General features: G+C 43.8%; 1 protein-coding gene across 3 annotated transcripts; it reads right to left on the reverse strand.

The window, feature by feature from the left end:
- Nucleotides 1–447: 447 nt before the first annotated feature.
- On the reverse strand, nt 448–59,871 carry FAM107B (family with sequence similarity 107 member B). 3 transcript variants are annotated; one of them, XM_061467274.1, is made up of 4 exons: nt 59,755–59,871; nt 7,358–7,541; nt 2,919–3,072; nt 448–1,037 (listed from the first exon to the last, which is right to left on the reverse strand). In XM_061467274.1, exons 2-4 carry the CDS (start codon nt 7,483–7,485, stop codon nt 921–923), a joined length of 399 nt encoding a protein of 132 aa, XP_061323258.1. In that variant the 5' UTR covers nt 7,486–7,541; nt 59,755–59,871; the 3' UTR covers nt 448–920. The 3 variants fall into 3 exon arrangements, with proteins under 3 accessions (XP_061323258.1, XP_061323259.1, XP_061323261.1); XM_061467275.1 differs by lacking the exon at nt 59,755–59,871 and adding an exon at nt 57,794–57,935; XM_061467277.1 differs by lacking the exon at nt 59,755–59,871 and adding an exon at nt 23,443–23,465.
- Nucleotides 59,872–132,381: the final 72,510 nt, after the last annotated feature.

Raw genomic sequence — 132,381 nt, forward strand, 5'->3', positions numbered from 1 at the left:
TATATGGCAAATCAGTGTCCTGATTTCAGTTCCAGCAAATGAGTTTAAACACTACCAAGTAACATGTTAACACTGTCCTCAGATCAGCATGTCCCTGGAGGAGAAAGGTCACAACAGCGAAGTAGGTAGCATTTCAAAACACAGAAAGTAGAAGACGGGTTATTTTGCATTGAGAGGTAAATCCACAGGTAGCACTGTACAGGCCTGTACACAGCAGTGTAAGCTTGGAGACAGATAAATCAGCTTCTGGGTTTTCCCTGGTGAGAGGGTTTCTGCTCTTTCATAGCCCAAATTCTACAAGATGAACAGGGAGAAATGGGCTTTAAGGCTGCTTAACTTTTCACTGCTGGTGAATTTTAAGCATTCTTATCCTGCCCAACACCTGCCTGTCCTAGTGGGGATGGGCAGCAGCGATCAACATACCTCATATCCCCCAGATCTGATAGAAATTCCAACTAAATGCATATTCTTCTAGGATATACACAGGCTGTAGGTCTAGATGGAGCATATCTACCTGCACAGCAAAGCTTCATAAGATATCACAGGAGGATTTTTGTTCTGCTTTAAAGCAAAATATAATCTGTGTATCTCCACTAAACTAGGATCACAAAAGATAAAGCAGTGCAACACTGAAGAAGTTTCTCTAGTATCCCTGGTTGAAATCTCTGAGTAAGCACATCAGACTGGTCCATGACACTTGAACTGACAAACAGGCTCCTTGTCCATTGATCTCAGGACTGCATTTGGCAAGTCGATCTGTTTACAGTGCTGTCTTTTTAATCCACACGTCCCAGGAATTAAATATCTCATCTTCAGGTATCAGCTGGATGCTGTTGTTTTCCCTCTTGAGGGGCAAAGCTGAGACAACTTGCAAAAGCCTCTCTCTGCAGGAAAGCTGGAAGTCTTAGCAGGTGCCGGCTCTAGGAGTCTGGTGCTTCTGTTGCTTCCTGGACCGTCCTCCTCAAGTTGCCCTTGACTTTGACAAATTCAGGTGCGTTTTCCTGCTCTTCCTGTATCTTCTGTTGCTCCAGTTCCAGCTTAAAAGAGAAGCACATGTGAAAAACAAAAGTATATAAAATAGATCATGGAAATACAAGACAAAAAATCTAAAGGTTTCAAGAACTGGCCACGCAAAACTCTTTAAACTGCTTCCCTTCCTCCTCTCATGGAAAAGATAAAGTTGCATTTCTTTAGGAGTATCTGCTCTCATAAACCATAGAATTTTTTAAATCCTTGGCTCTAGCTCATTCCAGATGTCAACAAACTCTGCAAGCCGAGTCCAAAACCAAGAGGAACCATTTTTGAAGAAATTCCTGGATATCTTCATTAAAGAAACAACAATAATTCCCATCTCTGGCTTTTACAACAGGACAAGCACTAATGTGCCTTGTTGGAGAACACATGCCAACAGCTACTACTGAGCACACTTGCAGGATTTATTTCTGAGTGTGTAGGTATGGATTTCTGTATCGAACTTTTGCTGTATCTGTTTTGTCTATCACACAAAGCAATAATAAAACACAAAAATCCTCCTTGGCCCTTAGTTGTTCATTTTTGAGAGCCCATTCACTGACATTTTTAACCCAGCTGGAGCTTCTATGCAGACACTCAAAATTACCATGTGAGTAATTACTCTTGGGGCAATATTACTGTACTATTCTGTGCAGTACCCATACAGAACAGGGCTTACACATCACACAGAACATAGATTGCTTAGCAATCCTCAGTGAAGGCAGATAAGCTGGCAGAAAGGAAGAAACAACCCTTTAGAAAACTAACAAAAGCTCCTCAAAGAGGCTTTTCCTTTTTAACAGACCAAGGTCTCCTTGATTAATGGGGACCACATACAGCTCACCTAAATAATCTTTCCTTTGTCTCTGGCTCACTGGGAAGGGGCATGCCTTGATGCAATAAATCATGACAACATTCCTCCATGAGCTGCGTTGTCAATTAATGCCCTTTCTATCTCGTTTAAAGAGTCACAACACTGATTGCAATGGGCAGGCTTTTCCTCTTCTAGAAGAGTTTTCTACTCTACCTATGTTCTTGGATGGTTCAGTTTCAAATCAAATCTTCCTACAAGCTGAACGATTTGAAGCTGGGCCCTTAAGAGCAGAAAGGAAAAGTGACAGGATGGCACACTTAAAAACAACAATTAATTGATTTCCATTGACAAGAACAGAAGAAACTGTTTTAAAGCATTAATTTATTTAAAACCAAACACAATGCACCAGCACAGTGACTTCTCTAATGAGGTGCTTGTTTTACTGTAGAGGTATTTCCCTGTAGGTACAGGAAGTGCTTTAAGAGGCACAGACACACTTGCCTGCCCAGGTGTCTAGAAGTAAGCTTCACCACAATGAACTCCTACTCCACATCATCTCCTTAGCCAGGGTCTGAGTATCTTCCCCTTCATTTGAAAAGGGCAATGGGCTCACACATTTTAAGGCTACAAAAGATCTTTGAAAGTCATCTAGTTTCTTATGTAACCCGGGAGAAAGAATCAATTGATTTAACTCTTTAAGCATCCACCAGTTTTGATACACTATGGTCTAACAGCCATTCTTAGTGGATCATCTCTTAATAGTTAGTCTAAGAAAGTTGACTAGTTCATCACAGTTCAGTGGTCAAATAAGGTCAGTGCTCCACACACATTCCTGTTGCAGGATTCATTTGACCTAATCAGACACCATATGCAGTTCCTATACAGTAAGTAACAACAAACAGGTAATCACAGAGTGTGATTTGACTCATCCTAAGAAGATATCTGATATCTATTGGTATCTATCAATAAGACATTCTGATCAGAGGTAATGCTACAAAAATTGGCTGCTGCTTCTTTCCTGTCTACAAAGGAAAGCCTCAAAGTGAGTAGCTCAGATGTAGACAAATACAAGTAGTGTTACTGCCCATCTTACCTGCTCCAGTTTCTGCTGCCGTTTCAGTAGCTCTATTTCCAGGTCTGATTTCTTCTTTTGTGCTTCCTCTTCTTTTTGTTGTTTAATAACTTGATCTCGTTTCCTTTTCTCCATCACCTTCTGTAGCTCTGGTTTGTTTTGAGGTGCAAGACCCCTGCAAATTAAATGGGGGGAATGGTGGTGGTAGGGAAACAGGGGAGAAAGAGATCAAGTTTAATTAGCAGACATTCACATAGGATTGTATAGGTAGGTTTTATAAAGTCCAGTAGTTGCCTATTTAGATATACTGGAATATTAATAATTGAAAGGAAAAAACCACAGACATTTGCCTGGTTTCTACAACCCCTTAAACTAGAATTTAAGCCATATTATTCCTGAGGGTATTTCCCTTTAATATGCATGCTAGTGTTTCTCCTGTATAATTCACTATTTTGACTTTCATCTTTAGTCTTTCCTCTATTCCCTTAATTTTAGAAGACTATTAAAAATCCCATCACAAATCAAGACCAGCAGAGCTAGAAACCAATTTTGGACAAAAAGAGTTCTCCTGCTGGCTGATAACTTGGAGAGACTGTGTTTACAGTCCTATGTAGGGTATTATGCCCAGAGAAGTTTGCATGGACAGCACAAAAAAGTGGTGTCCCTCTGGATTTTGTCTCACTGTCCTGGAAATCCTGAAAGTGTGAGAGCTTTACCCATGTCTGTTTGCGAAGGCATTTCCAGTGAGAGCTGCCAGGCTACACTCAAAAGAGGCTAAAGACAACACAAATCCAGAAGAAAAAAGTTGCAGTCACCTTGGAGACCAGACAAAGGCTGAGGATTCTCCCTCTTACAAGACTGTAGGTGCTACATCAAGTGAATGTTTCAAGTTCGCTCAGCAGAAACTGCTTCCTGAGCCAACTACTCTAAAATGAGAAAGCTTACTCTCTGGGAAGATGCATGACTTTACTTATTCAGGTACACACAACGATACACACTCACTCCTACTTCTACTTATTTTTGTGACTTCAGCCAGTTCTTTTCTCTCTGTTATGCTATCATGTCTTCAAAATTTGTTATGAGAAGATTCAAAGCTCTCCCTGTTATTCAAGTATCAGTGTCACTTAGAGCAGAAAGATCCCAAATGTGCCTTCCTTATTGTTGTCTTTCCTGTGAAGACTATTACAGAAAAACATCCGTTTTTTTAAGTTTAACGTCAACCATTTCTTATTTCAACTTTAAGAGATTCTCAATAAGCTTTCAGAAAGCTACTTTTACCCTTCCCTATGTGCTGTGTATCTGTGGTTGCCTGATTCTTCCATAATATGAATATTTGACAGCACGTCCAATAATACATAAAAATGCTATTTTACAGTGACATCTATGAATGACTCCATATATTATTCAACACATGTAGCCCTGTGCATACCCTGACAGCAAAATCAAATATTTAGCAACACCAAATGCTGTTCCCTTTTTCTCATAATAGATCTTGTGGCCTGAAAACAACAGAAGCTCCGAGATCGCGTTCACATTTAATGTTTCATGCTATTTTAATTACATTTTAACACATAAAACTTAGGCAGAGAAAAGCTGGAGTGATTTATATATTACTACTACTACTACTACTACTGGATCATTGAGAGCTGAGTCAGCGGAAGCTCCCATGTTGGCAATTAGCAATTCAAGGCAGCCACAAACCAGAGGCAAGCTGCTAAGTAACATTACTTGTTCCTGCTTTTATTCAGTAAGGTTGCAGCATAAGAAACCAGAGGCACAAGGCTGATTTAGATGTGTTGTAGCTATAATAAAGGAGACCCACAGAAGTAAATACAACCTCTCAGTCTAATCAAGTGGGGTTGGTAGTCAGATCTGTAATGTCAACCATATGTAAAAAGGAAACACAAGAAATAGGTGGCCACTGGATTAACTGGGAGTCTTGCAATACCACCTAGTTATTGCTCTGGTTAAATAAGTAGTCCTAAAGCTTTGCTATACAGTAAACAAAATGTGCTAGACCACAAGTTAGAGCTGACAGGGTTAAAACCCTGGAAGGGACAGGGCCAATATTCTTCAGAGCAGAGGCTGACTCCTACTAAGTAAAACCAGCTTAAGCTAAGTGACTAGTGCCTTGAGGCACCATTGCCTGGATCTTTGCCCCAAAAAACTACCATTTGTGCAAGTAAATAACTACAGCAGCAGGCAGGGAGAATGATCAGACCAGCACTGGCTAATATCTTCTGAGATATCTCTCTACAACTACCTGAAAGGAGGATGGAGTGAGGAGGTGGCCGGTCTCTTCTAGGTAACAAGTGACAGGACAAGAGGAAGTGGCCTCGAGCTGCCAGGGGAGGTTTAGACTGGATATGAGGAAAAATGTCTTGACTGCAAGGGCAGTCAGGCATTAGGACAGGCTGCCCAGGGCAGCCTTGGAGTCAGCTTCCCTGAAAGTGTTCACAAACCATGCAGATGAGGCCCTCAGTGCCATGGGTTAGCGGTGGCCTTGGCAGTGCTGGGGTAAAGGTTGGACTTGGTGATCTTAAAGGCCTTTTCCAACCTGATTGATTCTATGTTTCTAAGATCCAGAAATGGCTGTTTAGAGCAGATTGGTCAAAAAGTGAAGCTGCTGGTGCCTACAGAGTCTTCACAATAAAATAAGGTGCTTGTTAAGCAGACTTCTATAAAAGCACGAAATCCTCCATAAACATGACAGTTTGCAGTAACAAAGCAGACCATAAGCTTAAGGCCTACATTACTAGAAAGCCTCATATCAGAGTTAGTACAGTGGCATGAAGCACAAAGACTAACCCCCTCTTCTCAAAACCACCAGTTTTTCTGCTGGTGGAAACCCTCAATATATATCATTTCTGCACCAGTAATTAAGAATCTAAAATTAACAGCTGCAGCTAATCAAAATCTCACAATAAAAGAAGATGGGTATTGAGAGCTGCACAACTCCACTGTGTAATAGGATACTCTCCCACAAGAAAAGAACTCCATAACTATTCAAAAGTGCTTCATGCTTTCATAAACTTAGAAGGAAAAAAAAATAGCCTTAATTTGTTGCAGCCTCCACATCCTTTAGAAATAGATCATAAGTTGGGAAACTTCGATTATCTTTTTTTTCTATGACTATAAACTTCTTGGTGCTAGGAACTGACTTTGATGTTTAATCTCATTAATGAAAAATAGGACAAACACCTATTTAGGCCAGTTTCTTCCAATTCAGTTGGTATTCTGCAGAACTTTTCTACTTCATCACTAAAGAAATGCTGTATTGTGTACGCAATCCTTTTAGAGTTAAGTATCTAAGCTTACTTTTTGTGAGGATTTTGCTATTACGAGTAAAAAGACCTATTTCTCCCCTCAAAATCCTCCCCTGCCAGAAAGGAGTTTTGTAATGTGCCTCTTCCTGCCAAACAGACAAATCCAGTTGCGCTGGCATAGCCAAAGAAATAGTAATAGCTTCCTCCTCTCCCTTCTCAAGGTCCTGGGTCTCAAAAAGCCTGAATGCCTGCCACCAGCAACTTGATTAGCAAATGCACTCTGAAATACTGTTCTCCCCTTCTGTTTTGTGGATCCCCACACCCTTGTCTTTGGAAAGCCCATTTTGGGTGGCTTCTACACACCAAATCTCTGGTTTATATCATAGTGAGTTTCTGTTTAAATGGAGGAGCAGCAACAAGCTTGGTGGCTTTTCCTCCACTGTGTGGTCTGGTGGCTGTTTTCTTATTATGTTTTCTAAATGAGTCACGCATTGTTGAAGAGATTTAATAACAGAACTTCAGCTATCTCTGGGACAAGTGCTTGTGTCTCTGAAGTTGATGAAATCAAGTTCCAGTTATTTGCATCTTTAAAAGCAATATCTATAGCAACAGCTGTGCATCCCATCCCAGAATGGAAGCAGCAGCATTTGCATATCATACAAAGAAACACTTGTGTAGCACTGGAGCAGGCACCAGATTGTCATACTGCACTGTAAGAAAGATCAAGTAGGAGAGAATAGTTTCATGTGAAACAAAATATTGGATTTCTTTGATTTAAAAATGGCCCCATGAACTCATTGTGCTGGGAATGGTGAAACCCACAGATTTGATCATCCTGCTGGTAATGGCAAAACGCTGTCAAATACTTTGTCAAAGTTAAAATTCAAGACAAATTACAGTGCCCAGGTAGCCAATATGAAATGAGATAGGGGAGAACTGAACTGCTTCCCCTTGAAACTGACCCCTTGCGAGTATTCACAAAACCAGAATGAGAGGTCTTGTACAAGCTTTTGCAGAGCAACTGAGATTGAAGCAGAAATAAATGCCATGGTTAAGAACCACACTCTTTTCATCTACAAGATCCAAATCAATAAGAACTGCTGGGTTTTGGGTAGAATGTCATTTTGATGAAACTAAACCTCAAGCTATGTGTTTGGGGTGGGAGGGTAGCACAAAAGGTTTTTAGATTCTTACCTTTTCTGATTCATAAGCAGCTCTCTATGGAGATCCTGATGATTCCGAGATGACTTCACAGGATTAATTAATTTCTGAGGTCTAATTAATTCAGGATTGTCATCATCTATGTAGTCTGGTTCAGCCATAATCTTTCTTGGAATGGGATATGGATCTTTGGGTTCAGTGTCCTTGTTCACAGTATCTGTAAAACAGGGGCAAAGCTCCAGTAAATCTACACTAAATGGCCTTTTAATAATATATTAAAACATAAAAGCAGCATATTACACTGGTAACAGTTATGCTTTCCCTAGATTAATTTTGTCTGTAGTAAGTAAAGGCTCTCAGAGCAAACATCCACAGCATATAGACAGCAATTTCACACCAATATCATCTCCAACAGCCTCCATCCCTTGACTTGCAGATGCAGATTCCCTCTGGTTTATGAAGGACCAGACAAATAGTTCAGGTTAAGTGTGTGAGAAACCCTATTGATTTTAATAGGCTTACTCAGATGAAGGATTTTTTACATCAGTAATACTGAGACCCTAAAGGCATTTTAAATACTGACTGTATCAAATACTATGAGTATGTACTGAAACCATACAAAGTCTCATTTTCTGCCACCAGTCCCATGTCAGCTAGGGGGTAAACACCTGTGGATAAGTCTTCAACTGTAGTGTGCTGAGCAAAAGCTTCCATGTGAAAATTACCACATCTACAATTGCTGGGATAGGGGACAGAGTTTGGAGTGGAAAGATAGAGGAGAAAAAGTTGGGTGAGGTTGTTTCAAAGGCCAAATTTCACTGAAAACCCATTGATCTGAAGGCAGTGAAGTCTTGATGATTTATACCAACTGGAAATGTGGCATTTTCCTAACCTGTTATAGCAAAAGTATCTATATACCAAATCACAACACTTTTAATCAACAGCTGACAAGTATAGTTGTCAAATACTTTCCATATGACTATTCATACTCCCTTCCAGGACAAAGGCTCAGTTACAAAAAGCTCAGCATCCAAAACAAAGACATTCAGAGCAATTCTGCCTCTGTTTGCTGTTGTGAAAACCTGCACAACTGCCGAAATCTGCAATTATCAGTTCAATGAAACACTGGCCCCTCAAACAGACCCCAAAAAACCCAATCTCACAGCATGTGATTCATCCCATGAGATGAATCAATGGGACATGAAAGAAAAGACAAGAGACCTCCATTAGCCTGACTGGCAGAACAGCTGAATGCTGCACACTATATGGTACAGAGAATCATTGGAATTTGCCATGTATTTTCCAGTAAAAGCTGAGTATGTGCTTTAATTTATACTCTGCTGTTTGAGCCTTTCCCTCCCTCTCTCACTTCATGGGCTGTGAACCCTATATTCAGTCTCAGTTTAATCCCTGACCTATTGTTTTTTTCATGAGGAATCTCATGCTGTTGCTCAGGTCTGATTTAAAATCCACTCGGTAGAGTGGAAAGATTTCCACTAACACTTCAGTACATGAATACTGAACCACTATCACCCTGCTTGGGCTGTGTGTGCACTTACAGATGAAGCAGCAAAACTACAAGACCAAGTTTTCAGTGGATGCAGGGAAGCCACTCAATTTAAATGTGTCTCATGGACCTGACATAGCCCTTTCAGCTTCCTTGTTTGAATGGATAATGTGAACTGTGTTTTGCTGCAGCTACATCTCCCACACCAGGATTCTATGGAGCAAATGTGATGAGAAACAGCTTACACCCATGTGAGCTGCTTGCAGGGTGGGCTCTGCATTAGGTTTTCAAGGCAAGTTTTGCTGTAGCGTTTTTGCACTCTGTGGGGATGCCAGTTCTCCCAGAGACCTCTCAAACTAATATAAGAATTGCCCACAGTTTAAAACTATGTAAGCATATTGCTGTACATGGCATAAACCTCTTACTGACATGGCTCATGCCATAAAAATACTTCTCCCATCACCCCTTCAGAGTCCTTCTTGATTCAGTCAAACAACCAGCTACCACCACATGTACCAAATACAAAGGATCATCGAAAAACTGACGTCAGAAGAAGTTGCTGAAGCCTTTCAAGGCTGCACAGACTCTGTGGGCAGCCCTTTTTCACTGTCTTCATGGTGAAGTTGACCTTTATACCTATATGAAGCCCTTGTTTTAACATAGGTACATTGCCTTTTACCTTCCTGCCGCAAAGCACAGTGAAGAGTCTGGCTCTGTCTTCTTGGTAAGAAGCTAAAAACAAAACCCCAACCCACAGCATACACCACATAGCACAATGTCATTAATAAAAAGCATGTGGAAGTCTATTCTCTTTCCCACAGACAATGAATATGCTACAGTTCTTTTCTCCTTTGAATAAGGCCACAATTCATACTTCCTCAGCGTTCACATCAGGCTTATCACAGCTAAACCAACTCCAATGTTACATATCCAGCCTCCACCCAAAATAAACCTGCTCTGTAAATATTTGGTTTTCTGTACTCTCTGAGTTCTGTTGCATTGATGGGGCTGTGAGTCTTTTAAAAGGCATTTACCAGACAGCTCTCCATTAAAGTAAATCTGAAAATAACCTGCTGCTGCTTCAAGATGAGTCTTGTTTGCTCTAGGCAGAGCTGAAAGCTGCAGAATTACCCTACCACTGTCAGAAACAATGTAGGGTGCTTTTAACACAAGCCCTTGAAAAATGATTTGATTCAATCACTTCTCAGAAAGTTTGATGTAAGATTTTGAAGCCTGTAGATTCCCTTTTGGCAAGCCCTGAAAAAGAAGTCTATTTATTCTGCTTTCTTCTGCCCCCATCTCCGCTTTTAAAAACTTGTATTCAACACAGAGGTCAGGAATGGTTTCCTCATGTAACATGAACTCTACTAGCAGCAAACTTGAATGAATAAAACTCCCTTGGGAACTCACAATGCCTTCCATGTGTGATTAAGCTGCAGATGATTGCAGCTAGGATTTCCAAACAGAGCCAGCCAAACAGGGCACTTAGTTCCCACTCACTCACTCCTCTCACACCCTTTGCAAACCTCAGCCTGGCTGGAGGCCACAGACCCAGTCCTGCAGAGTCACTGTGTAAGGTTATGAGCAAACAACACGATTAAACGGTGTGAGTTCTACCCACACCTTTTCAAAGCAAATGTTTACAGAAGCACAGGTGTGTTTCACATAAGAAGGAAACTGAGGCACATAGGATGCACCAAGCCAGCAGTAGACAGGAATGGAGCTGTCAGAAAAGCATCAGTTTCATTGTGAGAGTCAGGCTCACACCTATAAACCAGACAAGCCTGATGACAGAACCCTGTAAAAGTCCTTAAATGAAGTTTAATCAACATTCAAGCGATAACAATTAAAGAAATACATATTCCAGTAGTCCCTAGTGCTCATCATCACAGAGTCACAACCCATAGAGCTGCTTTCACATCATCAGAAAGTGCAATAGCGGGACATGAATGATCCAAATAATCACTTAGCAGGAATATGCTGCCTTAAAAGCATTTGAGAGGCTCCTTTTAACCATCTGCTGGTATATGATCAACTGAGAATGCACAATCCAGCTCTGTGTTTCCCCATTACCTTGCTTTAAAACAAAGAGATTTGGATTCAGGGATGTTTGAGATCAGCTTGGCTCAAGTTTAATACACCCACTAATCTGGCAGGTGTTTCCCCAGTACATTTCCTGAATTAGCTGCTGCTGCACAAGCAGCACAAAAGCATTTCTCTACCCTATCTTGTCCTGCCCAAGTAGCTCTCACATACTTTGTCACTTCTTATGGATACATGGTTTTCCATCAAGAAACAATAAATTGCGGGTCCTGCATGTATGAGGCGTTTTAATTCCTCAAACAGCACTGAAAAGCAATTTCACTACCCCGTTAGACAAAGAAAATGATCTATATATAAAAATAACTTCAAGTATCCTCCTAGTTTAATGCTTTCAGATACAAAGATGCTCTTAGAGCAATCAAGAAGTACCATACTGGTACCTCAAGTCTTGGAGATCCAACACCAATGCTTGCAATTCTCCCATTTATTTTTCTTGGAGTGTAGGTAAATTCAGGAAGAATGAAGAGATCCTGCAAGCTGATCATATAGAATAGACACAACTGAACTGCAGTGTGCCAGAAGCACAGGTTACATGTGGGGGAATGTGTCCAACAGCCACGTTTGCTTACAGCTTTATTCATTTATAGTCTATTTATAGATGTTTTTTTCAGCCAAAGTCCCTCAATGGTAATAACGCTGGAAACTTGTACAAAGAGAGCTACAACCAGCCACAAGTGTTTTTAACAGATCTAAAGTAGATCTTAACAACACCAGGTTAAGGATTTAGCAGCTGCCAGAGCTTTTGCTACAACAGGGCTCCATGGCTTCCACAAGAAAGGGAAGTTCATGCCAAAAATCCCCTCGTGTTCATATGACATGCAGGGAATTGCACTTATTTTCTCTCTGGTACTCTTCATACCAGAAATCACCTTCTGCATATGGAATCTGAATATAAAAATTCCTATGGGACACCATATATTTAGATTATTATACATATATATGGCATTTTCACCATTCACATGATTCCCACAATTCTTTCCAGCTGTGAAAGCAGAGGTAGAGTTGAGGTCCCTTAAAAGGCACATAAATAAATGCCTAAAAATACCAATGAACAGCAAAATAATAGCCTAGTCCAGGACCCAGAAGTTACATTAAGGCCAAATTAATTTCCTTTTTGCCCTAATAAATTCTTGAACTGATACTTTGCACAGAAGCATTAGCTCAAATACTGAACAACTCCTGAAGATTTTACTCTCACAAATGCTTCAACATCTGTTCTGAGCTGTGCTGCGAAGCATCAAACACTGGTTTTTAAGACTTACATTTTTAGCTCTTTAAACTACTGCATACACTTGTGGTGTGTTACAAGTAACCCAAAGGCATTACTTGAGAAAAAATACGGCTTTACTCTCCCCCTTCTCATTTCAAGAGGTATTGGAATAAAAACTCTTCAGTTTGTCTCTGCTCAGAAGTTACACAACCAGAACCACCTCACATCAGCACGGGTGGAAAGGAAAGAGCCACTTCAATGCAGAGTGTGCTTCCAGGCACCATCTTCCCACTGTTTGCACATGAAAGCTCACCACTGCTATCATTTCTATCCATATGCTCTCAGTGCAGCAAGAGACTCTTGACTAGAGAGATTTACTTGATTAATCCTTGATTATAGATATCATTAATAACTTCCGACATCTCACCTTTAATTCAAAGTGAAAGTTCCTGAAAACTGAATACAAAATAGTTTTCCCAGCCAAGATGCTCAAGCAATGTTCAAGGAGTCTGGCTCTTACTCACACAGCCTTTTGTGGCTGAAAGGGATGACAGGCTTTGAATCATGGCAAAACCCATCCAGACTGCCTGTGGAGGAAGAGGGGAGGACCACGGAGGTCCTGGTGGCTGCAGTTCCTCCCAGCCCCTCATACTTTGTTCAGCAAGGCTGCCACTTCCCAGCCACAAGTTTTGCTTCTAGATCAGAAGAGTGTCTGCACCTTAGAGAAACCTCCTCTAGTGGAAGGTGTCCCTGTCTGTGGCAGGGGGCTGGAACTGGAAGAGCTTTAAGGTTCCTTCCAATCTAAACCATCCCCTGAGTCTATGATTCACCATTCTCAAAATTGTGTACCTACTGTGCCACAGGGATCACTCACTGAATATCACCCTGTTACCAGACTACTTACATTTCCATTCTTCAAACAAAACGGAGACCATCAGAGTTTTAAAGCCTTTAACAGGCTTTTGTTTATGGCTCCAGCCTTGCTCTTCTCATCTTAGGCAGGTTATTTCATCCCACAGCTCACGTACATACAAGAGAAAGAGCATCTCCGAAACCAGCTCAAGCTTCTGCAAGGCAAATCTCGTTGCTTCTTGTCATCTTCAGATCCCAGCAGACAAAATGAAGTAACAAGACTGAAAAACTTCTGTCTGTCCTATGAGAGAACAGCTAAACTTATAGCACCTTCCTTATACTGTGCATCATCAGTTGCATGGCTACCCAATGACTGACAGACCACCTAGACTGCTCTCAGGAACAAGGGTGCTGCACACTTGATCAGGGTAGCCCAAAGCAATCTTAGTGATGTCAAGGATATGGAAAGAAGCAGAGAGCTTGCTGGCTACTGAAGAGGTTCCTGTTGTCACTTCAGAGGATATTAAAATGAAATAAACCACTCAAACTCTCAAGGAAATCCATCCAGTTAATGCTCATTTTCTTCCCTTAAGTACTGCTGAGAGTGTTAATGTCAACAAAGCACAGATAAAATCCACTAGATGAGACACCAGAAGACATAGGATCATTTTAAAGATGTTTGCATTAGCACCAACACCTAAAGGGAGACTGTGTGCAAGATCGGGGGCAATGCTTCACACTGTTACAGTTCTCTCATATGCAAAGGGCTGCTTATGGCTCTCATTCAACTTAAACACCACCAGGCAGTCTCTGTTCCTGTGCTTTGAAGTTCAGTCAAGTCTTGAGTGTCAAGGGGAGAGCCTAGCTCCCCACAGAAGCTGAGGGCTGAAGAGCAATGCCAGTGAGGACAGAAAGGCTGGTTCCTCTTGGTCTCTAGTGTTGGAAAAGAGATACAGAAAGATGCAAACAGTTTTAAGAATAGCCTCACCTTCCACTAAAATTACCATGCCAAGAGAACAGGAATTTCTGTTAATTCAACAGAAATTTCCCTCTCTGCCACTGGCTTTGAAACCAGCTGAAAGCACCAGCACTGAACAGTTGTATTTCTTTCTTCTCTTGCACAGTTAAAATGCTGAAGAGGTATCAATGCAGCTGTGTAATCAGAGGTAGAAGATGAGAGAAAAAGTGTCTCTCTCCTGATGCAGCAGGAGGTCTCCATGCAAGGTGGGCTGTGAAGAGCACTGGGAGGATAGAAGGAGATGAAGAACTTCATTTACCATGAGTTAAGACACAGGAAAAACTCAGATATAGATTCTCCCTGCAACAAACTACTTACCAACTAATGTTTAATACAGGCAATGGAAAAGACTGAAAGACACAGGATGAAGACCACCACACTGTGAACAGCGCCCATCTACCCTAAACCCCCTCTGTTCTCAACCCACTGTAACCCCATGGTTCCAATCCAACACTAATAGCAGATAAAGCAGACTATGCATCTTACATCATTTCTCTTCCCCAGAAGTCCTGCATGTTTATTAAGGAATTCATTTTCTCCACACTTATTTTACTCAGGTCCTTGTGATTGCTGAAATCCCTCGACAGGGTTGAGGATGCAGAAAGACATTCTGATGGCAAGGAGTGTTTTGGACAGTTCTCATCAAAAAGGCCCATAGTAACTATATTGCTTTCTTCCTGCAAAACAACATCATGTCATGCACAAACCCCCTCCCCTCAACCTCATCTGATATCATTCATTGGAAAGGAATAAATCATGACTAGCAAAGGCAACTGAATCTCTATCTGGCTTTCACCAATACACTGCACAGGTTAATTACTACACCGCAGTAAACACGGCTTTTGGGAGGAGATCACTGAAATTATGCCTCTTAGGAAATGCACTCCACAGCACAGTTTGCAACTAGATTAATCCCAAAAGATAACTAGCAATTTATTTAGACATGGGTCAGCAGTGATCCATAGGAGATTCTGAAATGACACAGTTTTTAAGGACATTTTAAGATCAGAAAGCAAATCTGATCAGTTTGTACTCCCTGAAGCTACAGTGCAATATCAGTGTTCTAGACCAGTCTGTTTGGAGCACAAAATTAAACATGAGGGCAGATGTGGCTGAATCAAATTTAACTACAAATTTAATTACATTAAAACATGGGATTTCATATGAACACTGAGCCTAGATTCAAAAACCAGAAGTCCAAAGAGTCAGAGGACAGTTTCTTCAGGGCTTCACTGTCGTGAATGTTAAGAACTATCAAACAGTGTCACCCAGTGGTAAAGGACTTCCTGCAGACAGGAACAGAGCAGAGAAAGTCGTAGGGAGAAGAGGGAAGGAAGACTGACCATGCTTACATACAAAACTGCTAAATATAAACAGCAAACAGACTAAATCCCATGCTGTTTTTGCAGAAAACCTTACTTCCAAGTCATCCTGTTTCTGAAAACATCAGCATCAGAGGACAATGACTCTTCAAATAGAAAAGGTTTAGCACTAAAGGTATTTCTGAGGGAAAGGGGGCACCAGAACAGCCTCTTATTGACTGGGGGAGCAGAAATATAACAAGGGAAAGTGTAGAGTCCTGCATCTGGGCAGGAACAACCCCAGGTTCCAGTATAGGTTGGGGAACGACCTGTTAGAGAGCAGTGTAGGGGAGAGGGACCTGGGGGTCCTAGTGGATGACAGGATGACCATGAGCCAACACTGTGCCCTTGTGGCTAAGAAGGCCAATGGCATCCTGGGGTGTATTAGAAGGGCGGTGGTTAGTAGGTCGAGAGAGGTCCTCCTTCCCCTCTACTCTGCCCTGGTGAGACCGCATCTGGAGTATTGTGTCCAGTTCTGGGCCCCTCAGTTCAAGGACAGGGAGCTGCTGGAGAGAGTCCAGCGCAGAGCAACGAAGATGATTAAGGGAGTGGAGCATCTCCCTTATGAGGAAAGACTGAGGGAGCTGGGTCTCTATAGTTTGGAGGAGACTGAGGGGTGACCTTATAAGTGTCTATAAATATATAAAGGGGGAGTGTCACGAGGATGGAGCCAGGCTCTACTCAGTGGCAAACAATGATAGGACAAGGGGTAATGGGTACAAACTGGAACACAAGAGGTTCCACTTAAACTTGAGAAGAAACTTCTTCTCAGTGAGGGTGACGGAACACTGGAACAGGCTGCCCAGGGAGGTTGTGGAGTCTCCTTCCCTGGAGACATTCAAAACCCGCCTGGACGCATTCCTGTGTAACATTATCTAGGTGTTCCTGCTCCGGCAGGGGGATTGGACTAGATGATCTTTCGAGGTCCCTTCCAATCTCTAACATACTGTGATACTGTGATACTGTGAAACAGTCAAAACATCTGACTTGAGATGCTTAAAAAGAGACTGGTGAATCCTGAATTCTCTTAGAACCTAGAGCACAAGACTTCAGCAAGATTGTTGCAGGGAAGAGAAACACATTGATGTGGCTGTTTCCACACTTGTTCTGTATTTCTTTCGCAAGATCTAGTGAGCAAGACAAGAGAATAACATTGAGGCCAAGCAAATTCCAGGAACAAGAGTGTAGTCATACTTCTGAAATGGAAATCTTCTGGATGCTACAATGATGATGATGGAGGGTCTTGGTGAATATTCAACTGGATTGAAGTCTATGCCAGATATTTTATATATATATACATATAGGACAGAACCTTTTTGGGTAACATGGTCTAGGGTGAGGTGTCCCTGCCCATAGCAGGCAGGTTGAACTATTTGAACTTAAGGTCCTTTCCAACCCAAACCATTCTATGATTCTATGTAAGTCAAAAAGGGTAAAGTTATCTTTGATATACATCAAAAATGTGGAGCAAGAGAAGAGGCAGGTTATGGCACGCATATAAACATGACTGGCACAACAAACAGGGTCTTTATTTATCAATACGGTAGGAAGTTAAAAAGTAAATGGAAGAGCAACATCTGTGAACTGAAGAACATGTCCTACATTGAGGAAGTTGTAACAGCCCTGCTCACTTGATTTTTAAAATGCAGAGATTAAGACCACCCTGATTCTCCCATTAGCAGTGGGCCTGACATTGGTTTGAGAAATTCCAGTGACTCAATATTGGGACTAGAAACCACATTCTTAGAACAAGGCACTCACTTTTAAGCAAAGAGAATAAAATGCTAGACTTAGTGAAAGGTTTGTGTTCAGCTGCATGAAGAGACTGAACTACAGAACATAATCATCCCCTCTAGCTTTACAAATTCATAAATCTACGAGTGCAATTAACAGGTGTTAGTAAGGGGGTCAGAAGATTAAAGTCTCTCCATTAATCAGGTAGCTGTGCATTCAGTAGCTACAGCAGCAAAAAATGAGACCAAGCAAAATAAATGTTCCACATGTTGCCTAAGTTACACCAGCACTGTGAATTCCAGAATCTTGCCAATAGGAGCATAGTAAGGCTGGTGAAGCTCCAGATTTTGCTCCATGCCACATGCTGTTCCTTAGGGCACACCAGCATCCTGCCTGGAGCTAGGGCACAGCACGATCTGCTGAGCTGTCAGGCCTCAGCTCCCTTCCGGGTGTTTCTGAATGACAACTTAAAAGGAATTCTACCACCAATAAAAGAAGCCCATTTTCAACAAATGTAAAAATACCAATGTAACGAGAACCACACAGCGCTCTGCAGCCTGCCAGCTCCCCAAATACGTTCATAGCTAGTTATGCAAAAGTTAAGTATTTCTTCAGATGGGGCAGATATGTATCAGTGACCTGCCAACTCAACAACTTGAGTTCCCTTCTTTTTCTAGCAACAAAACAGACCACAAAATTGCTTCTTCCTTCCCTCTGTGCTAGCAAATGGCTCAGAGCAAGCATCCAGCCTCTGCTTTGATTTCTTAACACACACAGTATCTTTTCTTAGATACAGAGAAAAGGAAACAAAGGTTTTCTTAAACCTATTGCTACTTCAAGCTAACACACTCCCAGCTTACTCACAGGAAAGAAATAAAACCTTCACCTCAGGGAGTTAGTGTTGGCACAGGCAACTACATCCACATTCCAGCCTGCACTCTGTCCACAGACATCCCTCCTTGCCCAGACCTGTCTTACCACTCTGAGCTGGCAGAGATGTATTTAGGTATGTGGTTCCTCACTGCAACTCAAGTCAAAAAGTTTGCCACTACAAAGGCAGGGAAGAAAGACCTGAAGGAAAAGGCAAAAAATGAGACCAGTAAAACTGATGACCTGATCTTCCAAAAGTGAGGTAGAACAAGAAATTAAAAAGAAGGCTGTGTCCCACCTTACTCATGACCTTAACCAAAGGCATGATGCCCTGAAGGATTTAAAAGGAATGAGGGGGTGCAAGAGTGTATGTCAGCCAGAACAAGCTACAGGAGTCAGTGCATACACCATAGGGGTTTAGCACAGTCAAACCTGTTACACATGAAGCTATTAAACTGCAACAGTGATCAACAGAAGCCTGACAAAGAACACAACGTGCCACAGGCCATTTAATGGAACAGCATCTTCTAACAGTTTGACGGAAAAAAACAAGAGTTCTGAAAACCAAGAATTCATAGAAAACAAAACCTGAGAGAAATTGCACTGGGTCACAACTGTCAAAGCTGGTGACTTTTTACATGCTCTTCAGAAGCAGCTACAATCAGCAGCTTCTACTGAAAGCTCATAAATCAGGTAGCTCTGACTGGGCACGGCTGAATACCAGTCAGTACCTTGCACATAAAAGGATAACAGAGCAGTCTGAGATGGAAGGGCGTTACTTTCTCCAGACACATGCCTCCATGTGAACACTTTGCTGATGTGTTGCTCACACAACTGAGCTGCTTTTGGCCTTTTAGATCCTCTAGAATGAAGAACACCTTAAATGAAAGCAGTCACACAACTGTAGCATGTACACAAGGATGAACTGTGGTTATGTATGGTGACACAGGACAGTTTCTAGGTTGTTTTCTGTCATCTTCTTTTCTTGGTTTTCTTAGAAAGGCATAAAGAGGTTCAGGAAGGGAGAAACAGGCCACCATTCCCTAGTCCCTGCAGAAAGGAACTGCTCAACAAATTCCAAGTAGTGAACAAAGACAAATAAGACACTAGAGGGATGACCCCAGTGTCTCCGCAAAGGGATTGTTTGTTGAGCTTGTGAGCTGGTGGCAGGAAAGGAATTTCCTTCAATTGTTACCTTTCTGCTTGATAGACCACCTGGAGGGAAGTCTCAGACGGTCCTTGCTCAGCAGCACTCATAAAGGGAGCCAGCCATACCACTGGAATTAATAGGACTCTTCAGCTCTGCTCCTCACATCCTTCTCCAGGGCATTTGAGAGGACAATTCACTCACTTTATGTGATACAGAAGTGGAATTGAGCTGGATTTAAACTTGAACTGGAAGAAAACTTAAGTACTCAAGTTGAACAAGCAAACAACCAGAATAGTACTAGTCCTAAGAGGCACTACAGGGTTCTCCATTGTGGTAAAATGTGTTAAAACAAGCCACCTGCATCCCAAAAAGTCACACACTAGTTCACAACAGTCTCATAAAGGAAAATGAAATGTGCATATTCATGTTTTCTGATACTCATAAACAAAGAAAAACCTTACAGAAGCCAAAACCCAAAGGGCTGCAGAACAAGACTCATGCAGTGTCAAGAAAGGGGCTGAAAGTCTTTGTCATAAGATGCCTGCAGATGAGGAACAAAAGCAGTATTAAGTCATGGTTTGGCTCTTGCTAGTCAAGGTTCACAAAAGCAACTGTACAGAGCTCCCAGAGAAGTGAATGCCATTTGTCACTTGCATATAGACAAACACATCTCTGAATAAGGGTGCTGTCAGCCTGAAAAGGGTTTGAAAAAAGCCATCTCACAAGCCTTGGAGCCCTCTCAGTACCACCATTTCACAGGTGGCACTTTACTTTACAGCTTACTTTAAAACAGGCAGCTGAAAAGCTGTCCCTTAGCTCCAGTTTTAACAGCAGCGGCTTCATTAATATGATGAATACCTATTGATAGGCAACCACCCATTGCCAGCTGCACCTCTTTACAAAGAAGCCAGCCCTTCTCCTTCCTCTGCTGAACAGAGAACTCAGGGGGCTCTGAGCACCTGCTGGGGCTGCAGCCAAAGAGGGGAACCTTCTGGCCAGCAAGCTTCATATGCTGGCAAGAAAATACATGGTAAGGACTCCTTAAAACTGTCACTATGCGGTGTCCCCATAGGACTCCATCTTACTGCTTCAGATGTTTGTAGAAGGGAGGAAGAGATGGCAAGAGGTGTTTCTGTGGTCCTGTTCCTGCTCTCCTCCAATAGCTAAATGGGCTAGTTAAAAATAAACAGAGAAAAATTGTAATTAAAATTCCAACATGCCTCTATGACCCCCATGTTTTTTAAAAAGCAAAACCTCTGGTTTGCAATAGGACACTCCAACAAATGGTCACAGGTGAATACTTGGCACTGCAGTGAGCACATTGCGCTGTATTACATCCCAGCAAGCACACTGATATCACACACTGATAGTGTGTCCTATCACTAAAGTAATCACTAGCTTTTCCCACGACTGCGCAACCTACAGAGACCTTATGGATTCATTAGGAAAGGAACTGTCTTTGTGATAAAGGGTGAAAGAGGAACTGGTATTTGTATAGGTATGCATTCTTGATTCCTTAGCTGTGCTTCCCTACAGGAAAGGTGCTCTGCAAATGTCAGCACCATTTCTGAAGAACAAAAGGAGATAGAAGCCCCTATACTGTAAATTCTTGACTGTTACTGATCCCATAAACCTGAGTTAAACAAACCGACTCTCCACAATACCACCAGATGCTTAACCCAAGTTGCTCAAGTTCCTACGTACATCACAGGTTGTTCCTCAGCTTCCAACACACTCACTTTCTCAACCTGCTTGCTTTACAAGTGGTGGAGGATTCCACACTGCCAAAGCAGAAAATTAACAGCTGCTTATAAATTAGACAATCATGTTTTGTCATGTTTTAATTTATGTTTTAAAACTGAAAAAAAATCACTGAGCAAGGAGAATATATCAAAATACAAAGTGGGACCTGCTCATCCTAATGGGCTTGGATACACCGGAAGCTCACTTCCTCAGCAAGAAAGCTGCCCCACAGTTACAGCAAGGAGCCCAGTCACGACAGAAGAGAAAGGCTCTATTCCAAACTGCACCAAAAATCACATTTCTGATGCTAAGCAAGTCACCAAGGCTTAAATTAATCTGGAACAGGCTGTGGTTGTCAGCACGAGACAACATGTCGGATACTAAACGCTGAGAGAGCAAGACATGCTTTTTTGGATGAGCACATCAGTAGGAAACATCATAAATTACACCACTACGATGCTTTGTTCTATTATAGGCAGCGCTTTGTCCAAAGTATTGGAGCCATTTGACGTTAAGTCTGTTTTTAGGACTGAACAAAATGCTTGGTTTAGGATCAAGAGGCAAAAATCCAAAGAGGTAATTTGCTGAATGAAGTTTAGAAAATGAAGTTGATGATGTTTAAAATAAGCTCAAAAGTTATGGATTAACAGACACACAGAAGATTTATAAACTATGTTAGAGGCTGTTAACTTGGTGCTGCAAAAGTAACACGAGGGATTTACGACTCTTGTGCCTGAAGGACTGACAGCATTTTCATCCCAAAGCCTATTTTAAGTATTTCTTCCTTCCCAAGTTATTACCAATGTCCCCAGTGTTTTCCTTTTTGTTATTTGTCTGTGGATTTATCATCTCTGCTACAACAAAGACACATTAAACACATGTTTTTGTAAGCCACACTTGTAAATACTGTCCTCAGAAACAACTCCACGATGAAGATCCACATTGAAAAGATGCAATATGAGCTGAGAGCCTGAGGGCTTTCCTATTCCATTGGGGAGTACAGAACATTCACTCCAGCATGTTAGTAGTAAGACAGAGACCCATTTATCAAAATCTGTTCTCTTTCAAACAGCATGTACTCCTCAACAGCCTCAGTGCTCAGCAGGGTGCATCTTCAGCCATTCATCAGTGGGAGTTTATTATACACATTAGTGTTTAAGATAACAGTAAATGCTTGCTACAGTTAAGTCCAATTTCATCAAGAGAAGGTAAGTAGTCCCCCTGTAATGGGAATGTTAACAAGCCAGCCATAGCTCTTTTCATATCAAGATACAAGACGTTATAAACAGAGGATTCTTACCCACTACACTGAACTCGGGACCTTGCCTGCACAGAGGATGTTGTCCCACTTACTTTAACATTGATCCCCAAAAAGCAATCAGAAATGCTGCACAAGCACCAAAAAGGCAGCATTTTTACTGCCAGACAGCAACAGGATCCATTTCCAGTTTAGAAATGCATTTGGTTATGAAAGCAAACAGGCTATCAAAAGTAATCCAGGAGCCTTCCCCTGCACACATTTGTCATTAATGCTTCTTGTTCTCTCACCTACACCTTTGCAGCACTGGTACCAGGAGCCACAACATCACAGGTACCAATGGCACCAAACTACGACTGGGGAATGTTTGAATATGGTGAACACAGTTTGAACATGGTGTTAACTCAGCCAGATGTGAGTCTTAAGGCTCTTTCCAGCTGACAACAGCCATCTCCACCCAGTCCCAAATCAGCCCCATTTAAGAAAATCTATAGCCATGATCAGCCTGTGCTGCACTCATATGAGCAAACAGGCAATTCAAGGAAGCAGAACCCCCAGAAGAGACACACACAGTTGACTGGGATCATGCAGCTTCTGCCAGTGCAAGGTGTTAGTGAAAATCAGCACAAAGAGTAGTATCAGGCAAAGTTATTCCAGACTGGGAACAGCTGAACCAGTATGAACACCATTGGCTAATGCAGAGGGAGCATCCCTCTACTTCAGCCCTGCAGACAAAGCAGTATAACTTGTAGGCAAAGGTTGGAATCCCAGCAACATTTAAGATCAGACAAGCACAGATGGAAAAGAGGAATCTATTAAGGGCAGTTAGAAAAACAACCCCAGCTCCTTCATCCTTCATAATACATGCAGGCAATGAGGAAAGAGTTGCCAAAGGCTGAAATGACAATATCACAATCATTACTGTTCACGTTTCATTAGAGCTCATGTTATACATTTATTTTACAAACAGCAATTAGAACCAAAATAAGAGCAGCCTCAGTGCCCACACACACTCGAGAGTCATTATGCTCCACAGGCTTACAGTCTACGCAGAGGGCTGAACCACTATTCCCATTTTACAACCTGTATCTTTCTGGAAGCCAACAACAACCTTGTCCCGAATCAGTCTCCAAAACAGGAGAAATTTTGGACACTTTACCTTTGTCTGCCCTTGATCAATGTTTTATCCTTCCAGAGAGACATGATCCACAGATCGTCTTTCACATAAGGCAACATCCTGCTCATGTTTTAGGTAACTGTTTGGTTTAGATTTTCCAGATAAAGCTGCCAGTTGCCACCTCCTTCCCCAAACCTTGCCAGCACTACTAACCTGTTTGCTGCAAAGTCAGGCTGCATGAGATGCAGTATTATGTGTCTCTGAGCAGGGTGACAGTCACCTCCACAAGAGTTCACTACCGTGGCATCACTTTATGCGCAGCGACTCCAAGCTTCAGGTTAAGCACCCTCTTTCAAGAATCATTTCCCCTCTGACAAACACACCTAATTAAACACACACCTCAGGGTTGGGTGGAACAAACAATAAGTCTTTGTGGTTGTACAGCTCTGCAGAGCTTGATTCAGGAAGTATATGTCTGCAAATCAATGTTGATCCGCATCCTACTGTGCTCAGTGTTTTCCTACAGCTTCTGTTCAACATAAGCATCTACTGCCATTGAAAACCCAGCACTTCCAGGAAAACAGTGTTTAGTTAAATTCACACAATGGTTAAAAAAAGGACAGTAAGGCCATTAAAAGTTTGAAGTCAATGGATGAACTTGGCAGGTCAGCAGCACTGGCCTTACTGGAGTGCATGCCAGCAAATGTGCCTTGTCCACCATGAGAAACACCAGTCTCACTACCAGGGAGATTAACACATTTGTTAAAGTAAAAATGGAAGAGTTTGTAGAGGCTACAGCACAGGTTCTTATCTTGGAAAAGAGATTTATGCACCATTTCAGAGTTCTTTCATCTTATCCAGGGGGCATTTCCATTGCGAGACGGTGCTGACACCCCTTCTAGAGAAAGCCTCTGAACATGTTTTTTAAATATGCGTTCTCAAAGAACTCACATGGGGCAGCTGCATTGCTTCAGCAACTGACTTGAGAGGCAGGAGGAGACAGTATGTTAAGGAGTAAGGCAGACACACAGGAGGCCAAGGCAACAAGAATTTTATCCAGATCCTCGTCTCATTCTCCCTTTCTTTGCATCAGATAAATCACTGCAGTTCAGCCACAAACACCTTCTATTAATCTTACCCAAGAGCTCAGCTAAAACTTGAAGACATCAACCACTTGTCTCTGTCTCATGACCATTTTTTACATCCCACACAAGCCCACTCTCAATACCATTATGATCATTATTTAATTATAAACAATGGCTTGATTAAAACATACATATTTATAGAAGCATTCATGTCACCTACCTTTTCGTCTTTAACTGCTGTAGCTAAAATGGGAAGCAAGCTCCTTAGAGCATTAGCATGGTCATCCAGAGGGCAAATCAAAGCAGCTATGCTGAACATTGATGTCAAATATCATCACTCTCACACAGCTTCCATAGACACTCACCTTCCTCCATTGAGTTTATGAGAAGTCAAAGGAGCCCAGACTCCCAAACTGCCATTTAATAGCAATGGGAAAAATCCCTTCAAAAGCAAAATAATCAGAAATTCCAGCTCAAATGTCATCAACTATAGTAATACTGAACAAATCAAACCTGCCACTGTTTTCTGCAGTGCCTCCAGCATGCCAGCTTCACATACAGGATAACGGTGGAAAAAACTCAGGTTAATCACTTCCTGTATTATTCACCACATTGTGTGCAATACCTTGTGGATTAATTATCTAGATAACAAAATGACTGTGAGTGCTATTAACATTGTCGGTTTGAAGTAGTCATCTAAAGAACCAGAGCGCTGTGCTCCTGCAATCTACAGCATAAGGGAAGCTGAACTGGAGAACCCCCACCCCGATCTGCTACATACAGGGGAAAAAAGCCCCTTCCTACCCGTGTAGGAAGGTGACTAAACCACCGTGCAAGCGTGGAAAGCCCCAGTGATTGGGAAAGTACATAAGAGGAAGGGGTTTCCATACCTGGAAGGCAAACTATTCAAAAGAATGCAGAGAAGGGTCACCAAGTCCAATGTATTTGAGTCTTCTTCACCTGAGATCCAGTGAGGAGCCAGAGCTTCCTATCAATCATTACGTGAACTTACTATGTAGCAAAAACTATTTCTTAGTCCCCTATGTAGTCCCCTATCCCAAGGCATGGCACAACACCATCAATGGCTGAACTAACTGTGGAGCACAGTGGATTCCCAGAACTGACTGCTTAGAGGTGCACACAACCCCCCTTCTCCCAGAGCACTCTAACTTGGCCAGAGCTGTTCATCTCCTTTCATGGAAGTGGGAAGCTAAACACTAGGTCAGGTCATGGGAGGAACAAAACCACAATCACTGAGTGGGACAATCCATTGCCTCTACCAGTGACATCTAGAAGATGTGTACTCAGGCTAAGCTGGTCCTTTTGGCTGGTCTAAGCTAATCATGACTTTTTCTGTAGAGAAAAAAGGAAAACAGCACCTGCAGGAAACAACCTGCTCAACCAGGTCCAGAGGAGGACCATGAAAATGGTCAGAGGCTGGAGCACCTCTGCTATGAAGACAGGCTGTGAGAGCTGGGGTTGTTCAGCATGGAAAAGAGAAAGCTCCAAGGACACCTTATTGCAGCCTTTCAGTACCTAAAGGGTAGGAAAGATCAAGAAAGACTTTCTACCAGTCTCTGTAGTGACTGGTCAAGGAGCAGCAGTTTGAAACTAAAAAAAAGGCAGGTTTTGATTGGACATAAGGAAGAAGTTCTTCCCTGTGAAGGTGATGAGGTGATGGCATAGAGTGCCCAGAGAAGCTGTGGCTGCCCCATCCCTGGCAGTGTTCAAGGCCAGGCTGGAAGGGGCTTGGAGCAACCTGCTCTAGTGGAAGGTGTCCCTGCCCATGGCAGGGGTTGGAACTGGATTTAAAGGTCCCCTCCAATTCAAACCTTCTGTGATTGTACAGCTGATCACATTTATACTAGGACAAGATAAAGATGGTTTTGAGGGTGCTTGTCCTGATCCAAAAAAGGCAGACCAGAGTTGACATAAAGCACTGGGGGTGACAGGGTACTCCTGGACCCAGGATAGTCACACAAGCAAAGAAGCCCTTGAGCAGAATTCTGCCCTCCCTAACCACAGATGGTGGTGACATCCCACCACCAGCTTGGCTGCATAGCTGAAAACATCTCATTTTTGTACACTGTGGTAAGCAAGAGGAACGGATTTCTGTTTGAAGGCAACATAAAGTGAAAATATCAGTGGAAATATTTCTGTTACTTTCAGGCCACCAAACACAAGTAGCACTTGCTAGTTTACTGCTCTGCTTTCCAATTTGAGAAATGCCTTGAATGGAAGTGTTTTCTTGAACACATACCAAATGTCACTGAACGTAAATATGCCTAAACTCCACCTCCAAGAGAGCTTTGTTTTTAAATTAACTTTGAGCATGTTCTAACCTAAAAAGGGAAGAGGGAAGAAAAGAAACAAAAAGACAAAAAGTGGAAGAAGGTCTCTTGAGGCATTTTTCTTTCTGTGAACACAGAAGGAAATAGGTGTTGGTACAAGCAGAGAGGAAGAGAGATTTACATCTCCCTGTTTTGAAATAAAATGCTACCAGCAAAAATACTAGATTATGGATGCAGAGAGAGGAAGTTGCAAAGCTGCCGAATGGCTCAAGAGCTGTGAGACTTCACTCAGTGTTGTAGCTGTGGAAAATAAAAGTTTTGGGTACTATAGAATGGTTTGGGTTGGAAGGGACCTTAAAGCTCATCTAGCTCCAACCCCTGCCAAGGGCAGGGACACCTTCCACTTAGAGCAGGTTGCTCCAAGCCCCTGGGTCCAACCTGGCCTTGAACACTGCCATGGATGGGGCAGCCACAGCTTCTCTGGGCACCCTGTGCCAGTGCCTCAGCACCCTCACAGGGAACACCTTCTTCCTAATGTCTAATCTAAGTCTCCCCTCTGTCAGTTTAAAGCCATTCCCCCTTGTCCTGTCCCTACAGGCCCTTGTCCAAAGCCCCTCCCTGAGTTTCTTGTAGTCACTGGAAGCTACTCTAAGGTCTCCCCTTAAGAAGCTGCCTTTTCTCCAGGTTGAACCAGTCCAGCTCTCTCAGCCTGGCTCCAGAGCAGAGCTGCTCCAGCCCTCGCAGCATCTTTCATGGCCTCCTCTGGACTCACTTCAGGAGCTCCATGTCTTTCTTCTGTTGGGGGTCCCAGAGCTGGGGTAGAGAGTAGGATTTAGTAACTCAAAAGTTAAATAGATTAAATGTTGCATCTGTTGTTATAATTAAATTAACAAAGTACTGATAGAATCATGCATGTTTTCCCCTTGTGTACCATACCCTGGGCAAAGATGTGCTGTAGCTGTATGTATTTCCTGTGTTATAAATTAAAACACAAGCCAGATTCACCCTTCCTGCAATGCTATTAAATCAAGGAAAAATTACTCCAGGGATAGATCTGGCCCAGAGATGTTTTTCAACAAAGACGAGTTTCAGACTAAATCCTACCAAAAAAGGTCTGTGTGGAAACACTTAAAACATCTTCACTGGTGTTCCCAGGAGTACTTGTTTAAAAATATATTGGAACAGATAGTTCTCAGTATTAAATGTGTGGAAAATCAGTGGTTTAGAATACTCTGTTTCTAGGTGATTAACCTGATATTATTACCTTCTGGATATGGGGGTTAGGAGAGAGTTTTATTGTTGTTACTGTCTCTTTTTGGTGCTTTCAGGGGGGTTTGGGGGTGTGGGGAGGCACTGGGGGGGGGATTTGTTTTGGGTATTTTAAATACCAAATTAGCTGCAGTCTTAAATAAAGGGCACTTTATGTGCACCATCACTTGTGTACCAAGAACTGAGGAGCTCAGAAATTACAGGTGTACTTGGAGGATCAGACCCATGCATTCAAGAGATTTCAAATCCTCACATTGAGGTTACACAATCAGGTGAAACATTACTATAAATAGCACCAGGTTAGACTCTCAGCTGGCATGAGCTGGAACCAGCCTAGTGAAATCAATTCATCTTCCATCTTCCACAGCTCATCTGAATCACTCAGGGAACGTGCAAAACATTAATATTCCAGCTCTCCACAGAGTCACACATGCAGAAGTGCTGGCAAAGGTAATGGCCTTGATTAACCTTCATATGCAGTAGCATGATGCTGGAGACCTGCACTTCTAACACTCCTCCCACAAAAGACTACATCAACTAACATGATGAAAACAGCCATAAACCACACACAAGCTGTTGATCTCCAGCAAGTTGTACAGCTAGTTTAATCACTGTAATCACATTTTTCCAGAATCATGGAGAATTGGGCTGGAAGGAACTTCAAGAAACCATTCGTCCCTTCCCTGCCTCAGGGCAAAGTGTAGCACAGCTACACACACCTGATACCTCCTTCCTTAGAAGTCTTTGAGCCAAAATCCTTCGCTCTTGGTCTTAGTCCAAAACAAGATGTAATTTAAACAGTTGTTCATCTTGTTTTAAGCTCCAGGTGTTGGCCTTCAATGCTAATAAACAGACTGGCTAGGCCTGTGTGAATACAGTGCTGAGCCTCTGCTAATGCAGGGACAGCAGAAGATATAAACAGGTAGGATTAATGAGTTTTATAGAGCAAGAGTCAAACACAGCAGAAATAAGAAATCTGTTTGGCAAATCTCCATCGCAGGGGATATTTTTAGCACATCTGGAGGAGACCAGAGAGGTCATGGGAAAAAGTCTGCAGTGCTCTCACCAGGGCCATACTCTCTGTGACAGGCACTGAGGCACAGCAGGCATATGGACCATACTGCTGCTGTACAGAAAAGGCCACTCTGCTCCCAAAGAGCTCTGTTCTCTCCAGCATTGCTCTGACCAAGCCTGTTTTCCATCCCCCAGCTTGTGACAAAGTCCCCTCACTACAGCACAGGAGCACGTACTTCTGCCTTCTGTTTTCCCACCACAGAACGTCCCATGGAGCAAACAGCTCCAAACCTCCCGAGGCACAAATCCAGAGCTGGGAAGCTGGCAGGGAAAGCCATTAATAGTACTTGGACGGTTCTCACCAGCACAGAGCAATTCAGGACTAACAGCACTTACTGATAGTGCTTCTGCAGTAAGGTGAAGAGAGACGGGTCTGGCCATCAAATCCTAGTCTTAAAAGAGCTTTAAATGATAAAGTAGGGCATCAATTCTTGTCACAAGGTGCTGCAGCTTATTTAAGCCAAGTAAAGTGCTAATAAGAACATGTTTTTCCTTCCACATCTTCCAGCCATGGCATCACTAGGATCTGTTTGGAAATGTTTCCACTGCTGCTGGCACAACCTTGTGCTTATAAAGAGATGAAAACTGGGATCCTCATTTAGATTCCAGGCCAGAATATAGATATACAGATTTCTTGTATTTCCGTGCTCAAACCACCCCACCCCACCCCCCCCACCCCCCATATTTCTTTGCATGCAATTATTCGGAAAAATCACACTCTTCATCTCCTGGGACTCAGTTTATTCCAATAATTGAGAGGGCTTTTTTCTGTTCTGATGTTCTGGTTTTGAGGGCAAGGTTATTTTTTGTGTTTATGATCCTTCTTCAATTATGCAAAACCCACGGCAAAAGTGTAATAAAATATGCAACAATTCTGTTGCTTATTTCTGCAGTCTGACATTTTCATTTCATGTCATAATGAGTCTAATCAATCCAATCCGCATTACACACACATCCCATTCCTAACCAGCAGCAATTACAAATAGGGATCTGATTTCTTTCTTCCAGAATTGTATGAAAATTAATGTCACTTGTCACAAAAAGAGTTCAGGCAACAAAGAGCAACACACAGAACTTAAGTATTTTAATTTGACACCATTCTTCATGCAGTTCTCAAATCAAAAGCAACACTGTTAAATTCTATTATTAGCCCTTCTGCTTGGATCATCACTCTGAATAAAGGCACTAATGAGATGGAGACCTGAAAAGCGTTGTCTTAGAAGCCATGAAACTCAAATTGAACAATTTGTACCTCGGGATTAAAAATCCTCAGTAAATCACATGTTCACCAACAAAAGGCTGAAGTACTGAACAAGGAGCACCTGCAGCAGCTCTGTTCCTGTCTGCACAAGTGACAGGCTATCTCTTGGGTGACAAACGTGTGAGTCTTCTCATGACCTGTATCAGAGATGCTGTACCCATTGTGGTTGGGATGCTGTACTGGCAGCTTTCCACTGGGGCTCAGATCCTCACAGCTGCCCACAGACAGCATTTCCCTGCTCTTCTCCAACACATTTGCCTTTATGTCCCAGGATGCCACAAGCACAGTTGTCTCACTTAAGCGGGAGGTGTCTTTCACCAGTTCATGCCCTCCCAAAGACCCAACTGGTCTCACTTTGGCAGCTGCAATAAAAACAACTGCTCCACTTCAAGGAGCAGCCAGTTGCTGCAACAGCCTCTGCCCCAGCTGATGCAAGTGGGAAACACCAATGTTTCTTCATATAAGTTACAGAAGTCTTGCCTTGAATTTCACTTGGAAGCTGCCTATTGGGCTTGTCCATGTGGTGCATCGGCCACTTGTTCCTTAGAAAGTTCAAACAGGGAAAAAAAAGGCTGGAGAAGCTGGAGGAACATTGAGCAATTCTGCAGCTATGGCTTCTGTATCTGTCTCCAGAAGTGGCTGTATCACACCCAGAGTACATAGTTTACCACCTCAGAAGTCAGTGGGCTGCTCCAGTTTCAATTCCCAGTGCAGCCCATCACGCAGTCGCATGCCAAGTGTGAAATGCAGACTGTGACTACAGCAGAGATGGGCACAGAGCAAAACATCAGTGATTCAGCCTCAGCAATCGGATGTCACATCCATTTCATAAAAACATCTACCTGTTCTGCAAACTGTGTTAACGGAGGAAAAAAAAAGCTGAGTCTTGCAGATGTGCAAAGCTCACACAACAACAAAACCAGGTCACTGATCAGATAGACTCTCGGGGTGTAGTCACTGTGAAAGGTGGCATGAGTTTTTTCCTCACAAGGTAGCGAGACAGATGGACAGGAATGCCTACTGTAGAACTGTCTCATGAAAAGTGAGTGACACAATGAGGGATACAGAACATTTGTATACAGACCTGTTTAATCTGAATCCCACATAGCGTACACAGGACTGGGGGCACAAGAACTGCACAACTGTTACTTTCAAGTACCTGAATCTTGGACAGAATGCCCATGGCCAGGCATCCTAGGACAGACTTAGGGAAGTCTAACAGCTCTCCAGCTGCTACTAAAACCTGTATTCAACAAGAGGCTAAAAAATTATCGAGTGATCTCTTATAGAATTATAGAATCACAGACTGGTTTGGGTTGGAAAGGACCTTAAGATCATCCAGTTCCAACTCCTGTCATGAGCAGGGACACCTCACACTAGACCATGTCACCCAAGGCTCTGTCCAACCTGGCCTTGAGCACTGCCAGAGATGGAGCATCTTTGAGCAACCTGTTCCAGTGCCTCACCACCTTCACAGTAAAGAACTGCTTCCTTGTATCTAACCTGACCTTTCCCTGTTTTAGTTTGAACCCATTCCCCTTTGTCCTATCACTACAACTTACTAGGTCCCAACTCACCATTGAACAAAGTTACAAGATAGGCAGGATCTAAAGAGTCTCCTGTATTCCAGTGATCCCTTGAGGCCCAGTCCCTCCAAAAGCAACGGCAGTGACAAAGGTTCAGTTTTTGGTGACCTTTGCAGTCACCAAAACCCTCAAATTCCCTTTAGCACATGAAAGTTTTTCATACCTAAGTCCTTTATATAATCCGAGTACCAGCAAGGGCAGATAACTGGATTTATTTTCATACAGCAAACTAAATAGAAACCTGATAGTTAAGATCAAAATAAACAATTGCAGACTTTGAATAGTGATGGTTATTCCCTCCTCCTGTATGTAACTTCCAAATGCTGAGTAAATCAAAGCCTAGAGACAAATGCACACTGTGGGCCAGATCTTTCAGCAGGTATAAGTCAGCATGGTCTGAACAACTCTTCATACATAATTATACTGCCAAATACTTCATGAAAAGAACTGGGTGGATGTCAGCATATGCTTTGTGTAAAGCAGACAAGAGGACCTTTGTCAGACAAGAATTAAATTAACTCACTATAGGAACTGTATCATGAAAGAAAACCACACTCAAAACACATGTGCAGGCCTGAAAACAGGGGTAAAAAGCATGCAGAATGTCAGCCGAGGTCTGCTCCTTACAAGGAAAGAGATTCAACAGCAAGAGATACTGTTACTGCATCCAGAGAACTGGTTTTGTAGGAACCAGCAGGCTTGGCTTGAATACGTAGTTTGAAAGGTGGACTATTCCTCACATTTTCTTTGGTGTCTTTTAGCTGAAACACTCTGCTGACACAGCAGTGCCAAACAGCAACATATTCCACAGGGGACCACAGTGCCTTTAGGCTGAATGAGTGCCTGGTAAAAGCTGCTCCTGGTTTGCATGCACATTGCAGTGGAGAGCACAGATCCAGAGGCGCCTGGAAGCAAGCACATCATTTTTGAGGACAGGGCTCAGTGGGTTCACATCAGCAGGGTGCTTGTACGTGAGCCATGGTCAGTGCTGGCTATTCTGTAAAGGCAGACAAAGGAGGAAGCAAGCAGAAAGAGACAGAAACCCGTGCAGCAAGGAGAGCAGCAAATGACTCACATGCTGCATTTCTGCCTGTGAGACTAGCCTGTGCTAGTCACAGCTGGATATTACAGATAACAACTCCAGCAGTCTGGATTGCATAGATATCAGTTTGCAGCCTACACATCTGCCAGATTTCTTGCTAGATACTGAAAACCAGTGTACATCTATCTAATCACTCAGCAGCAACAATTCCCCTTCCTTCAGTCTTTTCTTACACAGCTTCATCTTGCCCATGAGACCTAAAATTATTAACAACATCTGATTTTTTGCTGGAACGGTGGAACAAGAGAACTGATAAATTAAGGCTCAAAAAAAGAAGAGATAAAGCAAAAAAATTGAAGTTTACCAACTGAAAATCATTTCCAAAGTAATGATTCAGCTTAGTGTGTGATCTTATGCACAAAGACACAGGTTTTCCACATATTAAACTAATGCTACCTAGAACAAAAGACAGAATCATCGAATAATTTGGGTTGGAAGGGACCTTCAAAGGTCATCTAATCCAACCCCCCTGCAATGAGCAGGGACATCTTCAATTCAGGTGCTCAGCTTTCCTTCAAAAAGCCCATCACACAGGTAGGTAGCTAATAAATAGAGACAACTGCAGTCCAGTACAATATGTCAATTTCAACCTAACACAAAATCTTGCTGGTACTGATGCTGAGGCCACATATTTTCAAGGAAAGCTCCCAGACCTTTCCTGGTGTGAATATTTAATGTTTTGAGGGAATTCTGTGTTTAGAAGTTACTCCATCAGAAGCACGCACTGTTATCTCACGCACTTTGTGTTAAATTATGGATAACCAACTTGGAAGATTGATCACAAAATCTCCAACCCCTCAAGCAAAACAAGCACTCCTCAGTCGGACACGCTATGGACAAAGGGGATTATCAGCCTGGCCTGCAAGTGCAAACAGCCTGTTGAAAAAGGCAGGTTCACATTTGCATGTGGAAAAAAATTAGAATTAAAATTACTAAATATAATATTGCACCTTTCTACCCCCCATGTCATTTACAGTAATACACAAACACCCATCTCTGCCTGTTCCAGTAGATAACAGCAGGCAGCAGAGCCAAAGTCAAGTTCTTGTTCAAATCACTTGGGATTTGAGCACTCCCTCCCAGGTTCCCCCAGAGTAGAGCAGGAATAGGAAGTACCTGCATGTGGCCCTTGGACCCACCTTCTTAAAAGCCTCAAAATACCCACAAGATAGCCAGAATTCCCATACAAATTCAAACTGGGGAGTGGGAAGGGGAAGACTCAAGTATCAGGATGTTCCAAATTGGCATTAAGAATTGTAATCCAGCGCTAATTACATTGGGGGAATGAGGGGGGGGGGGGGGCAGGCAAATAAAAATCAGTCAAAGAGGATCTGTTTGCTATGGCATGTAGATGGCAAGAGAGAGAAGGATTTATTCTGCCACACTGAAATCTTCATATTCACAGTCATTGTCACAGTGTTGAATAAAGTGTTGCTGCTGCTTCCTTGTATCATTCTCTGCTATGGCACTCTCTGCCATCCCAATTCCCACTCCCTCTTACACCTTTACAAAATGTCAGTGCAGTGACTTTCGAGGAATTTGGGCCAAGCTCAAGAATCCCCATCTGCTCCCGTTGGAGAGGAATGAGATCAGACTGTAAATGAGTGGCAGACTCCTAGCAAGGAGACATGCAAACACAATTTGGACAAGTATGAAAGTCAGTCCCAGCTTCCTTCATTCCAATTAAAAACTTCAGGCTTGCCTCTATCTCTCTGTAATGAAGCATTCATATATTCAGCTCATCATCCTTTTAGTATGAACTCATGCATGTGCAGGCAAGCACTCTCCAGACATTTCATTAATCTACATTTAACTTAAAAATGGTTAGATTTGGAGACGTGCATGCACAAGATGAGGCTTTCAAGGCTTAAAGAGTAATTAGGTCTTCAGAAAAGTGGCTTTGGTAGCACATCTTCTCACAGTTACTCAAATAAACTCAAACTAAACAGATGTTTAAATCAGCACAAGATTTCTCATTAGACACCAGTGGGTTTTTTTCCTGTTTTAAGAGCTTTTCTGAATTGCTTCGCACTGTGTATGTAGAAGCATGTACTCATGCAGGTAATCAGCTCGCAAGGTGGTTCCCCTGGACACACACACAACCTGGGTTCCAAAGTGTAATTTATAATAATATGTCATTATAGTTGGTAGCACTACAGAAATAAATATACAGAAGACATGTTTCATATCAAACCATCAGTCTTTCACGTGAAGTGCAGGAACAAACAGCAGGAATAGAACAAATAACTGAGGAGCAGGGCAGCATGCCTGCTCAGGTCATGTGCTGGAGCAAACCTGGGTCAGTGATTCCCTGAGTGCTTGGAAGGAAGCATCTAGAATAGAGAAAGGCTGTAGCAATAAAAAAGAAAGAGAAAATACATTCAGCTTCTGGGCAGCTCACATTCACTTCTTCGTTTATGCTCTGAAGTGGATAAATGTGGAGTCACTTTATGGAGATGTTTCCCTCTATGGTAGTCCAGGGGCTAAAATGAGGAGCAGAAGCCTGGGTCTACCCACTGGACACTTCCCAAGTTACCTTTATGGCATTTGTAAAGCTGAGATCAAACTTTCTTATTTTTTAAGATGGAGAACATTAAGAAAATGCATATTAAAAACCCCAAACCAAACAGGAATCAAGCTACTTGCTCAAAGCCATACGAGAAATAAGGTAGAGCTGGAAACTCAAGGTGGATTCTGGCAGTGTTCAAAGCTAGATTGGATGGGGCTTGGAGCAACCTGGTCTAATGGAAGGTGTCCCTGGCCAGTGGCAGGAGGTTGGAACGGGATGAGCTTTAAGGTCCCTTCCAACCCAACCTGTTCTGTGATCATGAAGTCCCAGTTGAGCCCTGTAAGATGCCCTCCTGAATTTGACCCTCTACTACACTTCTAGTAGCAATTACTAGTACCATAATTGCAAATCATGCCTACTTCAACTCCAGCAGAAGACTCTTGAATTCCCTAAAAAGCCTACCTTAACTCTGGTGGGGAATATTAGACTTCCTTGTAATCCTAAGCGTCTCTCTTGCTTCCATCTGTTTTCCTTTAAGTCCACTTTAAAGGAGAATAAATAGTCCATTTCTTGTTTATTATAAACATACAGATACATATGTACATACATATACACACATGTAACCTTTGTTAATAATCAGATGTTGATGAATCACCTCTATATAATTATTTTACAGTGATTCTTGTACAAAGCAATCCCCAAATGTGCAAACTATTAAGAAATATGTGACAAAACCAAAGTCTGATTGGCAGACTGAAGTTGTAGCTTGAATAAGACATAAGTCTGTTTAGCATTAATGCCAGAAGATCCCTTCTCACTCTCAAAATCTGACATGCTGCTTGCTTTATTAGGTTTAAATCAACTATTCATTCCATTTACATTAAAAATAGGAAATCAGAAATTTAAACAGTGCATTTATAACAGAAGTCATGCAAAGACAGCACTTTTTTAATAGACTTGCAGTTTGGAAGTTTACTGCATACTGCTAAATAGTGCAGTCCAGAAGGCCAGGACTAGAAGGCTGTTGATATAACCACTAAGATTTCATTTACTAAGAGTTGATTAGCTCAAGGCTTCCTTTTCCACTAACTGAATACCACAAACTGCCTCCAACTACCACAAGATCTGAGTGTATGAGCGAGAAATTATTATCTTATGCACCATCTAGAAGTACAATTTCACAGATACAGGAAATTAAACTTTTTAAAACTGGGAGAAGAAAACAGGCAGGAGTGTGCTTCACCCTAGGCAAAAAGCCACTGCAGCACAGATTAACTTAGAATTCATGAGAATTTAGTCAAGAAAGTAAAAATGAAAGTCTGACTCTTAAAAAGCAAGGTCAGATTTCCATTAATTTCCTCTTCCATTTTTGTGAAGTACATGGTCCAGGTTCACAGAAAAGTCTATTACAGGTCATAAATATGGCACCAGTAGCAATCCAAGAGTTTTCCTTCCAAGCTAAGGACAATTACCAACAAAACAGAAGACACCACTCCAGCACCAAGCTAAATAGAAAGCAAGCCAGAGGTTCTCATCAGCAATCCCATGTAATAGAATTGACAATAGAAAGAACGAGAGCCTGGGGCTGGCACAGCTCCCAGGGCACTGGGGCTACTCCCTCTTACAGAAGGACATGACAGTTGCTCATACCCCCTACTCAACACAGGAGCCTTGATAACACTTGTGTTTACTACTGTAGGTCCACACCAGTAACTTCACAGTCCTTACCTTTAACCTTCCCTGTGTTCCAGCAGTGTTAAGGGCATGCCTCTTACTCCACTCAACTCCACCTAAGCCCACACAGAGGCTTTCTTCCCTTCCAATATTTTTAGTTAACATAACATTAGAAGATGAAAATTTTCCCTTTCTTAATCTTCACAACACCTTCTTCCACTAAATGCTTTGTAATACACAGCAGCACAGCTACTGGAAGCCAGGGATTTATAATGGAAATGGTGATGTAACTTTAAACACAGCACCAAGCTGCATGAACACCCTGTCATGCTTCTAGAGAGAAAATGCATTTCAAGCCTAACAGTTCTGTCCCCATCATAAAACACACAAACTATTGCTGCATGCTCTCAAATAAACCTCATTAAGTGAGGCTAGGCACAGCAGCAATGAACTGCAGTCTGTCTCCCCTGTGTTCAGTGCATGGGCTCATTGCTACCACCAGCTGTGACCATCCCCATGCTAACAAGGAAGGGGAAGAGAAAAAGCTGCACTAAATTAGAGTCTGGTTTTGCAATCAAAAAAGGAATAAGGGAACAAAGTCAGTCTCAATAATAGTCAGTGCTAGAGGGTTACTCTCACTCCCTGGCCATTGTATACTTCGTTATTCTTTGCCTAGCATCAACACCTACCCGTTTTTCCAAACCAGTGACTCTCATTATCATCCTCATTCCTTTGCTGTTATCAAATTAGTCTTCTTCTGGGAAAGGCTCATCAGCTGCAAGTAACACTGGCCACTTACCATCATAGTTGGAAACTCCGCAGTTAAGACAGTAGTAGATCACCACTATTCTCTGCACACAAGAGACAAGATGTGGAAAAGATGTATAATGATGCTATTTTATTAAATCAGTAAAAGAACACTGAAGTGAACAAAATTTAGCCTTAGTGAACATCTGAAAGTTAACAGCCCTAGGTTAATAGCCCAGATGAGGACTGCCATTACAAACATACCCAGGAATTAAACACAGGGTAAGTTTTACTTATTTCTACTATTAAAACTATTCTTACACCTAAAGTGCTCTGGATTAAGATTTATATAAGTGAGAGCCAGGAGACCTCATCTAATCAGGAATACGCTGTAGTAGCCTCTGATTCAATTTACTTTGTGTTCACAGGCTATGTACAAAATACTATAAAACACAGTAATAAAAAGATAAAAGGAAGGAGCTGATGCAGCAAAAGACCTAAGCAGTAGCAAGGGGAAATTAAAACACAAGAAGGGTGTTTTAAAGACAAACTCTGCATGGGCAGTTGTGAAACTGAAACTCCCAAAGTCCCCATCACATTGCTGTGTGTGCTGCAGATGAAACAAACCAATGGGGAATAACAGGGCCATGTTGTCTCTTTGGAAACAACAACTTCACCATCATGGAAAGTTAATAAAGGGAATAAAAGCAACAGGCAAGACTAAGCAAGCAGAGAATGAAAAGCAACAGTATTGATTCAAGTAGTTCATTTTTTATTCATGGATATTCTTGTCAATGGCTATCATAGAGGCATTTTATCCTTAAAAGGTGCCATCACAGGGCAAATGTTTTCTAAAATAAAGATTTATTCTTAAGTACAGAGGAAAAAAAAAAAACCTTTCCCAAGGCATTAAATGGCTTCAGTCCCCAATCCAAAGCCTGCACAGAAGGAAACAGCAGGAATACGCACAAATCCTTTACAAAGGTGTCATCACAGCAGACAGCCACATGCAGGATTCAAGAACCAAAATGTAAAATAAAAGAACGTTTAACCTCAGGGAAAGCCCTTTGACATTGAAACAATCTAATGGAAGGTGGGTGTTGCAGACGCTGAAGTATTCTGCTGATTGAAATTGCAAAGCAAATTAAAGTATGCTTTCATTTGGAAACACTGGTTAATTTATCTGTCAGTGATCCCTGACTGAAGGCATGTGTATTACTAATCACCTTTTATAGAGCTTCCAAAGGAAAAAAGGAGGAATAAAAATACACTCTGTGTCCTCAAAGGGCAATTGAGAGCTTTCTCAAAAGCCATTCTGGGCGCTTCCCTGACCAGCAGATGGTATATGCATGATTCTTCACACCTGGTCTAGACCAGCCACCCCAGTTCACTGCGGTGAGTGTAAGCCATCTTTTAGGCACAAACTCTAAAAACTGTCTTTCTTGATGACAATAATGGAAGACAGAGCCAGTTCAGTTGGATGGGATGAACATAGGCTGTATAGAAACCATCAGGTGCTTATAATGCTGACATGACACTGAAACAGCGCAGCAGAACTCTGACGGTTAAAAGATGGTGTTTTCTGCATAAACGGGTGATTCTCCCTCCCCTCATGCTCCATTTGCTCTTTTATCCAGTCACTATGGAGTTTAGACAAGGACCATTCAACAGCAGGGTGGCCAGCTGACCTTCACTGGTATTCTGACAGCAGACTCCATGTCTTTGAGGCTCTAGTGCACCACCAGACCTCTTCTCCCATGCCTTAAAGTAACAGTTTATGGGGTTTTATTATTTATGCAGTCCAAGTTTTCCAATACAGTTTTCTGAGTATAGCTCTAATACAGTAAACACATCTCTGCTGTTACCTAAAATGCCAGACAAATAGCAGGGCTTCACTGCATTTACCTTGAGAACCATGCCTTTAAAACACTTACTATTGTTATCTTCAATTTTCAGCTTGCCCCCTGTGATCAACTGTATGAAATACAAACAGATGTTGATCAGAAGTTTCTGCTTCTTAATTAAACTTTTATTTGCCTTTACAATGGCACTTCTCCATACATGTGACACACAGGAAGCAGAATAACTTAAACTATGAACAGAAATACTACGATGCTGTTTTCTCTTATTCCCAGAAAAACATGCATATGGTGCATAGCTGTTAGGGATTTTTTCCTAAGAAAAATCAATATTGAATAATCAACATGACTGAAATCCAAAAGCCCTCAGTTAGATACACAAATCCTAGTCTCAGAGCCTTAACAGAGAGGGTGCCCAATTGCTTCCTACTTCTCTCCCTTCCTTTTCCTGCTTCAGGTTTAAATACTTGCAATACCTGTTTATCCCCTCAGTCCACTCCACATACTTTAACTGGAACCCCCTAATTCAGGTCACAGCTTAAATTCCATTTTTTAAACTACACATTTTAAGCCATAAGTATGCAAACCGAATCCTCTTTTCATTCCTTTTGCATAAGTTGCTCTTCTCCTTCCCCAGTCTCCAGGATAGAGAATGTTGTTTGTTAGTATTTTGCTTCATAGTCTCATTAGCAGTCTCTTCTTCCCACTCCCAGTCATTTTGTATTTAGATGGAAATGTCTTTGGATGTAACAATTACAGCAATCACATCCAGTTGGAACTGAAAACACTATTTAATCTGCTGTGATTTTATTGATATCAAATATTCAGATTAATAGTAAAGGTGGTGGTGGGGAAACTGTTACAGCTTTGGAAGGATGTAACATACTTGATACCCACTTATTTGCTGGGAGAACATGCAAAGAAGTACGTGTTCTCTTCCATGGACTCAGGACTGTGAGGGGGTCATAGAGTCTGAAGGAGACTGGGCAGAAGTAGGTCCCTTTACTGTCCGTGCTCCTTGTGCGCATCTGTGCGTGTGGTGTAGGATGCTGGCTGGAGATGACACAGGGAAGCACAGACGTTTTACACTTACTTTAGCAATGGCTGCACTTGGGTAAATGAGTATCAGATGACTGACAGTCTTCTGTGCTGAAAGGAGGCAGTAAGCAGACTGTTAACAAAGCCTAAAGGGTACTGGAAGGAGGCACTAGGATAGGATTGGCAATCTTCCTTCAGAAACCAGAGCCTCACTGGTGCAGCTGACCTAGTCTCCAGCCCAGCACTGTAGGCCTAGCCAAAATATGCCTAAATAATGGCTCCAGATCAGCTGTATCTACAAGCATCCTGCTGGCGAGAACAAGTCGTCTCCTCCCCTGTACTGCTCCTTCACCAGACAGATGCTAAACATGATTCCAAACCACTGTTTTAACCTGCATAAGGCCCTTCACACACCACACTGTATCTTGCCAGAACTTCATGTTAGATTGCATTTATTAACTCTGGTGGCAGTGAGAAATCCAAGGTTTTAAATGACTCACATAACCCTCACTTTTGAAATCTAATTGAAACTAGTTTTAAGACTTCCTTCTTATGACTAATTCCCTTCATCCAGGCACCTATTTATTTAAAAAAGAAATCATAGCAAGCTTTAATTTTCGAGGTTGCTTTTACCCAAGGCAGCCCTTCCTCAACAGACCACTTTTCTTCAAGACCTGCACATTTAAGAATCCTCTTGCACAGCCAGGGGCAACTTTACATACTGAAAGCTTGCAGCCTGTGGGTTTCAACCAGCAAAGTATACACAAGCTCAAATATTCCCATGCCTCCATTTCTCACTTCAACTGAAAAGGATTCAACAAGATCCAGCAGAGGGGAGGGCACTGCTGTTGATTTGTATTCTAGAAATGAACAGATGCTAAAGATGAAAGTTATTTAAGCAGAAGTCTTGATTGTTCAGTATTTGTAGCATTGTCTACATTTTATTCTCTGCAGGATTGCTGTAACATGAGCCTTTTGTTTGCCGAAGAGGCAGGTAACTTGCACATCACACACCCTTACTTAAATTGTTACACATGGAAAATGACTCGGTTCTAATGCTCTATTCAAACACACTCTCAGCTCTTTTTCCTATCAGGGTGGCATTAAGAGAGGTGAGTGGAGGCAAAGCAAATTCATAAACCCATCAAACTGCTGTTATTTACTTAGATAAAATCACCTGAAGCAGGCTGGGCACAGAGAGGAACAGATATTTTGCTTATGGATCAAACTTATGACATGAATTCTCACCTAAATCACTTTCTCAGCTTTGGAATAACTATTTGTTGAATTGAAATAACTAGATACTGAAATCACTGAATGAAATAAAAATCAACAAAATCTCTCTGAATTTGACAGATAACTGACAAATTTTGCTTGTTTCTCAAAAAAACTGGTTCCAACCTCTTATCCAGTAAATTTCAGCAGGTCACAAAGGGAGGAAGCCTTAAGGTGCTTAGATCAGGGGATAAGGGAGCTTAAGTCAGACTGAATATTTCATTATAGCTAAACTACACATTTATTTTAAACTTAGTTGTAAATAAGATTTTTCCACATTATTTTTGTGTATTTCTAATCCAGTTTAAATTAATGTTTCAATCTACACAATATATATATTCAACAAAATACTTAAAGATGATGTTAAAACTCACAAACCAAGGCACTCCATCCTGTAGCCAGTCTTTGCCAATCCTGAATTTGCAGTTATCATTTAAGTCTTACAACCCCAATAGAGAATCTAAAGCACACTCATCCTGAGCTCCTCCTGGATAAGACTCGCTCCTGTATCAACACTGGCAGGATGCTTATACAAAAGACAGTAACATGGTGGCTGCTTCCATACCTCCTTGAGCTACCAGTTAAACAGCAGAGTGGTGGTAAAGCAGTGCTGCTTTATCACACACCAGGCACCCAGAGCAGGATCAGGTTCATGTCAGACTTACATCCTGCAGAAAGCCTTCAGGCTCTGCTCATCTGCATTATTCTTCCCTGGAGAAGCAGGAAATGATCCTTCAAGAGCCACATCACACAAGAGCTAAAGTCTTCCTTTTCTTCCTCCTACAGCACAGCTACCTACTTTTGGGTGATGGCTGCTGCAGATACAGCATGCCTCCTTCCTGCCTACCTTCTATCCTTGCTTTTACTGGCAACAACAGAAACCACCTGGCTCACTATATCAGATAGCAGAAGCTCTACTCATCACCCTGCAGCAGTTCCCACCGCTTTCCCCCCTCTCCTCTCTTTTCCCACCTCTCTACATCAGCCCTGCTCCAGGGGGCTGGCTTAGCAGTCAGTAAATGCACAGGGGATGCAGGGGGACACAGCTCCAGCATAGGGGGTTTCAGTGTCTAGAGCACAGAGAGGTGGAACCTCAGTGTAATCTTGGCGTGTGTTGACTAGAAAATACAGAGCAAACACTGGATTGTGTGCATCTGTGTACACATAAGAATAACAAGGGGCAAAGATGGTCAAAAAGATAAGGGCTGTAGAAGCTTCCCATGCAAATGCAGGAGTGCCGGGGTACATGGCAAAGGCAAAGATGGGCATTGTACAGTGAGAGCCAGGACAGCAGCACTGCAGCAGAGAAACCTGAGCTGGTTTAATTGGGTCCTTCTCCTTATAAAATAGTTATAAAAAAGAAATGCGAGATTACAGGACCAGCTGAAACTGCTGTGCTAATAAAACACAGGAAACCATTGATCTCGATAAGTCATTTACTAAATGCTTGCAGAGAACTGAGTCTGTAGGGTTAAAATACCTTACTATTTCTCATTAAATTTCTTTACAAGGAACTGTACCTTTTTAAAGTTAAGGACAGCAATGGGAGAGAACCCATTCCCAAATGATTCTGCAGTGATCATGGTTTTGCTGTAATTCTGAAGGCAAAGACACCACAGCTTCTCCTGCATAAATTCAAGGCTGGCCATTTTAGAAAACACAACCTGCCCAAATAACTTAAGACGGTACCACATCATCTCAAAAAACAGGGGTAATATAAGGAGTCCAGTGAAAAACACTCAGAAGCATATACAATTTATCTTCTTTTTTTCACATGAATGACCATGCAACTGAGGTCCCTTTAATCTTAAGCATCACCAACAGATTAACCCATAGCACAGAAAGCCAAAAAGCAGAACAAGAATACAAAAGGAGAGACGGAATTTACTTAACAAGGTCTACAAGAGCTCCTGGCACATTTCTGCCTCAAGAAAAAATAGGAATATTGAAAAGACACTTACCATGAGATTCTGTCAACTTGGGTGGATGCTCACACACCACTCAGCATTGCACATGGTTGCAAAAATTCACTGTCTCTTGAGCTCGCACGCAAACACCCCAAGTTATGAGTTTATGCAAGCTTCTGCCAGAACCAGACGTTCTCCTTTATTTCCACAGCTGCTGAAAAGCATTATCGCATCCATACTCTATCACGTCCAAATTTTCCTGGCTTTTGAGATGATCCACGCTTCCTATTTAAAGCTCGAGCTGGAATGGATGTTTAACTCATTTCAGAAGGAGTCTGGTTATACAGATCCCTTTATGAAAAATTTAAATTGTTTGGCTAAGAAGCAGTGTCTTTTTTACCCCAAGATGCTTCTTCCGCAGCAGTTAAGTCAATAACATGAAACAAAACCAGGGCAAGGAACCAAAGTGTTTTGTAACTAACAGAGAAGAGGGGTTTGGTTTGTTTTCATACAGTTCAAACACAAGAAATTTCATGACTTAAGTAAAAGGAGTGCAAAAGGGTTTGGAGAAGGAAGGTTTCCATTAAGCAGATCCGAACTGGTTCTGCAGTAATTTGAGCTCCATATGAGCTCACTTTTTGCTGTGCCGCAGTTAGGAAAGAAGCAAAAACTTCACATAACACAGGAGGGAGCTGATGACAGATGAGAGGGCAAGAGGCAATGCAGGGGCCATCTCTGAAATAATGACTAGCACTACATTACAGCCTGACATGAGAGAGCCTTTTTAAAGCTGCAAACGTAAACAACACTTAAAAGGGAAGTTAATATGAGTGGTGAACCAGGAAATGAAAAAAATGGGCTGGAAGAAAATGATGGATTTCCCTGTGCTCCAAGGAGCCACCCTGGGAAGTCCTGGCTCTCAACTTCATGGTCAGAGAATCCCATTCCATGGTCACCAGGGCTCTCCGTCTGTAGGGACTGGGATTTCAGGATGATGTTTTCTTTCTCCCACCTTTTGCTGGCTATCATGAGAGGCTGCTATCAGCTGTGGCAAACTTCCCTCTGTAAGAAGCTGTAAGGCCACTCAGGATGGTCATTGTGCTGTGAGCCTCAACTGCTTCAGGGCTCTGACAGAGACACCCTGGCTTGGGGAGATGTCCTCCACCTGCTTTTAAGTCAGCTCTGATTCACAGCAACATAAACATTGTGATGCTGAAGAGCAGCAGCAAAATGCTTTCTTGCAACAACAGTGCCAACACCACCACTGACAGCATCTGCATTTACAGGAAACAGGCAACCAAGGAGCGGCCAGCTCATTAGTGGGTTCATCCCTGCTGCCTGAAGCTCACCCTTGCTGCCAGCACCCACATTGCACGAGGGCAACGTGGTTCCTCAGTAGGTGATGCAAGTAAACCTTTGGAGAGGGGCCCCATCATCAGTCCACAGGAGGACGATGGAGGGGAAAAGAATCACACAAACCTGCAGATGAAAGGCGTCCCAGCTCACATCCGGTGCCAGGGCTGCACTTGGAGTTCAGCGCTAATGCTGCTCCTAGGCTCTGCCCTTGCGGGGTACCAGGGGGCACCGCTGGGCTCTGGAGGGACATAGTGATATGTGGTTTGCCTGATGGGGATCTGACAAGACCCCGCTTCATCTCAGGCAGCACAGCAAATCTCCCTTCTGACAGCTTAATGTTTCACAGAATCAGCTCAGTGTTAAACCTCATTGGCTGAGCCTGAGGATTAGAGATAAAAACTGGGAGATTCGGGAACAAAAATAAAAGCAAGGTGGTTAGAATGGTTGTTTCCTTCCTTATTAGTCATCACCATAACTGTGCCTAAAGGACAACCACTTGCAGGCAGCACTGCTACTGATTCAGCCCCTTCTGGAGAGGCAGGCAGGCCACTACTGGTCTCCAGCATAAAAAGTGGAGAACTAAGTAAAACCTTGCATAGGTTTAGGGTGAGGAAGTTCATTCCTCCAGCCACCATCAGCTGCCCAGTACCTTCTCAGACAGTTTAAATCTGACTTACTAGGTTGAGCATCATTTGCAGAAAGACCTCTCATCAACAGGAACTGGGTTAATGGTATGGGAGGAAGCAAGGCACAGGCTTTGCTGAACAGGAATTTTCCGGTCCAAGGAGGTGGCATCCTGCAGTAAATTGAGGCAACCCTGGACAGACCTTATAAGCAAAGTCAACAGGAGTCTTGCTGCAGGATCCATACTTTTTGTATATAGAAAGGTGATTTTAAATGGTTTGATGAAGGCGACTCTTTAGGACACGCAAATATAAGGAACCACAACCTGCATCACCAAGATTTCTTTGCACATAGAGACTTGCCAGCCAATTCATCTTTAGCTTCACTGCAGGATGACAACGTAAATGGAAACAGAAGTATTTCTGATAACAGCAAATAATGGCTTAGGAGAGTTGCTCTGATTTTTATTTATTACATGGGCAAGAGGCCAGACAGAGCATTTAGTTAATTAAAGTTTTATTGATAGTAGTAAGTGGTAAATTTCTGATATCCTTTATTTTTCCCCTCCTCTGTAGAATGTGGTCCTCAGCCTTCCTGACAGGAAAGACCCTTGCCTAGGCTGATAAGGGGAAATGCTGCATTAAAAAAGGCAAGTTCTGAATAAAAACCCCAAAGGGCAGGAAGGAGGAAAAGAAATAATGAGATCCTGATACTCTGCAAGTTGGCCAAATATGTCAACCATTGTTATATTTGTTTTTCATAAGTTACTCACCAGGCATGTTCATGCACTGGGATGCATACCAGATACAACATGTGGTTATTGGCCAACAGAGATAATACAGTTATAACACAAGCTCAGGTCTGCGGCAGCTTTCGTTAATAGGTATTTCCTATGGAAGCGAAGATTGGTCCTACATGATGTGACAGGCCACTGATACAAAGAAATTGCTTTATAATATGGTCTTTGACTGTGGAAAAGAAACAATGCCCCCCCCACCCCCCCTCCCCCAAAATCAGCCAACATATATTCACTGTGGGCTTATGAGTTTCATACCAGTGTGTCCAAGTGTCCACTTCACATAAAGCCACGTTTGATCTTTCTGTGATACAACCCACCCAGAAGTATGCTGAATTCAGTGGTTAGTCTTCCAGCTCCAAGGCCTGAAGCCCATTTACAAATACATAACAATTAGAAAGAACACGAGTTTCTACCCTCATTTTCAAGACTTTGCAATGCACATCTTGCTGAATTATGGGAATAACTCAGTCAGTTACAAAGCAATAAATTAACATTACGCCTTTAGATTTGTAACCAAATGAGGGGACTGAAACACAGAGGGTTTTTTTCCCCTGTCTTCAGCTTTACAGAGTTCTGACGTTGCTCATTGATCAGAAGTTAGCGAGAATAAAAATGTATTTACTGTGCTCCATCTCAGCTACACACCAAATGACAGTTAACAAGAGCTAAAGGAAATCCGCATGGTTTGCTTAGAATCATAGAATCATAGAATCGTTAGGGTTGGAAAGGACCTTAAGATCATCTAGTTCCAACCCCCTGCCATGGGCAGGGACACCTTACGCTAAATCATATCACCCAAGGCCTCGTCCAACCTGGTCTTGAACACTGCCACAGATGGAGCATTCACAACCTCCCTGGGCAACCTAGCTTGCACAACAGGCTTGCTAAAAAGATAGCTATCATGTTCTAAAGCATTCAAATGTCAAGTAGGAAGAATCTAGGATGCTGTTCTCATGCCCACATCTTACTTAAATCAGTATGGCACTAGCAAAACCAGACTGCAAGAGCCACCACAGGGAGTTTCCTTGGTGCAAAGCTAAGCCGCAAAAACATATCAAGAAAGACTGTTTCACAATCAAGAAACAAATACCGGATGAGGTCAGGTATTTAAGTTAAATGACCTTAGATTTCCTATATGGTAATTTAAATGTGCACTCGTAGCCCTCCTCATAAGTTTTGTCTGGTTTTTAAAGGGTTTGAAGCATTCAAGATGTGAGGCTCCCCTAAATTTCATGTGAACTGGTGGCTGAGTAATGAAAGACTCCAGCCAGGAGTCCAGGCTTATCCCAGTGCTGCTACACCACAGTTACAAGGAGCAGCTCTTGGAAGCACACTGAGAAAATAAAACCCAAAACAAACAAACAAAACCCCCAAATAAACTAAGAATTTGGATCAACAGGAAATGAATTGTCAGGAAAACAAAACCAAGGTTTATGGAAGGCAAAATGGGAGGATCCCCTCGCTGGCTACATGTGGGCTGGATAACAACAGGGGTTTAGCTAGGCAGCATGGAAGAGCTCAAGCTTGTGATGCTGGTGTGAAAGGTTCATGCACGCTTTTCTCGTGCACATCAGCAAGAACATTTGCAGTTTCCGTTTGTAGCAGAAATACATACGGTACAAACAGATACGCCAGATTATTTTGTTGCTGTTGTTATCTCACATCTCATTTACTTTCCAGTCTAGTATTATAGCATGACCCATTTTCTTCCCCGATACAGAGATAAGGGCAAAATTTAAACACCATGATGATGAAAACATCAACTCCAATGTACTTTCCTGCCTGCATTCTTTCTGAAAGTAGATGTCCTGTAGAATACCTCTGGCTTCTGTGGCATATACAAGTAAAAACAAAAACAAACAAACCAAAACAAACAAAAAAGCCCCTAAAGCCAACACTATTCCAGTTTTAAGTACGAAGACCTCTTCTATTAAGAAAAATACACCATCACTGTGATAAACATGATTAAAACTTTTGATTCTTGCACGAATCACTTTCAGACATTTTACAGACTTCCTGTAATAACTGACAGCCACAATCTGAAGCATCTTTCACTTCAGAAAAAGCAAAAAGAAACAATCTTTAATGAATTGTCTTATATGGGATAATGCTGCAATGAGAATAAACCCAGTTTAATCCCAGGCCATTTACTCAGATGAGGAAAAGCTGTCTCACTGAAAGTCTTTCCAGTTACTGCGTTCTTTGCTTTTACTTCTCTTGCTTATTTTGCTCATGCTTAGAGGGGAATCAGGCACAGACCCAGCTGCAGTTCATCATCGTCATCATTTGGCTGTGGAAGATACATACACGCTTGTACTGAGTCACAGAGCTTTGCTCTGTGCTATGAAAAGCAACACATGGAGTCCAGAATGCTGCTGGGAGGACAGAAGGTCTGGTGCCACCAGGAGTTAAAGCTGCAAGACAGCTTGCTTTTCTTTAGTGCACATATGTGTACACCTTAGCCAGATTTCAGCTGAGAGCCTTTACCTTCTGAAGTCAGGATTTCAGCTTCAAAACAGCTGGTTCTGGATAAGACGCTCTTAGCAAACACTACTCAGATGAAGGGGAGAGGAATTACACTATTGTACATTTGAGCTTTGCACAAGAGACACAGAAAATACACACATCAGAAAAGAAACAATTCACAGTAAAGACTAAATTAAGGGAGTTGAGAGAAAGACAACAGAAAAATCTGACCCCCTTACATTGAATAGTATGTGAATACTTCCACTCCAATGCCAATCCAACCCTGTAAACTCCAAGCCCTAGATTCAATTATAAATCCCAGGCAAAGATAAAGAAAGCCCTTTAAAAAGGCTCATCTACTCCCCTTCCATTAAGGACTCTGAAGTAATAACACTTAGATCTAGTCTAGGCTTTCCATGTCCCAAACTTTAACAATTGAAGCTTTTAAACTTCCATTCACCTGCTCTTCATTCAATAATTGGTTTACAGAAAGACATTTAAAATGTCTTAAAAAAATCACCACAACTCGTTGTAGGACCTTTTGATTCTCCAGAATGTACTATCTCATATTTACTTCAGGTTTTCCATCGGTCACATTCAAATGAATCACAAGCACCAGAGCAAACAAGGCATTTAAGGAATCCAATTTAAACATCTAGTACAGAAAACTAAGAGAAGTTTGCTTTGCTTTCTAACTTAGTATGTTTAAAGCTAAAAAATTATAAATAAAAGTCTGATACTGCCTCAGCTTGTACAGAAACACCATATAGATATATATGACCTCGCTATCTCTTAATTTTCATGGATGACAGGAAGGCATTGACTGAAAACTGCAATTAACTGAATTCTTTCCAAATGCATCTCTAGAAAAATGCAGGGGATGCGTGGGAATCCCAAAGCCTGTTACAGACCACACTGTTACCCCAGAATGCGCAAGTACTGAAGTGCTATGGTAACCCCTGAATACTATCACCCCTCTAGCAAGTGAGTGTTGTGCTTCAAGATACATCATCCTTTACATTAACAAAATAAAGGTCATGGCTCTTGTGATCCGGAGAGCTCACCAGATACAAAACAAGAAATTTTTATTCTAAACCTAGCCCAAATTGTAATGAAGATTAACATTTGACCAGGTGAGGGTGGTGAGGCACTAGAACAGGTTGTCCAGAGAGGTGGTAAATGCTCCATCCCTGGCAGTGTTCAAGGTCAGGCTGGACAGAGCCTTGGGTGAGGCATCCCTGCCCATGGAACCGGATGATCTTAAGGTCTTTTCTAAACCAAGCCATCCTGTGATTCTATGACAGAGGGAAAACAGCAATTTAATGAAGCCACAGTTAATGACATCCCATAAGCCAGTGCCAATCACTTGTCTTTGAGTCAGCTGCATTTCTACATTTAGTACGACTGCTCTGAGTGACTCACAGCAATAATCTATCTGGGAAATAAGTAAAGGAAATCTCCAGCATGATTGTTTTGCAGCTTTTGAGATGAAGCCTAATTTGCTGTGTGCTCCTCAGCTGAACTTTGATTATTGGAAAATCTAATTTGAATTCTAATTTGTCTTTAGGAATTTTCTCAGTAGCAACAAAGTTAATGGTAGTGCAAGACACACAAAATTGGCAAGCAAGGTAATGATCATGGTCTAACCAGATCCTGTTTTCAGTAAGAAGCAGCATTTTAGGCTACCTACTTGCCTAAAGTAGAAGATTTCTATAAAGGGAAGATGATTTCTATACTGGGGTCATGAATTTATGCTTGAAATATAAAGTTTATATTATCTCTTCATTAGGTTTCCATTTGCGACGTCCTCAGATCAAATTGTAACCACGCACTAATCAGTTGTAGCTGTAGGCAAGTCAATTCAGCCTTTGTTTCTCAATCTGTAAAAGGACAATAATAAATATTTATCTACTCGAAATAGACATTGGAAGGATTTGTTTACCCTGACAGTTTGTTTTTCAAATACACAATATAAAATTTGAAGCAGGAATTACCTAGTTTAAACACATTCACTGGAAAGATTGTAGGTCCTTGTAAATGGCTTGTTGAGCTTTCATATCCTTTCATTCCTGAGGGATACTGTTTCCTACAGTACCATAGAATCATAGAATGGTTAGGGTTGGAAAGGACCTTACGATCATCCACTTCCAACCCTCCTGCCATGGTCCTGCTGGTCACACTCCTTTTGATGCAGCCCAGGATACGGTTGGCTTTCTGGGCTACAAGCGCACACTGAAGCTGGCTCATGTTCATTTTCTCATTGATGAGCACCCCCAAGTCCTTCTCCGCAGGGCTGCTCTGAATCTCTTCTCTGCCCAACCTGTAGCTGTGCCTGGGATTGCTCCTGCCCAGCTGTAGGACCTTGCACTTTGCATGGTTAAACTTCATGAGGTTGGCATCAGCCCACCTCACAAGCGTGTCAAGGTCCCTCTGGATGCCATTCCTTCCCTCCAGCAATCGAACCACACAGCTTGGTGTCATCGGCAAACTTGCTGAGGGCGCACTCAATCCCACTGTCCATGTCAGCGACAAAGATGTTGAACAAGACCGGTCCCAACACCGATCCCTGAGGGACACCACTTGTTACTGGTCTCCAGCTGGACACTGAGCCATTGACCACAACTCTTTGTGAGCGGCCATCCAGACGGTTCTTTATCCACCGAGTGGTCCATCCATCAAATTGATGTCTCTCCAAGGATGTCATGTGGGACAGTGTCGAACGCTTTACACAAGTCCGGGTAGATGACATCAACAGTTCTACCCCTGTCCATCAGTTCTGTAGCCCCATCATAGAAGGCTACCAAATTGGTCAGGCAGGATTTCCCCTTAGTGAAGCCATGCTGGCTGTCACCAAGCACCTTGTTGTTTTTCATGTGCCTTAGCATGCCTTCCAGGAGAATCTGCTCCAAGATTTTGCCAGGCACAGAGGTGAGACTGACTGGTCTGTAACTCCCCAGGTCATCCATTTTCTCCTTCTTGAAAATGGGGGTTATATTTCCCTTTTTCCAGTCATTGGGAACTTCACCTGACTGCCATAATTTCTCAAATATGATGGCCAGCGGCTTCGCAACTTCATTCACCCGCTCCTTCAGGACCCGCGGATGGATCTCATCAGGACCCGAGGACTTGTGCACGTTCAGATATTTAAGATGGTCTCGAACCAGATCCTCTCCTAGAGTGGGCCCAAGGTCTTCATTCTCACAGTCCCTGCGTCTGCCTTCCAAGACTTGGGATGGTGTGGTCAGAGCCTTTGCCAGTGAAGACTGAGGCAAAGAAGTCATTCAGAACCTCAGCCTTCTCCAAATCCTGTGTAGCCAGTTCTCCCGAGAGCTTCCTGAGGGGGCCTACGTTCTCCCTAGTCTGTTTTTATTTGCTATGTACTTGTAGAATCCCTTCCTGTTATCCTTAATACCCCTAGCCAAGTTTAATTCTAACTGGGCCTTAGCTTTCCTAACCTGGTCCCTAGCTTCCCGGACAACATCCCTGTACTCTTCACAGGCCACCTGTCCTTGCTTCCACTTATTATAAGCCTCTTTTTTCATTTGAATTTTCCTCAGGAGCTCCTTATCCATCCAAGGAGGTCTCCTGGCCCTCCTGCTGAGCTTCCTTCTAGTTGGGATGCAACAATCCTGAGCTTGTAGCAGGTGATCCTTGAATATCAACCAACAGTTTTGGGCCCTCTGCCCTCTAGGGCTATATCCCATGGAACCTTACTAAGCAGGTTCCTGAAGAGGCTAAAGTCTGCTCTTTTGAAGTCCAGGGCAGTGAGCTTGTGCACACTCTTCTCACTGTCCTGAGAATCTCAAATTCGACCATCTCGTGATCGCTGCATTCAAGGCTGCCCTGGAGCGTCACATTTCCAACGAGCCCTTCCCTGTTGGTGAGCACGAGGTCAAGCATGGCACCTCTCCTTGTCGGCTCCTCTATTACTTGCAGAAGGAAGTTGTCTTCCACACAGTCGAGGAGCCTCCTGGATTGCTTGTGCCAGGCTGTACCATCCTTCCAACAGATGTCAGGGTGGTTGAAGTCACCAATGAGAACAAGGACCTGTAAGCATGAGGCTTTTCCTATCTGTCTATGGAGTGCTTCATCTGCAGGTTCTCCTTGATCAGGTGGTCTGTAACAGATCCCCACAGTAATGTCTCCCATAGCTATATTCCCTTTAACCCTGACCCACAAACTCTGTTGACTGCTCACCTGTCCCCAGACAGAGTTCCATACTCTCCAGCCTATCCCTAACATAAAGGGCAACTCCCCCTCCCTGCCTGCCAGGCCTGCCTTTTCTAAAAAGCTCAGCCTTTTCCTGACAAATGCTGCCGGTAGTCATCCCATGCTAGCAACACCATGACAGCTTCAAGGAAAGGAAGAACTACTTTGCCATAGGAAATCATGGCAGTGGATTAGGAAAAGACCAGATACCTAAATTACAAGTTGAGCAGAAAAGTTAGCTACTTGGGTACCCATATGGCCCACTGCTACAGGATCAAAGAAGCGCAGCAGTGTTTAAATACTCTCACTTCTTTTGAAGTTCTTAACCTGCTTATGCTGCCCTTTAGCGATATTTATACTTTCCAGCTAGTTAAGACCTATTTGTTCCTCTTTAAAAACACTAAAAAGTCATCTCCTTAACCTTGTTACCTGTTTCAAAGTAAATAATAGGATTAACAGATCCAAGACAACATGTTCCAGTAGCGAAATGTAATCCATTCGCCAGCTTCAGTTCGCCAGCTTCAGTCAAAAACATTACAGGAAGGAGAAGCACTTTACATAGTGAATCTCATTTTCAAAGCGAAAAGGACTTAGTTAGACCCATACTTCTTGTTAGAAAGTTTCTGCAACTGATGTCACTTTTATTGTGACATTTTACAGCAGACAACTCTGCGGGGACAGTTCGAAATGAAGAGTCAGAGAACAGCCTGGTCAGTGATGCTGGTGCAGCTTTTAAAGGAACTGGGCGAAGAACTTCAAAAGAGGGGAGAGTATTTAAACATATTTGCACACATTTGAAGGTCTGCTCAGCAACTCATCCTGCCAGGAAGAAGAAAATTTCCTTTGGCTCAAACTAAACTCCTTGCTCTTCAGAGGTACTAAACTATAAAGCTTTTGCTCTATGCGCATATTAACATGCAAAGCAACTCAAGATCATCCATACTGATGCCATCCTTAAGTGCTCTGCTCATCTAGAAGTGCACTTCACCCATCTGACAGCATGAACTCCAGCTCCCCTGAAATCTTTTCAGCTTGTTTAGAAGCATCCACCACAGGCATTGGCCTAAATTAAGAGTGCTGTTATGCACACATGAACGGTTTCGACCCACTTCTTGTCACATCGTCTTGACTACTCAGAGCTGTGAACTCTGTTTTATTACTAGCACCAGAACAAAAGCCTGTGTATATATATGAGGTCTTACAAATGCCCATTCACTGTACAGGCAAGCAGTGAAAAGAATTGTTCTATTATTTCCCATCATCATCCTTCTCTCACCAGCCCACCAGAAGACCCACTGAATGCCATTGCTATTGAGATACCTTTGACAGGCAGTATTTGGCTCCCATTCAGAGCAGGCACCACTGGGTGAGTTTCCTTAGCACCAGGGGGCACAAGCATGGAGAACTGAATGTCCTTCCAAGACAGACAAGAGAACTCTTAATATTCAAGTAAGCAAAAGCAGCTTAACGTAGGTTTTCCTCTAGACAATAACGAGCAGTTTCATGACTCAGTTTTGCCTCCCTTAAATATATTATACTGCAAAGCAGGAGGACTGCATCAACCACAGTCAAACATGAGGGCAGTTTCTCCTCCAAAGCATTTGTACGTTTTGGCTCTCCAGCTTACTGGAGTGGTCAATAATTTGTGGGTACCAGGGAAAAAATAAGACCCATCTCACCACAACAAGCAGCAAGGTTGCTGTCCAGGACATTAAAGCATCCCTTACAGAGAGAGCACGTTTCATGATTCATCACTGTAAAAATAGTTCTCTACAGGACTCTAATGCAGCTCATAAAGAGGGTCAGCAATTGTAAGAAGTTAAGATTTGCAAGAGGACAGAAGAGAGGTTTTGCAGTTCATCCTGCAGGCACACACACTGCCCGAGACTACAGTATAAATGTGAAAATAAATTGATCTCATCCCACTGTTCCTAAATGACTGTGCTGTTCCGCTCTTTGAAGAGTGGCACGTAATTGCACAAAAGGCAACCTTTACAGGAATCTTTACAAATGTAAGCAAATTCAGGAGGTTTGCTTCTAGAATAAAGTTAAATAAGGCAAAGGTTATTGCACTCATCATGAAACTAGGACCCTTTTTCCATCTAAAACAAGCTGATGACCTGCTGAAGACTCAATTAACTCCAAGCCAGACTTAGATCTATAACAGAAAGCAAACTGCACCAAGTCGCCACAAAGCCTGCCCTTTCAGCTATAGACCCATCAATTATAGCAACTACCGATTTCAAACGTTCTTTTAAAACATGATACAGATCAATGGACACAGAACTGCACATAACTGATCCAAAAAATCTTTGTGCCTTATTCTTTCTTAGACACAACTTGGAAATGCTGCTCGAGTTTCACCTGCACGTTTCCTACCCTTCACTGCGCAAAATTTGCAGCATTGGCCTGAACACAGGAAGTAGGCTGCTGTTTTGAAACTGAAGTTAAAACTGTGACAGACTTTGCAACTGTAACAGTCAACCACCAAACACAGTGCTGTAACGAAAAACCTTACTGCAAACTTCAGTTTTCTCAGTGTGATGAAATACAAAGGTGGGAGGCATCCTCTGGAATTTATGAGTTAGAAAGGGGAAGAAAAGACCACATCCTTTTCTTGCAGTCCTCCCTGCTCACATAATCCCTGTAATCCAGGGATTACAGCAAGAGAGTTGCCACATACAGTCCTTCGCACCCACACCCTCAAGTGGAAGAGCAGCCGAGCAACAACAGCAGTTCTGTGGGTGCACCCATCAGAAATAAGAGACCCAGAAGTACAAGTGTGGCCTCTCAGGGTGAGGATCTGCACTCGAATTATCTCATGCAGCTGCTGGGGTCACACAAAGGCAGTCTTAGTCCTGCCAGGACCCTCCTGGCTCTGCAAAGCCTTCTCTTCCCTTCTGCTGACACCTGCTTGTATGCAACTGTGCAAGGAGCCAGATGAAGGACCTCCCAGAGGTCCAGCCAGAAACCCATGTGTAAAACAGCACACACTGTTTAAAGGCAGGTGTAGAAAGGAGAAGAAAAACATCCCTTCCTGTTTTTCCTCTCCTGTGTACACTGAATGTCTTTCTAAGCACTTATCGCAAAACCCTGACGTTTGGACTGTGCCTCTTCTACTCTGTGCAGGGTGAAATTTTCTCATTTCAACACCAGCCACTACTTCAGGAAACGTAAGTTCAAGTTCTTGCACCACTGTGTAGTCATGGATGACCCATTTACTTTGTGGTGGTTTTAATCCTCACCTGCAAAGGAAAGGGGTCTTCCCCACAGTGAGAAGCTGCAACACCTTTCTACTTCCATAGAGTGTTGAGAGGATTAGTAAGAATGAAGCACACACAGACATATGCAAGATCTGGAAAGAGGAAATATCACTGAGAAATGCAATCCTAGACAGATAATTGAACTTCCTCCTACAAAATATTTCTCCTGTCAAATCTGCAGCTCTATGTTCAGGTTAGCAAGTGACCAATTCCCTTTCCACAGCTGGATCCTTCCACTGTCTGATGTTAAAATTAAACATCAAAACACCAATTTACGTACTCTTTTAAGTAAATACAGAAGAGTTGCAGGCTCTTTGCAACATCATGTTAAGCAGCAAACCACACTGCCACTGAGCACATAAGGTCTGGCCAAACCAGAACAAACTTTAGACTAATCATTGAATTAAAGAAGCATTAAGCACATTTTTTCCCATTCAGAGTTGCATGTGTCTTGCTCTTCGATACGTGCTTTTTCCAAAAGCATCAGAAGGGTATCAGCTGTCAGTTGTGTCTAACATGCTTTTTTTGTGCACTTATGAAATGCAGATAGAGCCAAAGTTGTACAGCACAAAGATGTCAGAAACAAAAATGTCTCAGCAGAGATGCTGCAAAACTGAGCAGTGAAGCTTGCTCTCTTTAAAGCTCCCACAGTGTCAGAACAGTCTTAGAGTTGGCCATGTGTATGTAACACTGATAACTGCCTACAAAAAAAAAAATAACAGTTTTATTCAAGAAAATCTTTGGTTTTGAAACTTTTATGGAGCCAAAGTTCTGTTGAAGAAGATTACTAGTTAAACAGTTCCATTCTTTTTCTCACATATTAAACAAGAATATTTCTTCTATGTTTCCCCATTTTTAATTCTACTCCTATTTTCAGGTGATTTTCCCGTCCTTACTAATGTTATGAAGCGGGTTGTCAAAAAGAGTTGTTTCTCAGCATCCGGAGTACAGCAAAATGTAAAAACCAAGTGACTCCCCACCTCCATCCCAGCAACTGTCTGTCTCAAGCCTGGCTGTTCCACAGCATGACTGTCAGACAATCTGCCACTTCAGCAAAACACACTGACCAGAGCCACCACATAAGTCAGCTTGTAAAGAACCATGTGCAAGAAAGATTTCCCAACTGCAGCTGCCACACAGCTACTCACTTACCTAGTTGTTGTGCAGGGATGGTGTAGGGCTCAGTACAGCAAGACTCGAGACCTTTAAAAGCTCAAGGATGAGCTGGAGTTCAGAGAAACTTCTTAATTTTGAAGAGAGAAAAGAGGTGCTAAGACAGAAAAAGGACGAAGAGAGTAAATAAAGGGGTGTAAGATCAGATGCAGAAAGGAAAAAGGAAGCAGGGAAGTATTTAGAGGATCTGATGAGATGACTCTCCCACCTCTACCTCTTCCTTTTGGGAAGCATCAGCATACCATTTGAGTTAACAATACTTTAATGCTGGAGGCAAAGTAGCAGCATTACTCTTGAGCATTTTGGACTCTGAAAAACAGAAGTGACACTTCACCTGCCAGAATGATCCCTGGCAAAACTCCACGGACATCAGTGGAACTACACCAAGCATGAAATCGGCCCACAGTTGCTTTAAGACAATAAAGGCTTTGTTTTAGGAGATATAGGGATCTTGTGGTTCTTTTTAATAAAGCCCAGCAAACAATTGTTTATTGTCCCCGAGCAAATATCGCTGGCAATAAGCAACCAGCTATCACATAGTACGTACTCTCTGTCCCTATATTGCTAGGAAAACAACCATCAATAAAGTAAGAGATTCCTAGTGTTCTGTTCACAACACAGCGAGATTAAAGACAGTTTAAAACCCCCTCAAATTACCTAGAAGATCCCCAAGCAATTATTGCCATTTTTTTAACAACATTCTTCCATTCTCCCACTTCTGTGCCAAGCCAAAGTTAAATATCCTCACTGGTGCCACAGGACTTAGTACATACACATATACGTACCACAATGCAAAACAGCAACGCTGCCAGCGTTACTCAACAGTACTCCCACCACAAGATGCACACAGCTCACACAGAAGCATCTTCCCCTCGTTCTGCTGCATTTTTGTTTGACTACGCAGAATTCTCCACAAAACCCAGAAAGTTCACAAGTTCCTGCCTCGCTCTTCAGTTTGCTACAAACATGCCCTGAACTTAACAGGACCAAGCTCTGCTCTGATGCCAGCCACAGCCATACTCTGCAGTCGCACAGTATTGATACATGCCAGAACTCATTAAGCTATGAAAAGAAATCCACTGGAAGAAGCAAACAAGTAGTTTTGATACACAGAGCTCCTGCACTGCATCCCTTCCCCTTATGAACCTCCTAAATGGGTTTATCCATGCAGTTACTCTGGCCAGACGCAATGCTTTCCAACCCAACACATAGGAAAACCTGGACATTTGGACTGCCTGAAGGGAAACTCTGACAGACTCGCACTGGGAAGGATGGGAGCACAGGGGGACAGCGCAAGTGCTCACCACACTCCCAGTGTTTACTGCTTCTAAAGATTTGTAAGGCAACATCCACTGTCTACATCAGAAGTTCGACTGCTCTGAACCCTCATTCTACAAGGCAGGACCTATAGGAAACAGAATATATCTATTTCTTATTTTCCACCTCTTCTTCCCATCCAACACCACACACCCCGGCTCCAACCCCCAAAGTCACCAGAGAATAAGTAAGTTTGCCCTCCGGGAAGCAGAAAGGCCCCGCCGGTTCCTCAGCCCCAGCCAACTCGGGGGGGGGGGGGAGCGGGCTTCGGCGGCCCCCTGGCCGGCGGGACCTGTGACATCCTCGGTGCCCCGCACCCTTTCCGGGCTCCCTTCTACTTCGCTCCCCCCTTCATTATTGCTCTTACAAAGCCACTATCAACTCGCAGGGTTTCCCTTCACGAATGAAGGCGCAGAGCCGGGGCTCTTCCGCCGGACCCCCACAGCCCGGGGGTGCCGCCGCGTCCCGCCCCGCAGCACCCCACAGCGTGAGGAGGGGGTACGGCGATGGGACACCGCCACCACCCGGACCCTCACCGGGAGCCGCCTTCCCTCCCCACCCCGCGGCTGTCCCGTCCCACCCCGCCAGCGCAGCGCCTTTGTGTGAGGAGACACAAAACCTACCTCGCCGGGGCGGCTCTCCCGTGGGGGGACGAGGGCAGGGGGACCCCGAGGCGGGAGCAGGGGAAGAGTGAGCCGGCGCTGCCCGCTCGGTCACTCACTGAGTGTCCGCCAGCGCGGCCCCGCCACACGCGCGGAGCCGGCCCAGCCTCGCCTGAGGGGAGCGGCGGGGCGGGCCAGAGGCGGGCCCGCCGCTGAGTCACCGCCGACCGCCTCCTTTGTTGTCAGGCGTGGAGAGATCCGGGCTGGGGGTGAGGGGGGATGTGCGGAGCATAGAAGCACAGAACGGTTTGGGTTGGAAAGGACCTTAAGATCACCCAGTTCCAACCCTCCTGCCACGGGCAGGGACACCTTCCACTGGAGCAGGTTGCTCCAAGCCCCTGTGTCCAACCCTGTGGCCTTGAACACTGCCAGGGATGGGGCAGCCACAGCTTCTGTGGGCACCCTGTGCCAGTGCCTCAGCACCCTTGCAGTAAAGAACTTCCTTATATCTAATCTAAACTTCTTGTTTCAGTTTGAACTCATCACCCCTTGTCCTGTTACTACAGTCACTGATGAAGAGTCCCTCTCCAGCATCCTGGTAGCTCCCTTCAGACCCTGGAAGCTGCTCTGAGCTGGGGTGCCCACGGGTGCTTCTCAAATGCTGCTGGCCCGGCTCACCTGTAAGAGCCACCTCCCTCTTCATGGAACAGGAATGCCTTCATTTAACCTTCCCTGAGTGGTTTCCTCTCCCTGTTCATGGTCTGGAGCCCTCTCCCTATGGGTATTTCCATCAGTCAACCTGTAAGAATTCAGGCTCCCACTCTGCAAGTGTACCCATCCAAGTAAAAGGACAAGAAATCACAGCCAGACAGCCAAAACATACCTCAGTATGCCCCAGAATCTCTTTGTAGTGAGTACTACGGGATGGAGACATGATGGAGAGCCTGAGACCCAACATGACATGCATAGGCTTTGGGAATGAACCCAAAGAAAAGAAAGACCTTTGAGGATGAAGTATGTGTTTATACATTGGTGTACATACTTGGATTGAATTGATTTACCTAGTCTAGTGGAAGGTGTCCCTTCCCATGGCAGGTGGGTTGGAACTGCATGATCTTAAGGTCCTTTCTAACCCAAACCATTCTCTTATTTCTTCTGTATATTTATCACTAGGATTATGTTGTTATTCTTCAGAGCAGATGACTCAAATCACAGCAAAGTGACAACAGCAGCTTGAGTCATACCAGGGATGGAAAGCTTCAGACTGATTTAAGCTCAGTAACTTGAGGAGCTGAGTAGCCAACATCACTTGTGCTGTAGAGACAGATCCTACCCTTCCCAAAACCACCAGCCCCAGGAAGCCCCTGCAGGAAGGATGTTGGGTGCTCAGCAGGTGGTGCTGTTTCCACCGAATCTCTCCTAAATAACCCGCTGCCCCAGCATGGTAAGGGGGCAGAGTGGGTCGGGAGAAATATGTTTTCTGTGACCATGTTATTTGGTCACAACTGCATTTTACTCATGACAAGGGCCGACATCTGGAGAGCTGGTATGTACTAAAAGACCGCTCAGGTCTTTGTGTGCAGCTGTTCTTTCATTAGGGAGAAAAAAGGTGAAACCTAAGAAATGGATGAAATCCAGAGCATGGGTGGCCACTGTCAGTTCTGGTTCAATCTGAGTCTTGCCAAACAGCAACATCATCAATCAGAGCTCTCTGTGAACAAATGAAATGTTATAAAATGCTAAATGCTCCTCAAAAAGTCACTTGTAGTGTACCAAGGTGGACACCCATTTGTGTTGTACAAGTTCGCAGTGCCAGCGCTGGTTATGGGCAGCCCCATTCCCCAGGTGCCCCTTCCTTCACAAGAGTGTTGTGAGATATAGTTGTTCTGTATTGTGAAGCCCATGGATACTGTATGGAACAAAACCTAATAAAAATTGATTTTTTTTTTTAATTAAATGCAGTAAAATGATGTGCTTAGGTGAATGAGAGGGTATCAGCATTGAATAGTTCCCTGCTCTGTGAGCAATGCTCCATCTGAAGCATGGGAGGGAGGAATGATATATGACCAAGGAATTGCAAACAGCAAAGAAAGAAAATGAGCTGCAAGGCCAGCTGGAGTGCTGAATTTCCCTATCTTTTGCATTCTTGACCTTACAACCTCTCCATATCATTTCTGTATGTAAGCATTAACCATTTGTATTCTAAAGATGCTTTGTAGTCCTGACCATGTTTTTATCTCTGCCCCCTTAGACACTGCATAGGCGGTTGTCCCTGTTCTGCAATCTGACACGTCACACCAGTGTTTCCCAACCTTTTCTCAGCTCAGACAGCTATTTTGCTGTGATATGTACCTTTTCCCCAACAGATCCTGCACATCCACACCTTTAAATGGAATGTAACACTTCACTGAAGCTACCAAAAATCTCTAGGTGTCTTGCCACAGCTTGTCAAAGGAGCATAGGCATTTTTCATGGTGATAGCTGCTTTGTTCCAGTGTTATATTCAGTTTGAGTGTGTGGTTATGTGGTTGGCCATACTGGATGCAGATATAGCAAAGTCCCTCCCATACATACTATTAACTTGTGCTCCATGAAATGACTGTGAGGCTGTGCAGACTCTAAGCTACTGTGGCTGTATACAGACTTGAAAACTATTGCTGGACACAAGCAATGAAGAAAAAGGTTTGGAAGAGGCAGAAAGTTGAAAGGACTCACCAAGAACACATCTGAGGATCAACGATGGCTGAGATCAACCTGCTTGTTACCATAGCGTCTGAATTCCTCACTCAGTGCCTCATACAAGACAGTGCTTAAATGACAGGTTTGAGTCAAACATCTCACAAGTAATTTAAGCGATAGCTTGTCTCGTCAGGTTGCCTGGTTTTGGTGCAGGAGCTCCCACTCACTGGGGAGACAGTGCAGCACAGCTCCAGTCCAAAGGTGAGGAATTTGACCACTGTCTCGTATGAGTTGTGATGGGGAGTCAGTATTGTCTCCTATCTGTGAGCCACTCAGATTCCTGATACTCACATTCCTTCTTTAAGGCACATCGTATGCTCCTCATGCCTCTTGACCACATGAAAATTACAGTGTTTGGTTCATGTGATAAAGAAATTTGGTCACAGTTGCATTTTACTTATGACAAGCCTGCTTCCTCCAGCACTCTGGGTACTGAAACTCCAGCACTCAAGAAGGATTCAGGGATCTTTCTAGATGAAAAGTACTATATAAAATTAAAACATTACCTTTTTATGTAATGAATAATGAATAATAATGAAAAGCAGTGTATTGGAATCCAAAATATGAATCAACTGGCTGCACTTCAGAACAACTCTCAGGCAGAATTATGCACTGGAAACACTTAACAAGAGAAATCACTTTTTTATTTACATTATAGCCAAAACTATATAGTCATTCTGTTGTATAAGTGTCATGGGACATATGTAGTACATACTTTGGCATTTTGGTATCTTATGAATCAAGTATTACGTATTTTAATTGCAGGCCGGTGTTTGTAATTCTTTTCTGTCAAACTACAGAGTTAAAAGCAAAATCATTCTGTAATTACTTGTCTTCTTTGTGGAGTCGGGAATTGCATTTTACTCCACCATACCTGGCCTTTGAGTCTTACCATAATGTAACTTTAAATAATAATAATAGTAACAATTTTACTGCGGCAGAAACAAAGTGAAGGATAGAGTCAGATGCTGTGGGATTCCCCTTGCTTAATTTCAGCTGTCTGAAAGCAGACGTCTCCTCTAAGCAGGTCAGGTAGGCTGGGGAGAGGGAGGTATCTCCAGAGGGATCATGCCTCCTACCTTAGGTGTCTGGATTAGAACTGGATTAATTGCTTCTGGAAGTGCTTCTGTTGGTTATACGAGGCAGCAGCCCGACAAGCATCCGCTAGATGCCTTCCTCAGAAATTCTTTAGCTGTGTGTAATTCCTCTACCCAAAGTGGCAAAATGCTGCCCAGTTACCAATAAAGGAGAGATGGATGCTGCCTGTATTTTTATTCCACTTAACATGGAGAAGCACTGACTTACATCATAGCAGAATGTGGTTCTCTTTATTTCCATGTAGCCACTTCAAATGTTTTTGGGTTTGTTTTCTAGATCTTTAATTTAATCAAAGTAAATCAACTGGAATGCAGATTGTTATGAAGGTTTCTCCATACCATCTTTCTGCCAAAACATCAATTAAGTATCTGGAGAAACATCTGCTGTGCATGTAGACGTATAAATATATATAGGAGCTGAACAATATGACCTCCGAGTTTGCAGGGTTTTCTTTACACAAAGCCAGGGGCATAAAAAGGGATTTCCTCCAAGTTTTCCTGTTCATTAATAATGAAGATCAGGATGCCACCTTTGTTTCCTCCACTTCTGACCATACAGTGAAAGGAAATGGTTCTGGATCGAATCACAAAGAGCAGTGTTAAATACAGACTACGCTCCACTTTGGCACTCAGAAGTTTAATTATCCATCATGATGCATCTTTATGGAAGAAGGAGACAGATAAATCCCACATGTTAATAGCTGGCTCCCTGTGGCTGACCTTTGGCTCAAATATTCCATATTGTGATTAATGTTGCACAGTTGGATCCAAAACATGCTCATTCCCCAGGCTGCAGGAAAAAATAAGGTCTTTAATTTATCTTCCAAAAGTAGAATTTCATTTGATCACTCTTTTAGAGACTGATATTTATCACTGGCTGTAGGTTGGCCTCTGAAGAGCTGTTACCTGCTTCCTGAGTTAGGACTCTTAAGACCCAGCTTCTCATATCCCCTTCACTACTGTCTTGCTGGGCAGCCTGAAGTAAGGAATTTTGCCTCAGTTTCTGATCTAGTAGAACAGCAAAATACCTGTGCCTTACTGATGCAGTTTGAAATTTGCAGATAGAAGACACTAACCAATGTTCATATTTAGACAAAATTGGATATTGACCTCTATAATCTAGAGGTCTCACAAGATTAGGTCAGAAAATCATAGGTGCTGTGCTTAGATCATGGTTTTCTGGTCACCTTCACCTCTAAGCTTTCTTTTCTTATATAACATAGATTACGTTTTCCTTCTTATGCCATTGTAGTAATCTTACATCATTCTAATAATATAAGATGTATCACTGGACCTGCCATAAATAAGCAGACATCAGGATTTCTGAGACTATTTTTCAGTTTGACCCTGAAAGACATAGGATCTGTGGACACAATATGCATCCCATATATTACAAATATACAGTGCATAGCATTCCATGGCACTTTTCTGGGGAAATCAGATCCTTGAACATATGGTAATAGATGGACTCAGAGTTGTAATGCAGAACATTTGAAGAGACTCAAACATGTCACTGGCATCTGCTGTAAGGTTAAAGCTTTGAGGTGCTGCAGTTAATAATACCTGAATTCTTCCCCATTTGGCTTCTCTAGGTCTGACACAGAAAGCCTCATGGATAGCTAATTAAAGCCATTGCTAAAATTGCCATTGCCCTCAAGTGAGTTTAGACTGAATCTTCATTTCTGCCTTCCTCCTAGATGAGATGAAGCAGCAAAGACTGATGAAGGCTTGGAAACTGTTCCTACTCCTGTGGAGATCACAAGAAATTTTGCTTGGACTGGGCCTATGAAGACATGCCCAGATGTCTTCCCAGGGATGCCACTAAAAGGTCTATAAAAATACAGCTGTAATAGCTGGAGACACAGAAAAACGTGAGACAGAGCCTCTCAAGAGGTCTGTCCCTACCTCCAACCAGGACACATCTGGAGTGTTGCACAGGCTGGGCAATTTTTTCCATTTCCAAGCTGCTTTATTTACCAAAGATGACAGGCTGTTAGCCTTACAGCATCTGGAGCAATCTCATATCGTTTCTCACCAAACCAAATAATCAAGTGTTCTTTCCGCCACAAAAGGAAAGTCAGACAGATGTTCTCTGTGCTCTGAACCATGAAGTACATGCAAATTGCAAGTGGCAAGTAGCGCTTTTTCTGCCTTTTGTGTAGTTATGATTGCACTCCAAGACTTTCCTTGGGCCACATACACACTTCCAGAGGAACATGCACATTGAATCATAGAATCATAGAATCATTTAAGTTGGAAAAGACCTTTAAAATCACCGAGTCCAGCCATTAACCCAGCACTGCTAACTCCACCATTAAACCACATCTCCATGTCTTTTTGTTTCCATGCCAAGTGCAAGGTCTTACACCTGGGTCAGGGCAATCCCAGGCACAGCTACAGGTTGGGCAGAGAAGAGATTCAGAGCAGCCCTGCGGAGAAGGACTTGGGGGTGTTGGTCGATGAGAAAATGAACACGAGCCAGCCTCAGTGTGTGCTCACAGCCCAGAAAGCCAACTGTATCCTGGGCTGCATCAAAAAGGAGCGTGACCAGCAGGTCGAAGGAGGTGATCCTGCCCCTCTACTCTGCTCTTGTGAGACCTCATTTGGAGTACTGTGTGCAGTTCTGGTGTCCTCTACATAAAAAGGACATGGAACTGTTGGAACAAGTCCAGAGAAGGGCCACAAGGAAGATCAGGGGCTGGAGCACCTCCTGTATGAAGATAGGCTGAGAAAGTTGGGGCTGTTCAGCCTGGAGCAGAGAAGGCTGCGTGGAGACCTCATAGCAGCCTTCCAGTATCTGAAGGGGGCCTCTAAGGATGCTGGGGATGGACTACTCATTAGCGACTGTAGTGTAGGACAAGCGGCAACAAGTTCAAATTTGAACAGGGGAAATTCAGGTTAGATCTAAGGAAGAAGTTCTTTACTGTAAGGGTGGTGAGGCACTGGCACAGGTGACCCAAGGAAGCTGTGAATGTTTCATCTCTGGCAGTGTTCAAGGCCAGGTAGGACAGATCCTTGGGTGACATGGCTTAGTGTGAGGTGTCCCTGCACATGGCAGGGGGTTGGAACTAGATGACCTTAAGTCCTTTCCAACCCGGACTATTCTATGACTCTTTTAAACACCTTCAGGGATGGTGACTCCATCACTGCCCTGAGCAGCCTGTTCCACTGCTTGACAACCCTTTTGGTGAAAGAGATGCTCTGCAGCATCTTCCATCACAGGATCTCGAAGTGCAGGTCAAACCTAAGAACTGTAAGAAATTAATAATCTCTTGAACCTTCTCTGCAAGATCTGCAGAATTGGTGGATACATCCATAGAATGCCCAAATAGTTATGAGTGTGCCCAAGTCCTCTCCCATGGGCAGATTAGCTGTGCTTATCATACTGTAGCAATGACTGAGCACCTAGAAATACTCAATATTAGCCAAGTTCCTCTGGTTTTCCATAAATTCCTAGAAAAACAGAAAGGTCACAGGAACGGCTGATAACTTAGGGATGTGGTAGAGCTGACAGAGACATCCAAGTCAATACAGTGGGTTAGTAACAATTCTGGGAACAGGAATCAGAGCTTCTGGTTCTCCTATCCCAGTAACAGGCAAGTTGCACACTGGAGTGCATCTCCACCCCGAACTGATTCACATCTGTGATATGTGTGTGACATCTCCGTCTAGTTCGGGCACATCTTAGACAGTCACACGTGAAAATCTGCCTGTGTTATCCCTGACCCTGCATGCTACTGGGACTTCTGGGGTCATTCTTCTTGGGGAAGTTGTGCTAAAATAAGTCCAAAGTCTTTCTGATTCTTTCTCAGTGAGTCATTCATCATGGGGGTGCTTGTCTTGGTCTTCTAGAAACATGGGGAAAACCATGGAAAGAAACTGAAGAGACGAAGCAAATGAGTTAGCATCCCAGGGGAAAGTAGAGCCATAGCCTGCACTTCCAACCATGACTTCAAATTGGGTGACAGTGTATTGTGTATGATCAAGAAAGAAAATGTGGGGAACAATGTATCAGAGCCTTCAACAGTGGGTAGGGAAGAATAGACCCATTTCAGCTTAGTCAGTTTATGGTTTCATCAGAGTCTCTAGTTACCAATTCTTATACCAAAGCATAATGACAGCAACACAAGCAATTCATAGAAATAGGTTTTCAACTTTTTTCCTAGTTTCTCACTTGAAATAAATCATTATTCTGTCCCTAACTCTTCACTTTTATTGTCTAACCCCTGTGGTTTAGTAACCAGCTGGCATTCCTCATAAAGAAATCAGCAGGTTGATTGACACTGTGGCTACCCTGAAGTCCTCTGAGGCTTTCTTATTGACTGACCATATCTTAGATAAGGTTGCCAGTAAATTATAGCTCTGCTTAAGAGCATCTGCCTCAGGGCTGCTCTCTCCTCATTATAAAACCTGATCTAATCCTGCATGTCTCTTCAATTATGGGAGAGTACAATTCAAGAAGTGGCTTCCCCAGTGAATGTGAAATGAGACAAACTATTCCTAAGGAGGGTAAAAATGAGTACTCAAGACTGAAGCTAAGACTATTCCTTCTGATTTCCATGTGGTTTCCAATAGAATAATATATCACCTATCATGCTAAGGTTGACTGTTATTTCATCAAAAATCAGACATCAGTTAAACAAAAATCAGTTAAACAAAAATCAGTTAAAAAGTTCTACCTGTCAGTAATTATTTCTATGTGCAGGAGCCATGTGTGTGACAATTCAGGTGATAACCGCAGGAAAGGCACTGTATAAGTCACTTGCTTTAGGCTCCCCACTGAAAGCTTTGGGAGATTCTTCAGCTCCATGCCAAGATACAGGAAAGACATTTAATTTATGAGATCAATGAATGTCAGAGAGCAAATGGAAAAGGAACAAGCTTATCTAAACATTTTTGCATGTTAGATAAATTATGTCCTGGATTGCAGGATGAGTTCAACACATGACTGCTGATAGAGACGAGTTAGTCCATCTTATAGTTCCATGAATGAAAATATCTCACGTTGTGGGAGCATCCTACCATACTGAATAAAGGTGACTAAAGGAGCCTGTTAGGGTTTCTGTTGGATCAGTACCTGCTCCAAGTTCCAGTAACTGGGACAACTGCCATCACTGAGGCCTTCCACACACATCACAGCACCAATGCCCAACTTCGCAGGTCCTGCCTGAGCTCCAGCCTTTCTTGAACCTCACCTTTGGTGAGCACCCTTTCACTGGAGAAAATGATGTCTTTATACAAATCTTGTATATATACATACATATATGTATACAAATCTTGTATATATACATATATATACAAGATTTGTATATATATGGTTTGAGCACTAGTAGATAGAGGACTTCTCCTTACAGCTTTGCATTTCATCTGGATAAATATTAAAAAACAGAAGGATTTATTTTAGTCAGGGGCAAATGTGCATCTAGCAACTAAATTAATGGAATCTGTGAACCCATGCCAAGATTATATGACAGTTTGTCTCAATGTAACATTACTCTAATTGTGTATTGAAACCCCTGATTATGTTCATTCTACCATACCTTTCTGTCTAAGGGAAGTATATTGCTCATGAGCTCCAAATACAGAGTGCATTTTGGCATGTGAATTTTTTACTGTGAGGGTGCTGAAGCACTGGAATGGGTTGCCCAGGGAAGTTGTGAATGCTCCATCCCTGGCAGTGTTCAAGGCCAGGTTGGACAGAGCCTTGGCCAACATGGTCTAGTGTGAGGTGTCCCTGCCCATGGCAGAGGGCTGGAACTGGATGATCTTAAGGTCCTTTCCAAACCCATTCTATCATTCTATGATTCTATGTCTGGTGGGAAATGATCAAGCTGACTCATTGCTGCTATCATCTATGTGTGCTCTTCCTTAGATCATTAATCTGTGCCAAGGAGGACAAGGCAGACTGTGATGTCAGTCAACATAAGGAGGAGCATTCATCTGATGACATAGTGGGACTACCCACAGATCATCCTTCCTCATCCTCAGTCTACACTGCCAGCCCAAGGAAGCACTGTCTGTCTTGTGGACAGTACTCATAGGATCCTCTCGGAAACGTCCGTCCTCCAGCACTTGCTCCTGATCAGTTATAGTATAAAGACATAAAAAGACTGTAAGAGTAGCTGCGGTGTTCAGATTACACTAGACCCATCTAGACCCATCTCCAGCACTGAGCAAAAGTAGATGTCCAGGGAATATTACAAGAAAAAGGCAAACATACATGATTCCCCCATCACAGCCTCCAGTCACCTGCAGCTTCCTGAGCTGGGTGTAAGTTTCTACTAATTCCTGTAGATACCTCTCAATAGATCCTTTTCCCTGTACAGCTTCCCCTTAAATTCATGTAAGACTTTGGTAGCATCTTTTGCCAAGAAATTGCAGAGCTCAATAGTGTTCTCATGAGAGAGGATACTGCACTACCACTAGTTAGAAATTAATTGCTGTCACTTAGTACAACTTTTCTTATAGGAAACATGATGCTACGAACGATGGAGGCAAATTTCTATAGGCTTCTTTGGTGTTGGATCTCAGCAGTATGGTCTAACCCAAGCCCCCTCAAAATCAGCAAGATATTCCTAATTCTAGTTAGGTCTGCAACTCCTGGCTGCCAGAAAAAAAAATATTCCAAATTAAAACTTAATCAAAGTGAGGTTTAGCCTCTCCTAAGTAGCCAGCCTTTAATGCAGCTCTGGCTTTGTAATACTGCTTTGGCTTCTAGCAGGATTCATCAAAACATTGATTTAACTTCAAAAAAAACCCTACAGAGTGTTTCTTCAGGAAAGATAAAAAGGTAAATGGTGAGTGGGACTGCCCCACTACAAACAATTAGGGAAACAAATAGGTCCATTAAAGAGCTGTGTTCTCATTTACATGGCTACAGCGCTCAGCTAGCTAAATTGCAGATCCTTTTATCAAAGGATTTAAATCCTGATGATCTCCTTGTAATTCCCTCAAATTTATACCGTTTGCATTCCGGTTTTGATTCGGCTATTTTCTACTGTGCTTTTAACTACAGCAGAGGTACCCTGTAAATCCAGTATACGTCAGTGAAGAGAACTCATTCATGTACTTCTAACTTCAATATTTCCCTGAACTAGACATACCACCATGACCCATATAGCCAATATGTCTTGCATTTGCATTCTTTTATAATGCAAGTCAGTTGTGGAGTTACGTACAAATAGACCTCAGGGGGCCCTGGCCTCCCAGCTGTATTAAATAAATCCCCTATGCACAAAAGAGGAAGAAAAGGAAGGAAAAGGCTTCCTGCTAGCTTTTCCCGGAAGGTAGAAGTGAAATAATTCACTTCAGTGTCCTGTGGAAATAAAGGGTAGTTAGAAAACATCAGAAGTAAGCCTTTACAAAAGCACACTCCTAGCAGTGAAATAGTAAATATGTTGCCTGTAGAGAGGAATGGAGTTTTCCCAGTGCATTCACTCACTGTCAAGGCTCTGCCAAAAGCACTTAATCTTTACTCAGGCTAAATGCCCTTGTACTGTGGAAATCATAAAGGGAAAGTTCACTGTTTGGATGGACATGGCTTCAGGGTAAATTTTATAGTTTATATACCCCTTTGCTCTGTTTTACCAAATGGCAAATGTATGTCTTTATTGGTACTTATACAGTACTCAAGCTGACTTTGATCTGATAGAAGGCACTATGTGTAGACATAATTTCTGGTTTTCTTGCAAAATATTTAAATGAAAACTTGAAAACAATTTTGGTTTAGTTTGAAATCAATCATTTTTTCAGGGTTTGCTCATGAATTAACCAAAACCCACATGCCTTCCCTTAACTTTTGACAAATATTTCCATTTAGTCTAAAAACACATTTTTGTGGGGAAAAAACCCTTCTTTTGGAGATATCAGTTCTTCTAGAAAAATTGATGTTAGATTTACGGTGACCCTGTAATGTGGGTGGTTCTCAGTTTGTTCCTCCTTGTGGGCATCTTATAGGGCCCTTTTATACATTTAAGACTTGGCCAAGTAGTATATCCATTGCCTTGAACACCAAGCCCTCCCCTGTGTGGATTTCATTGTCTGTACTCCTCTGTTTAACAGCAGTGTAAGGATATTTCACTCGTCTTCTATGGTGACTAGTGATTTTCCGTATGTCCTTTCCCAGAAAGAGACTGGAAAGAACGGAAAATCAATGGGTTTTTTTTTTGTTTATCTGTGTGTTACAGGATGGATTTTGGAGGGGGAAGCTCAGTAGTGTTTAGTCATGGCCCTTAGGTTTTGCCCGCTGATTTCATTGTCCTGTTTTCACAGCATCCAAAGTCAAGATACACATTTTGTTAGTAATGATGAAGTAAATATGGAAAAAAAGGCTGGCAACAGTTTGGCCCATGGCACATTTCATTTCACAGATCAAGGGATCAGAGAGAGCAAGCTGAAGCTTACCATGTGTCACCAGCTCTCCTAGGACCTGCCTTGTCTTGCATACAAACATGATTTTACCAGTCTGAGCACTGAATCTGCACCCCTGTTTGCATGTGACATCGTATGCCAGATGAGCTTAGTTCTGCAAAATCCAAAGTGGGAATAACTGGGACATAATTAAAAATCCCTGTCTGGGAAGCATTAGATAAACGGTTCTGGTTCTGGTTTCAGTCCATCTCCTTTGTTAATCTTATTATTCAATGACTGCTTAGAGCCACCCCTTGCTCATTTGGACTAAATACATAACCCAATTAAAACAATCCTGAGCTATTTAGACCTACAGAATCGGACTAAATTTCAGTGCTTCCTACATCTCACACCATTCAGACATCCAGAGCAAGAATACCTCTACCATCAGTTTATCTCCTCACATCCCAGCCATCATTAATGATTAGGAGGTTGTCATATTTCATATATGATGCAATAGTTCCAGCCAATTTCCTTAGTAAGCCAGCACCTAAAGCAACTACTGGATACTGAAATCCCCCGGTATGGCTTTATGTCCGATGACAGGATACAGGACTTGGGTCTGCAAATCCACTTGGGTCCCTGGGATCATGGGAGTGTGCTGAAGCAATGGCAAGAAAGGACAGAGGAAAGGGGTGGAGTTGAAAGTATTCAGTCCATCAGCACAACAGCTTTCCTAGCAGAGCTGGAGCCTTACCAAAGGCCTGATGGCTCTCTCCTGCTGTAGGAAATAATCTGCTAACTAAATAGTTCACAGTGGAAGGAAACAAGGAGAAAAGAGTAGATTGAAACAATGAAATGCTTTTCTCATCAACTGTACTTAAACCCAGCTGCAAGTTGATCTGTGTGTTAGGAATGGGCAAGCAAGGTCTTTCCAGAGCATTCTTACAAGTTTGTGATTAAAAACAAGGAATGCTCAAGAAATTAAAGTGAGAACTTAACTAAAACAAGGGCAAGAAACTCATGGCAAACATATAGCTCAGCAAATAACTCCAAGCATGTAATTTCTTCCATGGATTTTATACCGTTTAAGTTCACAAACTGTTCATGAACAGATTACAAAATTAAAACAAGCAAACAAACAAGAAAACATTTATTCACTTTGGGGATAATTAATATACAATATGTTACGAGTTAGAGATAATTCTTGGTCTACCTCAGCCAGGATGATGTGATTGTCATAATTTGTGCAGTGTAACCTTATCACACAAGTCAGATGGCTCTGTAGGGCTTAAAACAAGCACAATTCATCTCAGTGGTGAATGGAAAGTTTTGACGTCTCAAAGACAGTGGAGGACCTGGAGAAGGTAAGGAGAAAGACAACTGAAGTCAAGGGGATGGAGCAGCTGCCCTACAAGGAGAGATGGGAAAGTCTGGGACTCTTCAGTTGGAGAAAAGGCAGATGAGAAAGGATACTACTGAGGTCTGCCAGCTCCCAGAGGTGGTGGGTAAGGTCAAAGGACAAAGTTATTCACTCGTCCCTCAACACTATAACCAATGCAGCACCCCAACAGCACCAGCTACTTCTTCGGGGGGATCCCCAAGCTGATGCACTCCTGCCAAGGGAGCTTTGTCTGGGGACACAACTGAAGGGAAGGCAAGCGGGACTCACAGATAAAATAGAGGTCATGGCCAGAAGGTGGTGGAGAAAGGTGTGCAAGTAGACAACTGATCTAAGAATTCAGGCATCTTTATGTCCTTAATCCATTTGGTGTGGGGATAACCAACCCGTAAACAAAATGAGTCCTAGTCGTATAAATTTCCACAGTTGTGTAAGAGTATGCAAGTGACACCATCATAAATTTGCCTGCCTTGTTTTGGTTTGAGCAGTTCAGGTCAGATCCCACATACTTGCTCATGTCCTGGGACTAGTACATGAATTCCTTGTTAGACACGCAGGAGCTGGGCTTCCCAACATCAGAAATGCTATGAATAGTGGTAGAATGAATAACATTGTACTCCCCTCGTTAGTAGAATGAAAGAAAGTCAAAGAACCTCAAAAGGACTGTAAATCTGATTTAACTGATTTATGCACAAAGGCTCCGCTATAGGACATTCTTGTGCCCATTGCTCTGGTCAGGAGCAGACATCTGTCTGCAAGCACAAGGAGTTCATTAATCAGCAAGCAGCCATCTACACTGCGTTTTATCTTCTCAGTTTGCTTTCCTGCTTTCCTGACACAGCTTTAAATTCCTCACAGCACTGATGAAGGCACTTCTTTTCCTCACACATGGCTTCTCCGTTTGCCCTTTCCCACTCTGAATATGTGTTTGAACCTGGCAGATGCAGATCCCTGAACTTAACTTTTTTAGTTCCTTTTATTATCTTTTTCTCCTTTTACACCTGCAAATGTCTGTGGGTGTGATTTTCTGTCACCAGCTACACAGGAGTACAATTTGTGCCTCTCAGAGGGCTTATAAAACTGCAGGCACTGCTTCTTTCATAACCAGTGCTGGAAAACAAAATGCACCTGCAATTATGTACCCGTGGGTGCAAATTATAAAGATAATGCTTAGACAAGATCGGGACTTTTCCACTGAGGTGGCTTTTTTGCTAGGATACAAAGGGAATAAAACTGGCCCACATGAGCTGAGGGGGTTTTGTGGGAATGTTTCACACCAGTTTCAAAGACGGCATTTCAGGGAAAACCCATACAACTTGATAATCACCTTGTCCTGCTTCAGCATAGCAAGAACTCAGAATGTAGAGCATTTACTTAGGATAAGTGTGCCAAAGTCTAATCTTGCGTTGCCTAATTCAGTTTGAGTAATTGATTCTGGGGTCTCACATCTCCAGTGTATGCCCTGCCTGTGAGGCTACCAATGACCCTTCTCAATGTCATTGGTTGAAGTTGTCTCACCCAAACTATTGACTCAGCTTTGGGAAGTCTGTCTGACTGCCTCAGCATTCACAGGACTTGTTGAGTCTGAGGGTCACAGGTGGGTTTTCATTGAGACAGAGCTAAATCCCAGCCTCTCTAACCAGCTGTGAATGACTGAGGTTCCAGGTGATTGGCCTGGGGCTTTGAGGGGTTCACACTGACCAAAGAAGCTCCCAATAGTCTCTACAGCTTGTGCTAAAACCATATTATCTTCAGGCAAAGCCCAGAAACCTGACTTCAGAACAAACTCTTTAGACTGGAAATGGTATAAAACCTTTAGAATCCTAAACACATTATGCATCACTCCATGCATGCCATCTTGAAGCAGAGCAAAAGATAGCTTTGCTGGTGCTGGTTTCTGAAAATGTCTGTTAATAACTATAAATAACCTTGACATTCAAGCAGGATTAGTTCAGACGGGTCTAGGTACTCCAGGACTATGCTGTGGGCTGTATCCGCCTCCTTTTTTTCTAGTAAGAGGATACACACATGCATCTTTCTCCATGTATGGAAACAGTACACATATTTTACAACCCATTTCCCTCTTAGAAGACTGTAGTCACATGAGAAGAAACCAGCCTCCAACAATTAGCCCTGGCCAGCTGTAGCTGAAGGAAATCTGGTACCAAAGCTGTAGGAAGAGGTACTCTGATGTCCTGCTTCCCTTTCCATGTTGCAGCACAGCCAAGGTGTGGAGATGAGGCCAAGGAAGGGAGTGAGACATGTCTCTCACAAAGTGTTGCTGGTGCAGGTCCTTCATCACGGATATCCTCCCTTAGATTCGAGAGTGCTACTCCACAGGAGGAATCATCCCCACTGAAGTTGAAGACTGGTCACAGAATCATAGAATAGGTCCTGACCTATTTGTAAACACGGTGGTGAAAAACTGTGGTGAAAAGAATGAGGAATTTGGGAGGACTTCTTTTATGGTAAGAGCCTCTTACTGCTAAAGAACTAATCTGAAAAGGATGAATCTTCACTTGGCCACTGCTGTGTCCTCTGAGCTTCATTGCACAGTGACAGATTATATTTCTCCTCCAGCCTTGACGACAAAGAACAGCACTAAATTGAAGCTCTGTCTCATCCTGCTTCATTAGAACATAATGAGGCAAAATTACAGGGTTTGCTGGCATTGCTCAGCAATTCAACACAGTGATCATCCTCAAAGACAGCAAAGAAAGAGGGCTACCAGCCCATTCTGCAGTGCCTGGTGCTGGCTCAGGGTCCATGCAGAAGATCCATGAAGGCTTTTCTAAGGGGTCTGCCGTCGTGATAGTATCAGAAAGATCCCAGAAAGGACCAGGGGCAAACAGGGCAGATATAGTAGCTGAAAGACACTGGAGCAGAGCTGGCTCCAGCATTGCCATTCCTAAGGGCTGGAAGCAGCATTAATGGGCCCCATGTGCTACAGGAATGCAAAGCTCTGCGTGGGCCGGGAGATTTATGCTCTTGACATTGGGGGGACTTCCTGACTAAGAGTTAATTGCTTTGGACTGTGAGCATCTCTGCTCTGAATTACTGCAACTTTATTGAACAGCAGACCTAAGGGAGCAGCAAAGCCAAAGGCGGGCATCCGTCCTGTGTAAGATGCCACTGGTTTAACCTCACATTTCTGAGGATGTAGAGCATGCAGTACTTTTGTTTAATGAAGCTCATGTTTAGTTGTCATTTAACTGTCATGAAAAGATGAGATTGATCTCATTATGGTTGTTTTCTAGTTTATGTCTTCAAGAAGGGCCAATAGTGAAGCTATGTGGAAGAACACAGGAGCAGAGCAAAGTTATAGTGCTTTACCAGTGCTCAACAAGCTGTGGCATGTGCTGAGCCACAGATGATCTCTTTGTGTTTTAGTAACCTTAAGTAATTTCAGTCATATTTATGAATTCGTCCATTAATGAGCTCATGTAAACTGCTGGCAGCCCAAACGTCCCACAGCTCAAACAAATGTTGTGTGAAGAACTGTCTCCTTTTGTTTGTTTTGTACTTGCCATTTGCCAATCACTACAGTTTCTACATGGTATTTAGGTGGTTGTGTGGGCTGTAGTGTAGTTTAACTGGCAGAATGATATACTGAGACCAACAGAGTAATATACTTGAAACCAGACTCAAGAGACTAGAGGCTAGAGATCCAACTGTCCCATTTTTGTTCACTTCTGACTGCTGACCATCAAACCTGTAGTTGAGCTCCACATGGGGAAAGAATCAAAGTGTTTGAAGGATCTGCTTGAGGTGAGATCATCTGAAGACACAGATATTCAGTTATAAGCTCACTGGTCCAAGAACTTTGCTTTGATCTGTGTAACCTATTGAGCCACTCAACAAAGATTTGGATACGCAAACAGTGAGAGGAAACAAAAGCAGGTAGAGGCACATACTGCAAAAGGAGAGAAAAACAGCTCTGTGGGAGGGAAAATGAGTGGCTCTGAAAAGATCAGGACAAGGCACATGCACAGGGATACAGTAATCAATGGAAATGTCAACGGGATGAAGGGGAAAGAAAAAGAAACAACCCCCAGTGATTTAGTTCTGTGCTCAGTTTGAAATGGTTTGGTTTGAATGTGTACATGGAATAAAGAAAATCACAGACCACAAGAATGACAAAAGCTGAGGAGAACAAGGTCCCTTTTGTCAGGACTCCCCTCGAGCCACCACATGGTTAACAAAACCTTTATTCCCCAGCCCCTTACTAACGCAGAGTTGTCAGGCTCCACTGGGAACCTTGAATACTTCTAAATCATCCCTGTGGTTCCCTGAACATCCAAACAAGACAGAAATACACTCAGTTAACTTATTTAGGAAGGCCTTCTCCCCTTTCCTGTACTGCTCACATTGGAGTGTATTGCTGACATCATTTAAAGTACTACTGGCAAATAATATTGTTTGTGCATTATAAATAGAAATCAGGCAGCAAATGCAATTAAATGTGGACAGAAAGGCACAAATTCCTGAGCAGAACAGCCTGTGTGTCTGACAGGAAAAGAAAAATGTTGTTAAGTTTGCCCGTGACCAGCCTAATTGGATCTTGGATTTATTTTTATGATTCTTTATAGATGTGCTATTACATGTCTGCAAAATGTAACAGCTTCTTGAAACCAAACCCAAACCCACCAATATAGGATGTTTCCAGGGTATCTCAAAGGGTTTAAAACTGAATTCATTTCAATTCTGCTTTTCCAGTGCAACAGATAATAGTAAAGAGGAGGTTAAAAATAAACACATCAGGGTTATACGGGCAAAAAGTAACAGCAGGTATCTGTGAAGCACAGGTTGGTGACAAACCCTCACTTTGGTTAGAAGTGTGCTTCATCCGTAAGAAAGATTGTGGTGATGGACTATTCTTCATTCGCTATAGCCTGTTTGATGGCATCCACCAGTCTAGGCAAGTCAAGGGAATTTTTGGCAGCAGGCTGGCCAGCTTGGTGAGGTGGGCTTTAAACTGAAGGACTTGCGGGGACTGGGTCCAAAGTTGCAACAGTCAAGTCATTGCAACCAACTGGGGAATAAGCCAGGCCAAGCAAAGAAGCGACAAATGTTCCTTAGCTGCTTCCCAAGATGAAAACCGAAAGACCAACCACCTCAAGTGTAGACCAATGAATGCATGCAGAACAAACAGGAGGGACTTGGAGCTCCATGCCCAGTCAGAAAGTTGTAGTATCATAGGAATAACTGAAACATGCTGGGACAACTCGTGACTGGAGGATCACAAGCGATGGCTATAGGCTGTTTTTTAATGACAGGAAAGGAAGAAAAGGAGGAGGAGTTGTGCTCCATCTTAAGGAGAATCTTGAATGTACAGAAGTCAATTATGGCGATTGTGGAAGCCCTACTGAATGCCTTTGGGTCAAGATCAGCAGGGTCACCTCCAAGGGGAATCATACAATTGACATCTGTTACCAACCTTCAAACCAAGATTACAAGGCCAATGAAGCAATATTTGGGTCACTTAAGCAAGCTTCAGGTCAACAGAACCTGGTTCTATGGGTGACTTCAACTGTCCAGACATTGTTGGAAGAACGATACAACCGCTCACATGTCATCCATCAAGTTCCTGGAATGTGTAGAGGACCACTTCCTCATACAAATGTTAGGTGTGCCAACCAGGAATGAGGCACTGCTGGACATGCTACTCACAGGCCAAGAAAACCTGTTTTGTAATATCTCAGTGATAGCCTTGGTTGCAGTTATCACAATAGTGTTGAGTTTGGGATCCTGCTGAGCGTGCTGAAAGAAAAACTTTAGAGGAGCAAACTTCAGTTTGCTTAGAGCTCCATTGAGAGGGATTCTGTTGGAAACTTCCATGGAGGGTAAAGGAGCTAACAAGTGCCAGAATCCCCTTTAAAGCTAAGGCAAGCAGGTGAAGCAAGAAACCCCCCGGTTTAACTGCAATCTTCTGAGTCTGCTTAAAACCAAAAGAGAAGAGTACCAGAGATGGAAATGTGATAGAACAATTGTTGAGAACCACAAGGGCATTGCCAGGGCTTGCAGGAGTGCAGTTATGTGCAGATTGAAGTGAAATTGCCCAGAGATATCAGAAACTACAAGAAAATGTTCTTCAGGTACATAAACAGCAAGCAGAAACAGAAGGAAAATATTGTTTCACTGTTAAACCTGAAAGGTGAATCAGTCACCAACAATGCTGACAAGGCAGAGGTTCTCACCACTTTGTTCACCTCTGTCTATACAGCCACTGTTGGGCTCTAGGCCTTGGGAACAAAAGTACAGGTTGATGTAGACACAGATCCACTGTCAGTGGATGAAGAGTTGGTATGTGAACTATTACAGGAACTTGAACCCTATGAATTGATGGCCCTTGACAATATCCACTTAAGGGCATTAAGAGAGCTGGATGACATTGTTGTGAGGCTGCTGTCCATAACCTTTGAGAAGTCATGAGGATTGAGAAGCATCCTAGAAGGCAAATGTAATCCACATCTTGAAGAAGGGCTGAAAGGAGGGTCCAGGAGATTATAGTCCCATAAATATCACGTCAGTCCCTGGGAAGATTATGAAGCAAATCTTCCTGGGGGTTATCACAAATCAGATCAAGCACATGATTGGGAAAAGCCATGATTGGGATTCACCAGAGGCAAATCATGCTTGACAAACCTGATCACCCTCCACTGCAAAGTAACCTGTGTGGTTGACGTGGGGTGAGTGGTGGACATCATCGACCTGGATTTCTCCAAGGCTTTCAATAGTTTTCCACAGCCTCCTCCTAGATAAACTGATTCATCACAGTCTAGACAAGTGGTCTGTGTGGTGCATGGGGAACTGGCTGACTAGCAGCACCCAGAGGGTGGTGGTGAACAGCTCCTTTTCCAACTGCCAACAAGTCACTAGTGGGGTCCCTCAGGGATTGATGCTGTGCCCAGTGCTGTTCAATGCCTTCATAAGTGATCTGGATGGTGGGATCAAATGTACCCTGGATCAAATGGTCCAAACTGATTAGGGAAGTGGACTCTTTGGAAGGGAGAGCCGCCCTGCAGGATGACCTGGATAGGCTGTAAGAGTGGGGTAACAAGATACTTATGGAGTTCAACAAAGCCAAGTGTAAAATCTTGCATCTGAGTAAACACAATTCAGTACAGGCTGAGATTTACTTGGCTGGGGAACGGCTCTATGGAATGTGGCCTGGGGGTCCTGACACAAGCTCAATGTGAATGAACAGTGTGCAGCTGTGGCAAAGAAATCCAACAGGATTCTGGGTTACGTCAGCAAGGGCATCACCAGCAGAGATAAAGAAGTCATTGTCTCACTCTGCTCAACACATGTCAGGCCACACCTGGGATACTGTGTTCAGTTTTGGTTCTTGCTATCCCCACACTGGGGACAGGCCAGAGAGGGTCCAAAGAAGGGCCACAAAGATGATCCAAGGACTAGTAAGCTGTGCGAGGAAAGGATGAGAGAGGAGGGGTTGTTCAGTCTGGAGAAAAGAGGGGTCAGGGCAGACCTTATCACCATGTTCCAGTATATAAAGGGTGGCTACAAAGAAGATGGAAACCTCATTTTTACAAGGAGTCACATGGAAAAGGTGTGGGGTGATGGGAATATGTTACTCCTTGGGGAGATTCTGATGGGACACAAGAAGAAAATTTTTCACAACAAGAACAATCATCCATGGGAATAATCTCCCCAGGGAAGTGGTGGATTTCCCAACTTTGGATACTTTTAAGATTCATCTGGACAAGGTGCTGGGATGTCTTGTCTAGACCATGGTTTTGCAAAAGAAAGGTTGGACCAGATGATCCTTGAGGTCCTTTTGACCTGCTATTATATGATTCTATGACATTCCAATTCCTTAAAATACCTAAAACAACAACTATGCTGGCAATCTAAGATGCCTTACAGGGAGCTAGCTCGGAATCATACCCATCTTTCAGGATTTTCACTTGTCATCAGGTTCTGTCATACTTGGGCATCTTCCACATAAAATATGAAGCAGATGTAAAAGTCCTCAGTGAACTTCTCCAAGTCTTCAGTTCATTTTTGTACACATTAATTTGATATACATTAATATAATTAGTTTTATGGATTTTTTAGTTTTGCTTCCAGCAGTAACTTCCACAAGAACATTGTGGACATTTTTTGTGGCAATTACAGCAAAGAACGTCAAGTTTCCAACAGCATCTATCATTTTCTGCTGGGGTAGCAAAGCCTTTTGGAAGATTAAGATTAATCTTTCCTCCTTCCTGGCTCCTAAAGATAGCATCCAGGCTCTTCCCTAACTGCACTGCAAGTTCATTTCACAGCTAAAAGCTCTCTGTTACCAATGATCTGTTCATACCCTTCCCTCGCTTCTTCCTCAGCTTGCTTCCTCTTTGGTGTTTTAGAGAAAGATTCAGCCAACCTGACAGTGTCCATATCAATACTCAACATCGCTGAGTTGCAAGAATCCAGTCTGGTAACTGCTAACTGGATGTTTCCTCTACAGGCATTTCTGGGGCTTTCTGTAAGCCCAAAGAATCAAAAAAATAAGTTGGGCTAGAATCAAATAATTTTCATTTTGCATTGCAAACCTTGAAACATTCTCATTTTTTCCATGAGATTTCCATCAGAAAATACTTGGAAGACATACTTCCTCCAAAACCACATTTTGGTTTTGGAGAAACCCAGCTTTTCTCTCCAGTTCTGCTGGAAAAGCAGGAGGAACCAATGTCAGCTTTGCTTTGCTGGAAAAAGCTATTGCAGACTCTGCTAGGGGATGGAGGGCTGTATGTATCCCCAAAGCACAAGGAAAGCTATGTAGAGATCTCAGCTTTGCTTTAACTTGACATGAACCTGCCTTGATCTGAAAGCCAAATGGCTGAGAATTCCCAAACTCCTTGTCTCTTAATCCAAGTGCTCCTATTTCCCCGCTTTGTGTGGCAAAGGAAGAGACATTGAGTGCAAACACCCAGCTCAGGTGAAGCATTGAGGCACAGATATTACAAACCAAGGACTGAGTCATACTTAGGGTTCAGTCAAAGGGGATCTGACGCAGTCCCAGAGACCTGGAGCTTATTTCATGCTCATGGTCCGAGTCAGTGTATGTGATTCTACATGTATGGCAAAACTCCCACTGATCCTTATTATGTTGATGAGGACATGAATGAGCTGAGACTGAGGAAGCACTGAATGTACAAGAGAGCTTTAGAAGTATTTTAATTACAACCCTTTGCTTTAAGAATGTAACTATGAGCTACAGTAGTAATTTATGCTTCAGATTTGTAGTCAGAGTATTGCACAGACAGTATGATACTGCAAATGGGAGTTTAATAATTGCTGATTACTTTAGAAACATTGTCTTGTAAAAAAGACACAGGAATAAGTGATAATAATGGCTGAAGGATTAGTGCTGTTGATTTAAAAGCTTGCTGGGGCAAATCTGAAATCCCAAAGCCAGAGCATTTCTTATAGCAAATAAAATCATGAAGAACAGACCGGTGGAGTCCTTGTTCAAACAGCTGGCAGGCAAGGAGCAATAAATCACAAGCAAAACATTTCCTAAACTTTCCCTTTAAATAAATTAGGTGTTTGTAAAATAGCTTGGGAGAACATGTTGATACAGAACTGCTAGCGAGGTAATGAGCCAAATCCAGCTCTGCATTTCGGCTGAGCTGCACCGGGGATGAATTTGGCTCCGTCTCTCTATAAACATGAATCAAGCTGTTTGCATTTTGTCATTACGCTATCCCCGACCCAAGAGGATACATTTCCTTGGCAACAACAATTAAGAGCCTGACAAAAACACCACGCATTATCTGCATAATTTTTTTCTTCCTTAACTAAAGTTGTCTTTTCCCACCCCTATCCCTCCCTTGCTTAGGAAGATTAAGGGGCCCATCCAGTTTCCTGCAATATCAAGGATAACATTTCCACTGGTTTTGATTGCTGCAGCAGAGGTTTCTTCATTTTGTAATTATTTATTGGATTGACAGGCTGAGCCAGGCAGCATTCCCTGCTCCACTGGCTCTGGTGTTTGCATTTTGGTTTATAAAACTTCTCTTGTCCATGGCAAATGCAAAGAAACAAGGAAGGTGACTGCACCAGTGCTGTGCTGGAGCCTACTGGTTTTCCAGGTGTCTGGGGGAGATGAATGCAATTAATGGGGATTTCTTTGGGAAATTCACCAAAAGCAAGAGCTACACAGGTATTTTGGAATCACACACATATATATTTAACCAAGAGACACACTAGATGCATCAGGGTTTCCCTCCAGTCAGTTTTGGCCCAATGGATCCTGTCTATGTCAAAGTGACTCCTCTGGCCACGCAAAACAGCTGGTCCAGGTTTTGGGTCCTGCTCCCATAGATATTCCCTTAAATCTGAGATACTCCTGTATCTTATAGGCATTCCAAGAAGGAATGTGAGATTTTGTGGATGTCTCTGTTTGAATTTGCCATTGGGAAAATGGGATGACCATGCTTTCCTTTTACTAGACAGTGGGATCTTCAAAATCATCTCCCAGATTGTGTCTGTATTGCAGAACTTGAATCCTGGCTAACCCTTTAGAAGCAGCTGTAACCTTCACCACCATGTTCTAACATGGTGAACACAGAAAGCAAGAGTATACTCCTTCATGTTTTTATTCTCTATAAAATATTTTGAGGAATGTAAACCTCTCACAAACCCTTATCAGACTTCTCTTCCTGATTTGACACAAACCAAGACTAAATCATCGCACTTTTTCCCAACTAGATGACACATCAGGATAAGAGGAACAGCATGTGCATCAGTTATAACATATAAGATGCTGCTTACTGAGCAGCAGCCAACCTCTGCTCAGAGCTGTGCAGAATGCATCCCTGTCCTTAAGGAATTTTGTATGCAAAAAAGCTTATTCCTGTCAAACTTCATTTTCAGAGGAGACCTCATGGACAGTTTCAGGGTTCATGTGCTCAGGTTTTAGGCAATCACTGCATCTGTAAGCAGTGAATTTATTCCCTTGCAGTGGGCTGAGCTGTTGACAATGCAGCTCACTGTAATGAACACTCACCTCTGTTGGAGATAAAACCTGCTTCTGCTCACTTGAGATGGCTGAACCTAACTTGTAGCCTTTTAGCTGTCATTGCAAGGAGCCAGGAGGCAAGTAACATGACATGCAGTCAATGCTACAAGAGAACAGTATTTCCATTGCCTGCATCTGAAAACTCCACCGAGGTGCCCTGTGGAGCTTTCACCTGATTGATGGCAAGAAAAATAGCAAGAGACCAAAACAAAATCTGCCTTCCTCCTGCCTTGCTTGTCTGCACGGTGACATGATAACCCCCCTATCAGGAGCTGCAGCCCTTTTCCGTTCACACAACTAAGCAGTCATTACCATCACATCCAAAAAGAGCCTGAATCTGCTTTTTGCTGCTTTTGAGCGATAGGCTGAGGGGGAGGTGGATTTTCCACATCTGTTTCCTCCATTCACCTCCCATTTGCTGCTGCAGGGCAGGAAACGCATTGCTCTATGCACCAGCCGCTGACCCATCTGGGACCTAGCCTGCAAGCGGGGCTGGAAGTCCTTCACACTTCATCTGGTGGAGCTTTGAAAACACATATTGTTATTAAACCCATCCCAACATGCTGCATCAGGGCAGGAGTCTGAATGAAAGTGTGCTTGCTTGGGTGTAGTAGAGAAAAAGGGAAAAATAAAAGAAGTCAGTGAAGGGAACAAAATGGACATGTGGCCTCACCTGGAGTGTTTCAATAGCTGTGCATGTCACTGTGAGGAGTCAGCTCTGTCGTGGCTGTCCTTTCACACTGCACTATACAGATCAGTGCTGCCACAAGTTCCCTTAGTGCCTGTCTCTCTCTGCTTCATAAATCTCCTCCAGGATGTCCTCTCCACAGGATGAGCCATGTTTGAGTCATTCCTGCTACAGACAGGTCACTAAAGGTCTGTTGCCTGGATTAAATGACTCCAACACCCTGTCACAGAATCATAGAATGGTTTGGGTTGGAAAGGACCTTGAGATCATCGAGTTCCAAACCCTCTGCCATGGGCAAGGACACATCACACTAGACCATGCCACCCAGGGCTCTGTCCAGCCTGGCCTTGAACACTGCCAGTGATGAAGCATTTACCACTTCTTTGGACAACCTGTTCCAGTGCCTCGCCACCCTTACAGTAAAGAACTTCTTCCTTATACCTAACCTGAACTTCCTCTGGTTTAGTTTGAAATACCCAGCCCCAAGGCAGGGTAAGCTCCTTTCCACCCATGGCTCCCATGAAGTTTCCCTTCAGCCTTTATATGCTTTGGGGTGCCACCAGCCAACATTACTCTGCAACACGACCTGCCAAGAAACTCTCCCAGTTGCTCCAGTGCTTCCTCCTTCACACAGCTTGTACCTTGCGAGCGTGTTTGCCATAGCAAGGATGTGTCTCTTTTCCTAAAGCTTCAAAGCACAGAAAAACATGTTCTTCCCCACCCATCCCCTGCTGACAAAGAATGCTTATGAGCAATGAAAGATAAACACTTGTCACTCAAAACCTCTTTTCCCAGTAACCTCCAGTCATCTGGCACCTGTCTCTTACTGCAGAGCCAGATAAGTTCCCATCCTGATTTCATCCAGGTTGTTTTCACACTTTCCAAAACCCAAAACTTGCACTCTGACAAGCCCTTGGGACTGATTAAAAATAGGCTGAGTTAAGCAAAAACACCAGGCATGTCTGCAGTGCAACAGCCTGTCCCAGAACCTCACACAGCACCTTGGCTAATTTGGTGGAGGCTGAAGCATCACTTCAGAGGTCAGCTCTTCAGCATGACTCACAGGGGGCCCTACAGAAGGATGGTACCTTTTATCAGCAAGAGATAGGAAGCAAAAGGGGAAAGAGGTTGAAATCTTAAGAAGTTTATAACTCCTACAGCAGGAAATGAGAGGGCAATGCTGAATTGCATGGATGAAGAATGCAATGGCTTCCTCTGGAAGGCAGGCAAAGCATGCAGAGCGAACATTGCGGTCTTTCTTGCAGTGTTGTGCCCTACTGCAGATGGTGAAGTGTGCACAGATGCTGCTTTTGTGTAGCAAAGGAGAGCAGAAGAGCAGGAGATGCAAAGTCATAGCAGAGCAGGAATGCAACATGGTGCTCTGAGATACCATCATGACTCCCTTTAACACATGTTGCTTCATAAGCAGAAATCAGTACAAGGCAGTGCTGTTCATCACACCTTGTGAAGGATGTGCTTTCCTCTTCACCTCACCCCAACCTTTTACTCCCCAACATTCTGAACGAGATGTGATCCGAATACTCAGCAGAGTGCAAATGAATCCCTGGCATGCACAGAATTGCAGGGCTTAGTGTGGGGTGTTCACTATAGCTGCAGGATTATGTACAATTAGACTGTCTAGACCACATTCAGAGGGGATGTGGATGGGGTGGGGATTACCAGCTGGGAAATCAGATATCCAGTGGGAGGGTGGGGAGCAGGGCTGGGGCAGGAGAGAAAGCCAAGTGGAAACACAAGAAAGCACCGGATAAATTGCCACTGGGATGGATTTATTGTACATCCTCAGCTTCCTTTCATTAGCCATGTCCTGTGCTCCTACTGCAACATCTGAGCCCTTTGCAGTCCTGCGTGTCTTTCTTCCTTCACATCCCTGATAGCAAGGAAAGTGTTTTTGCCTTCTATTAACACTGGGCCAGTAAGACACGAATTAGGTGGTGATATTCAGGTATACCTCCCATTTGCCTTCTGTATGTGCCTTGTGTTTCAGAGACACCAAGCTTAGATGTCTCTTGGACAAAAAAAAAAAAGCATGTGGTCCTCTACATGTGTTCTGTCCTCTGGGTTCATGCAGAGGGTCTGTGGCCCTCTTTATGTTCAGTTCAGACCAAGAACTGAACCCAGATGCCCATGCTGTTCTTCTAAACCTTGGACCATGCTCCCACACATAGCCCTTCCCTTCCAATGGCCTGCGATGTTCACATTATTGCCAGGTATAGGAATAGTCCTAAAGACATTAGTAATACATAGTCATGATCTATTTGTCATGCCATTGTGAGTACTTCTGACAATGAGAACTGAAGGATGTCCTATTTGGTTCCTCTTGATGTTCCCTGCAGGCAATTGAGCCCAAATCTGACCCTGCACCAGTGCTAAGTATCAGAGATGCACGAGGGAGATGACTTGTGCCTCCTCAGCCTCAGGCTCAGGACTGGATTTTGTGGGACAAATCACAGCAGCACAGAGCATTATTATTCTTACTTGCATCCTGATGTTTAATACCATAAAGCTACTCAGGATGACATGAGCTCTTCTCTTCCACCCCTCGGGGGTATTCCCCAGGGAAGTAGGTGTAGATGTGTTTTGTGGACACTTTGCATGGTCTCTTCTAGAACATGGTGGCCACCCTTGTTGGATCACTTCTGTTCTTGCTCCTTTACACTGGGCTATGCTTTGCCTGTGGCAGTGTTTTGGAGCCAGATGGTCCTGCAACTTGTTGCTTCTTGCAGTTGGGCTCTGACAGCCTGAGCAGACGGATTGGAGCTTTCCTGCCTGGGGAAAGCAGGAAACCATTTCTGCTAAAGCGTAGGAGCTATTTCAAACACATCAGCAAAGTCTAGCATGGAGGAGACCCTGCTGCCTCAGAAGCATATTTATAGCCAATCTGATACTGAAACATGACCATATTTTACAGAGCAAATAATTTACCCTGCTCCAGGCAGTGCCTGGGCTTGGAAGGTTCACGCACTTCCAACCATGAGCAAGGAGCAATTGGTTGAGGAAAAAACACATTTTGCACTGCATGAACTAGAAAACCAAACACCAAAGTTCATTTGCTTCTTTATTTACTCCTCTGTTAGAGCTGTTGGATGACCTGCAGGTGCCTCTTGGCATCACTCTTGTCCTCTCCCACTTTCCTTGCTGAAATAAGACAGAAAGTTGCGGGAAGGATGATATTTTTCTGCAGACCTGTTAAACCTGTTTGTGCTAACCCCTGCGGTCAGCAGCCCTGCATAAGGGTGTGCTGCCTGCTCTTGATCCCAGAGGACCAGTAGCCTTCATCCCTGTCTGGATTAGCTAACTGCTCCTATACCCAGGGCATGCCTTGGTGCTGGGGAGTGTGGATGCTTTCATACTGCCTATAGCAGAAAATACTCATCTCTCTCTGCTCTTGTCATTCCTTATATCACAGATATTACACAGACTCCAGCTGTTCTAGCTCCCAGGGCTCTGTGTAACATCTCAGAGATTTTCCCTGTCTCCTCTTGACCCTAAGAAGGGATGTGCTGCTGCTCTCCGACATCCCACTTGCTGCAGGGTGGATCCAGGAAATACACTAATCTTTTTGGCACTAAGGAGCCACTTTCCCATCCAAACAAACCCAGAGAGACATTTTGTTTTATTCTCCTTGCATGACAAGCAGCAGGCGCCATAGGTGTGGGGTGCTAGGAATGTATCCCACTGCACCACAGCTGGCAAAGCAAAACTTTCCACAAGGTTTTCACCACCTGACTGGCTTCCTCCCTGCAGGAAATCCAGCCTCTTCTATTACCAGAGGTGATAGATGGAGCTTTGTTTGCAGCTCCCCTTCCACAAGTGAAGCCAGTGCTGACTAGGACACACACGGTACCACCAAACGTGAAAAGCAGTACTCAGAGCTTGGAAGATAATGCTGTTCTTTTATACTGACTTGGGTAAGAGCTGTTGCCAAATCCTTGAGCTGTGTGCAAATAGCTCCTTATTACTGCAATTTCCTTTCCAGTCCTACACTAAAGCCCTGGCTGGGACAGGGGTTAGGCTCCAAACCCACTCTGCAGACCATATAGATGCATGGCTTCTTCTGGCACTCACTTTGAAGGCTGGTTCATATTGGTATTGGTTTGTATTGTATTGGTATTGAAGGTATTAAATCAGGGCTAGATCCAGGATAGGTGTAGACCTGACTCACCTGGAAGAGTTTAGCTGCAGGAGAGTGTAGCATGTGAATGGAAACAAGGAATGTGAAGCTCTCTACACTTGATGTGCTCTGAAGTCCAGTTATTTCAGTATCCAGACTCCAAATAAAGCTGAAACCGGTGGCTTCGAGAGCAGATAAGCACATCCCTTGACTCATGAGGATTATATTTCTCTTCTAGAAGTGCTGATAACTTAAAAATCTATAAATCTTGTCTTTTTAGATCTCTCCTCCCCTAACTGGCCCCATACAAGCCCCATATCTCCCAGTTAACAAAAGGGCCTCAAGACTGAAGAATGTGAGAAATTCGAACATTATATCAACCTCTATATAGTTCCTTATCATCTTGAGTTAAAGGAAAGGAGAATATAAGAGAAAGAGATAAAAGACTGATATCAATATTGGTAGGGCTGTAAGAAACAAGCAAAGACTGGAAAAATCCTCTTTATGCAAGCAGACTCAGAGAGGGCAAGTTCATCTGGATCCTTTCCAGAAGCATGTGATGGCATGTAGTATTTTTAATATAAAACCTCATTTTCTTTCTTTTTAAAAGTCTTTTCCAAAAACTTTGTTAGCTTGGAGCTGCTGGAGAATCCAAAGTGAGAGATAGATTCCTGGATCAAGTCTTTAGGGACAAAGTGGCTGATTTCCTGAGCACAAGGGAAGACCTAGTTTTGGAGAGAAAAAAGCTTCAAGATACAAAAGACTGAAGAAAAACTTGGAGGAGCTTCCAGAAGAGGATTTTTATCTTGCAGGTCTGCCATAGGTCCAATGCTACCTAAAGGTCATGCCAACAACAGTTCACTCCCCTGGAATTTGCCTTGGGAAACAACTTTTATGATTAAAAGGAAAAGCTGTAAATGGTCAGAAGTTTTGCTGACTCTGTTTCATGGATACTGGAATGTAACTGAGAGCATTAAGTTCTCCAGTGAGAAGTTTTTGGGAGCTGTGGTGATCCAAAACCAATTTGAAAAGAAGTGATTTACATGTTCTATAAAAAAGGCGGGAGGTGAGGAAAGCTTCACTGAGCACAATGAAAGAGCTCGAGATTTATATGGAAGAAAATAATAACCAGGCTCAACTGCCAAAGTCCTAAATGACCACTTTCCCTTCCAGAGATGGAAAAAAAGAAGGTCCAGCACCTTTTATTTTAACCTCACATTTCCAGGAATGACTTTGCTTTGTTTTTCACAGCAGGATTAGAAGAGGTAGGATTAAGATACCAAGATAAAGGTCATCTTCAAGTATATTTAGCCTGACTGGAAGTAGGAAATACCAGAGATCCCTCCAGAATCCCAGCTCTTCTTGGCCATTTCAAGAAACACAGATAAATCCCCCAACATCTGCTTGCTTCACCAAAGGCAAACTGCAAATCATCTGCTGCTTGAAAAGGGATACCCAATGCAGTTTGCTCCTGCATTGGATGGTGCTTCATGCTCTGCATCTTCACCATGCAAGCCACCAAGGGCAAAGGAAAGGAAATCCCTGGCTCTTTGTCAGCGCTAGGATGAGATAGAGCTGCCAAGGAAACCTCTGCCTCTGTTCCCCTTCATATGAGCTGCAATAAAGGCTCCTGCTCTAAAGCAAGCCAGGTCAAGGGATAGCTTCCCTCCAAATAACATGAAGGGATCTGCTATCTGAGCCCTGATAAGTTACATGGTGTTTGCATTTTGGATCAAGGCATGTGTACCATGGGTTGTCATTTTAAATGACAGTCAAGGTGTGTGATGTATGTTTGCATCCTGTGCTGCAGGAATATGGTTTTTTAGTTCTTATTTCAATGCAAACAGATGGGCCATAATTTGAAAGGGGATCTGTGATGCTGCTATTGCCATGAGCCAAAAGATACTCAATTTTGTTACTGGAAGGTAAGCCACATTGAGGTTGTTCCTTGTAATAGAAGAGCCCTGCACTCAGCACCCTTTCGCCTCCTTTATTTCCAGCACTGCCCATGATTTTCAGCTTTCCATATGGAGCTAGTATTGCAGAGGGGAACACACATGGATACTAAGATGCGTGTGCTGTGTAACAAGGGTGGAAGCAGAATCCAGATCTTCCTACCCAAAGCTCACACTCTTCTTCCAAGGTCATCATTACCTCTACCATCATCACTCACACAAAGAAAATGTACTTTAGGGGAAGTGTAAGGGAGGCAAATCTGGAATGTGGGGTATTATCTGGTTTGCAGGACACAAATCCATCTCTGGATGAAGTCTGCTTGGCGCCAACAGGCTACTTCAGCAAAACACTGTTCTAGACCCTGCTCCATTTGTCATCTTTTAACATGCTGCTTCACTATGTGCAAGCAGCTTTTTTAGCCAAAGATAAACATCTTGCCCCATTTAGGCTTTTTCCTTGTGAGCTGCTGCCTTAGGAAAGGCCAAAGTTCCAGATGATGAAATATCTCATTCTCTGGTAGCTGAAGAAGGAAGTTGTGGCTTAATGGAGAAGTCCTGCAAGCAGCAGAAAGCCATGAGGGGAGGACAGACCTGCTGATCCAGGAAAACCATGTCTGTTTTGCAGCTCAGCAACAATCAGTTGCTTCAGTGCTGGTTAAAAATACCTGTGGCCTGATCCTGCTTCAATTGAAGGAAGTCTGGCCTGGGTTAAGAAAGGCAGTTAAGGAAGCATCATTTTGCAATGGTGCAGATGTTTGGTTTAGTGTCACCGTCATCATAGGCTGGCCTGAAAGGCAGCAGAAATGAACACACAGCCATGGTAGAGGGGTGGGACTTGATGATCTTAAGGTCCTTTCCAACCCAAACCATTCTGTGATTCTATGATTTTATGTGTTTACTGGGCAGCTCACCACTGCTTCACAAAGAAGATGGCATTTCCATCCAGTTGATTAAAGCACCTTCATTTATCAACCCTGGCACAGAAGCAGATGAGCAGCACATCAGTTGGAGTCCTTAATACCTTAAATTACTGCAGCTACATCCACTTGTTGGTTACCTGCACTCTGATATCTGCTCAGAAATGTGCTTTCTGCTTTGCTTGGACCACGTCCAGTTCACTTGTGGTGCAGCATATAACCACACCATGGCAGCAAGAAGAAAGGAGCCACCCTGTGCATTTTCTTTAGCAAGAAGCCAGAAACTGGGTTTTAGCTTAATTTCTCTTGGTTTCTTACTCTGGCTTTGCTCCCAAGGTTTGTGGAGGAGGGATGGGTGGTTTGCTGCTGGTCTGTGGAGTTGACCTTTCCTTGGATGCTGTGTTCCTGTGGTATTGACAGCCAGCGCTGTCATTGCTTCTGGCATCTGTGCTGGGAGAATGATGGGGCTTGTGAAGACGCAGTTGCAAATGGTTGGTGAGAAGGGTGCTTAAACTTGGTCTTTAGATTGAACGGGGCTTACACAAAAGCCATTAGCTCAGATCCCTGTACCACTTATCCCTATGCCACAGATGTTTAAGCTATGGCTTAGAGCTAAGGAGAGACCTGTCACAAAGAGCAACAGGAGGAAGAGTGTGACAGCCTGCTCTAGCCCAGCAAGTGGAGGTGGAGAGAGGGTAGAACACACTAAGACAAGGAATCTGTGGCAGTTTCCCCTCCACTTTTGCTCCCCAGCCAGTGAAACACCATCTTTTCTTCCTCCTGGCTCTGCTTAGGGGTGTGATGGACCCCAGCTACTCCTTCTTCCTCTCCTCCTCCTTCTTTGCAGACTACTGGGACCTGCAAGCCCACCAGAAGGGACCACAGTAATATGTGGGTACCAAAAGGAGGCACGGTTAACCCCTTTTTGCCACTGAAAGTTCATGGATGGTGACAGAAGTAGAAGATACTAATCTAGTCCTTACCTGGAGGTAAGTCTATGGACGTGCCAAGGGGAAAACTCCCTCTGCCTCAGCATGGAGGGCCCAGGAAGCAGCTTCACAGCCACCCAGCACATCTCCTACCAGCTTCACACCAGCATCATGTCCAGCCTTGCAGATGTCTGGATGGGAAAGGCTGTCTGTGCTGCAGCCTCATCTGTAGACAGATGTGGATGGCAGCTGCACATCAAAGTGGCTCCTGGAGCTTCAGTCTCTCCTCCCAGTTCCTCTTGGCATCTTGCTGGTCCTGAGCTGTTTTTTGTTCAGATTATTATGAAAAGCAACCCTTTTGTTGCTTTTTTAAAGAGTATTTTCTTCTCAAACTTGCATTTCTTTTGGTGCCTGTTTTTAAGCCAGGAAAATATGGGGTTTTTCATTTGTGAATCATGACACATTCCTGGGAGCCATGCTAAAAAACAATAACAAAATGATGCCTTTTCAGACCTCACATGGAAAATATTTGATATTCCACTTCTCGGAAACATAAATAAGTCTTGCTCAGGTTCTTTCTTCGGTGGAATTCAGATAAATCACCATTCAGAGGGAAATCCTTCAGCTCAGGATTGATCTCCAGTTGACTGTTCATACACCAGAGCATCTCTGCTCACTAACATGTCTGTTGGATCACAGACGCAAGAGCCAGGAGGTTCACTTTCATTTCTCTGCCACAAGAAATAAAAGCAACCTTGCGACTGATTCCAACTGACAAAGGGTATAAAGCCACATCAGAAATGCTTCGTTTCATTGCTGCTTCCTTACAGTGCTGCCTCCAGGACATGGGACAGATGTTACACATGAGCCCTTTCTGTCAGCGCTGGGCAGATTCAGCTCTGACATGAGTGGGGAAGATGGGAGAGAATTTCTTTATGTTTTTTAATCTGTTTTTTCCACATCATCTCAGATGCCATCCCTCGGCAGCTTTGTGCTGACCAGCATGGGCAGCCCAGCTGCAGCAGCAGCTCAGCTAATGCTGTGGCATTTTCCCTTCTCCAGTCCCAGCATCCTAAATCTCAGCATCTGCAGCTGATAACAACCATTTATACCAGGGCTTCTATTATCATAAAGATTATATCATCTGGGTTGGACGGGGCTTGGAGCAACTTGGTCTAGTGTGAGGTGTCCCTGCCCACGGCAGGGGGTTGGAACTGGATGAGCTTTGAGGTCCCTTCCAACCCAAACCATTCTATGATTCAAGTTAGACCTCATATATATTCCAGCACTGGATATTACCGAGAGATTAATTCACTCGCCCAGTAAATTTTAAACACATTAAATAGATGCTCAGACAGCTTTTCCAAGGGTCCTTTTCCAGCCCTGATCTCTCACTCACCGTCTGGGTGGGCTCATATTAAATGCTGGCCCCACTTCAATCTGTAACCACAGATTTGCTGAGAACATTGTGTTTTACTGCTCTGCTCACAGCAAAGCAGGCAGGGAGGGAAAGGTGGAGGAGGCCCTGCACAGCTGAAACCTGTGCTGGCCTCTTGCTTGTTTGGCCTTATCTAGAGAGCCCCAAAGGTAATATATAAACCCTCCAGGTCCAACATCACACACGGAGCTCCTGTGATGGTGACATGCACTCAGCACTTGTAAAGATTATAGGAATCCATATAAGAAGTAAGCATCTGTGCAAGAAATATGGATGTTCACAGCTGCACCCATTTGGGATCACACGTAAGTAGGATCTCATCTTTCTCACCGTGGAGTCCATGTCTCAGGAGATGAGGGCATTTCACTGAGTTGTCCTCCCACCCACCCAGCTTCTACATCAAGTTGGAATAACAGAATTCATGTGATTTTACCAAATCACCCCAAATTTACATACAGGCTGGACACAGGACCAGGTTAACCACATCTCTGAAGTTAAAACAGATGCAGCAGCTACACCTGATAAGTGACAGTAGTACTGATGATGATGACTCTTTCTTAGCAGGCCTGGAGTCTTGTTTTTTTAGGGAATACCTGTTGTCCCCTCACCCCAATGCACATCTGGGAGCACGAGATGCACAAGACTCCTGAAAACAAGTCTGGGCAGGGAAGAGTAGTAAGAGCAGGAGCTTCCCACCAGACCAAGATCAGGGTGGCAAGGAACTGATACTGCTGGATACCCTTAGAACAGATGTTATGGGAACTTTCAATGATTTTAAAAGCCAGATCTACCAAACTGTTCAGCCTGGCTGTGATTCATAGCCAAATCTTTATAGAGAGGTTTCATGCCCCCCCCATTTCATGTTAGTGAAAAGAGAATTAAGATCTCTAAAGCGGAAAATGGACAAATTCCTCTTCATTCATGCTGTAAGAACATGTCTCTGCAGTGTATGGATTGAAGGAGAGATCAAATACTGCATGTACCCATAGTCACGACTTTTGCAAGGGAGGAGGTAAAAGCCATTTTTAATTGTATTAGCAGCAAAAACCTGTCCCATTGAACCAATGTGTTAACAAACTGAAACAAATCCCAAGACAATAGACAGGCTGTAACAGACATGCAACGAGACCCAGGACTGTTATCACAGATATCTCTCTCTTTCATTCAGATCTGCCATGATCTGAATGTCCTCACATTGTCATCCCTGCTCAGGCCAGTGTAGAAAAGACAGGTTTGAATTTGCACCATAGAGTGGATGCAAGGTCTGTGTGTCACTTATACCTGGTAAGGGTTCATTCTCCAAGACTGGCAAATCCAGCTTCTTCTGTGGCTCCTGTTCTTCATCTTCTTCTTCCTTTTATGTTGCATTTCCCAAGAGAAAGCAGAAACAAAGGAGAGAAAATGCAAATCATGAAACTGCTTGTCAAAAAGAGGCACAAAATTTCAAATGGCACTAATACCAAACATGAATTACATCAAAACCTGCTTTCATCAATCTTGTAATTGATGCCCAGCATGAAAACAAGCCTCCTAACAGCCCTGTGTCAGATATCACTTCCACATAACGCTGCTAATACAGATGTGAAGCTCAGAAATCATGTGAAACCTCACAAAACTCACCCAGCATCTGAATGCTAAAGCTGGTTAGAGATGAACATCCAAGATGTAAAAGACCAGTCAGTCTCACCTCTGTTCCTGGCAAAATCTTGGAGCAGATTCTCCTGGAAGGCATGCTAAGGCACATGAAAATCAACAAGGTGCTTGGTGACAGCCAGCATGGCTTCACTAAGGGGAAATCCTGCCTGACCAATTTGGTGGCCTTCTATGATGGGGCTACAGAACTGATGGACAGGGGTAGAGCAGTTGATGTCATCTACCTGGACTTGTGTAAAGCGTTTGACACTGTCCCACATGACATCCTTGTCTCTAAATTGGAGAGACATCAATTTGATGGATGGACCACCCGGTGGATAAAGAACCGTCTGGATGGCCGCACACAAAGAGTTGTGGTCAATGGCTCAATGTCCAGCTGGAGGCCAGTAACGAGTGGTGTCCCTCAGGGATCGGTGTTGGGACCGGTCTTGTTCAACATCTTTGTCGCTGACATGGACAGTGGGATTGAGTGCGCCCTCAGCAAGTTTGCTGATGACACCAAGCTGTGTGGTTCAGTTGATACGCTGGAGGGAAGGAATGGCATCCAGAGGGACCTTGACACACTTGTGAGGTGGACTGATGCCAACCTCATGAAGTTTAACCATGCCAAGTGCAAGGTCCTGCACCTGGGTGGGAGCAATCCCAGGCACAGCTACAGGTTGGGCAGAGAAGAGATTCAGAGCAGCCCTGCGGAGAAGGACTTGGGGGTGCTGGTCGATGAGAAAGTGAACATGAGCCAGCCTCAGTGTGTGCTCGCAGCCCAGAAAGCCAACCGTATCCTGGGCTGCATCAAAAGGAGCATGACCAGCAGGTCGAAGGAGGTGATCCTGCCCCTCTACTCTGCTCTTGTGAGACCTCACCTGGAGTATTGTGTGCAGTTCTGGTGTCCTCAACATAAAAAGGACATGGAACTGTTGGAACAAGTCCAGAGGAGGCCACGAGGATGATCAGGGGACTGGAGCACCTCCTGTATGAAGACAGGCTGAGAAAGTTGGGGCTGTTTAGCCTGGAGAAGAGAAGACTGCATGGAGACCTCATAGCAGCCTTCCAGTATCTGAAGGGGGCCTATAGGGATGCTGGGGAGGGACTCTTCATTAGGGACTGTAGTGATAGGACAAGGGGTAATGAGTTAAAACTTACACAGGGGAAGTTTAGATTGGATAAAAGGAAGAAGTTCTTTACTGTTAGGGTGGTGAGGCACTGGAATGGGCTGCCCAAGGAAGTTGTGAATGCTCCACCCCTGGCAGTGTTGAAGGCCAGGTTGGACAGAGCCTTGGGTGACATGGTTTAGTGTGAGGTGTCCCTGCCCACGGCAGGGGGTTTGGAACTGGATGATCTTCAGGTCCTTTCCAACCCTAACTGTTCTATGATTCTATGATTCTATAACCTTGGCACTAAAACCCAGTATTGCCTGTCTCATTGCTGAAGGCATCAAACTTCTCTGTCCATTTCAGAAGAGAAATAAAGTTTTAGTAGAATTATTCAACTTTCCCTTATTAAAATACTGACTCCATTCATTGGAAAATCCCATTGATGCCAAACGCAGAACAAAGTGAAAGGCAGAACTGGTTTTTCTTCTGAGATTTTGCCCCTTGGGAAGTGAATGTCTTCAGCTTTCAGAGGAAAAATCTGGTCACATCTCAACTCACCATCTCCCAAAGCTTAGTTTAGAGAAGCAACACAGTATTTTCTCTAAATGGGTTGATATAAGTAATGGTGTGACCTGATGGTGTGACTTTATCCAACTTATCAAGATAGACAAAAATACCATCAGCAGAGCTTTCTCAGCATCCATGGTAAAAGGATATAACATGGATCACAAATCACGTCAACATGTTTTGCTCAACACAGCATGGATCTGCAGACCAGGTTTCATCCCCTCCTGCTCACATGATTCCATCTCTCCGTGCCTGTTTTCCACACACAATCACAAAACTGAACCACCCTTCTGCAGGCGCTGTACTGTGCCTACAGCTTTGCTGGGATAGTCAGTGCTGAGCTGGCCGTGGACATAGAATCATAGAATCACAGACTGGTTTGGGTTGGAAAGGACCTTAAGATCATCCAGTCCCAACGCCCTGCCATGGGCAGGGACACCTCACACTAAACCATGTCACCCAAGGCTCTGTCCAACCTGGCCTTCAACACTGCCAGGGATGGAGCATTCACAACTTCCTTGGGCAACCCATTCCAGTGCCTCACCACCCTTACAGTAGACAACTTCTTCCTTATATCCAATCTAAACTTCTCCTGTTTAAGTTTGAACCCGTTACCCCTTGTCCTATCACTACAGTCCCTAATGAAGAGTCCCTCCCCAGCATCCCTATAGGCCCCCTTCAGATACTGGAAGGCTGCTATGAGGTCTCCATGCAGCCTTCTCTTCTCCAGGCTGAACAGCCCCAACTTTCTCAGCCTGTCTTCATACAGGAGGTGCTCCAGTCCCCTGATCATCCTCATGGCCTCCTCTGCACTTGTTCCAACAGTTCCATGTCCTTTTTATGTTGAGGACACCAGAACTGCATACAGTGCTCCAAGTGGGGGCTCATGAGAGCACATGAGTGTGAGCAATGCATCCTGGAGGACTTGGTGCTGGCAACAGCAATATGCCCATGAGAGGGAGGAGCTGCCAATGCATAAGACATGCAGGAGATCATATTCATCTTGCAGAGTAGTATTTCCAGATTAAATATAAGAGGGAAGTTCAGAGAGGCCAGGGGCTGAGATTGACTTTCAGAACGATGCCTTTGACATCCAAAGAGGGAGGGCAGGCTTATTAAAAATGCAGTGTGGATTGCAAATCTGTCACACACCCAAGCTACCACGTGGATGGATGAGGCGGTTATGTAGAACCTGCTGACAACAACAGCCTCTCAAGTGACAGGTCACTGAATAGTTTGCTGCTATTCAGCACTGTTTTGACAGAAACTACACAAAGCCACTGTGTGGAGGGCAAGGAGTGAACGTTCATGTCTGCTTGAGGTTTGTTTATAATCTTGCAGTGGGTAAATATGACCATGAATGAGAATTAAGTCCTGCATTTGCTTAGGAAAGCCAGTTTAATGAACAGGGAAGGGAGAGAAGCAAGGTGAGGAATCACGGGGGTGCAGGGGTGGAGATGGCAATGGCGATGACGGAGAGAAAGAGCAGGCAACATTGCTAGGACATGCTGGGTGAAGGCTCCACCAGCTTCTGTGATCTCCTTGTATTCTACTGCTGTGTCTGCTCTGGAGCACACTGGGTTTCACCTTCTGTACCGTTCCTTGGCCACAGTGACTTTCATAGGCCAAAGCTGATGGTGTCTGCCAGAAGGGTAAATGGCATGCAGGGAGCCACAGACAAAGGTCTTGCATGTCCACCACTGTTTCATTCCCCCTCATCTTTCATTCCTAAGCAGCTGCTTGAAAGCTGCTGCATCACCCTGTTGACAACATCATTAACTTGCTGTAATCTGAACCTTCCCAATAGGAAGATCAATGGAAAATTCTTGTTTGGTGGAAATGGAAAAACAACAGTATTCATCACACATTGGAGGCAGTGGCTGTGGAAATGTTACCAAGATGCCTCATGGGCATTTAGTTTGGGTTTGAGTTTATAGACAAGTGGGTTATGCTGTAAGTGCTTCATTCTCATCTTAAAAGTGAAGCTCCATCTCCAAAACCATCTCCCTTTTTCAGGAAGAGGAAATTTCAGGCAATGAAACAACAGAGGAGATAGAGATCAGATACCCAGGGAGATACAGATCACGATGCAGTGGGGACCTGAGGGAAGGGAATTAAAATCCATGAGTTTTTATTGCAGTATACCAAATTTTTTTGCATTTATTGTAGTTGCAAGAGGCAACTTAGAAGCTGAAAGTAGATGGAACATCAAAGCATTCAAACAAATGTGGCTTACTACTACTAAACAGGGCAAACCGCTTCTCCTGGCAAAGTTTAATCAGACTGAAGTATCTCAGACTGATGGAGTGGTGCCTTTTTATCAGGGAACTGAAGAACATTTCCATTTTATCTACTTATAACAAGACTGGAAAAGATTCAGACAATGAGAAAACTTTGCCCCTCTCCTTATTTTATGTAGCTGCCTCACGTCATTTGTGTTCCACCATCAGTGGGATCTCAGTGCCAGCTACCAAGCCCCTTCTGAAAGAAAGGAGGATGCTCACATGCCTCACTGCTTACACCAAGTAAATGTTTAGCCTGGCTTGGGTCCCAGATAAACTTTCCTAATGGAGCAATGGAGGCTGCAAGCACCAAGCCCTGTGTCTTACTTCACAGATGATCACACCCAAAACTGGGGTCATGCTCCCAACCCAAACGGATTGGAAACCAAAGAGGGACAAGCAGTACATGGGCGCTCCTCCCTGCTAGGAGCAGGCTGATAAGGAAGGGACAGCGTGGTTAGTGACATGCCAAGGGGATGAAATAATGTCTTGGATGAAAGCATAGTGATAGGCAAGAGCCGTATTTATGGGTGTACAGGGCAAGTAACATTTCATACATATTTCAGCACTTCCAAGATAAAAAGAAAATGTTTTCTTACAGGCCTTCTGGGATAGATAAGAGGATTTATAATAGCTACATTTCTGGCCCATAATCTGTAGAAATGTGTGTATTTGCTTCGCATGACATAGAGACGAGCTACATGGTCAGCTTATTCCATTGTGTCATTTGGGCTGTAATGACTACAGCTGATCTGTCTGTGTTTCTCCTCGGTCCAGCACAATGTGAAGCTGTACCACCCTGCAGAGAAGTCATCATACAGCTGAGGGCAGACCATGGTTCTGGCAGTGGGGTGCACATCATGCCAGGATGTGACTTCTCGTCTCCTGACCCATCCCCTCTAGTAAGTCACCTCTGGTTTCCCACCGCCACAACTGGTTTAAATTCAGTGGCACCCTTCTCATATGAGACTTATTTGGGGATCCGTCCAACAGGCACTCATCAGCTCCTGCAGCACATCTGCATCTCATTGAAAGTGTGGGCAGAGGTTCGATACAAGGGGAGAGCCCTAGGGAGCCCTCTGCTCCCCATGAGCTGCCCCCACAGGAGAGGCTGGAAGTGCTTTGCTTGAGGAAGAAGCATCTTCAACTGCCTCTTATAACCACAGGTTAAATCCAACCCTGAGGTTAAGGGACACCTTCTCACGACAGATCCAGGTTCATGCCTGGACAGAGGCTTCCTTCACTTTGGCTATCACTAGTTTATTTGAGACCTTAGCTTAGAGTATATTAGTATGACTGTATTGGTATGCAGCATGGAGATGTAAGAGGCTATAGAGTAAATAATCCTTCCCTCAGCTTTTCTGCTTCAGACCTGCTGGAACCCATGCGATGGTACAGCAGGGCAGCTGCAAGGATGTGGTAAGCAATAGACGAGTTACCACCCATGAAGATCCAAAAATCACAGTATCACAAAACCTTCCTAATTCACCTCTCCAAGTCCATGTCAAGGGGAAGCAGACAGATGAGATGAGGACTAAGTCTCTGCCGTAGACTTCCAGCTTCAATCACCACCTCTTTCTGAGGTGCTACAAGCAGGCCACAGCTTTTTCTCCTCGGCAGAAGCTCTACCTTTGTGTCTCTCTGAAACAGACTGTGTCTCTTTAGTCCCTGATACAGAACAAAAACCAGCAAGTCTCCAGGGATGAAAGTAAAGCCGTGGGATCCCATAAAAGCCATTGGTAACAGGATGCACAGGAAAGCTGGAGGATGGCTGTTCACACACGCGCTGTCTGTGAACCTTTTAACTGCCCACCAGGCCATCAGTGAGCACTTGATCTGACAGATGGTTCTCTTCAACCCGGAGAAGCCACGGGGGATATCACACTCACCCACACTTTCCAGCTTCCGCTCCCAGGCTCTCCTAAACCCCAGCAAAGGATCCCACTGCCCTTTCACACAAACTCCTGGAGATCAGCAACTGCACTCGAAACCTCCTCATCCTCCTCTGAGAACTGCCTGTGGAGAAAGGACTTTCTGGCTTGCCCTGGCCATAGCCGTGACACAGACACAAGCTCTAAATATCCCCTCATGGGCACTGTCCTTGAAGTGGTAGGAAGGTGAAGGTCACTTTGAACCCCATGTTTACAGCTTGATCTTCATCACACTAAGCTACAAATAGTTTAGAACAGTCTGTGAACTGCTCATGCTAACTTGAGATTGCCCAGAAGGACCACAGGGTGGTTTACAAAAGCCAAACCAGTGTCTCTAATCCAGGATCCAGGTGGTGATGCACATCCATTTACATTGGCTCCACACTGTCTGAATAGCTCTCCACAAAGAATGGTAGGATGGATGAAGAGATGGGTAGGAAACCTATCTAACCACATCTGTCTGTCTGTATGGATTTGCGTTATTCGGGGCGTGCTCGCAGCCCAGAAAGCCAACCATATCCTGGGTTGCATCAAAAGGAGCATGACCAGCAGGTCGCAGGAGGTGATCTTCCCCTCTACTCTGCTCTCATGAGACCTCACCTGGAGTATTGTGTGCAGTTCTGGTGTCCTAAACATAAAAAGGACATGGAACTGTTGGAACAAGTCCAGAGGAGGCCACGAGGATGATCAGGGGACTGGAGCACCTCCTGTATGAAGACAGGCTGAGGAAGTTGGGGCTGTTCAGCCTGGAGAAGGCTGCATGGAGACCTCATAGCAGCCTTCCAGTATCTGAAGGGGGCCTATAGGGATGCTGGGGAGGGACACTTCATTAGGGACTGTAGTGATAGGACAAGGGGTAACGGGTTCAAACTTAAACAGGAGAAGTTTAGATTGGATATAAGGAAGAAGTTGTTTACTGTAAGGGTGGTGAGGCACTGGAACGGGTTGCCCAGGGAAGTTGTGAATGCTCCATCCCTGGCAGTGTTGAAGGCCAGGTTGGACAGAGCCTTGGGTGACATGGTTTAGTGTGAGGTGTCCCTGCCCATGGCAGGGGGTTTGGAACTGGATGATCTTAAGGTCCTTTCCAACCCAAACCAGTCTGTGATTCTATGATTCAGGTAAAGTCTGGAGAGCAGTACAGTGAAATGCTCAGTCTGAAGCTGGGTTTTGTAATAGTCATCTGAGCTGCTGGAATGAAACCACTGGATCACTGAAATGGTGATGCCCCAGTGGAGTTCACTGTTGGTGTCACTGTAGCTGAGCCTCAGGCTCCTAAGGGACAGCAACACAAAGCAGTTAAACAGACCAGTTTAACAGGAAATACTATAAACCTGTGGGAATGTGCCTCTCAGTGTGTTACAGACTAACAAAAGGTGTAGGAACAGTCTGGTTCCAGGTGTCAGATGTAGTCTCTGCCTTCAAAGTGGTGGAGAATGGAGGTTCTCTAATCCATTCAGATTGACACTGTTTGTATGATGGACCTTGATAAACTCATATGTAAGAATTTAATTTGATCAGGACTACAACCGGCTTTAGTGGGATCCCCAAGAATTCTTATTTCTATGCATATAAAAATTGATAGAAACTAAAAGAATTCCCATCTTATTCCCTCAACAAAAAAGCCTTGAAAATTTCTAGGAAATACCCTCCACTTTGACCTCATATCAGGAAAACTAATGAGCCTCGACAAATGAGTTAGTTTGACAAAAGCCTAGCACACGCAGAAATCAGGGGGGCGAATATATGTTAAGAAGAAAGACACCGTAACTTGCTTTGTTCACCAGCTCAGAAGTTAACAGCAACTCTTATACGTCAGTCATGATTGCAGTTTTATATCCCTTCATAATAACTGAGGAGTAGGCTGAAGACTAACCAAAAGTGATGGTCTTCACTATCATAACTATATCATAACTATTCTATGATTCACAATGCAGAGGCAGGCTCTGGAATGAACCTGGCTTTAGGAGTGCTAAGCCATTGACTTTGTCTCCCAGCCATGCCAGCTGGTTCCTTATGTTCTTCTGTGAGGTCCTTAAGGACTACATCCAGACTTGCCATGGTGCCCACCAGAGAACACCAATACCATCAGCTGTCTCAAACAAGAACATCCACTGGTCTACCTGGTTTGCCACCTCCTCCTCTCAGAGGTCTCAAGGTCTTATATAGTCATTCATCCCTCACCCAGGTCATTGCTCCTTGAGAAACAGTTTCCCATTGCCTTTAATGCCGGGTTAAAGCTGCCACATTTTCCTTTAAACAATGCAAGCCACACAGCCCAAAAGCATGTGGGAGCCAGAGGTTGTTCTTGGCTCAGGGGTCTCAGCTCTAGAAGAAGCTTCCAGATGTGTTAGGGTTGCATGTATGCCCATTGTTGTGGGATGTGAGCTCTCTCTGCATAAAGCCGATTGCAAGTCACTGGGGAATTTCCTGCTCTGTTATTGCTTCTCTCTCCATTTTTTTAATATAGAAATATATGTGTAGACATAAATAATTATAAAATGATTACTTATTTTATAATTTATAAAAATATTTATTTTAGAATTTATACTAAATTATATTTGGAGAAAGTTTTTTGATTTTGAAAGGATTCGCTCACCTCATTGATATTTTGTCTGTTAGGGTTATGAGGTTAGTGGCAAAGCCAGCACTGCAAAGTGTCATCTTTATGGTAGAAAAGCTTTTTACAAATAGACAAGGCATTTAAGTGGGTTTAAAGCTGGTCAAACTTGCCTTGCCTGATCTCTTCCTGCAGTTTCCTCCCTCTTGCTGGTTTTCCTCAAGCAAAAAGGCTTTGTCACTGGCTCTCTCCAGCCTTGCCCTAGGCTTGGTGATCAAATGCTGAAGTACATATAAACTGCTTTTGTACTTTCTGCCTGGAAAACCTCTTTGTGTCCTTACAGGAACATTTTCTCACCATGTCTTTGGTCAGAAACCACTTTCCAGTTGAAATGAAAGCTTCACTTTGGCTGTCTCTAAGGCTCTTGATTATATTGAATTGCACTGGTTGCATCAACAAATTATAATGCCACCTCAAGATAAAAAAGTCCTCTTGAACACTTAACTGTAATGTCTCAGCTTGGGATCATATTCCAGTCTCCATCCTTGCTGTCAGAAACAGAAAGTCTTCCACCCTCCAAGTCTGGCCCTGGGAGCAGGCTGGGTCTGCAATTCTGGTGTATTTCTAAACTGAGAAAGAGTTTGCCGATACAAACTGAATGGAGAGGAAGAGGGAAAATGTCTGCTCTTATAATAAACAGGCAAAAAAAAAAAAAACAAACCTTGCTGTGGATCTGGCATTTTATAGCTTCTTGCAGAATGCAGGATGTTTATCTACCATTCTGAAAGCTCTTGCTTTTGGACCAGTTTGAAGCAAAATCAAATCTTGCTTCTTTTTGTTTTCCCAGGGAAAAAACACCCACCAGAAAGACTGTGACTTTCAGACAGTTTATCTACAACCAGCTCTCTACTACAACACAGCTCATCACCTGGCTCAACTCATTGATTTCTGTTTTTACTATCCTGGTTTCTGCCTTTCCTGCTTTTGTTGCTGCTCGTGCAAAAAGACACACACAAATCCCTGGGTATGGGATGATCCCATTCCCCAAAGACAGAGTTTACTGACAATCACCTGGAATAGCGATGATGTTAATCATGATAAAGTGAGTGAAGCTGTGAAGAGGTTAGGAGTTGGAGAGATTAAAGCTATGTGTCATTACTTTGGGAACTTAAGGAGACAGGAGGCGGCAATGGAAAGTATTGCTTGATATTTGTGCAAGCGAAATCCCTTTATATCCATTTTCTAAGACATGTACAGCACTGTCATTAATTTTCCCCAAATCAGAAAGGAAGGATAAAGCTCACAAAAATCAATAGTGAGTCAGACCAGTGCCAAAGAGGAGACGGTAACACACTGGCGAACAGCTCAAGCAAAATGGGGCCATGAGATATGGCCAGGTATTTGTCATTGAGGAGCATGGTAAAAGTTTACTCTGCATAAAGGAGCGCGCCAGAGGCAGGGAAGAGGAGATCCATCCAAAACCTGGCAGCAAAACATCAGTGCAGCAGTTACACAGGAGTTTCTGAAAGTGGGAAAAAGGTATTTAAGATAGGAGCTGGGTACAGGCAGAGGAATGAGCTAGGAATGACCTACACATAGAAGACACACGTATACTTTTCTATATAGGGATCATGCTTATCACAATAGCCGTATTCGCACAAAGTTTTTGCAAAGAACAAGTCATGCAGCCTTCCCTCCACATCACCAAGCACTGATTCCCACTTCTTATTAAATAAGGCTACAGATAGCCATTATATGTTGGTTTATCTTCATAGAAATATGGTTTCTGTTCCCAAATGGTTACACTTCTCTGCTTGGAGAAAAGGTAAATAAACATTCTTAGAGAACACACTGGTGGTCATTGGGAAGTACTTGAATGTGAATTGCCAATGCAAACACATTATTTTTCCCACCCATGCTAAAAGTGCACCCCAGGGTTGATCGACTCATGTCCTTGTGCTGAATACACCTTTATTTGGCATGGTCAGGCTCAAATTCAGGGAGAAAAGATGTTACCCACCAAGGGGAATGACTCTTATCAAGACATTTTAAAAGCAATAAACTTTTCAGTGACAACAGCCTGATCTGGTTTAACCACAGTTAAAAAAGCACAGTTAGCAAAGGTGGTGCAGCTCTTGTCACATGTGTGTGTGTTCATGGGGCTTTGCACCAGGAAGCAGACCACTGAAGAAGGTTGTGCTCTCTCCTTCTTAAGGCTGAAATACAGCACAATCTGAGCTTCCCAACAACAGTCTCTGAAGAACAATAAGGTTCATCACTAATGGGCTGGCTACCTCTTTGACTCTCAGAATGCAGAATTTATCATGTTGTTTTCTTGTTTCTATATGCTACTCATGCAATATTAGCATTCAGTTGTTCTTTACCTTCACTGAAATTTTCTTAAAACCTTGTCCTCGGGATGTTTAAGAATGAAGATCCTGGAGGATCCCCTTATCTACAGGTCATCCATGGACAAGCATCCATTCCAAGGCCAGGTGTGGGTATCTGACCCAGCACAGGTATTATGCTTGTGTTGCCTCTACTACAGAAGTCCTACAGATAACCAAATTGTAAAGGCAAAGCTTGAAGCCTGTAGCACTGTCCTTCCCCCTGACTGCCTCAGGTTGGCTTTTGAAGTTCTGGGGAATGTTTATCACTTTGCAGTAGGTCTTTTCCCAGCAGGTAGGAGCTAAACCTGCTCACAGCTGTTCCCATGCTCCTGCACAGAAGGAAAACAGCTGAGAGGTTGGGTTTTCATTTCATTTTCCCCTCTGTAGAACTCAGCTGACCTCCCTCAGGCTGCAGCAGTGGAAGGAAATGATGCGCTGCTCCAGGATGCAGAGGATGCTACGTGCATGTGTCCTGTGAGCAGAGCTGTGACTGCAGGGAGGCTCAGTGCCTTTGGATCTCCTCACTCCATCATCCAGCCTCATGTGTCCTTTGCCTGAGAAGCCTCCATGCCAGGATGGATGTGGCATTAGCGTCCCACTGAGCCCACTGTCCCTTCTTCCCCTGATACCCTCTGTTCCATAGGATGGAAAGGATGCTGACAGCATTGACCAGGTCACTGCGGCTTCCAAGGGAAATCTGAACAGCCCAAAGGCTCATCCAAATAAACTTCAATCACCCATTTGGATGTGAATGTGAGTACACATTACCTGGCAGACTGTGAAAAAAGGGAGAAATCCATCCTATGGATATATGAGCACTCTAGGGCAACCTAAGGGCAAAAGCTGTGGCTGCCCCACCCCTGGCAGTGTTCAAGGCCAGGTTGGACGGGGCTTGGAGCATCCTGCTCTAGTGGAAGGTGTCCCTGCCCGTGGCAGTGGGTTGGAACTGGAGGAGCTTTAAGGTCCTTTCCAACACAAACCATTCTGTAATTCTATGAAAAGTAAGCATCACAACCAACTCCACTGGAGAATGCTTCCAGCCTGCATCTTCGTTATTTTCACCAAGAGCCATGGCACACCAGAGGCCTCCAGTGACACATCAGCCAAGACGTCAGTTGGGTGAAACAGCACTGCAATGATATCAGCAGAATGGTCCCTATAGACCATATGTTGCAGGACATGAATGTGAGATTCCTTGCATTGCGCTACATGTATGTAGATACCACTGGCAGTCACCAAGCAGATATTCCTGTTTAGAAATGTGTACTTCAGCACTTTCAGTGGCTTCTAGGCTTTCCCAAGTAAACTCGGATGGAGTAGAAGGTGGGGAGTGCACATCCCTGCCCAGCCCTGCTGTGTGGGTTACAGCTCCCTGTCCTGCTTTGTGTTTCCTGTGCGATATTCCAATGTACCATGTGCACAAGCCTAACAGCCTCCCGCACAGCCATCACCTCTATTCCTTTTTTCCAGGTTTCCCAACAGCTTCACCCATACGGTCACACAAAACCCGTCCATGTTAGCATCTGGGGGCTTGGCTGTAAAACCCAAAGCAAAACTATCTTTGCCTCCCACTCCTCACACCTTAACAGCACCCATATCCCAGCACAAACCTCCTCCACTGGGGTCCTCTATCAGACCTCCTCTTTGGCTCTGGGGACACACTGGGTCTCTTCTATATGTTCCTCATCAGGTTTCTCAACCCCCATACCCTAGTTTCAAGTGTGCCCCTTCACCACTGCAAGACTCAGAAATCCAGTCAGATCTCTCTGTCCCAGCCCTATGTACCCAGTGATGTTCTATTCTTAGAATAATTGAAAATAAACCAAACAGACCAAGAGACACAGCCCCAGAATCAACCTTAAACAGCCTCTGGTTACTTTTGTCTCAGAATCCGGTGACTCAGATTCTTCTGCATCTCACAGAACTATCTGGGAGCTAAAAATATGTGACCTCTGCAAGGGCAAATACATCAATCTGTCTGGCCTCTACAAGTCACCAAACTTGCAGGGTAAAGAGCGTTCTGCAGCCTCTGGTTTATTTTTCAACTTCACTTCTGCAATCATAAATGTCAATTAGTGATGAAAAACTGGAACTGAACCACACTATGGAAAAGTGTGGCATGCCATAAAGTAGACCCAGATTAATGTGCAACGTGGTCTGCTCAAGAGCGAAAATTAGTCATGCAGTGCTAAAATGTTCATATGAATGTCTGAGAAAGGCAAATATCTTTCTTTCCTGACTGGTACTTGCCTATCAATGAATTAATTAGTGTAATAACTGGAGTTCTTGGCTATTAATGAGTCATAGAATCACAGAATCATAGAATAGTTAGGGTTGGAAAGGACCTTAAGATCATCCAGTTCCAACTCCCTTGCCATGGGCAGGGACACCTCACACTAAACCATGTCACCCAAGGCTCTGTTCAACCTGGCCTTGAACACCACCAGGGATGGAGCATTCACAACTTCCCTGGGCAACCCATTCCAGTGCCTCACCACCCTCACAGTAAAGAACTTCTCCCTTATATCCAATCTAAACTTCCCCTGTGTAAGTTTGAACCCATTACACCTTGTCCTGTCACTACACTCCCTAATGAACAGTCCATCCCCAGCATCCCTTCAGATACTGGAAGGCTGCTATGAGGTCTCCACACAGCCTTCTCTTCTCCAGGCTGAACAGCCCCAACTTTCTCAACCTATCTTCATACAGGAGGTGCTCCAGTCCCCTGATCATCCTCATGGCCTCCTCTGGACTTGTTCCAACAGTTCCATGTCCTTTTTATGTTAAGGACACCAGAACTGCGCACAATACTACAAGTGAGATCTCACAAGAGCAGAGTAGAGGGGCAGGATCACCTCCTTCGACCTCCTGGTCAACCTCCTTTTACTGGTCACTCGGGTAGAGGTCACCTTACTCCTGTCCCAGAAGCAGCTTGCTTTGTTATAATGCTATGGATAAAGACTTCTCCAGTCTGCTCTGTTCTTGTTGTGAAAGTTTAACCAAACTGAAACCCCTTTAGTAACATCCCCATTTCCCACTGAGCACACTTTCCACTGTGAGTTCTGCCTCTGGCCAAGCACAGAAGATGCACTAATGTCCATGGGAACTCAAACCTGCAGAGCCTGACAAAGCCCAGCTCAGCCTTGGTCAGGAAGAGTGCAGTGAGATGTCAGCCTTGCAGAAAACATGGTTATCTTCCATAAGCTGGAAGGAACAGGCTGGTGGTTTGTACAGACAGAGGTGGAGACCTGCCAGACCAAGTCCCTGCATGTGGACAATCCCAACAATAAATGTGTCGTCCAGCAGAATAGTCCTATGGGGAGCATACAGTAGAGCTTTTTGAACAGGATAGGGGAAAACCCATGGGGAGTCCAATTTGAATGAGTTTTGGGCTGGATTCAGAAAAATAACAAAGTGCAGAGAAAGGGCCTGAACTCAGTCACTGGGAACTTGGATTGCCATCATTTTACCACAGAAAAATGGGGTCATTTAAGCAGAGTTCAACATAAAAGCATGGAAATTGGCTGCTGTGCTACATCTTGGTGTTTGGAATATTGCTCATCCTCTCCCCAAGCTGCATAGTAAATGTGGTCATGCCACTCCGCAGGGGAGCTGCGGACAGCCAAGAGCAATGCTGGTGCCTGTGGTGCAGCACAGCACGAGGGAAGGACAACATCTGGGGCTGTGATCCACAAAACAGTGATCCTCACAACCTGGGAGATGAGGGAGAGCTCCACAGAGGAGTGGCTCCAATGCAGGCAATGCAGGATGGATGCTCTCTTCCCCCTGGATCAGCACCAGTACTGAAAGCCATTAGATGAACAAACCAGGTTGGGGTGAAGCTCTTCTCTGCTGCAGTCAGTGCCAGCACCGCAACCCCTTAACAGTTCCCCATCCCTGGTCACTGTGTAGTGCACCAGTTGTCATACTGGCACAAGCATGGGAATGTGGGGAAGGAAGGGCGAGAGGATGGACTGCCCTTTTTGGTGTCATGCTGGGCTGTAACAATAAACCTGATGTTGAATATATGCTGTGGGAGCCTCAAAGGATGGTTTCCCAGCCTCAACCACTCTGCCTGTTCCCTTGTGGTAGCCCTGGACATACCAGGACTAGTGCTCCCACATTCCCAGCTGGAATTCGCCAAGTGGAAAACTCCTCATAGTTTGGGAACAGCCTGATGACACATGTGTAGTGTAAGGAGGATGGGCAGCTGCAGCAGTGGTGGCTTGGACTCCCTGGGCACCCAGCACACAGAGCAGAGGCTGCACTCCTCTGCTTGCCTTAGACAGGAAAATGAGGCAAAAAGCCTTGAAAACTCCTTTCATCTTTAACTATCAGTGGTCTTGGTAGAAATATGATCTAACAATGTTCTGCTTTCACAAGATGCAAACAGCATGCACAGCCGTGCTCCAGTCCCCCTGAAATGGGCACGTTCCTTCTCAGTGATTTACCCACAGCTTTACTCCTACCCCCTTCTGTGCAGGTGGCACACGGAGGGGCTGAGCTGTACATCATCTTGCAGAGCTGGAGCCTGAGTACAACATGATGCACAGTATGAAGCATTCAAGAATGCAGACCACAGGAACGATATCTGGAGAAAGACATCCCCACACTGAGGTTATATTAGAGCCTGTGAGCCAGGAACATCCCATATAATGTGCACATTAGGGGAGGACACAGCTGCAGTGTGAGTAGAATTGTTAACATTGCATGACTCATTAAATGCATGTTACATGGGGTGGAAGCAATGGGGAGCAGATTACCTCCTCTTTTACTGTTCCAGGAAATCCATCTGTTCACCCATGTGCAGGAATACTGGGAGCTGATAAGAAGAAAAGGACTGGGGACTTCTTCATGCATATACATCATTACCTGTCCATGGGAGAGAGACATCACCACCACCTCTGCATGGGCTCTCATGTATTTACAGCTTTATAGCAGTATGAGTGCAAAGGGTTAGGATTTCATGAACCAGCTCCTGACCATGACAAGCCTTGGCAGCACAGAGCTGGTGATGTGCTCCCGCACTGGGGTCTGGCTGGGTCCCATCACACTCAGCCCACATTCTCCATGCTCTGGTTGCAGTCACCACCAGCCTTTATCTTGACCTTGGTCAAGAGATTTTATGGTCTTTGCTTAGAAAATTCTCTAAGGGAAGCAGGACCTCACTGCCTTGGACCAGGACCAGCACTGGCATGTTCCTTCAGCTATGCCCATGGTTCACAACCAGGTTAAGCCAATCTAAGGCCACGTTGTCACCCAAAGATGTGGTCCTGCCTACTCTCTGCCCTGACCACACATTCCTGTTTGCTCCCTGGTGTCAGCATAAGCCATACCATGCAGTCCAGCAAGTTTGATCAGCTTGGTGGGTCATTTTCCATCCGTACTAGCAGGCTGACCTGCCTCACCGTGTGGTTTCACAGTTGGCACAGTGGCAGTGGCAGAAATGCATGGGATGGGATAGGATGGGACAAGGAAGAAGGACTGTCCCTTCTGGCACCCAGGTGGAGCTGGGCTGGCTTGAACTTCTTGTGAAAACCTGCTTTTAATTTTCCCTTTGGTAAACACGAATAATTCCCTTTTAATGGGGAAGTTGTGAGGCTCCATTGTGTTCTGGAGGCGCTCAAACCACAGCATCTTTCTGCAGATCATAACTGAGTTAAATGTGTGAGCAAATAATGTTTCAGCTGCTAACAGTTGGGTCAGCAGCAGGGTGATCACGATTTAATCTTCTCTTTCACAGGGGGAGACCATGCTGCTATTTTACAAAGCCTTTTTCATCACAATAGGATTCCCTGAATCAAAGGCTCACAGGTGTGATTTTTGGCTGGGAACAAGCAGATGCATTCCTATCAAACAAATCCTGCTTTCCAAGCACAAACAGCCTTCAACTCCTCCCTGTTCAAGAGAATTGCTTTCTGGAAGAGCAAGGTGTTGCCTTTCTGTGAGTTCAAAAGGCCCATGAGGAATGTGGTGGTTAGGATGCTGCTAACAAAGCATCCTTCATTTACCAAGGAACAATTCCTAGTAGTTAATCAAGCAAAAATGCCCACAGGAGACTAAAACCAGCAAAATTTGGGGAAGGAAGTAAATCATTTCAGCCATCAGCAGGGAGAATGCTGCCTCTCCTTTTCTTCTTCTGCAGTAGCTGAATCAGAAAACCACAACTATTAGCTCCAAGCAATGTCCCTTCCAAAACTGATGGAGTAAAACCGACACCTCTTTCAAAGACAAGCTGAAACGCTGCTGAATGTTCTTGCTGATCTTTGTAGGGCTGTTACTATATAACAGTCAATGGTTTTGGAAGGTTAGATTAGATGTGCATAAAGATTACTTCAGCCCTTTCAGGCTATTAATTGTGTCATGAGGGTTTCTTTCGGAGTGCCTTCTGTTTATGACATCCATATTCTGGAGAGAGGCAGTGATTTCTAATCCTCTGGAGGACTGTGCATGGCAATACCAGCAGAAATGAGGCATTTTATCCTGCAGGATTGTGGGAGTGCCATAAATGAGAGGTTCCCAATATGGAAGATGTAAAGGAAGGCATTTCCTTTCCCAGGAACATGAAGTGGGCAAACCTTTAACAGCCAACTCCATTCTGATTTCAAATATCTCATGAGAGCTCAAAGGAATTTGCTACAGATTCATTTCTTATGTGTTTTGGTATTGACAGACTTCCTTGCAAGATTTATGCGAGCAGTGGATTGAGGCCATCTGAGCCTGCAGACCTCCTGCCAGGGCATATCCTGGATTAAGGCAGGAAGGTAGAAATAAAAGGATGGAGCCCTCCTCCCATGCCTGGGGGATTTGCCCATATCTCACCAATGTCACTCTGTAGGGAAGTCACTTATCCCAAATCTTTCAGGACAGCTTCCTTAAAATATGCTCGGGATACCCTTAGGAGATACAGGGTTAGAGAGCAGGGGAGTCAGTGGAGCACCAAGCCTGTATCTCCTCAGCCACCGCTGACCACGGAGAACCTCAGTGACTACAGAAGCAGCAGAGCCCTGCTGCAATGCCAGTACTATCTGTCGGGTTATTGCAGTGAGACTGCTCCCTGCCTCACCAAAACTTGCTCCAAACCCCCTCAGTCCTGTGCTGTGCCAGGAAATCTGGGATGTGGGGAGCAGAGCAGACAAATAGAGCAGGCAGGAGCATAGACAGGGGCAAGGCTGAGCCATGTGTCAATCTAGAACCCAAAGCTGGGGAGAGAAACCCATCCTCCCCTGCAGCAGAGTGCTCTGGATGAGAGGACGCAGGGTGAGGGGCCACCACACACATCGAAAGCATTACTGTTTGCATACAATGTTCTGTGAAATCAGGGATGAAGAACGAGACTGTCCCAAACTGGAAGTATGTCCTTAGAATACATGTGCAATCCAGATCTAATAACCAGAGGGGATGGTCACCCCCATCTTAGTACCTGCAAGCTTGGGGTACTGAAGTTGCGGAATCTTCTCTGTGGAAGACCTTTTGGCAAATACAAGGCAGGAGATGTTGTTTGTAAGAATCTCCCGGAAGTAAGAAGCAGAGTCTGCTTAGGAGGTGCTCAGTAAGTCAGAAACAGAATCACAGAATGGTTTGGGTTGGAAAGGACCTTAAGACAATTCAGTTCCAACCCCCCTGCCGTAGGTAGGGATGCCTTACACTAGACCATGTCACCCAAGGCTCTCTGTACTACATTTGTTTTGCTTGGAGAGCAGAAGAAACTGAAAAGAAAGCACTAGCAGAGCTGTAGCAATTGGGGGCTGCAGGTAGCAGAGCCGCTGTATAAAGTGCCTTGATACAGCAGGAAGGGGGACAAAAGAGGGGAAGGGAAAAGGGAAATGAGCTGCTGGGAGGGGAAAGCTGCCACGATTTGCTTCTCTCAGCAAATGCTTAATGCCTTCTGCAGGCAAGGGAGCAGCCCACAACTGCTGCCCTTCCCTGGCCCACGCTCACAGCAAACAGCAGGGCAATAAATCTGTCAGTCCCTCAAGCAGAGAGACGCCTCCCTCCGCATTCCTGTGCAGACCTGCAAAGGATTATTAGCTCAATATGTCCCTTTGAAATGAAAGTAAACTTCCAGAGCTCCTCATCTCACCCTGGCAGTGTGTCAGGTCATACTGCTGCACAAGTCTCCCTATAATATCAGATAGGAGATGGTAGCATTTGCAGTAAAGAATCATCTGCATCATACCCCTGCATTCCAGTTGCGTGGGAGATTCTATCCCAAATATTCCCACCCTTGTTTTCAAGCCAGCTGAAGGACAAGGATAAAAAAGAGGTTAAAAACTAAAGTGGAGTAGCTCAGCTCTAACTTATGCCTGAAAAAAAGTTTACCTTGCAATACCAGATTACCTTTGTCCCCTGCAAGACCCAGAACATCAATCGCACATGTTCACCACACTCTCCTTAGGTAAGAAGAAAGCTGATGTGATGCCAAATTCCTGTATCAGTTCAGTGACTCTGCTAAGCTGCTCCTTATTACTCCACTTACAGACCTGATGTGAAATGTAGCTGTTTCGGGTTCCTGCCCTCCAGCTCCACCTGCACAGAGCAGGAAAATACATACCCATTATCTTGTTACCCTTTGCCATCATCAGAAATCCATTATGGGCCAAAATACATTAAAAGCCTTTGAACTGATCATTTACAGCAAATCACCAGCAACACTGCAGTTGGGTAGTTCTAGGGGTTAGTGGGTGTCACACTGCATGATGCATTTTATGATACAACCAGGAAAGACAGATGAGCAAAGCCAGAATATCCACACTGGTATCACATATCAACACTTTCAGAAGCTCTGTTATGAAACTAGAATTTTCTCATGTACAGCCATGGTGAATATTAACAAACGCATTAGAACTGATCCAAGTTTTGGCTTTTTGCTTTGTTTTGTTTGCCAAACAACAACAATTTCTTAAGCAGAAACAGGAATCATTGCAGCATGATGTATGCTTGTGCTTTGGGGGAATGAATAAAACCCTGACATTACAAAACACATATTCAGGTCTCTGGGTTGCTCTTGTTCAAACCACTGGGAGGACCAGGAGAGGAAGCAGGATCAGGAAAGGTTTCGGTCACCTCCTGCAAATTCCAGTTCTTCATCATTAAGAGAGTTTCTCTTTCTCTCCTACCTCTGCTTTCCTGCTGGCTGAGCTCTCGGACTGGGCTGGGGACTTGCATCCCTCTTCATTTACCTCTTAGCCCTTCCCTTCCTATAAGACCCCACTACCCATGTGGCTGAGTTTGAGCTGACCGCACTGGGTCTAAATCCATGAGCAAAACCAGCTCACAGAGCTCACCAGCCCCAAACCTCTACATTGTTTGGTTTCTTTTGGAAGAAGGAAGTGGGGGAGCAACACCCTCCAGACCCCATGTCTATCGTTTCTTGTTATACATTACACAGGTTTGCTAAGGCATTTCAAAGGCCAGGTCAGGGCTTCCAGCAGCAAATGTGCTTTAGGGAGAAACAGTAAGAGATAAAAGATGAAAAGCAGGCTCAGAGGAGAGGAAATCAAAGCACGTGGGAAAGACCAAGGGGCCAGAGCCACGTACTGTGACAGCTATGAGCAGAGGTTAAAATCACAGTAACACTGTATTTCAGAGAACAAACCCATCACGAGAAACCCGTCACATTAGATTAGACTTCTTTCCTCTTACATCTTGGTGCATCTTGGAGAGCAGCATGCTTTCTTTAAATAACCTACATGAATTACCCGAAGGTTAGGGATAGTGTTCAGGATATGTAAAAACTCGTATCTGTGCTGAAACATTCCCCCTCCTGTGCTGGAGCATGCGTGTACGTGCACCAAGGACAGGTACATGGGTGTACGTGCATCAAGGACAGCTACAACTAGTGCTGCTCTTGCTGTGCACACCTCCAAGACAAGGAGATGATGGGGAGCCCACCACGAGCCCCCAAGCATTTCACCCTGTAGAACAGAGGAGTGGGAGCGCGTTTTCTCTGGCTACATGTCCATATGTGCCGAGCGAGAAACCACCTCGTCATGTCAGCATAAACTACTAAGATGATGGTAGCTTTGTCTAGCACCCACAGTTAGTCTCCTAGGAACAACACTAGAGCAAGATGAGCTCCAGATGCTTCTTTATAGCTGAATATATTCATTCCTCCCTCTTGGGGTTTAAGTCCTAACTAAGCTTTGCAGTCAGCTTCATGAAATCTAACCCTTTTCATTGTCCTTGTAACAAACGATGAACCTCTGAAATGAAACATCACAGCACTTGCACATTGGAGGGCAATATAACTATAATAACCAATAAATACACTCAATCCATGCTTTCTTATTTATCTGCCTGCTCTTCAGAGCTGAGCGAGGTGTGAGCTCACACCCTGCCAGGCCTCACCAAAAAGTCCTAGGATATTCCACTCAAGGAGGGGTTTATTTTATTACTTCACAATGAGGGCTGTCAATGAACCCACACATGGGTGAGAAGAGAGGGAGAGCTACTGATGTTCTTCCTTACTCCAGACTTATGTCACTGCGATTCCACTGATTTCCAGGTCTCCCATCTCAATCCCCTACAGACAGTACCAGCTTTTTGCTCTTTTTTAGATTCTATTGACAAATAATGCCTCTAAACTGGCAGATCTTAGTGAAATATTATGCCCATTATCTGCATGTGTAATTCTGCTGATATGTTGGAAAACCAGGTTTCTTCATGCTAATGGTAACATTTATCCTTAGGCTGAGAAATGACGGCTGAAGGGAACAGAAACAAAAGGATTCAACAAGCATTTGATTCCAAGGGGTTTCTCTCCAATGCAATTCCACAAACAAAACTAATGATGGTGAAAAATGACGTAAGTGTTAACATTATATCTGAGAAGAAGTTAGATTGCACAAGCCTGGGGAGCTAAAAGAATGGTTTAATTAAAATCTGCTTGTGTCAGCCTCTTCTATGCATACGGGCAAAGCCCGCTGGGAAAGTCCTCCTACAGGAAAGACAATTCCCTCTAAAAACTGAAGAATCCCCAAAAACTTACAGTCAGAAAAGTAAGAGCAAGTGGCTGCTTATGGCCATTGGCTTCAGCCAGAGCCCTGGTAACTGGGACCAGTCCCTGCTGTCCTTGGGGAGCAGGTGCCTTCACAGACCTCTCTGGGTCTCGCCTCTCCCCTTCTTGTGGGCCTCTTTCCCTTCCTGGGAAGCCTTCAAACACCGCTCTGTGAGTGTGTGTGCATGGCTCCAGGGATGTTCAGCTCAGAAGCCAGGCATGCTCAGAATAATGATGTTTGCTTTGATATGAAATCACTATTAATTTCATTTGCTTTCTGTGCCTCTGGTGTGTTCTTTCTCTTTTCAGTATTCACAAGGACTCAGAACATGGCCTGGTTTTTAAAAGGCAGCAGGGGCTATCATCAAACACTGAGTGAACATCAGGCATGACCACCCACTGCAAACCATCTCCAATGAGATGGGGAGGAAAGACACAGAACATGTGCCTGAAAAAAGCCCTGCAGAGATAGTGGTGAAGGAAGGCAGAGCAAACCTGCCAGGTCTTGCACTGAGAGGCAACAGCTTCTATTCAATGGGCTGTGATACACAGGGGAGAGCAGATGAGCTCTGAGGTACACAAGCCCTCTCCTGGGTCTACCCATTGAGGCTGCAGCTCCGGTTTCAGCCCACTGAGTCCAGGCTGGAGAAAAGCCCCAGCAAGTCATGGTCAGGAACCAAACAGGGATTCCTGAAACCCAGTAATTTCCATCTATGATTATTCCCTCTGGGCCAAGAAATGCTAAAATCATATGAGGAACAACACAATCCCAGTGTACAGGCAAGGAGCAGAAGTTACGGGAGGAGCAGAGGTGGTCTCAAAGATGCCACAAGCAGAGGGGCCAAGCTCACCTCCACCTTTGCCCAGGTCTGGCAGGAGCACAAACCCAAAGGATATGAAAACCCCTAGCAGCAAAGATGAACCAAAAGGCTGTGGTGTCCACAAGGGGATTGCTTGAACTTCTGCAGGCTTCTGAGCAGGAACAGTTTCATTTGACCTGGTAGACCAGAAAGGCCACGGTTCTATGTTAAAAGAGTCTGAGAAATGTCCCAACATGTCATAGTGGTGGATGACTTCAGCTGTTGAGTTTGGCACCTTGTCAAGGTGAGAACCAAGGGAAGGAGAAGACTTCTAGAAGACACTGATTTGTTTTGTAACCCTTTGCTAAGCTAGAGCTGGAAATGCCCATATCTAGTAAACAGGAGTCATGTCAAAGCTATATTGAGAGTTGCTGTGACTTTTAGAGAAGATCCTGCAGACACAAGTTTTCTTCTCCTGCTCTCCTATCTCACCTGTACATCTACCTCTATGCATTTCATAGACAGGGTTTTATTGTGTTTCATAGAATGGCTTGGGTTGGAAAGAACCTTAAGATCATCAAGTTCCAACCCCCCTGCCATGGGCAGGGACACCTCACACTAGACCATGTCACCCAAGGCTCTGTCCAACCTGGCCTTGAACACTGCAAGGGATGGAGCATTTACCATCATCTCATGGCAACTTTTGGACCTTAAATACTTCTCTTTTTCACTATTCTCAGTTACATGCCATCCTATTAGTGAGATTCTTTTTCCAGTGGACGATGACTCAGTATAAATAATTATCATTTACTGCTTCAGTTTATTGTTTGAACTTCCAGACACATGAGACCACCACTCTTTGGTTTTAGAAGCTGTGCATGATTTCAGACCGGAGCATCTCAAGATCTGGGACTTGATTTCACACACTTTTCTGTGAAAGTAAGTTATAATACCAGATGCTGCTGAGTTCTTGTGCAATGAAAACAAGCTTGTCTTGAAATGGTGAGTTTGCAACATCTGAATTTATTTACATGATTCTGTTTGGCTGAAACAAGAAAATATCTGTTCTGGTGGGGTTTTTAATTATTCATTTGCAAATGTCACAATTAAAAAAAGCTGTGAGGAGTGGAAGTTGTGTATAATGGGAATTGGGTAGTAACAGCATAATGAATACAAGATGCTTCTGTCAAAGGATCACATCTCCCAGAGAAACAGGAAGAAAAATCTTATGTATGTCCTCCAGACAGTGGAGAAAGACGTAACATGAAGGGCTGAATTTCACTCGAGTTTTGAAGCTGAGAAAGACATAACTGAAGCTGATTTTTGCATTGTAAGACATATTTGCTTTCAACCTCTAGAAAGCCACATAATATCTCTGCAGGGAGACAGCTCATACCAAGAAGATTTTGCATACAAAAGGAGTGGTTTGCAAGGTCTGGCAGTTCTGCAGAAGAAGCTGGCAGCAGGCACAAGAGCTTTTAGACAGGTTTGTGGAAGCAGAGGAAGAGTTAGGCTTACTATTAGAGAAAGACCTGCCCACTGAGGCATCCAGAGGAGATGAACACGTTATTGTAGTCTTTATAGGGAAGAAGACAAATTTTTGCTCACACAAAGAAGTTGATATTTGAAAAATATCCCACTCTGGTGGGAGCTGGGCCTTATCTAGTGCAGGTGTCAATTATTATGTGGATCACTTGAGCTCTCATTCGTCCTAGAGAAGACACCAGTCAGTCAGCAAGAAATGGTATCAGCCATTTGAAATGTCACTGAGCTGAAACCTGGACAGCAGAAACACACTGCATTTAATTGCTTTATCTTTGGTCCTCAGAAGGGTCCAGATCACAAACCTAATCTTTCACTAAGACAAGGTCTTCTACTGCTCACTTGGAGTATTGTGTGCAGTTCTGGTGTCCTCAACATAAAAAGGACATGGAACTGTTGGAACAAGTCCAGAGGAGGGCCACGAGGATGATCAGGGGCTGGAGATCCTCCTGTATGAAGATAGGCTGAGGAAGTTGGGGCTGTTCAGCCTGGAGAAGAGAAGGCTGCGTGGAGACCTCATAGCAGCCTTCCAGTATCTCAAGGGGGCTTATAAGGATGCTGGGGAGGGACTATTCATTAGGGACTATAGTGATAGGACAAGGGGTAATGGGTTCAAAGTTGAACAGGAGAAGATTAGATTGGATATAAGGAGGAAGTTTTTTACTGTAAGGGTGGTGAGGCACTGGAATGGGTTGCCCAAGGAAGTTGTGAATGCTCCATCCCTGGTGGTGTTCAAGGCCAGGTTGGACATAGCTTTGGGTGACATGGTTTAGTGTGAGGTGTCCCTGCCCATGGCAGGGGGGTTGGAAATTGATGATCTTGAGGTCCTTTCCAACCCTAACTATTCTATGATTCTACCATTACTACTTTTTGATGCCCGATTTTGGTTAGCTGGGATTAGTTCCTACAGATGTCAAGTGAAGGGCTTGTGTTCCTCAGCAGCAAGAAATATATGTCCAAATTTCACTTTAGGTACCTAAAAACAAATTGAATCTCTTGACACCCAGCTACTGTTTTTCATAATCTCCAAAGAACAGACATAAATTCTGCTACCAAAGAGATCAGTTTTACCCATCCCCACCAATATGATCTGAAATTATACAGCAAGGAACACATGTTTTATGGTATGTGGGTCTAAATATTATTCAACAGATTTACCCACTGAATTATTTGTTGGCTCTGTTATATGCCTTTGCTTAGCTTCTCTTCTTGGAGCCAGTACAACAGCAGGACTGGAGGCAGCTATGCATGTGTACAGGTGTAAAGCCTATTCTGTCCCTGGAGAAGGCATCGTCTTGTCAGGCACAGCATATGTCTGCTTTGTGTCAGGGCAGGAAAGCTAAGGGTCCCTTCTGCTACTGCTGTGGCATTCTCCTGCTTAATTAAAGAGTTACAAAAAAGGGCTAATTTAAACAGAGCAGCTGGAGAGCCGTGACCACTGGTGTATGGAAAAGAGTGATAGAATAGGTCTGCATTCAAAATGTAGGACTGGTCCCAAATTACAGGAACCTGCCATTATTCTTGGAGGGGTTTTAGTCTCCATGTGGAGTCCTCACCCAAAATAAAGCTTCATGTGCATGTTCTGAAGCCTGCAAAGCTCAAGCAGCAGCATTTTGCATCGGATGCTCAGGCACTAAAATCAATGACAATATCTATTGGGAAGGACCCCAGTCATCAGACACTTAGGCCTGGTTGTGCCCAGTTGTTTCATTACGGAAACTAAAGGCCAAGATGATTTGTTTTTTGTTGGCACACTTATTTGTAGTCTAAATACTTCCATTAAAAATAATCAAGAAATAAGCCCTTCCTTCTTATGGTTTAGATAAGACTTTTCTAAAATTCAATAATAAGGCATGTTGGCTGGGGAGAGGCTGGATGCTCATTTCACTGTGTAGCTGGACACTGCCAAGCCACTACTTTCAGATATATATTTTGTGTTATCATCTAGCCCCAGTGTATTAGGTATTATCATATCTCTGGGTACGATAGACCTCAGTATACGGCTGTGGGACAAGTGAGAAAAGCAAAAGCAAAGATAAACACTGCCATGCCAGAATCATGTGATGCCACAGAGAATGACTCTGAAGGTCCCAAAATAGCTATTCTACTATCTATTCTATCTGAATATAATGAGATATCTATAATGATATACATAGCATGTATAGATATACATACATATATATAAAAGTTTTATGAAGTTTTGGATATCTTCAACTCTATGCTTCTGAGCCAATATATACTCATGTTTATGGAAGACTTGGTTTTGATTCACAGGCAGAGTCCCCAAGGTCCTGCAGGCTGGAAAGTGACTTCCTGGGGGTTGATGAGCAGTTTGGTGCTGGATGAGGCTCCTTAGGAACAGAACTCTTATTTGGCCACTAAAACTAACCCCAAACCACTACAGTGCAGGGCATCCTCAGTGAAAATATTTTTCTCAAGAGGCAATCAAAACAGAGCCAGGATTTTGATAATCTTCTCATACTCATCCATTGTAAAAAGCTGGAGCAGAGGGCTGCCACAGCTGACAGGGGAAAATCAACCTCATGGTTACAGCCAGACTCCCAAGGCTGTGCAAGCCAAGCATGTCGCTCTGGCTGGGGTTATCCTGTCTGAGCTCTCTGTAGGGAGAACAGTCAAGATCTGCATGGTGCCAAGCTCTTCTGTAGTCCCTGGGATGCCATGTGTCCTTTTAGGCACCCTGAGCTCAGCCCTTCTTTGCTAAGGAGAATCAGAGAATCATAGAGTAGTTTGGGTTGTAAAGGGACCTTCAAAGCTCATCCAGCTCCAACCCCCTGCAATGAGCATGGACATCTTCAGCTAGATCAGGTTGCCCAGAACTACACCCAGCCTGGTCTTCAATGTCTCAGGGATGGTGCATCCATCACTCCTCTGGGCAACCTGTGCCACTGTTTTACCACCCTCATTGTGAAGAATTTCTTCCTCACATCCAGCCTGAATCTCCCCTCTTTTAGTTTAAAAGCATCACCCCTCATCCTACTGCAACAGGCACTGCTAAAACGTCTCTCCCGTCTTTCCTATAGGCCTTCCTTAAGGAACACAACTAGTTGCTGGTTTCCACTTGGACACTGAGTTGTTGGATGCAACTCTTTGGATGTGGCCACACAGACAATTACTTATACATCTAATAGTCAGTTCATCACATCTGTTTGTCTCCAAATGAGAGGCAAGAATGTTGGGGGGACCATACCAAAGGCCTTCCAGAAGTCCTGTTAGATGACATCAGTAGCTCTCCTCTTGTCCACTGATGCAGTCACTCCATCAACAGAAAGCCACTTCTATGGCCAGTAAGCAGCACTATTTGCCCTTGGTGCAGCCATATCAACCTTTCTCTTCTGCTTTTGCTGGTGGAGAGGCGTGTCCATGGCTGAATCAGATGGGTAGATTGCTCGGGAGCCAGGCCTGGATTGGTAAGAATGCACGGTATTGACAAAGTTCGCTTTATCAGTGACATGGATGCTGCTGCTGAGCCACAAACAGCAGAGCTGCGATGTGTCAACTCATAAATAACTCATCATGAGGGAAGTGTGCACCGTCTGGGCATGGAGCCATAGCATTCATCCTTAGATACGCATTCAAATCAGCTCCATTAGGATCATATTCTTCTGTAATTACTCCATTGATTCAAACTGCATCTTATCTCCCCCCTGAGAGCTGTGAACACCCTTTAATTTACTGAAAGGCAGAAGGGAGGACAATGCTAACATAACATCTACACTGCTCAGAACAAGGCTGTGGAGAACATGCAAATGGGGCATGAAAGCCTACAAAGGCTGAACAGCACCAGTTCTGCAGGTCCTAAAGTCAGCAAAAGCAAAAACCTGAATGCTAATTGGTTGCCAGTGTTAACTTATATAGCAGCATCCCAGGCCCCTCGTGCTCACCATAAGGGTATGAACTCTTCAGTGACCCTGGTCTGTTCTGTGTTGGTGATGAAACCCAAAACCTGTCAAGTTTCATGCAGTCTCCAGTTTCCTAGCAGAGGTTTCAAAGTGCTCTGGTTACAATATCTTGTTTTCAGAAGCACCTTTCACGAAGCTTTACAAATTCCCTTCCTTAATCCCCTTTAAACAAGGGTCTCGTGACTTCCAAGAACTCCCTGAAAGCTTCACTATTTCTATTACTATTATTGTTGGCACACAGGAGGGTCGTTACTACCAAGAGCTGCTGGAATAGGTTTTGGGGTGAGAGAGGGCGTGAAGGAAGCTCTTAGGCTGTCCTTCATCACTCTGCTATGCAGGAGCTGATGCAGAACAGCAGCTGAAAGCTGCATGACCCCTCTGCAAAAGAATAACCCAGCTGATGCGAGCTGAGAAGTGAAGGGGTAGGAGCTAAAAGAAGGAAAGAAAGGAAAAAAGAAGAGCTTCTTGTCAAATAAACTGCAGCATTTGGGTTGGGGTCACATCTGGAGTAGTTACATATCAATTAAAGCAATTCTCTTCATCAGGGATTGTTGTGATAGGACAAGGGGTAAAGGTTAAAACTTAAATAGGGTAAGTTCAGGTTAGATATAAGGAAGAAGTTCTTTACTGTAAGGGTGGTGAGGCACTGGAATGGGTTGCCCAAAGAAGTGGTAAATGCTCCATCCCTGGCAATGTTCAAAGCCAGGTTGGACAGAGCCTTGGGTGACATGGTCTAGTGTGAGGTGTCCCTGCCCATGGCAGGGGGTTGGAACTTGAAGATCTTAAGGTCCTTTACAACCCAAACCATTCTGTAATTCTATGTCACGTGGAAGATGGAAGGGATGGCTGCTGATAGGAAGTCCCGCAGGCTGGTGGTGCTCGTTGGTCTGTGCAGAGATATGCTAACCATGCTGCTGTGCACCAGGACGGGACATGGGGTCTCTGACCAGAGCTTGCTGCTTTTATTACTAGGTTGGATTTTATTTTGCATATGTGTAGGCCACAGAAGTAAATGAGTTATGTGCTGGCCTAGGATGAAAGACTGCACTGCATGGTGCCATTACCTCTGCATTTAGGTGATAGTGGAAAGCAAAGAATGCAATGAGAAAGTCTGGTTTCACCTCCATGCTGTTTATATTGAGAGTCAAGAAGCCCTGGCCCACACACACTCTCCCCATTCAGCTGCCAGCTAGAGAGTCAAGAGTAAGAGATGAAGAGAAAGCATTACAGTAGCATACACTACTGAGAGGGTTTGGTGGTAAAGCACAAGGAAAGAGAGTCAAGAAAACCTGAATCCTGTCCAAGAGCTCTCCTAATCTTCTTGGAGGGCTCTGGCCAAGTCACCAAGGCCACAACCTCCCAGCTGAATTTGCCAAAGTGTTAAAATGTAATTTAAATAAATGACAACATATTATTTGAGGTGCTAAGCTCCTGCAAGGGCTGAAGGAGCCAAGGGTGTTAATGTTTGTCTGGCAACCACAGAGCATACTTGAGTGCCCAGCTGGAGCACTTTGAAGGGATGGGGCTTACCCTCTGGATTTTATTTGCTTAAATTAAAGCAAATTTGCATCAGAGTTAAGTTTGGAGAAAATAAAGGTAGGTTTTGATTGTTGTGCTGGAGAAAAGACTGTTTCTGTACAACTTCCACAATCACAGTGATAAAACGACTGCAATCCTCTTCTGCTAAGGGGTGAGGTGAAACCTTTGAAATGGACTGTTGGTATTTTCCATATATTTATGGAGTTCGCCTACAGGGTATAACTTCAGTATAGGGCTTCACCTAGGCAGCTATTGGTATGTTTCCTCCATCTCAACTCCCTCACTTGCAGTCCTGTATCTCCATTCAGTGAGCACTTTTCCCTCCTGTAAATGTGTGACAAGTCATGATCAGGATGTGTTTTACGCTTGATCTGAAAGGTTATAAGCAATGTGCAAAGTGTCAAGCAGGGAGGAATCAAGCTCTGAAGCTCGTGATTCAAAGCACTACTTGAACACCTTAGATATAAACCAGATCTATCAACTGGCCAGAGGAAGATCTGAGGAACAAAATTAGGATATAATAGACATTTATCTTCTGTGTGGGGAGGGGTATCACAGTATCACAGTATCACAGTATGTTAGAGATTGGAAGGGACCTCGAAAGATCATCTAGTCCAATCCCCCTGCCGGAGCAGGAACACCTAGATAATGTTACACAGGAATGCGTCCAGGCGGGTTTTGAATGTCTCCAGGGAAGGAGACTCCACAACCTCCCTGGGCAGCCTGTTCCAGTGTTCCGTCACCCTCACTGAGAAGAAGTTTCTTCTCAAGTTTAAGTGGAACCTCTTGTGTTCCAGTTTGTACCCATTACCCCTTGTCCTATCATTGGAAGGTTTCTTTTCAATTTCACAGAAGGCTGCGATCACACCTTTGAATCTGGGAGTCTGTCATCATTATCTTGCCATTTAAATCAGTTCTGGTCCAAAACCTGGTAAAGATATTGCAAGTCAATATGGTACCAGTATATTGATTGTTGATGTCCAGAGACTTGAAAATGAGCTTCGCTGGGTCAATACACTCACTAGCTTCTCTAACTAAACAACTAGCCTACGTTTCATGAAGGTGCAGGTGAAAAAGAGGCAAAGTTATGCATTCAAGGTTTGAAAGTAGTTATAAGGTCCTCTAAAGAGGTCAATGTACCCTAAACATAACTGACATTTTATATAGGAAATCACAGGAAAGACTGGTTTCAATGAGGTGCAATGAGAAGCACAGCTCACTTCATCAGTCATATCATCCCCAGGATCTCTCATTTAAGCTTTCAGCTCCTGACTTTCTGCTGTCTCAAACAGCTTGAAAGGGAAGAAATTATCCCATGATGCACTGGATTATGTTTGGGTTTCTTTTGTTTTGGAAGAAAACCCAAGCTGAACTCTGAAGGTCAACAGAGTTCAAGTCAGGTGAATGCTACTGTAGTAGAAAGGGTCACTATTATGCTTTTGTCAACATGAAACATTTATTGGAGTCATAACACAGTTGATGGTTCAGAACAATAAGGCTTTATCCTAAGTTTCCACCCCAGTGTTTATCAGTGGCTAAAACCAGACTTGGAAATAAAAGACAGGGAAAATATTCATGTTGTAGCTGAGATTGAAAGACTTGAGCAAGCAAGTTTCTGTGTGTAGATCTGGCAGCTTTGATTTATGGCCTTGTAAAGTCTGATAAAGACCCTCCAGGCAGCATGAAAAAAACACAGAAGAATTAATTCTGTATCTGTCAGAATCAGGACAAAGATGCTACACAGGGAGAACTTTGCTGACATTTAATCATGCTTTATTACTGAGGCAATCTCTACGTATTAAAATGATGGTCAGTTATTTACAAGCACATTGCAGCCACAGTCCTTCATGACCAAACAAGTCCAACTCAATCACTTTGGTAATTATATTAAAATCTGATTTTTGTGGGGATCATGTTTATTTGGGATTTAAGCCTGGCTCCATCTGGAGCAGATGCAGTCTTCTCATAAAAGGAATAACTGATCAAATTCTGTATTTGGTTTCATGCGTGCAACTCCACTGTAATCCAAAATATGTGACAATGTGTCCCAGTGGGAAGGGTCAGCTGGAAGATCCCGTTAATTAGGATATTATGTGCTCAGATTAGAATTTTATGCTGCTATTAGTGAAAAATGTACGGATCTTCTGCTTGAAAGGGATTATGCTGACAGGTAGACAGCAGGTCTCTTGGTGCTGGAAGTTCTCAGTGTCATTAGCCCCTTGCTGATGTCAGTTTGACAATGGAAGGCATCAAAGAGTATGAGCATTTTACCTGAAGTCCCTTCAGCTTCTGTTGAAGAATTGGATGCAAGAACATGAATTAAAAGGCTCCTGAATAGGACTGCGAGATTCCTGTGCTGACATAGCATGTGTGCCTTTTGCCATTTAGTAGGGATGTCATTCTTTAATATATAGATTTCTGCTTGATTGCACAGGAAAGAGGAAGAATTTTGTCTGGCTTATAGCCAGAGGAACTGAGATACAAAAGGAAGTTCAGGTTCATCCAAGGAGGGTGGAAAATTTTGTCTTCTTCATTGGGCCTCACTGGCTCCTTTTGCAGTGATTATTATTTCAAAACAGGCGTGAGCTCTGCTTTGGGGACCAAAACTCCAACCCCTGCCATCAACCAGCCCTGTGCTTTCTTGTCTCATTTCCTCCTTTCCACCATACCATCAAAGCCACCCACACCCTGCTCATGGAGGCCCTGTGCTCCTCTTTCTCTCCTCACGGCACATATTTTCCCAGAGCTCTGCATTCCAGTCATAGAATCACAAAATGACAAAATGCTTTGGGTTGGAAGGGACCATAAGATCATGCAGCTCCAACACCCTGCCATGGGCAGGGACACCTTCCACTAGAGCAGGTTGCTCCAAGCCCCTCTGTCCAACCTGGCCTTGAACACTGCCAGGGATGGGGCAGTCACAGCTTCTATGGGCACCTTGTGCCAGCGCCTCAGCACCTTCATGGGGAAGAACTTCTGCCTAATGTCTAATCTAAATCTCCTCTCTGACAGTTTAAAACCATTCCCCCTTGTTCTATCCCTACATGCCCTTGTAAAAAGCCACTTTCCAGATGTCTTGTAGGCCCCCTTTAGGTACTGGAAGTCCCTTCCCTTCAATGTATACCGTATGTCCTGTGTGCCTCCCACCACTTTTTCTCTCCATCTGATGAGAAAAGGCAGGGTGAAGTGGTGGAAGAAAGCGGATAGGAGCAGAAGGAGGGGAGCAATAGTCACAAAAGTGGTGTAAAGCCAGGAGTGCCACCAGCTGAGTTGCTGTCACAGTGACACAGCATCTGGTTTGACTCCTTCAATGACAGCAGGATGAAATATACTTACTTCATCCCCAGATAATGGTCAGCTAGGTCTTCAAAATCTCACATCAAAGACAGATCCCAGCACTTCCATAGCCAGCCCTCCCTTTTACACTGAAGCGAATTACTGCTCTCAGGCAGCTCCAGATGTTCCTTATATTCCGCATATGTGCTGTGGTTGAGGGCAACAGGACTGAAACAGTGGTTTACAGAGCCCCCAGCCCTGGTAAAAGCAGCCTAACCCACCTGGAAATCCTGATTCTGATTAATTCCAGCAGATACATCTCATATTAAGCCTTTTCCTAATATTTCTTCTACAAGAAGGACTGATCTCTTTGCCAGACACACTATTACCTGACTGTGAAGGGGAAGCGAGGAGAGGCACTCAGAATAGATGCGATTTGGCAGAGAAATTGGTAGAGGAATGGGCTAATAAATACAAGCTGTGAGTCACACATATGGCTTCTATTCGTCAGTGTTTATCAGGGAGTGAAAAGTGTGGGATCTCCAGTTACCTAACCCAGAGAAAATGAGAACAGTGCTATTGACCCATTACTATTCATTATTTTAGTAGTGTCAGTGGCAAAATACTCAATTTTTTCTTCTTATTCAGGCAAGAACAAAGTGAATTCAACAACTCAAAACTTTCTTCTTGCCTCCAAGCACACACAAGCTAAAAATAAGATGGAAAAAGGATTCTGTAGTCGCTGGCACAAGACTTGAGGCAAAAATGCAGCATTCACTCAAGTCAGCGGGAAAAAAAATGCCTGTTCATTTCAAGGGATTTTGGATCAGGTCCAAAATAAGTGGGGATCACCAAAAGATAGGAAGACAACTGAATGAAAGGCACTGTGAAAGCACTTGGTATTATTGCAGACGTCCCCTAAGGCTTCTGATAATAGCACAGGAAAGCTATTGCTGTCATACTGTATTATTTTAGTAAGCACAGCCATTAGTCCTTCCTTGTCTGCATGGCAATCAATGCCAGATAAATGCTCTTATGGATTTTTTTCCCTCCCTGTTCATACTTTGTTAAAGCGAGCCGATTCTCTTACCCTGTTGCACAGCGACTTCTGGGGCACTCACCTTTGGCACATGGATGATGGATGGTCTGGGGATGTGAGTACAGAGTGCAATAACATCATGGCTTAGCTCCTTAGCTGCAAATACTGATGACTCGGCAGCGGCAGACGCTGACTGAGCAGCAGTATGATTGCTAGAACTGCTGCTTGCAACCTTCTGTTTTTCAGAGAATCTGCTGCCTTTGAACATCTCGCTGTCCTCTCCTCCGTGCTCGACGCTGCTGGCTGCTGTAGCAGATGGCTGCAGGCACACTGCTGAGGTTGCCTCGGTCGCCTCGGTCTTCTCCTCCTCCATGGCTAAAGGGCTTGCGTTGGACTGGTCAAACGGAGTGTTTTCGTGTGCGTTTCCAAAGCAGGTGAGCAGGGCTGAGCAAGGGAAAGGATGCATCTTGGATGACAGGTTATCGGATCCCCTTAGCCTGCTTTCCACATCCGCATAATCAACAGGCTGCATTCACATCCAGAGGAGCACCCAAAATGAAAGCCCAGGCATAATGGCATTCCAGCTTTCCTAAGAGACAGCACCCCCCTTTCTGCTGTCAGGAGCATTCAGAAGTGGGGTGCTACATCTCCTCCTCTGTCCCCCACCCAAGTTAGCGCACTAGCTCCTCGCTGCCACCCCCTTTCATTGTCTGCAAGGCAAAGAAGAGCAGACACAATAGGAACGTTTGCAAGACTTGCATGCTCTTCCTCAGAGCTGTCAGCAGCTGAACAAAGCCCTCACAATAGCCCCATAACCCCGACGGGCTATGGTTACAGGAGCGGACGCTACAGCACCAGGCAGTCCTCAATCAATAGTGCCGTGGCCTCAAGTTACCTGGCAAAAGAGGCATAAAGATAATGTAGCCCAGGCTTTCCAGCCATAACAGCATCAACACGTGTATCAAGTGTCATCATCACAATAGTATAACTGACTCCAGTTACACCACTCTGGTATTTGTTGGCAATAAAACCCCAAATCATTCATCTATCATTGGCTTAGATCAAAAACGTGCTTTCAGGCTCTGGCTGAGCTGCTCATCATTAAGAAGGGAAAATGAGTGGCTGGTCAGCAAGGAGAAGATGGGGTGTTATACGGGCACCCCACGTCCTGCCCAGCATACACTCCTATGGCACAGGCAGGATCCATCCCCATAGCTCCTCCTTCAGCCATGTAGCATCACCTCTCCCATCTCCTCTCAAAGGCACCTGCTGTTCCCCCTTGGCCCCTTCTATTCCCTAGGGAAAACCAGGAAGCATCCTACTAAAACTCATCTGCCATCCGGTGGGTGTAAGGGGAGACATTTCCTTTCCCATTGTGCAGTGGCTCAAAGTGTTGTTACAACACAAATATGTGAGCAGTGAGGGAAGGAGGGAGATGCTGTGGTTACAGCATCTGCCTCCAGAAATTCCCAGTTCCTTCTTTTTTTGTGCTGCCACAGGCTTCCTGTGCTATAGCAGGGATGTTATTTGATCTCTATCTCCTTCTGTAAAAAGGAGGGGAGTAATCACTTCTTTTTTTCCACCCACTATACATATCCTGTCTCTTTCTGAAAGGTTATAAACTCTTGAGGGCGGCTTGCTCTTATTTGCTTTTAAGCTGCTGTACAAAAGATCTCCAAACGCAAATGTGGCATATACCTGCTAATAGCATCTCAAGAGAAATTTAAGGTTTCAATCTTTCCCTACAAACCTCTACTCTTCCATCTACTTCTCTAGCCTGGTTTGTTGTTAGATGTTAGATGCTCATTGTACACTCCCTGTAGCTGTGCCCTTCATCGTACTGTAAAGTCTTGACACTGAACAAAAAGGCATTAGGAGGAATACATTAATCTCAAAGACATCAAATGAAACTCGTTTCCAGCAGCTCTTCAGGAACCAAAGTGCAGAAGGTTGAGGTTTAAATTCCCATTGGGTCAATTGCCAGTGCCGAACGCAAAACAATTATCAGATCCCTCATCCCCCATTAACTTTGGACCCCTTCCTAACTGATGTCTTGCACATTAGCTGGTCTCAGTGGCTGGTGTTGGATTTTAGAAAGGTCCAAAGTGGCCTCCAGCTTGAGTAGCTATGCATTTTGAGCTCCTAGGGCTCTTGCTGTTCTGTATCACCCCCTGGTAAATAGTACTGGGGTGGGGGAAAGGCCATACAGCTCCTGGAGTGAGAAACACATACCTGGTAACCCAAAAGCTTGAAAAATGTTAGGAGAAGATCTGATAGTGGGGAAAGCAAACTCACATGTACTGAAAACCCTGGAAATTCTTTAAGTGAAGTGTATTATCTGTATTATAGTCATGGAAGAGAATGATTTTGGTTCAGGATCCACCTTG

Source organism: Pezoporus flaviventris, unplaced genomic scaffold (genome assembly GCF_033815535.1).
Source record: "Pezoporus flaviventris isolate CSIRO_AGI_PZ_B2104156 unplaced genomic scaffold, CSIRO_AGI_Pfla_v1 ptg000045l, whole genome shotgun sequence".
Taxonomy (NCBI): domain Eukaryota; kingdom Metazoa; phylum Chordata; class Aves; order Psittaciformes; family Psittacidae; genus Pezoporus; species Pezoporus flaviventris.

Bases quoted from the DNA above. Each gene is read 5' to 3' on its own strand.
- FAM107B (XM_061467274.1), bottom strand. From the start codon at position 7,485: ATGGCTGAACCAGACTACATAGATGATGACAATCCTGAATTAATTAGA. The intron at 3,073-7,357 runs GTAAGAATCTAA...TTTAATTTGCAG, and splicing joins CTGCTTATGAATCAGAAAAG to GGGTCTTGCACCTCAAAACA. The intron at 1,038-2,918 runs GTAAGATGGGCA...TTCTCTTTTAAG, and splicing joins GGCAGCAGAAACTGGAGCAG to CTGGAACTGGAGCAACAGAA.